We start from the raw sequence: 103,228 nt of genomic DNA on the forward strand, positions 1-103,228 counted from the left end.
GTTTTAGCAGAAATGCTATAAAGGATTAAGAAAAAACAGATTGTTAAATGGTGAAAGGAGGGAAGGTAAAGTTACATTATACTAAGATAAAATATAGGACAAAAACTGGAAAAGATGGAAAGGATTTGCTGAAATAGCTAACTGAACTAGAATACAAAAAAGGGAGGTGTGAGGAGGTCAAGGAAATAAGTAAATGAAAGATAAGTTATGGGAAGATTCATTGTATTTCTTTTTCTTTTTCTTTTTCTTTTCCGTATTGTGATGTGATGTTCTGTTTTTGCCTAATATGCTGTTTTTTTATTTTTCCTTTTTACTTTTTGTAACCTTTCAAATCTTAATAAATATTATTTTAAAAAAAATGGAAGTCAGGATGCATAGATCTAGTTGTCTGCCTATGCTTGAAGCACCAGGCTGGGGGAGGGGAGGGAAAAAATAAAATAAAATAAAATAAAATAAAATAAAATAAAGGAAGCCTCAGGCAAGCATGAGCAGTTGGCCCTGCAGGATACTGAGGCCCTGGCAAGGATGACAGATGTTGACCCCAGCCTTGAGATCAACCCTCTGTTGAAAATCTACAGATTCAGACTGACTCTTCCTCTTTTTCTGGCAATTTGGCAATCATGAGGGAGAATGACTGTGCCTTTGTGGGGCCCCCTTCCTTATTTAAAGTTGGCTTCTTAGAAATTCCCTAAAGCACACAGGGAAAGAGTTGTGCAGAAAAGGACAATGAACATGACCACGGACCTGGAACAACTCCTGCAATGAGGAAAGGTCACAGAGTTTGGGGCTTTTAAGATAGCAGTCTGCATCTTTATTGGACTTGCAATCGTTTTCACATATGAAATTGTTTTAATAGTTTGCGTATATGGAGTTGTTTCTAACTGCTGATGTTTTTACTGTGAATCCCTTCAGGTTATTCTGTGGAAAGTGATTCATAACCAGGATCAAATCAATCAATCAATCAATCAATCAATCAATCAATCAATCGTGTGTGGGGTGGAGAAAGGGCATAGAGGGAAGTTTTTATCTTTTCCTCATAATATTAGAACCAAGGGTCTCTCAATGTAGCTGAAGGGTAGGAGATGCAGGAGAGGCCAAAGGAAGTACTGCACAATAGTGCACTGCGGAATATGGAATTCTCTCCAAAGGGATGCAATGATGGAGCTTTAAAAAGAGATTAGGCAGAATTATAGAGGATTAGGCTACTGGAAGTGGTATGTCTCTGAAAGGCAGCTGTAGGCAGAACCTCAAAGCAGGAAGCCAATGTGGCCCTCTGGGAATCTCTGTCTGGTCCTTCAAACTCTCAATACATCCCTCATTGGCCTTACTTCCCACCCTCTTTGGATATTTGTGGCTGGCTGGAAGGTTCTCTTGAACTCCGACGATGACTCTGGCTTGCCTGGCTGGGTGACAGAGAGGGGTGCCTGAGTGCCTGTAGAGCACCTGAGCCTCAGGATCTCAAGTAAAACTCATATCTGTTCCTCTACCCACTTTTGCTTCTGGCTCTGTGCACCACGGGCACGTGGCCCCTGGCAGGTTTCCCAGAAAGCAATGTGGCCCTTGGGTTTAAAAAGTACAGTACTCCCTCTCCTGGACAATTCAAAGGACTCATTTTGACCCTTCAAGTTCTAAGAGTTTGGATGTGGTTATTGAAAGCACCGCCTCTCTGCCCTCAATATGAACCTGCTGCTATCATGCATTGGTTGTCGGAGGAGGCCCAGATCCACGCTCCACTGCCATGCAGTTTGCCAATCCAGATCTAAACATGTGGCCGTAAAATACCAAAATGTGTTATGTAATGTGCAGAGAAATGTCATTGCATGTGAACATGTTCAGAGTGCTGAAAATGTTGCTGACATATTTACAAAACCGTTGTCGTTTGTAAAGAACAAGCAAATGTGTGAAAGCTTGGGTTTGCAGAACAAAGTTGGGTAAAATACTCTGTATGTGCTCAGAAGTTAATTGCACTGTGTGAGAGCTGTGAGGGGGTCTTGGGAAACTGTGTACGTGCAGCTACTCACACAGAGTCAATTAAGGTTTGGCAGGCAGCCAGAAGGTCGTGTGAAGGAGTACCGTAAGTCTGCCTGGTGATAACAGAGACATGGAGACAGCTCTCTGACTGGTCAAGCTCTCTCAAGGGAGTGATAATTAATGGCCCACTAACTGGAATGTGTTAGTTCAGGGTTCGTGAGTTCAGAGTTCTGTGTCAGTGTAGGAGTTGTGAGTTGTGTGTGAGAGAGCTAGCTAAAGATCCGTGTTCTGTTCCTGTAAATAGTCCACTGGATATAATGAACACCTAACTACAAGTTCCTGGTTCTTGCTTCGTCTATCCTGTCTGCAGCCAAGGTACCAATTGCTTCCGTGGATTCTGCGTTTACTCTCCTAGGTCTGGGTAAGGTCCTGCAACTAGTCAGAAAGTCGCGAAACGTCAAATTGGCTTTCCCAATAAGTCACACTTCTCTGAAGTCTCTCAGCCTCACTCACCTCACAGAGTGTTTGTTGTGGGGAAGGAAGGGAAAGGAGATTGTTAGCCACTTTGAGACTCCTTCGGGTAGGGATAAAGCGGGATATCAAATCCAAACTCTTCTTCAATTTAACGGGCAATGCTGTCAGTGGTTAATTCCTGGCTTCTGTTTTTATAGTTCGTGTTTTATTGTCTTGATGTCAGATGTTATCGCCTGTGGCTTTCTTCCTTTAGGATGGAAAGGCAGGATATACCTATTTTTAAGAAATAGATAAGACGCAAGGACAAATATACACTTATTACACAATCAACTGATCATCTAGAAATATGTGATGATGTAGAACAGGCAATGACTTCTCAGGAGGGAGGACTCTGGGGAAATTTTCAAAGAGGAATTTAAGGGATAGTGTGCCCCCCATGTTCTTTTAATTGTCAGACAGTTGCTGTACTTACGTTCTGACCCCCCTTAATGGGGAGGTGTTCTTAAAGCTGTAACAACTGAATTCTGATGTCATTCTAACCCATGTTTCGCAAAGTTTCGCTGGGGTTGGTTGTGAACTCCCAACTGGCAAACTGCGATATAAATCTGTGACCTTGCACATGCATATCTGGAAATTAAGGTGAGATTCCACCCTCTATGGTCTGCTTTGGGACCTGAGGTGTTACAGTGGAAGCCTTTGCATGTCTCATTGTCTTCAGTGGGGCTTACTCCCAGGAGGAACTAACAAGGACTGCAGCCTCAGAGTAGGGAGACCTGCTTAGATACAGTCAGGATTTTTTTTTGGGGGGGGGGCAGGACACCCACCTGCCATCATCTGCCTAGCAGATTCAGAATAAAATGTCTCAACCACAGTTGCTTTAAATTACTTTCTTTTGACCCCGAGTGCTCAGAAAAACCTGTCAAAATCTTCCTACAATTTCTACTTTTAGTTAAGTATTTGTATTTATTTACTTGGTTTTTTTTTGAGGGGGGAGCAGCTTGCTCCCCTGGCTATGCCCATGACCTCCAGTACCTATATCACAGGACAGGAACCCTGCTTCCTTGAGAGTAAGGTAAAGGTAAAGGGACCCCTGACCATTAGGTCCAGTCGCGGATGACTCTGGGGTAGTGGCGCTCATCTCACTTTATTGGCCGAGGGAGCCGGCGTACAGCTTCCGGGTCATGTGGCCAGCATGACTAAGCCACTTCTGGCGAACCAGAGCAGCGCACGGAAACGCTGTTTACCTTCCCGCCAGAGCGGTACCTATTCATCTACTTGCACTTTGTGCTTTTGAACTGTTAGGTTGGCAGGAGCAGGGACTGAGCAACGGGAGCTCATCCCATCGCGGGGATTCGAACCGCCGACCTTCTGATTGGCAAGTCCTAGGCTCTGTGGTTTAACCCACAGACCCCACTGAATTCAGTAGCACTACTTCCAGCTGGTTAGGATCACAGTCTTGGCTCCTGCTTTCCAAAACCTAAAGGGTGGGGAGACAGCTGGGACTTTTTTCTCCCATTCCAAGAACTGGCTACCTGGCAGGGTTGTAGTGAGAATAAGGGAGGGGGGGCCTGTGTATGTTCCTTCGAGTTGAGCTGTGATTCTTGCATTCTGGGGGTTGGGCTAGAATATGATGCCCCTTCTAGCTCCATGATTCTATGAGCTCCTTGTTGAAAGGAATTGAATGAGCAACAACAACAAGTAATTCAAAAAGGGTAAAAGGTAATAAGAATAAGATGATGATGAAGATGCACAGGACTTGGCTCCACGCGCATGCTCTTTATCTTACTGGCTTCTTTTCTGTCTTTGCGAACTTTCTAGCCTCTTTCTTTTCCGCCTGTTGATGCAACCTCTCCGCGTGGGATCCGATTGGCTCGGCTCGTCCCGAATCCGGATTACGCGGAAGGTTGCCATCACATTTCTGCCTCTCCGGCTCCTCCCTTCTCCCTCGCGCGCCCTCATCCTCCGGACTCCCCTTCGCTCCTTTCCTCCTCCCGCGAGGCGGGGAGGGACCGGAGACACACACGCACACAGAGATCCTTTCAGATGACTGAAGCAGCAGCGGCTCCGGATCAAGCTCTCGTCGCTTCCTTTCTGCAACGTGGTTTTGTGTTTTTTTTTTGTGTTGGCGCGTGGAGAACCAACGGGGGACGGCGGGGAAAAAGAAGTCCAGACAGAGTTTTTAGGCCTGGGCAAGTCGGATATGAGTTTTCCCTTTTTAAAAAAGGAGAAGAAGCGAAATCAGTCCGGATCAGCGCTCGCTACGGATCTGGATCCTCTATTTGCTGCCTGCCTCTTTTAGGCGCCCGGAGTTCGTTCGGCCGGCTCGGGTCCGAGTGCGCCCTGCGTTTGCAACTTTTACCTCCTGCGAGGCTGCCTTTTTCTATTTCTTTTTTCTTTTTTTAAATAGAGAAACCATCTCGTCCGCTACCACTTGCTCCCCCGCCCCGAGCCTCCCGGAGCGATTCCCCACCCTACCGGGGGACTAAGATGCGCTTCTGGGGGGCAGCCTTACCTGCGGGGAGCGACGGAGTCCGACCCCGGCAGCTCCAGGTAAGATCGGCTCCTCTCCGCGCAAGATTTAAGCCCGCTTTCCAGCGATGGAGAAACGGCGGCTGCCTCAAACCAGCCCTTTGAAGGCGCGCTGGAAGCGTAAAATTGTAGAGTTGGGAAGAGGTGCCGGGTTCATCTAGTCCAACGCCGTGCAATGAAGGAATCTTAACTCGCTCATACATGGGGGATCGTGGCATTATTATTATTATTATTATTATTAATAGTAATAATAATAATTTGAATTTATATACCGCCCTAGACCCGGAGGTCTCAGGGCGGTACACAGAAAATAAATAATTTTATTATTTATACCCTGCCCATCTGGCTGGGTTTCACTCTGGGCGGCTTAGAGCACATTAAAAATGGTAAAACATTAGACATCATTTTCCTCCCTGAACCAGGGTTGCCTTCAGATGTTGCCTTCTAAAAGTCAGAGGGTTGTTTGTTTCCATATACTGAGAGAGAGAGAGATATTACACACACACACACACACACACACATACACGACTTCCCCTCCCTCCCTGCAACTTACCAGAGGCATGTTTACTCGGGAGTAAGCCCCGCTGCGCCCACTAAATTAAGACAGTCTGTGTCAGGATGGTAGCCCCGGGCTGCATCCCTGTCAAAGGATGGGAGTAGAAGCCCCGTGGAGTTTGAGTGGGTCCTACTCGCGAGTAAACACGGAGGTTTGGGAAGGAGGTATACGCGCGTGCGTGTGTTGGGGAGGGCTGCCTGCCCCCCGTCTGAAACGGCCTTTTGTTAACCTGGCCTCCCCAATGTAGACAGAAGTAAGCCAGAACAAAACCCGGAATGATAAGCATCGCGATTGCATCACTTTGCTGGCCTGGGGAGGCGGCCAGGGCGCATTTCCAAAAGCACCCAGGTGTTCAGCTGTGCGGAGGGGAGGGGGGTGTTTGGGTTGGTGTCTGGCGGAGAAGCGTCTCCTCCAAGATAAACAGAGAGCCTTAAAAAAAAGAAAGAAGGAAGGAAGGAAGGAAGGAAGGAAGGAAGGAAGGAAGGAAGGGGGAGAGCAAGCAAGCGTTGTTTAGTCTCTTGGCGCGTTTGGAAGGGTGCCCAAACGCGCTTTGCGGACTCGATCCCAAGAAGGGATCATACGTTGGATGCCAGGGACCAGTTCTCGCTCTACCAAGCAGAGTTCTCTTGGAACCATACAGGCGATTGTGCTGGCTTATTTTTTTAAATCACAGGGCAATCTAGTTTGTTTAAAAGAAAGAAAACACAAATTTTTAAATTGTTATTTAAAACGAGAGTTGCCTACCACTTAGGTTTCCTTGGAGACTTCTATTACAGAGGCTGGTTGCAAAGCACTCTGCACATTTGTGGAGGAACTCTGTTCCTCTGTTTTTTTTTCTGCTTGTGTGTGCCCTGTCCTGTTTTCCCTAAGACAGGAGCATTTAGGAAAATTAAGGCTTCAATCTTTAGCTGTGTGGAGGCTTCATTGAAGACAGGGGTGGGGGCTTAAGTTCTGGGGGTTGGGGGGTGGGTGGGGGTAGCATGCCTAGAATTCTGGGTCCCAAACCCCCAAGGAGGTTTTTCTCAGATTTGCTGCCTGCTTACAAGAGCTAAGGAAGTAAGTAAAGCGTGGGCTTTCTCTTTCAGCAGCAGGAGGAGGTAACATAATCCCACCCCTCTAGAGGAGGGCTGACAAAAGTGTGCTGTGTTTTTCAATCCTGACACTCCTCCTCCTCCTCTTCTTCTCTCTCTCTCTCTCTCTCTCTCTCTCTCTCTCTCTCTCTCTCTCATTTGCTAAAGGGTGGGATTTTTCCTTTGACAAAAACCCCAACAACTTGTTCCCACAAGATCATCTGTTTCTTGTTGGATGCTTATGAAAATATAAGGGCCTTGAGGCTCTGGTTAGGGCCTTCGTGACCATTTATGGATTGCCTAAGTTGTGTGTGTGGTTTATAGGAGTGCTTGCATGCGCACACATGTCCGGGGCTGGAGACTGCTGCTCTGAAGCACGTGGTCAGCGCCGGTTGAAAAGCCATGCGTTGCGGCAATGGATCTGTGGGCACCGCCTCTGTTCCGAAAGCTCGTGTTTGCGGTAACTATAGTGCTCGTGTACACAAATGCGCTCAGTGGGCAGAGTTTAGGAAATGCCATTGGTATGAGTGAGTGTGTGATGCTTGGAGCAGAGGCATGGAGGAACGGTTTGGCTCCGTTTTCTCTGCAGATGCCCAGAATGAAGTAAGAAAGTCCGGCGACAAAGAAAGGGGTGTGTGTGTGTGTGTGTGTGTGTGAAAGGATGTCTCTTAGTTGCACCAAACCGGGGTGAAGAATGTGCTTCCCTCCAGAAGTTGCTGGACCCCAACTCCCACAGTGATGTGTGGCGATTTTTTGTTGTTATAGGGAGACAGTTAGAGCCAGAGACGCCAGCTTGCGAAGGCGATTTGGGGGGCAGGGAGTTGTTTGCGTGAGCATCGCAATTCCCTCCCTGAGCCAGGCAGAAGCTTCCCAGGCTTGGGAAGGAGGTGCCAGGGGAACATTTAGGGGGACTAGCCTAGTCCCCCTTGTAACAAGTTTTGTTACATCAATAAAGATCAGGCCTTCTGGCTGCTGGTTTGCTTCAATTTCATGGCTGTAGTCTTGTTTGACCTTCTAACCTAAGCCTGCGGAACTCACTGCTGCACCCTAGTTCACTGACCACATGCCGCTGAACTCCCATCAGCATGACTGATGGTTGGGGAGCTATAGCACAACCGCCAGCTGAAAGGCCGCAGGTTCTTCGATTCCACCACTGGTTTCGGTTGGGTATTTAATGCCTTTGAAGTAGTATATTGTGTGGGGGGGGGGCCCTATGCATGTGTACTTGGAAGTAGCCCCCCCTTGCCAAGTTCAGTTGGGTTTATTATTCTCAGTTCAGTGTCAATGGATTTCCCTCTTTTGCATGCCAAGACATGTGCTGTGCTGCTAAGCTACGGCCTTTGTCCAGCGCACTTTGCCCGTTTACCCCAACCTATGCATCCTTATCCTTGCGCTGCCTTTCCCTGTGTCACATTTTGGATTGTAAGCTCTCTGAGACAGGGACCCCCTCCCCCTTGTACTCTAGGAAGCACCATTCACACTAATGGCGCCATCTCTTCTTCTTTGCCGATCCCTCGTCGCCAAGTAAGATTGTCTTCCATGAACATGGTTTTAACAGTGAGTCCGTAAGTGACTGTGGAGGACAATTCTGGATCCACATGTCCTTCCACAGTGGGGACATAGGTTTCCGGGTGGGAGTTGATCACGGTGAGCATGCCTTCCTCTTAGCACGATTCTCCCTTTCGTCCTGGGTTCGAGTGTCTTCAAAGCCCATGACACCTTTGGTAAAGCTGTTCTCCAACTGGAGCGCTCGTAGGCCAGTGTTTCCCAGTTGTCGGTGTATATACTACATTTTTTTAGATTTCCCTTGAGAGAGTCTTTAAACCTCTTTTGTTGACCACCAGCACTACGCTTTCCATTTTTTAAAGTTCGGAATACAGTACCAGTAGTTTCTAATGGCACTAGATAGATAACAATAACAATATTTAATCAGAACTTTCTCTCTGCATTCCATGGGGGCTGTGCCAGGTAAGTCATAGCTGTCATCCTAGGCACACTTAGGAAGTTAGCCCTGTTGAACACAGGCAAGCTTACTCATTAGCAGTCCTTTTTTCTGGCAGTACTCAAGGGTACCCCCCCCCCCATGTTAAAAGTGTGGCACTTACTGTGACAACTTCATAGTGAGTGCTGGTACCTTTTCCCCTTTAAAAAAGCACTGCTCATTAGAAAATATGCACAGGATTGTGCTGTTAGAGTGATACACACACAGCTGTATTCAACTAATTGAAATTAACAAATCTTAATTAGTTTTGTTGGCTGATTTCAAAGGGCCTAATGGATAGGACTGACATTGGATGCAGCTACCACCTCCTAGATCGAAGGTTGATTTCATTGCCCCCACCTGTCGCCTCCTGCAACCTGTGTTTTCAGCTGAGACGTCCATGACTTAGCGATTGTATTGTGACCTGCACAGTGATCTGAGGATGTAGGGAAGGATAAAAATAGCTCAAATAAATTGTCACTAATAATAACCAGAAGCACTGCCTGGTTACAGATAAAGAAGGCAGGTAACTATGTTGGCCCATCAGGAAAAATCCGACCAGTGTTATTGGTAATGTTTCTGTTTGGCTATGAGTGAATATCAAACGTGGCAGAATGTTATGCCAGTGGTATTTGGTGTATTTGAGTTATTCCCCTATCATCAGTGGTAGTTACATCCTTCTGGACTCCCTAGTAATTATGACTATGGTTATGCCTAGCTATGTGTATTCTGTCAATGCCGGTGGAGTATTGTGAGCTACAGTCAGCAAAAGAGTTGCACGTTTCTAGCAGCCTGGAAATGCTTGTGAGCATTGGTACCATATAGACTTTGTCACTTTGATGTAAAATGGATGATATGCTGTGTGCACCTTAATCTAGTTTGGGATTGAACAACACAGTTGTTCAGAGACAAAAGGAAACTCTCAAGCAAGGCAACATTAATGGAGTTGCCAGCCGGTAGAGTTCACCTGACAAAGGAGGTCTTTTTAAATTAAAAAAAAAGTGCTTTATAAGTTGGACGCCTGTATTTATATAATATGCAACAGAATGGCCATGAAACTGGAGGAAGGCATTTTCGATTTATGTTGTACTCAGCTCTTGTAAGACTGAAAATCAGTATCACGAGGCGACGGGTGGCTTTCTAGAAAGCCTTACCAAATGTGTGTTTCTCTGAGACTGAAACTTTTTGGCTTGCTTAGTCAGGGTTTATAAAATGTGGGTAGGTCTCACTATTCAGGCCTGTGATGGGAAGCTGGACTTTGTGGATAGGCAATGTATTACAGTGGTACCTCGGGTTACAGACGCTTCAGGTTACAGACTCCGTTAGCCCAGAAATACCGTAGTACCTCAAGTTAAGAACTTTGCTTCAGGATGAGAACAGAAATCATGCTCCGGCAGCAGCGGGAGGCCCCATTAGCTAAAGTGGTGCTTCAGGTTAAGAATAGTTTCAGGTTAAGAACGGACCTCCAGAACGAATTAAGTTCTTAACCTGAGGTACCATTGTACTGAAATCTTGTGAAGGATAAGCTGTCGACACTGTACCTGCTATATTTTTAACATGTGCATGGGACAAAACTTAAAATTTTGGCACAGCAAATCCCTCTGATTGATACAGGTGCACATGCCACGGAAAAGGGTTTGGCCATAGGTTTTCACACAGCATGGACACATGGACCCCATTTAAAGCAGTATTCTATCACTTTGCACTGCCATTGCTTCCCCCAGGGAATCTGGGATTTGTGGTTCAAAGGTGCTGAGAGTTGTTAAGAGACCCCTGGTCCCTTTACAGAGCTACAATTCCTGGAGTGGTTTTACCAATCAGCCTTTCTTCCCCGGGGAACTTTGGACCCCCCCTCCCCTCTACATGCAGGAAACTCTGCTCTCCTTTCAACACCTCTGATACAACCTGTTAGACCAGCCTCCTCCAAACTGGCTCTTGCTGGATTACATCACCCATCATTCCTGACCCTTGGCTGGTGCTGATGGGATTTGTAGTCCAAGAAAAATATCTTGGCTGCACTAGGCTGGCAAAGGCCGTGTTTGACAGAAGATTCTGGCCCAAGCAAACAGCAGCTAGGAGGCAAACTTCTGAACCTTTCTCGTGCTCAGGATGGAGTCACTTGTCCAATAAAAGGCTTACCACACAGGTTATAGGAAGCTATCTTCTGCCAGATCAGATCATTGGTCCATCTAGATCTGCGTCAGCAAACTTTTTCAACAGGGGGCCAGTCCACTGTCCCTCAGAGCTTGTGGGGGACCAGACTATTTTTTTTTGGGGGGGGGAATGAACAAATTCCTATGCCCCACAAATAGCCCAGAGGTGCATTTTAAATAAAAGCACACATTCTACTTATGTAAAAACACGCTGATTCCCGGACTGTCTGTGGGCCAGATTTAGAAGGCGCTTGGGCCGGATCCGGCTGCCGGGCCTTAGTTTGTTCACCCATAATCTAGATCAAAACTGGCAGCGGCTACTGACTCCAGGGTTTCAGACAGGAGCCTTTTCTGATTCTGCTTGGAGATGCTAGGAATAAATTGTGAGACCTTTTGCATATGCAAAGTCATATGCTCTACCACAATGTAAATCTAGGCATGTTTGCGGAATTTGATCTTTGCAAATTCCTATAGGAGGTGACCTCTTGGAATAATGTGCAGATAGACTTCTAAAGTTGGAAGAGATCCCATGGATCATCTACTCCAACCCCCTACAATCCAGGCATCTTGACTAAAGCATCCACGACAGATGGCCATCTAACTGCTGCTTGAAAACCTCCCATGAAATCCTTTCTCACTGCTTTTTCTATGATTGAATGCATGGTTTACATCAATCATCAATCTCATTGAGATGACTTTTTGTACACACGGACTGTGTCTGTTAAACTGTTCATTTAAATTAGGATTGATAGATTATTCATGCTAACCTCATTGTAGAACAGCCATTCCTAAACATCATTTACAAACTTCCAGTTTTGGCTCTTGGAAATGCAAACAGAGTTGTTCTGATTTCCCAAACACAGCAATGCTAAATTGCACCCCTTTAAAAAAACTATCAGTTGTGTCATATTGCTGTTGTGACAATCAAATTTTAAAACTGAACACCACCAGAACCAATGATTTTTTGGGGGGAGATGATTTTGGTAGTGCAAAGTTTCAGCCATGTGGTATTAAAATCCCAGTGATGACAGTAATGGATCCAGACTTTTGCCTTGCATGTGGGTAGAGCAACTAAGCCATGTTTGAGATCCACGTACAATATTTTCAGTATGTTTGTTGCACAACTGCCAATACTAGGAGGAACAGAAGCAGAATAGAACTGTGCCTTAAATAATCCATTCTAGAGGAAAACCCCATGAAAAGAGTGACTTTTTTTTCACTGATTGATTAGAAAAACGGGCTCAGCTGCCATTACACGTGCACAACCACTTTGTATACTAGGAATGAAAAAGGCTTGAAATTTTTCCAAAGTACTACAGAGTGGCTTTGGAGTACATTTCTTAAAGGCTGGTTTTCGCCCATACTTAAATACTCCTCTCTATCCAGGCAAGCAGAAAGCATGATCAGAGTGCAAGGACACATTCCAGCCAGACAAAGAAACTTGAGGAGGGTGCAAAGTGGGGCTGGCAAAGGATTTGGCTTGCAGAAGAGGAGTGTGCGGTTTGGGAGACCTCCAAGGGCCAGATGGAGAGGTATGGAAGGCCGCATTTGTCCCTGGGTCCTGAGGTTCCTATCTCTGGTTCACTCATGTGGTGGTGTTTAAGAGGGGGCTGATGTGCACCCCAGATGCTGGCTTTCTGCCTCCCTGCCTTGTCGGCTGTCTGTCTTAGAAGTACAGTGGTACCTCGGGTTAAGTACTTAATTCGTTCCAGAGGTCCGTTCTTAACCTGAAACTGTTCTTAACCTGAAGCACCACTTTAGCTAATGGGACCCCCCGCTGCAGCTGCGCCGCCGGAGTATGATTTCTGTTCTCATCCTGAAGCAAAGTTCTTAACCCGAGGTAATATTTCTGGGTTAGCGGAGTCTGTAACCTGAAGCGTATGTAACCTGAAGCATATGTAACCTGAGGTACCACTGTACTGCTGTGGAATCTGGACATAGGGTTGCCATATTTCGAAAAATAAAAACCAGGACATCCCAAAATTGTTGCGCTTTCCCAAAGTTGTTGAGGTTTTCTTTTTGATTGACCTGCCTGAGATTCAGGACAAAGCTTTTCAGAAATTTTCCCCCAGATGTCAGTTACGCCACTGAAGTACTGGTGATGTCTGAATGTATGGCAGCTGTAATTTCGAGCAGCCGCAGGCTTTGCGTTTGGCATTGACAGAATGGCATCATAGTTACATTATGTACCCACTTTGCGGCTTCCTGAAATTCTGGTTTAGTGCCGAGAAAAAATATCTCTCTCTCTCTCTCTCTCTCTCTCTCTCTCTCTCTCTCTCTCTCACACACACACACACACACACACTCACTCTTTCGTGGACACAATATATGCCTGCAATGCTAAGCATCATTTTCCAGGAAAATTCTACAGAATGAAGGACATGAACTTCCCAGTAAACATGCTTAAGAGTGCCAGATAGTTCATCAAGTGTCGCTGGGCTGGCTGGCCTTCTGAAAAAAGATTGAAACTTCGTTTGTAATGTTTAACACCAGCCTATTTTGGATACTTACGTCTGAGAAGGCTGGCTGGGGGCGAGGCGTTTTATTTTACAAAATGGCTTTCTACCTCAATGGCTTCCTCATCCTTCCTGTGTAATCCCGACTCTTTCTGTGGCCTGCCTTGTAATATTTTGAAAGTGCCACCAAGCCGCAGTGTCTTTCAAACATCAGAGAAACATTGCCTGCACCTGAGCACGCTTGTTTTGAGTAGGTGCAAGTCTTGAATGCCATCAGTGGAAAACTCAACAGAGATTCAGCAGGGCGCCTTCTGTTTTAACTTTTCCTTGTTTGCTGAAAACTTCTCTATGCTGCCAAACCTGCGTAGACAATTGGGAAAGCCTCTTCTGTAATAGCCAGCTGCTGATCTCTGATGCTCTTACGTGGTTTTTATGGCATGTATGTACAGTCGTTGCAAACGTGTATAGTTTTTAATGAGATTGTCATATAGAAGTATTTTCATAAATAAAATAAACAGACTTGGGACACAATCTGCCCAGAAACTTGTGGTGTCTCGCTGCTCTTGTTAAGTGTTCTCACACCCTCCATAACTTCCTTTGTGAACCTACTTGGGTCCTAGGTTGGCTGCAGCAGCCCAGGGCAACTAAGGCTGATAAGCTAGCAGGTATAAGAAACAGGGGCTTTTCATAGAAATCATAGAATTGTAGAGTTGGAAGGGACCACAAAGGTCATCTAGTCCAACCCCCAGCAGTGCAGCGGTCTAAAAGACTTGGCCCCACATGTTGAATTCTCTTTCCCTTAGAACTTTTTCACCCCTCTTTTTTTAAAAGAAAAAACCCCACTCAGCTGTTTATTGATTTTTAAATCGCTTACCCCCATATACCTAAAAGGGTACCTTCTGCAATTTCAACCATGTTAGATTCTACGATTGGAGGGGGTAGGCCTTGTTGGTGGCGCTGCCACTGGGGGCTTCCTGGTTGGCACTGACCCCCAGACAGGGCCTTCTCAGTGGTGGTTCCTTGTTGGTTGAATGCCCCCTCCGGTGAGGTATGCCTGTCTTATTATTTGCTTTAAGAAGACATTTCAAAGCATTCTTATTTACCCAGGCATTTGATGGCTGAACTAGGCATAAAATAAGTCTTTATAAGTTTTTAGTTTTTAAAAAATGTTGTTGTTGTTGATGATGATGATGATAATAATAATAATAATAATAATAATGATTATTGCATGCATTCACCACCCTGGGCTCATTTGGGAGGAAAGGTTGGCTATAAATTGCATGCATGCATGGATAAATTGTTATATGCTGCTGCTCCTGAGAGATGTATTGATGGCCCCAACCTGAATGGATTGGCTGTAAAGGACAGATAGATAAATTAATAGGGGAGAAGGGAATCAATGGCCACTAGCTGTAATAGGTCCACACCAGTAGGGAGAGTGCTCTTGCACTCAGGACATGACCTGGCAATATATCACAAATCACGATGCGTGTTTGTGTGCTAAGCAGAAATTACAATGTGGGAAGAACTGTGATACCAGCCGATGGCTCTACATAGTTCCATCCTTATTGCAGACATTGTGATTCATCAGTATATCACAGTGTTTTAACTGGTTATATATCAAGTTGAAAACCACAAATCACCCACCCTATTCTTCTTACCATATTATTTATTTTGCGTGTTCAGACCCAGAGACCTACCCGCTAAATAAATTCACACTTGACTCAAAATTTTGGTTTGGTTTTTGGCAGAATTTAGGCCACAACTTTATTGATTAAAGAAAGTGAGTGGTTGCATAGGCTCTGGTTCGACTAGTTCCCTGCCATGCAGGTAGCGCTGACCCAGGCTTCCATCATAGGTCAGCCAAGGGTGAACACCTGGATAAGTGGAAAGCCGGGAACGGGCTAACTCCCCCACCCAAATGTCCCCCTGGACTCAGGCACGGGCACAACCCCCTCTCAGGGGTTGACCAAACCATCGAGTCCCTGGATCCCTTTAACGGAATACCCTTCACATAGGGATGGCGAGAGCATTCGCCCATCCCTATCACCTGAACCAGTGCCTATCCGCAACCTTACAAGTTGTGACGATTTGTTACGCGGCAGGCGAAACCCAAATGGCACCAGCCAATCAGCCAAGTGGAGAAAATTCCTGCCGTGCCCCTGTCCCTGTCCCAACGACAGACAACATATGACGGCATAGCAAGCTCAAGTTCAACAAGCCCTAAAGTAGGGAGAGGTGGGCAGGTGTTCTGAATGCACGCGCCGAAAGAGGAAGCTCTGGGTTGTGTGCATGGGCATAAATAGGTCCCTTGAATCGTTTAGACTGCATCCCATTGGCCAGATTGTACCCAGCTTTGAGGGACCTACCAATCGGGTGTTGTGGCTAACCAATTGTACCCCCCCCCCCCACAACACAGGGTGTCGGTTGTCCAGGTCTCACCGCAATACGTGCCCTCTTTAAGGGAGGACACGATTTATCATAGCATTTTAATCAGTGCTATTTTTCTAGAAAAAGAAGTGCCGGAACTCACCATGAACGCCTCCCTTGTTCTCTTATAATGGCAATGGCACCCACCTGAGAGGTGCCGGAACTGAGTTCTGGAGAGTTCTGACTGAAAAAACCACCACCCTGATTTTCATTTTCCTCTGGTAAGCTGCCTTGTGAGGTCTTGCTGTAAAATACACAATGCAAATACCATTTCTTCTGTTTTCTAAATTCAGAGGTGAGCGTGTGTTGTCATTTTGCAGCGTCATCCATGCACACAAAGGATGTGTGTCAGAAAGCTTTGGACCTGGCAAGGTTTCTATGGCTGCAGAAACTCCTTTTTGACAAAAACCCTAAAAGCAGGGCTAGGTGGGGAGGGACAACCCAGAAAGGACTGAGCATGCTCAGTGGCTGTGGACTACCGTAAGAGATTGTTGGGAAAAAAGCCTATTTTGAGGGAGGGGGAATGGAACGGCAGAAGGAGGGCATGGCTGGCTGGCTGAAACCTGAAGCAGGAGCATTCTACTTTGCAGCTTTGTGTTGGGGATCCTACTGTAGCACCCTGCTTGTGGTTAACGCTTAGCTGGAATGAAATATTCAACACAGCAATAGAGAAATTAAAATAATAATTTATTTGTCAGACAAATAAATGATAGGCACAGTGGTATATGGTTACCAAAAACTCTGCCCCCCTCCAGCCCTGATGGCCAGCACTTATATTTCCTCAGCCCAGCCCCTTGCTCCTCCTTTGGCTGCCTCTGTCCAATCAGCCTGGTTGAAATTCCTATTGGCTGTTTGCTAGAACCAATCATAAAAGATACACTCACTTCCTATTACCTTTTATGGGAGACAAAGAGCTAGATTTCCTTCTATCCATAAATGGCAGACAAGTAGCCATATATCTTACATTTGCCTCGACAAGGCACCTTAATTACCAGATCACCTTTTGCCCTTTTGCCCCTGCACTCCAAAACAAATGGCTAAAACAGATGGCTCATGGTTTTAAATTCTATCTAAACAGAGATCTTGGGTTCACATTCTCACACACCATCAATGAAATAAGAATCTAACATAAGAATCTAACATTTCTTACTTTCTAAATCCTTTGCATAATTACATTAAGCCAATAAATTTCATACATAACATAGATAGCTTTTTAGAAGAAAAGGAACTCAGTAAAAACAGCTTCAAAAGCAGCCTCTTCAATTTACACCCTCCTTTCCCAGCCAGCTGCTTTTCCCATTAGCTCTTGCCCTTTAACCTTAGGAAAATATGGCTTGAGTCTGATGGGAGGCACATGGTATTATTTTCTGTTAAACAATAAATCTTACTATTTACCAACTCTTAATTAGTGTTTTTGCAGCTTGATTGTATTCTGTAATATGTATGGTCAGTGTAACCTTTGCTCCCAGCCTGTAATTCCCTTTTACAACAACTTTGAGAAATTTGTCTCCTGCTACTGCTATAAATCAGGGGGGGCCCTTTCCAGGAGAGCAGGAAGAGAAACAACTGCCAAAGTACTTAGCCAGCTGCTTTATGCCTGGCATGAAACATACAAACATTTGCAAATATATCTTTAAGCTCATTTTAAAATACAGGCCTTGATCAGATGCCTCACTACCTGTACCTATTTTGTTAGGAAATTCATTTTATGAAAAGAATGAGCCAGTCTTTTGCTACTCTACAGGTTATATCGTAGAGGCAGTGGGGATCCTGCAGGTGAATTTTCCCATGGGGCAGATGAATTTTTTTTTAAAAAAATATTTATATACTGCCTCAAGAGACCGCAGCGAGGTTTACAATATTTGCCTTGTCTCTTGCTGCTGTCCATTAAGCTCACCCCAAATCCTGGCTGCCACCTGAAATGGCTTCTGCCTTTGCACCATGGATTTGTGATGAACCTACACTGAGATGGAATTGTTGGAAGCTCGTTCTGTGCCCTGAAATTGTGGGTTCCTGAGAAGAGGCTGAAATATTTGCCTGACGACAAATGACTTGTTGGTTCTTCCAGATTGACTCTTGAGGCGGCATTTTCGCAATGTAAAGCCATGGGGAGGGGGGAACCCCTGGTCAGATGAGGTCCTCCAAGCCTCCCTAGGTGGCCTGCAAGGTTGTTCTGGCCAAGCCATGCCAACCTGCCCTATGCTTGATGTCATATATAGGATGTAAGTTGTGGGGCAGGAAAAAGACAGTCTGCAGAATACGTTTAAAGTGCCCTTATACCACTTTAGCAGTCATGCTAAAGAATTCTGTGAACTAGTTTGTTAAGGGTGCTGAGAGTTGTTAGAAGACCCTTGTCCTCTTCCCAGAGCGGTTTAACAGCCAATCCCTCTTCCCAGAGAATTCAGAGAAACAGTGTGGGGTAGTGGGTAGAGTGCTGGACTGGGACCCTGGGAGACCAGGGTTGAAATCCCTGCTCAGCCACAAAACTCACTAGGTGGCCCTCGGTCAGTCATTCTCTATCTCTCTATTATCATTATTTCTTAAATGATTTTCAATTTTATACATTTCAATAATTTTATAATCATTTTAACATTTCAAAACTCGACTTCCTTTCCCCCTCTTTCTGCAGTTCCTTAAACTAATTTTTAATATTTTCTGCATATTCCAAATTAACTTAATTTGCTCATTTATTCATCTACTTTAAGCATACACTCTTATAAAACTGCAGGTTATTTCAATAATCCTGCCAAGTTTCTTACCTGTTTACAATTTCTCTGTAAATATTCAACAAACCATTTCCATGCCTTTATAAAAAGTTTGTTATCTTGATTTCTTATTTTTTCCGGTAAGTTTTGCCATTTCTGCGTTTCCCATAAGTTTTTGTATCCATTCTTCTTTTCCTGGAACTTCTTCTTTCCAGTTTTGTGTCAGTCACTCTCAGCTGAAACTACCTCACAGCGTTGTTGTGAAGGATAAATTGGGGAAGGAATTCCATACTAGCCTGAGCTCCATGCAGGAAAGTTGGGTTATACATGAAATAAATATAAATGAATGAATAAAAAGGTAACAGACCCCTGACAGTTAAGTCCAGTCGCGAACGACTCTGGGGTTGCGGCGCTCATCTCGCTTTACTGGCCGAGGGAGCTGACGTTTGTCCGCAGACAGTTTTTCTGGATCATGTTGCCAGCATGACTAAGCCGCTTCTGGCGAAACCGGAGCAGTGCACGGAAAAGCTGTTCGCCTTCCCACTAGAGTGGTACCTATTTATCTACTTGCACTTTGATGTGCTTTCGAACTGCTAGGTTGGCAGGAGCTGGGACCGAGCAATGGGAGCTCACCCCGTTGCGGGGATTCGAACTGCCGACTTTCTGATCGGCAAGCCGTAGGCTCAGTGGTTTAGACCATAACCCCCTGTGAATTGTAGTTCTTTGAGCCCTATGCATCGCCCTTTGCAAGCTCAAATAATCAGCTGATGGTGAGGGCCTTGCCTACTTTAGCTTGTAATGAGGAATGACACGCCCCCCGTCTAAATTTGTTGCTGATGTGGAGGAAGTCTGGCCTCATCTGTGCCAAAGCCTCGTGACTGCAGGCTCCTGAGGGCTGAAGGGATGCTAGACAGTCATTTTGTTGACTGTCCTCAACAAGTGACAGTTCCATTGCGAAAGGACTTCCTAGTTCACAGTTGCTGGCTCGGGTGATTTTGTATGTGTGGGTTGTTTTTTTTAATGGTTTTCTTGCTTCAGGAGCTGAGGGGTAGCTGGGGTGGGAAGCAGGAAGGCGGTGAAAACATCTCCTCCCCATCCCTGGCCTTTGTGACTCTCGATGCCCCCAGATAACCCCAGGCTGCAATTGGCAAATATTGAGCCTTTTGCGATTTGGCCTGTGGCTCATGCAGCCTCTTGTTTGGTTCTGAAGAGCAGCTGCTTTCTCCCTCCCCTTTGGTGCTTCTGGGAAAATCCCATCTAAAAACAGGAACAAGTCTTTATTTACCTAAGCAGCGAGGTTTCGAGATCGCTCACAGAGAACTTTGCACGTGTTGAAATACGGGCAAGAGTTTTGCCTTCTTTTTCAGCATCCCTCCACACCCTCCCTTCACCTTTCCTCCTTGCTCAGCAAAGTGATGACGGCGTCTATCCTAGCCTTGGTTTTTAGTAAGAAACAAGAGGGGGGAACGGAGGTGGGTGGGGGACCCTTTCTGAGTTAGAGAGCCACATTCTCTTCTGAGCAGCCTTCTGAAGCCACATTCTGGTGGCTGGGTGGTGGTGCAGAGACAACGTGCAGAGCGACAATTGAAAATTTCACTTTTGTACAGTAGGCAGTTCCTACGCACACTCTTGCTGCCCCGTCCTCCAGCCAAGCAACAGGCATTCTAGGAGCACTTGAGCCGGGCAAAAATGCTCAAGATGCAAAGCATGGAGGGTTTTGCCTGGGGAGAATTCCAAGGGCCAGGAATTTCATCCCTGGGAAACCTCCACTCCTTGCAGCTCCCCCACACCCCTCCAGCTTCTTTGCGGATAGATCGATATACAGTGGTACCTTGGTACTCAAAAGGCTTGGCTCCCGAACAAATCAGATCCCAAACGCCGCAAACCCGGAAGTGAGTGTTCCGGTTTGCGAACATTTTTTGGAAGCCAAACGTTCGATATGGCTTCCGCGGCTTCAGCCCAATCTGAAACTGTTCTTAACCCGAAGCACCACTTCAGCTAATGGGGCCTCCCGCTGCTGCCGCGCCGCCGGAGCACGATTTCTGTTCTCATCCTGAAGCAAAGTTCTTAACCTGAAGCACTATTTCTGGGTTAGCGGAGTCTATAACCTGAAGCGAATGTAACCTGAGGTACCACTGTACCAGTGTATATCTGATAAGAGACAGAGAAGGAGTATAAGGAGGCTCCACAGCAAAGGCTAGAACTATAACATACCATAACATACTTGGTAGATTGTTTCAAAGAAGATGATGAGATCAATTTTGCCAGTGTGAGCAATGTCAGAATGACGCAGATAATAATAATAATAATAATAAATAATAATAATAATAAATTTATTATTTATACCCCGCCCATCTGGCTGAGTTTCCCCAGCCACTCTGGGCGGCTTCCAATCAAGTGTTAAAAACAATACAGCGTTACATATTAAAAACTTCCCTGAACAGGGCTGCCTTAAGATGTCTTCTGAATGTCAGGTAGTTGTTTATCTCTTTGACATCTGATGGGAGGGCATTCCACAGGGTGGGCGCCACTACCGAGAAGGCCCTCTGTCTAGTTCCCTGTAGCCTCACTTCTCGCAATGAGGGAACCACCAGAAGGCCCTCGGCACTGGATCTCGGTGTCCGGGCTGAACGATGGGGGTGGAGACGCTCCTTCAGGTATACAGGGATACCTGAATAGATGGGATGCCAGCTAAACCTTCCCCTAGAGCAGGGATAGGGAAGCTGTTTTTGGACTTGTATCTCCCATCATCCCTGACCATTGGCCATGCTGGCTGGGGCTGATGGGAGCTGGGAGTCCAATTTATATCTAGAAAGCCACCACTTCCCCATTCCTGCCCAAGAAAGATTCTAGGCATGTATGAAAGTTGGGAAAGTTCTTCTGTGCCCTCCATCCTTCAAGCACCAAATGATGCTTGCAGTGAAATGATTTAGTCCCATCACTAATAAATATAGAAGATGTTGAGATGTTCAGTGATGCTCCTCCTCCATCAATTACATTTTAACATCATTTCACTTTCCTCTTCTCTTCCCCCACTTCCTGGTGCTTTTGTTTTTCTCTTCGCTTTTCCCCTTCCTCCCCTGCTTCCTTTCCTTCTGTAGTCGTAGCTGTGTTGGGGACAAAAGGATCCTTTTTAAAAAATTGATTTTTGTTATTTTTCATTAATAACAACCCAATGGAGGCCACATAAATACAATATCAAATCATGCCAAATCATGATACAATAAAGTTCTGAATTCAATGTTTTTGGATGACTTCCCGTGTTCTGGTTATCTGGAGTTGATGTTAATCCTTGGTCCTGCTCCAATTCTATTAATTAGTCCAAATTCCACAATTCCAGTCTTAATCCTTTGTTTTAGCAGCCACTGGTGTGATGACTTTTGTTCATTTTTAATAAATCCATATCCGTTAACTTGCAGAGGGAATTTATATCCTGTAGTTTCTGTGTGAAATATTCGTTTACCTTCTTCTTTTCCTTCATATTGTAATTAATCAATTTTCTTCAACATTGCCCCTCCTTCAAAAACTCATTTCTAAGTACAGTACGCTGCAACTCCCTTTTGCCTCTCCAAAACCGAAAGCACTCCAGCATCCGGCCGCAACTCCTGGCTTACTTTCCAGCACTTATCTCCTTTCCTCCTTTCCAACCTTCTAACGAGCTGGTGTCCTGCCAAAACCATAATAAATCAAAATTAGAGTTCCCTGGGACAAAAAGATCCTTGAGCCTGCTCCACTGGGTGGGCAGCTATGAACTTAAGATAAAATAACTGGACCATTCAGAATGGGGAAGAAATGCTTGGTGCTTTAAACTGGATGGGCTGTGGGGAATTGTAGCAGGGAGGTGCAGGTTGAGGATTCTCGGTGCAAGAGATGAGTGGGCAAGCTGTAGAGGAAGAGCCAGTCGAGGGAGCTACTGCTCGGACATGGGCTCTCAGCAGGTTCCTGACCAGACTGGCCTGGTGATGCTGGCCCTGGCAATTAATGACGTTGGCAGAAGTTTAATTAAGAGATGGGGGCTTCTTGCACCTGCAGAATGGGGACTGGTGCTGGCTCCAGGATTTGGCAATGACCTCACTGGGCCTCCTACGTCTTCATGGTTCTTGCTGCTGCCCATTTGCTTGCCTGATTAGGTTAAAGGGAATGTGGCTTTAAAACAGGGTGGATTTGATTTACAAATCAAATTGATTTCAATCACGATTTCAATCACTAGTAAGACTTGATTTAAATCAAAAAAATTTTTTTTTTTACAGAAAGACTCATTCTTGCTGGTATAATCTTAATATTGACAACCAGATGAAGGTTTCATTTTTGGAATAGTAAATTTTCAGAGTAGTTTTTACTGCACAGTTATATCAAAAATTAACTGATTTGGTTATACTATTAGAAATACATAGACAGATAATTATGAAATTATTGTGAGGTTGAATAAGTTAACTGTTTATATTTGGACAACGTTTCTGCTGTACTTTATTGGAAGGAGAAAAATAATCATTTCCTTAAGAACAATTTATTTAACTAAAACAATAACATTATAGCATATGTACGCATGTTTGTTAACTGATGTGGTTAAACAATTTTGGGAAACAAAATGTCACTTAAGAGAAGGATCTGAAATATTTTCCTTGAAGCTTGCATTTGTTGTACTGTGGATTGTCTGATTTGATGTTTTAAGGTGTTGTAAACCGCTTTGAGATTTGTTCTTTAAAATATAAAGCGGTATAGAAATGGAATGAATCACCGTCTTCATTGTCATCATCTCTGTTGCACAAAAAAGCCACAGCACTTAGACATCTCATGGTAGTGACTGCAACCTAGGTTCAAGGTGCCATTTGGCAATTAGATTATATATCTGAGTTTCGAACACTGCCAATGAGGTCAACAGCCGAAGCCAGCCCTGGCTGCGATTTGAGAAGAACTATGAAAAGCTTTTTTGTTCTCTGAAGATTGCCTACTTGTTTGTATGGGTGTGTTCTCTACAATAGAGACACCTGGTTCTCCTTAAAGGGCTTTATCATAGCAGAGCTTAAAAAGTTGGCAGTCTTCAGGGAAAAAGATCTTTATTCTTTGCGTATGAACCAAATCAAGATCTGCCCTGAAAACAAGGAAGGCGAGTGAGAGGCACTTAGTTGCTTGTTTTGCCATGCTCACAAACCCAGATTCTTTGTGAGCAAATGGATCATAGGTAACAGTGGGCCACTTTTCCTGGGTCACGCCCAGGAATTTATGAAACAAGCACTTCTCATTTGCCCACAAAGACCATACGGATGCATTTCTATTATTATCTCATGATAACAGAGCCTAGGACTTGCCGATCAGAAGGTCGGCAGGTTTAAATCCCCGTGACGGGGTGAGCTCCCAATGCTCAGTCCCAGCTCCTGTCAACCTAGCAGTTCGAAAGCACGTCAAAGTGCAAATAGATAAATAGGTACCGCTCCGGTGGGAAGGTAAACGGCATTTCCACGCGCTGCTTTGGTTCGCCAGAAGCAGCTTAGTCATGCTGGCCACATGACCCGGAAGCTGTACGCCGGCTCCCTCGGCCAATAAAGCGAGATGAGCGCCTCAACCCCAGAGTTGGCCACGACTGGACCTAATGGTCAGGGGTCCCTGTACTTTTACCTTAACGTAGACCAAAGACCCACTTAGTCAAACATATTTCCCTCTGGGACCAGTTGGATGCCTCCAGGAAGCCTGCAATCAGTGCTTGAAACCAATTGCCCCAGCAGCTGTTGCTCCCCAGAAATTGAAATTCAGAGGTAGACTGCCCGTGAAAACAGAGGTTTTGTTCTCAGCTATTGTAATGCTGGGGAGTCTAGTCCATGGTTTATGTGCGTTTCAGTTCACCAGGGTCTGGAGCAGTTACAGACTAGGTCTTAGACACCAGCTCTAGAAACACCAAGCCCTGAAGCAGCTGAATTTGTAGATTTATGGTGGGCTTTTTCTCATGCCTCATGTTATAAACAAAGTATTTTGATCACTGTCATTTGTGCCAAGAATATGGCAACAAGAGACTTAACTCACATGGATTTTGGGATGCTGGCTGAGGTCTACTTCACAGACAAAAGCCTCTATATGCCTGCTCATAAGTTAATAATAATAATAATAATAATAATAATAATAATAATAATAAATTTATACCCCGCCCATCTGGCTGAGTTTCCCCAGCTACTCTGGGCAGCTCCCAATTGAGTGTTAAAAACAATACATTAAATATTAAAAACTTCCCTAAACAGGGCTTGCTTCAGATGTTTTTTAAAAATAGGATAGCTGCTTATTTCCTTGACATCTGATGGGAGGGTGTTCCACAGGGCGGGTGCCGCTACTGAGAAGGCCCCCTGCCTGGTTCCCTGTAACCTCACTTCTTGCAATGAGGGAACCGCCAGAAGGCCCTCAGAGCTGGACCTCAGTTTCTGGGCTGAATGATGGGGGTAGAGACGCTCCTTCAGGTACATAGGTGTATATAAATGTGTATAAATAGGTGTGTAAATGTCCTTTCGTCTTCCTGCTTTGTATAAGATAGGAAATAGAAAACCAAACCTCCATCTGACTTTCCCTCAACTGATGCTCATGTTTCCCACACAACCGTAGGGCTCTGTTGGGATGAATGGAGCCAGAGACTGGAAGTTTTGTTCCGTGCTATGGTAATGGAATGCAACACAATGGAATATGCTCTCCTTCTGCTCTATGCTACGTGTGACATCTTTACCATCCTCCTGGTTGCAGGAGATGGTGATGGTTACATGAAAGGGAAGAATGCACTGACAAAGTACTATCGTCCAAAGAAGAACAAAGATTTTGAGATGTATAAGTTATGCCAGGACGCGTCAGAAGGTTGGCAGTTTGAATCCCCGCGACGGGGCTAGCTCCTGTTGTTCAGTCCCAGCTCCTGCCCACCTAGCAGTTCGAAAGCATGTCAAAGTGCAGGTAGATAAATAGGTACCACTCCGGTGGGAAGGTAAATGTCGTTTCCATGCGCTGTTCTGGTTCGCCAGAAGCAGCTTAGTCAAGCTGACCACATGACCCAGAAAAACTGTCTGCAGACAAACACCGGCTCCCTCAGCCAGTAAAGCAAGATGAGTGCGCAACCCCAGAGTCATCCGCAACTGGACCTAATGGTCAGGGGGTACCTTTACCTTTAAGTTATGCCAGACCAGACAGAAGCAAGGAAAATGCAGGGATGAGCTTTGTGCATGTCTGAGAAACCAAGCTGTTTTCTCTGAATTCAACAATATTGTCAGTGAGGGGAAAGCTGAGATATTCTAAGGATTTCCCCAGCAATCGTACTTTTTGGATGTCTGATGCCAGAACTTACAGTTCCAGCTCAGCATGGCAGGATTGGGATGCAAGACATGCCAGCCAAAGGAAAAATAAATGAAGAATACCGAGAAGTACAGAAACCTATGACAGCTAACCATGCAAGCAGGAGATTAATCCTTGGTGAAAAATTTGGTGACCACAAGGCAAGCTTTCTCTGTCTTACATACCAAAGCCATACAAGGTCATAAGCATTTGAGGAACTATGATTCCAGCACAGCAAAAACATAATAAAGTCACCCCAAATGTATCCCACTTTGGACTCGTAACGAGACTCTATCCTGGGCCTCTGGATGAGGTGGAACTACCGGATCTGAATGCAGCAGGGATGGTACCCAACCTCCCATGTCACCAGCTCCAGAGCCAGGTTTTCAAAGTAGCGGAGGAGCCTCAAGCTACCCACAGGGGACACACGGAGGTTGTAGAGAGTGTTTCAGAGATGATGGGTGATGTTCAACTAAGTTTTGTTTAGAGTACACCCTTGAAATTAAGTTAGGTCCGTCTATTTTGAATAATGCGTCATTGAATACCACCCAATGTTATGATGCTACATTATGGAAACTGTTATGCAAAGGCAATTCTCTTTCCCTCCATTTTGTGTGCATATATATATATATATGTGTGTGTTTATTAAAATTTATAATTTAGAGTACAGTGGTGCCCCGCAAGACGAATGCCTCGCAAGACGGAAAACCCGCTAGACGAAAGGGTTTTCCATTTTTGAGTTGCTTCGCAGGACGAATTTCCCTATGGGCTTGCTTCGCAAGACGAAAATGTCTTGCGAGTCTTGAGATTTTTTTTCCGCTCCCCCCCCCCTTTATCTAAGCCGCTAAGCCTTTAATAGCCTTTAGCAGCTAATCCGCTAAGACGATAAGCCTTTAATAGCCGCTAAACCGCTAATAGCGCTAATCCGTTAAGCCGCTAATAGGGTTGCTTCGCAAGACGAAAAAACGGCTAGACGAAGACACTCGCGGAACGGATTAATTTCGTCTTGCGAGGCACCACTGTATTCATTTAAACAACCTTAAAATATCAATGACTTCCCTTCTCTTTCCATGGTTCATTTTGCATAACATAAATCCCTGCATATTTTACATTATCTAAACAATTCAGTATTCCATTATTACATCCATCAAAACTTATTTACACTGTTGAATTTATCTTAATGCAGCCAACGTTTTCAAGTGTACATAATTTCCCCCATATATTCAATAAACGTTTTCCAATCTTCTCTAAACGTATGTTCTTCTTGTTCTCTTATTCTATATGTTAGATCTGCAAGCTGCGCATATTCCATCAGTTTAAGTTGCCATTCTTCTTTAGTTGCTCGTTTTCCATTTTTAGGCCAACAAAACACCGGCCACGATTGTGACATACATAAATAACCTTTTTTTAACACCTGGGAATTTCCCTCTGAATTATCCCCAACAAAAAGGACTCTGGGTTTTTTTGTGGTTTTTTTTTTTTTGGAAAAGTGCTTTTAGACATTTTTTTCAATTCATTACTGCCCAATACTCTTTTACCCCTTTACAGGTCCACTAAATATGAATGAACGTACATTCTTGCAAAGACAATTCTCAGGCTTCAGGTGCAGGTTGATGTAAGATGCAGTTTTTCAGTCCTGTTTGAGTTGAATAAAATATTGCGGAGGGGGGGGGGGCAGGTAAGCCATGCTTTGCCTTGCATAACCGATCTTATGACTCAGTACATGCACATCATTTGAATGGCAATGCCCATCTAACAACCGCTACTGTAGGCATGCGTATCTAAATTACGATAAATCTAAAGTGCATAAAGGTTTCACTGGCCACATAGTAAGAAATGCCTTATTTAAGGTATGGGAAAAATACAAAAGACTGATGGAACCTAAGACCTCTCGATGGATATCTCCATTAGAGGCTAAGGCCGTAAAGAAGAAAACTATGAGAGAAAACTGGTTAACATATAAGTCATTACTGATAGAAGATGGTAGCCAAATTAAGATTAGAAAATACGAGGAAATTAAAGATCAGCTCTCATGATGGCTAGAATATCATCAACTCCACGAGAACTTTAGACAGGATAAAAAGAATGGATTTGCTATTGAGCCCTCGAGATTTGAAAAGGAATAAGTAAATATTGTAATAACGTTAAGATAATATCAAGGATGTACCGACTCTTCCTTGACTGAGAAGTTAAGAAGGAAGATGTTAAGGTAGTTATGATCAGATGGGCCCAGGATATAGGGTGCCCTATACTGCTGAGTGGGTGGGAAAGTCTTTGGAATACAACTATGAAGTTTACTGCGTGTTACAACATCAAAGAAAATATGCTAAAGATGCAATATAGATGGTATCTTACACCATCAAAGCTCTCAAAGATGTACAAAAACATAGCGAACAACTGTTGGAGGTGTGGAGAAAGCAATGAAGACATGTACCACATGTGGTGGTCATGCAAAAAGATCAGAGTTTTGGTGTCTCTTCTATGAAGAGCTGAAAAAAAATTATGGGGCTAACATTCTTAAAAAAGCCAGAAGCCTTTCTGTTAAGTATTCCAGGCAATGATATACCAATTTTTTTTAGAGAGCTCTTCCTTTATGCCGTGGCCGCAGCTTGAATGCTGGTAGCAATGAACTGGAAAGGGCAAAATGTCCCAACTATATCAGATTGGCAAAGTAAGTTACAGGAATATGTAGAAATGGCAAAAATGACTAACAGTTTGAGAGGCAACTCTAGGCAAGTATTTGTTAAAAAATGGGATAAATATAAGAAATATTTACGAAAAAATAACAGAAGCATAATATCTATGGCAGCGTTTGAATGACCCTTGTTTAAAGACAAATATGAGGGGAGGGAAGACAAAAGGTACAAATTGCTGTAGAGATGTATTAGAAAAAACAAAAAGAATATGATAATAATATGTACATGCACTATTAGAATGAGAATATACATCGGGAAATGATAGGAAGTCTAATTTTTAGTTTATTTAATTTAATCTATGTTACTAATCAGGTAAGACATTTAATCTATGTTAGTAATTAGATAAGAATACAAGAGATACTACAAAACAACCCAAGTTTAAGTTCTGTAAATATGTGGAATATTATTTGTTTATGGATTTTGTTTATACAGTTGTTTTCTTTTTGTATATTCAAGATGATGTACATCATATATGCTATATATGTTATATGAGATCTTCAGTAAAGCATGAAAAAAAGAAAGAATGGCAATACCCATCAACTTGGGGTGTTTGTGTGTGCTCCTCTCAAATATTTTATCGGGGTGGGTGAAGACCCCTCATCCCTCAGGAGTTGGCTCCTACGGCAGAAGGTTTTGTTTAGCAGTAAGAAAATAAGGATGTGATGTTGGGGAGTCCAGTCCATGGTTATGCAGTTTCCAGTTTGCCAGGTTCTGGAGCAGTTCCTGCCTGGGTCTTCCACACAAGCTCTAAAGAGGCGAGGCCCTGAGGCAGCTTGAGGATGTAGCTTTCTGATGAGTGTATTTCTCATGCCAAATGTTTATTTGGGTTTGTTATAAAGCAGCCTTTCTCAACCTTGGGTCCCCAGATGTTTCTGGCCTACAACTCCCATGATCCCTAGCTCACAGGACCAGTGGTCAGGGATGATGGGAATTGTAGGCCAAAAGCATCTGGGGACCCAAGGTTGAGAAAGGCTGTTTATAAAGTATTTTGGTCACCATCCTTGGTGCCAAGAGTACATCTTGCAGCTATCATGATTTCAGACATCTGGGTGGACCAAAACGTTTTGTCTTCTCCTTTGCAAGAAAATAAGAAAAGCTTTGCTGGGTGAGGGCAAAGACCCACCTAGTTCCTCATATTGTTTCACACTGTGGCTGATCAGGTGCTTAGGAGAAGCCCACAGCCAGGATGTGAAGGTATTTCTAGAGGAAGGTGCAAGGAACCGTCTCATAAACCTGAGCATAATTGTGCTAGCCAAGTGAGATCATTGCTAGCTGCAATCTTTCAGGGCTTGATGTTGGGCCACTATGTACTGGCAGCTTGGGCAAAAATACCTTTTGTATGAGTTCAGTAGGTACTGTGCTTACTTATCTCCCTGTGCATATTAAGTGTGTACAGCCTGCTGCCTTGCCACGGGCTTGCCTCATTGCATAACAGGCTGGTGGCGCAACTGTGTTCTCATAATGAGTTGCCTCCTGAGAAATGTGTGGTCCAAAGTTACGCCACGAGCAAAACCATTTAAATAAAGTTGCGGTTATCAACGCATTTTTCAATGCATGCAGGACTGCAGCAGGAAAGGGGACTGCCAAAATAAGTGGCCCCATGAGTTCTGACACCGAGAGTGGATGATCTATGGGGTGGGTGGAGTAAACAGGAAAAGTGGGTTCCTATGAAAGCATCCCAGGACTTCTGGCTATAGCATGATAGGTTTCTGTCTGCAGGCAATGGATAATAGCAGGGGTAGGCAACCTAAGGCTCAGGGGCTGGATGAGGCCCAATCTCCTTCTAAATCTGGCCTGTGGGTGGTCCGGGAATCAGTGTGTTTTTACATGAGTAGAATGTGTGCTTTTATTTAAAATGCATCTCTGGGTTATTTGTGGGGCATTGGAATTCGTTCTCCCCCCCCCAAAAAAAATATAGTCCACCCCCCCACAAGGTCTGAGGGATGGTGGACCGGCCCACGGTTGAAAAAGGTTGCTGACCCCTGGACTATAGATATTGTATGTCACACTTAACCCAGGCTGAAAGCCAGTGTGGTATTGTGGTTTGAGTGTTGGGACTAGGACCTGGGAGGCCAAAGTTCAAAGCTCCATGAAGCCATGAAGTTTGCTGGGTGACCCCGGGCCAGTTCCTGGCTGCATTCGGACCACACTTTATTCCATTTCGATAATAATTTTTATTAGTTTTCAATTGCAATCCAATAATGGCCACATTATAACAATACCAATTTATAATACAATTATTAATGGCAATAGTTCAAATACCAAATTAAATAATTTAGATAAGGTGGCTCCCCCACGTGTTAGAATTGATGGCTTGATTATTTGCTGTACAGTGGTACCTCGGGTTACATACACTTCAGGTTACGTACGCTTCAGGTTAAAGACTCTGCTAACCCAGAAATAGTATCTCAGGTTAAGAACTTTGCTTCAAGATGAGAACAGAAATTGTGCGGCGGTGGGGCAGTGGCAGCAGGAGTCCCCATTGGTGGGGTGGTGCTTCGGGTTAAGAACAGCTTCAGGTTAAGAACGGACTTCCAGAATGAATTAAGTTCTTAACCTGAGGTACCACTTTATTTCTGCATTCCAAAATCTTATTAACTTCCATTACATTCCAGTCATAATAATAATCCCTTGGACAACAACTGCAATATTAATAACTTCTATTCGTGTTGACACATTAAATGATTTATAAAACCATGAGTGAGGAACTCAAACTATATCCTTCTTCTTCCTGTGTGTGGCAATTATTCTGTCCGTGGTGCTTCTTCCTGTACTTTATTCCATTTTGGTGACATTTCCTCATCTGAGAAGTTCCATGTTTCACGTGATCTTTCTCACGATGCAAAAGTCGCTTCTGGAAACCTAGCAAAACCGAGTGGAAGTATTGCATTTATTTCTATGTTATTTGCTTACGGAAAACGTACGTTTGCAACCCAGCTGACCTGGAAAATTGCAAGAGTTTTGAAAATGGCAATTTATTGTAATTCCATACTATGAAATGTGGTGTGTTGGCATTCCAACGTACATTTTTTCGTGCCATTTAACATTTAGCAGTATGTTGATTTTTTTTTTTTTAAGCCAGAGTTCCAGAATGGAATGGCTAATGCTTTGTAAAAGGAGCCTTAGAATCTGGGATACAAATGCTAGCATTATAATAGGAAAAACAAACACAGTAATTCCTGTGTGTGAATGCGTTTCCTGTCTCTGTCAGCCTAGTCTACGTCACAGTGCTGCTTGAGGAGAAACACAACACATACCGTATTGGTCCGAATATAAGCCGCACCCACAAATAAATCACATCTTTAAAATTCATGGGGGGGGGGGGAGACAATACCCGAATATAAGCCGTTCCCTTTGAATTGGGTTACAGGCTGAAAATTGCTGCGGTTGGTAGACTTGTAACTCCGAGCCAATTTTAGCCCAATCTTGCAAGCCTACTAAAGTTACCGTACAATCGCTAAAATTGCAAATTGCTCTTCAATTGCTACAATTCCGCAGGCACTCACACCCCTAAATGACAAATGAACAGTATCAAGCTCGCAAATCGGCAATAAAACATTTTTTTGTTCCGTTTTACCGTATGTCTGTTTCAGCCATGCTTTAACTTTTCACGCTCGGAATTTGGGGGGAAAGTGAGGCTTATATTCAGTCCAGTATGATACAATCCTCCATGCTTTGTTCACCCTCTGCTAAAAAGCACACTCTGGTTCCTACCAGAGAAGAATGGCAGATTAAGTTGATGGACTATGCCAAAATGGCAAAAATGACTGAAAGAATTAGAAATCAGGAAGACTAAAATTGTAATAAGGAATGGAGAAAGTATATACTTTCTTGCCTTAAAAATATGTAACTTACCTTAAAAACCATTGTAAACAATTAAAATTATTGGTAGGATTGGAATAACACTTACAGTTTAATGTTGAATTTTGGTTATAAAGAAGATTTAATAGATTTGGATTAATAGACAAGATTCAAGAGAGAAAGGTGAATATAAGGACCCACAAAGGGGTGGAGGGAAGTCCAGGAGATTCTTCAGAGCTCTCTTTTTATGTTTGTTCGTTAAATTTTTTTTGTAAATTTCAAAATCTGGAAAACGAAATAAAATTTATAAAAAACACTGAAAGGGTTTCTCGGAGTACAAATAGAAAATATGTGTGGGAAGATGTGGGACGGATTCTGTGTGAAAAGCATAGAGCCAGGAGGGTTAGTTTGTTGTGAAATGAATTAACTCCACACTCTTGTATCGCTATCCCCCCCCCAAAAACAGATATCTTTCCCCCTTCGTCTTCTGTTTCCTCTCTTGAGCTCAATATATGGCCATTGTCTGGACAGGGGGGCAGGATGGAAGGGAAGAAAGAGCTGCACCTTTATTGATTGTGCAGAAGAATTTCACCTGCTGAAAGGCCTTTTGCACCTGGCTATCCCTTTCTATGGACACCTGTGTGTTTTTCCCATGGGATGAACAGCAGTGTGTGTGGTGAGTGATGATTATAATTATCATCTTGCACAGATTCAGCATGCAGGTTTCCACTTCAACTCCCCAGATATATTTTTTCAAACACACTGTTTTGCCGCAGTTAATAGTTCCAATCCGCGGTGCATACAGCTAATCTCGGTTTGTTCTTTGGAGAGAAGTATATAATTAGCATCTCCTTAGGGAGGTGGAAAGGAAAGATAGTTCGCCTCCAGCTCTGAACTTTGGAATCTGAGTCTGTTGTACCTTGGCTTAGATGCTGACACAAATCTGGCTATGAATGTGGCTGCTGATTCTGACCTAACTGCATTCTCTTTTTTAAACTGGGGTGCTGATGAGGCAGGTCACATGGGACCTTACTGTATTTTTCCTTTCTTGCGGGGGGGGGGGAGGAGAATGGGGGTGAGTTAGGGGTCAGAGAGAGTTGATGATCTCAAAGCGCCCATGGCGCTGTGGTCTAAACCGCTGAGCCCAGGGCTTGATGATCAGAAGGTCGGCAGTTTGAATCCCCGCGCCGGGGTGAGCTCCCGTTGCTCGGTCCCTGCTGCTGCCCACCTAGCAGTTTGAAAGCATGTCAATGTGCAAGTAGATAAATAGGTACTGTTCTGGCGGGAAGGTAAACTGCATTTCCATGCGCTGCTCTGGTTACCAGAAGTGGCTTAGTCATGCTGGCCACATGACCCGGAAGCTGTCTGCGGACAAACGCTGGCTCCCTCGGCCTATAGAGTGAGATGAGTGCGCAACCCCAGAGTCGTCTGCGACTGGACCTAATGGTCCAGAATTCAGTTGTGGCCAAAGTAGATAATCCGTGAAAATTGTGTTACTAATTTATTTGGGAGAATGTAAAGCACACCTGCTAAGCAAAGTGCTTCAGGTGGTTGACAATTTAGGGAAGGGGAGAAATTTGATTCATTGCCTAGCTAGCAGGACCAGTGGTCAGGGATAATGGTGGTCCAATAACAGCTGGTAATCCAAGTTTGAGAAAAATTACTGTAGCCCCAACAGAACAATAAACAATTTGTGGAGAGACAATAAACAAATCTTTCCACAATAAACAAATTGCAAGAGCAGAATGTTCTCAATCTTATATTTCTGCTTCCAAACATCTTTTGTCATGGGTGACCAAGTCGTGGGATAAGTTTATAACTTGACTAAGATCCTAAGCAGACTTGCTTACTAGCGAATGAGCCTGTTTGAGCTTATTCCCTTGTAAGCAAGTAAGTAGTAAATGGGACTTCACTTCTGTGTAGACATGCACAGGATTGCTCTGTCAAAGCAGTTTCTATCTAAGTTGTTTACCTTCTGCAGACTCAGAGGCCTGGATGAGAGCAGGTGTTGACTGTAGCCTGGAGGAGAGCAGGTGTTTGAGGTCAGATTTGAAATTTCCAAGAAAAATAGAGGAACCTTTAAGAAGTGCCTCCTTCCTAATGTGAGAATCCCAAATCCCAAACGGTTTAGTGGTGACTCTGCATTTGCTGAGAAGCCTGAAATGTTTAGTTCCTAGACATTTTTGGCTCCTGCCAAGGAATCACGCAGGGACCTAGTGCTGTCTGACGGTTCCTTCTTAGTTGGTTGTTTTACTGACTTTCTGACTTAAGCGAATGTGTAACTGCAAAGATGTGAATGCAGGGGGACCACTTAAGTGATGCAAGATTTGAAACAGGAGCCAGCAAGGCTTAGAGCCTGTTTCTCTCTTAAGTCAGGCTCCCTTCTCCCTCCTCTTAACCCCCTCTGCAGAAGTTGTTGTCTGCTTTGAAAAATCAGAGTATGGAGCAGTGGGATCACCAACAAAATGCATTAGTGTAGAATGCTCCTGTTTTACATTCCAGCCAGCTCTATCCTTTTCTAGGATATTTCATTCTCCCTGGTTTTCCATCTCCCCACCCCAAAAGTCAGCCAGCGTACCATGCCCACTGGGCATGTTCAGCCTTTTCTATTTTCCAAGAAGCAAGAGACACCATGAAGGTATCAAGGACACCTTCCAGCCAGGCAAAACCCCTCAAGGTATGAATTTGTTCCTATGCAAATGATGGCAGTTTGCATCGGGAACTTTTTCACCAGAGGGTGAATTTAGCGTGTTTATTTTATTTGTATTTAGTGAACAAAGCTAGAAAAGTCAAAACTGCCATGCTTCCCAAATATTGCATTGGCCAAATATTGTATTTGTTCACTAAATACAAATAAAATAAACATGCTAAATTGAGCAGTTAGCATAGCACTCTGAGAATTTCCACTTTCATGTTTTGTTTCATTTTTTTTTTAAAAAAAACCCAAGTTTCTAGTCCTTAAGACAGTGGATGTATCTTGAAAATGTGTGGATGATGCCAGGTGAATCTGAGCAGGTTTACTGTAGGGAACTTTTGCCCCTCGGGGGGCTATGGGAAATAAAGCAGAATGAAATTATGAAAGATGAAATGAATGTGCACATTTATGATTATTCCTCCCCCCCTTTAAAAACTAACCTTCCTCGATAAATGTTTTCTATACAAAATACTGCCAGGTTAAAGAAACGACAGGAGCTTGGTAGATAGGCAAAGCAATTCCTCTGTTATATTGTGCTGAAAAGGGGATTTCCTCTCTCAGTGCCTGAGCAGTTGGCTCTGTGTGCCCTCTGCAGGAAAGATGTCAGATCTATCTGCAACCTTTTCAGTTCAAAAGAAAAAGAAGATGACTGTGGTGTATGAAATCTGGAATGGAGTGGGAAAAGTGCAAGAGAGAATTTTCTCCTTCTCTCATAATTTTCCCAGTTTGGTGACATAACCAGAGAACTCGATTTGCAATAGGTTATATACCCCCCAATGTTTTACATACTCAAACAGGGAGACAACGTAATTCCCTCTGTTTCTGAGGTTGAGGCTGGGAGTGCTGTTGCTTGTGTCTCTAAAATGGCATCACCCACTCGCAAGAGAGAAGCATCAGCTATGGAGGGATAGGTAACGCTGATGGCTTCCAAGTATTTTGGGGCTACAGCTCTCCTGGGCCCCAGCCAGCATGGCCAGGGATGAAGATGGGAATTGTGGTCCATCAACATCTGGAGAGCCTTGGCGTGCAGATGACTGCTGTTATGTACTGAAGTTCTCACCCTGGGCCAGCAGGGGGATACTGTAGATAGTTATGCAAATGAAGGATCGAAAGTGACGTTAGTGATTGGATAGTTTTAGAAAGTTGCTACAGTAACGTTGTACTGGAGCTCTATATGAGCAGGCTTACTGAGCCCTTCAGCTCGGTTCTGTTCTGGCCTCTGAATAAACAAGAGCTGTTTGAAGAATCGCTGTGTCGCCTGATATGTTCGCCCACAACTTAACAACTGCCATGCGAGCAAATCTTTGCCTAGCAAGAAAACAGTGTGGTAGGCTTGGATCCCTGATTGTTTGCCTTTTCTTTCGTCCCCTTGCAGAGTATCCAGAGTGACTCTCCAAGACCGGAGGTGGTGAGGGCAGTGTAATGGCTGAGAAGCGACGTTTGGAGCCACTCGGGGCCCTGAGTTACAGCAAGCACCCTCGACTGGAGGTGGAGGCAGGCCATGTTCTCTCGTCGGGTTTGTGCAGGTCGAGCACCCTGCCTGGCTACACCTCAGACAACCATTACAGCTACAAGGGATCGTGCTTTGCCTACCCGCTTCAATGTCACGAAGGGCCCAAGTCTTTGTCTCCCTGGACTCCCACCGAGACCTACGCCCATTGCACGGGTGCCGCGGCCAGCCACCCCCCGAGGACAGACAAAGCCCTGTGCATGCTGTACAGACCAGAAGCAGAAAGTTTTGGGGCACGGGGTCAAATTTCTGGGCACGAGAAGGCTGGCAGCAAGTGCATGGCTGCTCAGGAGAAGTTGGCCAACTACATGGGCCATACAGGACTCGCTCAGCAGGCCTGGGTGCACAGCTACCCGGCACAGCATTCTCCTCGAACAGCGGCAGGTTTCTCGACTCTGGCGGTGCCGAAACCGGTGTTCCGGAACCACAGTTACTGTGCTGAGTCCAGCTACAGTCCGAAAGGCTCCCTAGCCTTGGGGATGCAGGTGGAGAGCATGCCCAAGCAGCCGGCGGGAGCAGAATGGGCTCTGCCACCGTCTGGACACCTGGTTCACGTGGAGAGGCCTGGTTGTGGCACAGCCGTGCCCTCCAAATCGGTAGTTTCTGAATCGGGTTACCTGCCATCCCACCAAGGGTCCAAAGACACTTCTGTGAGCCCGGTTGGCTTTTCGCCGTTCCGCAAAGTGTTTGAGAAATGCCAGGCCACATACCACAGCCCGCCGAATATCCCTGAGGCTCGTGGCGGAAGTCCTCGCAAACATGCCTGGTCAAAGCTACCTCCTCCTACCAGCCCACTGGCCAATCCCCAGAACCTGATGTACCAAGAGAGGTCACCTGCATGTTACCCGCTCACTTCCTACGCGCTGACTTCACACGAACAGATGCTGTTGTACCACCAGAGCTGTGTTCAGGCAGAGAAACCCAATTCCCTCTTTGCTCTGCCAGCCTGCAAAGGCTTTGCTTCTCCGGGCCGCGATGATCCTCAGCTTCTCCCAGGCTCTTACTTAACACCACAGAGTTATTATCCTAGTCACTTGGACAGCTATATCTACAGATCACTTGGTCCTCCTCCTCCTCCTGCGGCAACCCCGCCCAGCCACCAGCCTTTTCGGGAACATGAGCCCCAACCAAACGCGAGGACCAAAGCGGACTTGGTGCACGAGGCTCCCATCTCCAGCTGCACTCTGTCGGAAAAGGCTTCGTATTGTGGCTCTTTCTCCAGCAGAGATGGCCTTCCGGATTGTCGCGAGGGCGATCCCGTTGCCAAGCTAAGCAACGAGAACATTCCGAGTCAATGGGCACCTCCTCAACGCCAGCCTTCGCAGATGCACCACCCTGCGGACAGATTGCCTGGCTTCCTTAGTAGGTTTCGGTCCATGCAAGAGGCTGCCTGCAGGGTGGGTCAGAGCCATTCAGAAGAGGCCAACGCTAAGGGAGAGGAACTCTGTGACACACCCAGAAGGTCCGCTTTAATACCCGAAGCCAAGAAAAGCAACTTCTGGGCTTGCAAAACTGAATCAGGGAAGTGCATCGTGATTTCGGACAGTCCAGTTGCGTCCCATGAGTCCTGCATTAAAGGAGATCTCCTCCAAAACATCCTTGAGGATTCCGGTTCCTCATTCCAAAGTATGCGGCAGCCATCGGAGGACAAAGGAAGGGGTGCTAAAAGACCCGAGGAACCCCTCCCCTCTTCTTCCCCTCCTATGCCTGTTATCAACAACGTCTTTAGCTTGGCGCCTTACCAACGTTACCTGGCTGATTCTGAGTCAGCGGAGATTTCGCTCTCTAAAAGCTGTCAAACCCAGGAGACCTCTTTTGGTAACTCAGCCAAATGCATGGAAGTCCAGAGCCCACCGCGGCCAGACCCTGTACGGTCAGGGGAAGTGTCTCAGGCACCGCTGCCCGGAAGGAAAGAAACCACTTGTGATGTGATGGCAAAAGTTGTTAAAAGGGAGCCAAGCAGAAACTGTGCAGGGGTTGTGAGAGGGCATGAAGATTATGCTGGGACTTGGGAGAGCTGCCAGATCAAAGGCTTGCCTCCCAGTGGGCCTGCGCCCAGTCACCAGGCCCCACCAGTTTGTATAAATGGCAGTGCTGGGGCCAGAGAAGACCACGCCCTGGATCTCAGCTTTAAAACAGAAGGCATGGCAGAAGTGCCCAGTCTTCAGAGGTCACCTGGGAAGATGGAGGCTGTTGAAAGGGAAAGTTCAGAGAGCAAAGGGAAGGAGGCGAGCGAGACTTTGCCTAAGAGACAGGAGATTGTGCAGGAGGCTAATGTGCAAATGGCAGAGTTGGCCGGGAAAAGTGGCTCTGCGGGAAAGAGCAGTTTTCACAGCTCTTCAGCATTCTTGTACAAAAAATTCAAAATCCAAAAGTCGCATGCAGCTGGGCGAGGTTGTGCAGTGCAACAAGACTCTTCCTCCTTGCAACCGAGCTCCCATGTGTTTGTTAAGGCCAGTGATGTCTCTACATTGCGAGAAGGCTCTGGACAAGCAACAGATCTGCAAAGCAACCCACCAGTTCAACAAAGCCTCCCGCAAGTGGCGACTCAGCAAAACATGGCTCCGGTTCAGCAAAGCCTCCCCTATGCAGCGACTCAGCAAAACATGCCTCCGGTTCAGCAAAGCCTCCCCTATGCAGCGACTCGGCAAAACACGCCTCCGGTTCAGCAAAGCCTCCCCTATGCAGCGACTCGGCAAAACACGTCTCCGGTTCAGCAAAGCCTCCCCTATGCAGCGACTCGGCAAAACACGCCTCCGGTTCAGCAAAGCCTCCCCTATGCAGCGACTCGGCAAAACACACCTCCAATTCAGCAAAGCCTCCCACACGCGGCGACTCAGCAAAACACGTCTCCGGTTCAGCAAAGCCTTCAGCAGGCGGTGACTCAGCCCGAAACTCAACTCTTGCCACAGAATTGCTTTAACGTTAAGCTGCCAGATGCTTCAAAAGCCCCACCTCCTAGTGCACCTGCTGTGTCTCCTGCCCTGGAAGAGACCGGTGCCTCGCTTTCCACCAGCAGCGAATTGCCCGATAAGCAACATTCCCCCAGGCAGCATTTCACTGCCTTGCATACATCGATCTGCACCATCATTTCCTGCTCCGTGTCTACCTCCGCTCCAGAGCTCCTCAAGGAGTGGCTGGAGAAGACCAAGTCCAAAGGGGATCGCCAAGGGAAGGCAGTAGGGTCGGCAAAGCACAAGAACGGCTCGAAGTTTTCTGAAGCTCCGATGCCTTCCAAGGGCAAGGAGATCTGGCTGGCTTTCAAGGACATGGCGCTGTTCCTTAACAAACTGCTGTCTCAGCTGGAGGCCATCCTGTTTACTCGCAGGTGCCCCTTTCCCCACGTGATCCGAGCGGGCACCATCTTCATCCCCATTCATGTGGTGAAGGAGACCCTCTTCCCCAACCTGTCCAGCTCCTCTGTTGACCACGTGCTGCAGGACCACAGGGTGGAGCTACGTCCCACAACCTTATCTGAGGAGAGGCTGCTGAGGGACCTGGAGCTAAAGAGCTGCACCTCCCGGATGCTGAAACTGCTGGCCTTGAAACAGCTGCCCGATATCTACCCAGACCTTCTGAACCTCCACTGGCACGACTGCGTCAAGCAACAGCTTGGTAAGTGCAGCTAACGGTGGCATGCAACCTGCTTTTCAGCAAGGAGCTCTCTCCCCGCTCTACCCTGAAGCAAAATGATATCTCTGCTGTACTCTTGGGTTTTGGTGCCTGCGCTCAGCTGCTTCTCGTTTGGCATGGATGCTATTCTTGTGAAGTCTAGGCATTTGCATGACTGTGAGTGTGACATGTAGGATGGGAGCTCTTGTCTAGTTCAGAATCTGGTGAGGTGTGGGTGCAAATATCTCGGACCATTCCAGCCTCTTGATTTGGATAGGGCAGAATGGAGCTTGTTTAGGCTGCAGGGAGGTCAGCAGAAGGAATGGTGAAATTGTTAGGGGAAAATCTCTCTCTGTGTGTGCATATGCATACGCACATCCTTGAGCTGGAAAAAATAGAAACAGGCCGAGGGAGCCGGCATTTGTCCACCGACAGCCTTCTGGGCCATGTGGCCAGCATGACTAAACCGCTTCTGTTGCAGTGGAACACCATGACAGAAGCCAGAGTGCATGGAAACGCTGTTTGCCTTCCCGCCGCAGTGGTATCTATTTATCTACTTGCACTGGCGTGCTTTTGAACTGCTAGGTTGGCAGGAGCTGGGACAGAGCAACAGGAGCTCACCTCGTCACAGGGATTTGAACTTCCATCCATAGTCACCTTTGACTGACTTAACCATCCAGGGGTCCTTTACCTTACCTTTACCTAAACAGAAACATTTCTACCTGTCAGAATTATAGAACCATAGAATTGTAGATGGGGTTGGAAGGGGCCCTGAAGCTCATCTAGTCCAATCCGGGGGATGCAGGTGGCGCTGTGGTCTAAACCACTGAGCCTCTTGGGCTTGCCGATTGGAAGGTCAGCAGTTTGAATCCCCGCGACGGAGGGAGCTCCTGTTACTCTGTCCCAGCTCCTGCCAACCTAGCATTTCGAAAGCATACCAGTGCAAGTAGATAAACCTGTACTGCTGTGGCGGGAAGGTCCAGGGGTCCTTTACCTTTACCTTCTTTTTTTTTTAGTCCAATCCATGCAATGCAAGAATCTCCACTAAAGCATCCATGACAGATGGCTATCCAACCTCTGCTTAAAAACCACCTAGGAAAGCCCACCACCTTCCGAGGAAGCCAATGTGGTGTAGTGGTTAAGAGCTGTGGACTTGTAATCTGGTGAACTGGGTTTGCTTCCCTGCTCCTCCACATGCTGCTGCTGGGTGACCTTGGGCCAGTCACACTTCTCTGAAGTCTCTTACCCCCACTCAACTCACAGAGTATTTGTTGTGGGGGAGGAAGGGAAAGGAGAATGTTAGCCGCTTTGAGACTCCTTCGGGTAGTGATAAAGTGGGATATCAAATCCAAACTCTTCTTCTTCTTCCTACAGTCAGAAAGTTATTGAATGCAACACTCACTGCACACCAGGATATTCCATCTGCTCCCTAGCCTTGGGGATGCAGGTGAAAATCATGCCCAAGCAGCCTGCAGGGGCAGAATGGGCTCTGCCACCGTCGGGATACCTGGTTCTCGTGGAGAGCCCTGGTTGCAGCATGGCCGTGCTCCCCCACCCCTGCCGGTGGTTTCTGAATCTGTTTTTCTGCCATTACACCAAGGGTCCAAAGAGGCCGCCGTGAGCCCGTTGGGCTTTTTTGCCTTTCTGCAAAGTGTTGAATAATATACCCGAGGCTCATGGTGGAGGTGCCAGGTTCAGTCCCCAGCCAAGGGATCAAAGAAGCAGCTGATACGAAAGACGTCTGCCTGAGCCCCTGGAGAGCTGCTGCCAGCCAGAGCAAGCAATACTGGGCTAAGTGGACAATCTGACCTTGTAAAAGGCAGCTGTCTATATCCACGTGTGTGGGGGGAGGGTATTAGGGGCTGGTGGCCCTATTTGTGCTGCTCATCGATCCTAGCACCCCACATTACACTTCATGCGAACGCTGCATCCCTTAACAGCTCCTTTGGTCCCCCATAGCCTCACGGCTCTTCCAAGCCTGTTCCCCCTCCTCATGACAAATCCAGGCACTACAACTCCTCACACAGGGGATGTGAAATGGCAGCCTAATGTGTGTACAGTGGAACCTCTGTTTACAAGGTTCCGGAAGACCGCTCAACTTCGGAAACATTTGAAAACCAAGGATCAATGGGTTGGCTGCAAAGTCAATGGGGGGGGGGGAGAAATATGAAAAATGCGCCTCGGAAGGTGTTCGACTTCCGAGGCACGTTCGAAAATGGAAGCAATTACTTCCGGGTTTTCGACGTTCGGCTTCCAAGATGCTCAGAAACCAAGGTTCCACTGTATATATATATTTGGAGAGAGAGAGGGCACAGTCTTCTTTTTGCAGAGGGGGTAGTCACCCTTAGGTTAGCTCCATCCAAACACCCACTGCCAGCCGACTTTATGACCGACCCTTTCACTAACACACCAGATGATTATGCGTAACTTTATTTTTTTCCAGGTCCCACTTCACAGGCTGTCCTGCATACCTCCAAGTAGGTATCTGTTCTTTGTGTGGGTTTATGTGGTGTGCAGCTGCTTATAGTGGTGGAGACCGGCTGGTGCCCCCGGCCTCTGGACCTCCAGGGGTGCTTGGACTCCCAACTCCCATAATCCCCGACCAGCAGGTATGCTGGCTGGAGCTGATGGGAGTTGCAACCCCCACCAGGAATGGTGGGGTTTGTAGTTCAGCAACAACTGGAGGGCCAAATGTTCCCCCCTGCATTTTCCCTAAGTAGTAGAGCCCATGCTTTGCTTGCAGAAGGACCCTGGCTTTGACCCCTAGCACTGGGATGGGGAAATTGGGTGCACTCTTAATGTTGCTGGACTCCAGCTCCCATTAGTCCCAGGCAGCATGACCCAATAGGCAGGGGTAGTGGGAAGTTTTAGCTTCAAAGGTAGTGAGTGCTGAAAAATACACACACACACCCCAGTCCTAACACTGTAGTGATTCATCACTGATCAGAGTTAAATGGACTAGTGGCTGGGTTCAAGGCATCTTGGTTCAAGGTATCAGAGAGAGAGAGAGAGAGAGAGAGAGAGAGAGAGAGAGAAGGGGTTGGTGGAAGAAGTCAGAAAAGCAGATTCCTGCCTGCCTTTGGCCCCACCCTCTGCCAACCAGCTGCCCCTGGCAGATTACTCTCAAGGCAATGCAGCCCTTAAGAGAAAGACGTGCCCCACCGTCTGCCCTGGAATGATGCCACTCTGGCGCTTTGTGAAATTTTGAACGGTAGTGCATAGCCAACCTTGTTGTGGGGGTGTCCCTGAGCAGGCTGCGGTGGGCCCTGTCCCAAGGGGCTGGGACTGCGGCAGCTGTCCCAAGGTGCCAGATGACGATGCCAGCCTTGCTTGAAAACATACTTTGAACCTCGCTGTTCCTGTGTGAATTGCCTGGAGCAGAGATGGTCGGCTTGCAGCCACCTCGGCATGTGTGCGCCAGTCGCCTCGTCGCTCAGCAGGCGAAGGGTGCTGAAGAAATCAATTGGAAAATACAAGTGGTGATAAGCTGTCCTAAAGCATTATATATCAGGGACTGGGCAGAGGAGGAATGGTGGAGATCACCTCCCAAGCCTGTCCCTTCCAGAGAAGAAGAAGACAGTTCAGAATTACAACAGGGGTTTGAGCAAGAACACAGCTCAGAGGCAGATGAGGGGGAAAGCTGGGAAATAGTGGGAGAGGAGGAGGAAGAAGAAGCACCAAGCGGGGGGATGACAGCTGGCGCACACAGTCCTTTTGGAAAGCATTCCTACCCTCCCGAACATGGCAAGCATTGAAAGTAGGAGAGCAAAGAGCTCAAAGGCAGAGGGCCCTTTTCAGCACCTGTAGCGATGATGCATGAGTATGTGGGAGAGACGGAAGGGTGGAGACTCACTCGGGACAACGCCATTATTCCTGGAGGCAGCATTCCTAAGCCTCTCTCTGTGAATTTTGAATAAAAAGCAGATGGTAAGAACTTTTGCTTGTCTTATTCTTTCCTGGCAATCTGCTGTGGGGGTTGGTTCCTCTGCCACCTGACATGAGCACTGCAAGTGTGGGCATCAATGGGTGCCACCTCTGTGATGGAGATTTCAAAAGGTTGCAGTGATGCTGTTATCCTGGAGTCTGCACTCTTGCTTACGAACGTGGATGGGGAATTAGTGGCCATCCCAGGTATTTGCTGGGCCACAACTCTTATCAAACCCTGACCAAGCTGGCTAGAGCTGTTGAGAGTGTGGAGTTCAGCAACATCTGGAGAGCTCCAGGTTCCCCAGCTGTGTGCTCAAGAACAAGATTCACCTGACCCCCAGTTTCTTTGCAAGGAAACCAGTATTCCATTGCAAATTGTCCAGTGAACTCCAGTTGACCTTCTTCCCTCTCCATGGCTTAAGAGGATCTTTGCAGGAGCTAGATCAGGTGTACAGTCCCACCTAGGGTCATGGGGGGCACTGTGGTCTAAACCACTGAGCCTCTTGGGCTTTCCGATTAGAAGGTCAGTGGTTCGAATCTCTGTGACGGGGTGAGCTCCCGTTGTTCTGTCCCAGCTCCTGCCAACCTAGCAGTTCGAAAGCATGCCAGTGCAAGTAGATAAATAGGTACCGCTGCGGCAGGAAGGTAAACGGCGTTTCCATGCGCTCTGGCTTCTGTCACGGTGTTCCATTGGGCCAGAAGCGGTTTAGTCATGCTGGCCACATGACCCGGAAAGCTGTCTGTGGACAAACTCTGTCTCCCTCGGCCTGAAAGCGAGATGAGCACCGCAATCCCATAGTCACCTTTGACTGGACTTAACCATCCAGGGGTCTTTTACCTTTTTATCTACAGTCCCACCTACTGGGGGAGTCCAGGTGAGAGTCTGTTACATCTTCTGAGTGAAGGCTGTGTATTTTCTGATCAGGTTATAGGACTGCGATGGATGGTTGTCTGTTGAGGGCGCAGGCACTAATTTGGCTGAACGTTTATTATTAATTTTCTGTTTCCACAGGTGATCTTGCAGAGGAGAGCCCAAAGATGGACACTGAAGCTTTATCACCAGACGTCTTGAAGTCAACAGATGCAACCAGATGTTTACAGGGTATGACAGCCCAGTCTCTCACCCAACACTTCGCAAGGAAGCATAAGCAAGGCAAAAAATATAGATTGGCTTCTTGTTTGCCCTCCAAGACCTGCCATCAAATAGATGATGATATGTCTCAGGGACCCTCCTCACCTTCTATCCAAAGGGATGCTGCATTAAAGGGAGCAAAGTTGCAGCCTGAGAAAGACTCTGCCTCTGTGGCCTTGAAGACCAAAGGACTGCCGCTTCACCCTAAAACTGCGGAGCAGCTTTTGCCAGCCCTTAAACTCCCCGGGGCTCTTAAGGTGAAGCTGGCCAAATCAGATGACAGGAAAACAGCCAGTACCTCAGAGGGTCTCCATCACTGTAAGAAATCTATGGTCCACATCAAATTCCAGAACGCCCTTCGAGATATCCAGGGGCCACCAGCCCCAAAAGCTGCCCGCAAGAAGAGGAGAAAGCAGCCTTCAGTGCTCCTGAAGAGGTTCAGGCACCGGGCGCCGGGTGGTACGAAGGCCTACGCTTTGCCCCCTCAGTATCCGGACCTTGTTGGCAAGCGGATCAGGCACTTGTACGAGGAGAAGGACAAGACAGAAGCGTGGTACCCAGGATTGGTGCTGCGGATTCACAAATACCACAAGAACCCTCTGAAGACAGTTTTCGCGGTGCAATATGACAGTGAGCCTGATTGGCAATATTACCTCGAGATTTTGCAGGACTATAAGAAAGGCTGGTTGGAGGTGGATGAGTGAGTGAGTGAGTGAGTGAGTGAGTGTGTGTGTGTGTTTGGTGTGGGTGGGGAGAGTGAGATAATGTCCAATTGGGTCATCCTGCTGGCAGATTGGAACCCCATTAGCAAGGTGCCTGAAAGCATAGCTATGTTCCATGGTCCTGGGCATCTCCCAGGCCTAATCTCCATGCATTTTGAAGAGGCTGATGAGGACTCTCTCCAGATGTTCCTCTGGTGGCGTGGAGCCCGCCAAATGCCACAGGGCTCCACATGTCTTCAGGAAACCTTGGCATATTGTGGTAGTTTGTGGTGGCAGCCATGTCAAAGGAGGAACATGGGAACAGGACCTAGAGTTCACAAGATGGCTTCTGTGCTCTTCCTCCCAGCACCAAAGCACACTGCGCTTGCTGCTGAATGAGGCAGCTGGCTACTGGTCTTTTAAAACTCCTCCGTTCAGGGTTGAGGTCCAGGTTTGAGGATGCCCTTGGTCTGTTTCCCACTGGTGGGCCTCCTCTTGTGTTGGTGGGCACCGGCAAGTATAGCTGGCCGCTGTGACAGACAGCTGTCACCCTTTAAATTTCCCACAGTGCTCCAAAGTGACAGCAGGTCAGGGGCATTGTGGGAAAGGAAAAGCTGCCTGGCACTGCTCAGAGGGCCAGTGAGAAAAAAGGAGGGGTGGATCCCTGGATCCCTTGCAAACCACGAGACTTCCATATATTCTGAGATGATCCAGACACAATTCTTAAGCAATTGCCAGTTTGGGTGCTGGAGAGAAAAGATTTTGCTTGGCAGTTTGTAGTTCATTCTCCTTCCTGCTGCCTCCACACCCATGACAAAAAGAGAGAATCCAGCATTACTGGTCCAGGGACATCAGAGGGCAATGAACTTCATCTGTGACCACTGGCCCTATTTGCTCACCCTGGTGAACGATAGCTAATAGTTCATTGTGAACACATTGATTTTAGCTGCTCTGCTACCCCTTGCTGTTGCAAGGAGAGAAACAAACCATGATCCCTGGCTCAGCATTCTTGCCAACTAAGTCAGAGTAGATCCATTGAAATAAATGGACTTAAGTCCATTAATTTCAGCGGGTTGGCTTTGAATTGGACTAGCACTGGATCCAAGCCTATGTCCACGTCAAGAACCATGGTTTGTTTTGTTCAAAAACCAACCAACCATGGTTAGCACCTGAGGTTTGTTCATGGCTTACCTCTTGGGGGTTTGCTTGAGTGGAAAAAAGGCCGCTATTCCATAGTTCAATAATGCTATGCCCAGAATCATCAGTTTGTTTCTCCCAATGGGGTGGAAGAAAGCAGCCCAAATCATCACGTTCACAGTAAAAACCATTCACCTTGGTTTGCCACAAAGTGTGGATTGGGCCTGCAGTTCGGTTGATTTGCTTGTTGAAGCAGCAGGCAAGACTGGTGGGTGGGTGGGTGGAAGAGAGGAACGGATCCTTTCAGCATGGAGGCAGGAGCTGTTGCTGTACTAGCAGCTGCTGCTTCTTCCTGCTTTCTTGAGGCCTCCAAAAAGAGATGAGCAGCACCTTTCGGGAGTCCTGCCTCTCCCACTGGCATTGCAGAAAGGGCTGCATTTCATGGGTTTCCTTTTCCTGTAGATGAATTTCACTCATGGGAGATGCCATGCTACCTACCCGACTGGGGTTCTTTTTCTTTTTTTGACGCCTTTCTTGCCAAATTCACTTGCTCAAACCATGCAGGTGAGGTGGAAGCACAGTTTTCTGAGTTACTGAATACGCCTTCCATACAACAATACGTAAGGATGCAAAGTATCACTGCACATAGAAAGCTAGCAATCCATGGTTCTATTTCCCCCTGATGAGCTACTTTTCTAAGTGCAGCAGGTTTTCCTTTTTGTTTTTGAGGCTGGAGATTTGTGAAGCATTCAGTCTTGGTGGCCTCCACCCGTCACCATCAGAAGAGAATCAGCCTGGAAATAACTTTACCATTTCACCTGCTTTCTGTTGATAACAGTGACCCATGCTTAATTCTAATGGGGACCATTTGATACATTTCTTTTTTTTAAAAAAACAACCAGTTTCCTTCCTGTGTGTGTATTTAAAAAAAGAGAAGACAGGTTTGAAAAGTCCTGATTTCTCCATAACGTCAGTGGGCACATGGCTCCTGTACTTAAATGTTTGGGTTTTTTGTGGCTTAAACTACCACATTTTAGAAATGTGACAGCTTGGCCTTTATAAGGAGTTGCTGCTGCCTTCAGATCTATTTTTTTTTTTTATTAAAGGCTTCAAATTTGGTACTTTATTTTTGTGCAAGTTTTCAAAGCAGTTCTTGGTACTGTTTGTGGACTTAAGATGATTTTTTTTTAAGAAGCTCTTGTGTATATTAAAGGGAATCGGAAAGGAAAGTATGAATGACAGATTAGCTCTGTCATGTGCGAATTGTCCAAGACACCTGAAGATGTGTTTGTGCTGGTGGCAAAATTATTGTTCTGAAAAAGAGACGTGAGACAGTAATGGAAGATAGTTTTAAGGCAGGACTGTGGTGCTGCCCAGATGTTCTTGGGCTGCAATTCCTATCCGTTCCTGACCATTGGCCATTCTATGAGAGTTGGGTGTCTAACAGCAGTTGGCCCTCCCTGCCACACATTGAAACTTGCAGCGGACTGGAAGGCTTTGGATATGACAAAGTCCCTTTCCAGCCAGATCTGGACAGAATTCAGAGACTAGATGTGTGTACAGAACACAGTACCGCAAGCTGGGTCACAGAGGAAGTGATTTATCCTAAGCAAATCTTAGGCAAGGGATGCATTGCGACGCCCCTTGTGCTCATGTGATAGTATCTAGAGGCAGCACCGCTTGCCATTTTCTCCTTGTTATTTTTGCTGTTATTATTGTTGTTAATATTATTATTTCCGTGGTGCACTGAGTATGCGGATCGGTTTGGAAAGGGGAGGGGGAAAGCCTGCTATTTCCCCATCTTGCAGTCCTGCCAGACAATTTAAAAAGGGGTCTTTTCTCCACTTCATTTAAGTACTGTGCAACCATTTGGAAACAAGTGTTTGATACTGTATATTTTGTACAGAGTTCCAATGAGAGCACCCTGGCCTTTTTATTTAAATAAAAAAAGTTTTGTAAGGATACAATTTCTAAGAGGTGCTTCACCAAGATTAAAATGTCTGTTTTGGAACTGGTGTGTTGCTGTCTTCTCTTTGTGTGTTCATTCATCATTCTGTTTAATAGCAGACCTGGGAGACCTGTCATTTTTGGAAGTGCAATGGAACCACCCGAAAATACAGCAGTGCTTTCAATGCACACCAGTGACTCTCTAGTCTAGTGCAAGTCTACACATTTTTTTTTTAATCCCCCAAAAGGCCTGTCAAGAACTTGAATGCTTCCAGGACAAATAGAACATTGGAGAGTTCATTGGCTGGTGCCAAACTGGGTCTTTGACCTGGGTGAAATAAAGCCCTATAGTTTCTTAATTTCTAGGATTTAGGGGGTGGGTCCCCCAAAACATATAACATTATGAATATAAAGAACACAACTGGTCCGTCTAGAACAGGCTTCCCCAAACTTGGGTCTCCAGCTAGACTACAATTCCCATCATCCCTGACCACTGGTCCTGCTAGCTAGGGATGATGGGAATTGTAGTCCAGCTGTTTTGTTGGAGACCCAAGTTTGGGAAACCCTGCTCTAGAAATCCATGGAAAACTGGCAGGTAAGGCAGGGGAAGGAGAGCTTTTTCAGCCCAAAGACTGAACCCCCTTGCAGAAACACTTATAAATGTGTGTGTTGGGGAGGGGGCAAGAAACAATAGTGGGTGGAGGAAGTTGGCCTGGGAGACCTGGTTCATATCCCCACTGAGCCATGAAGCTCACTACTTGACCTAAAATGCGAACTATGTACAGCACCTTGAGCTCCTTTGGAGGAAAGGAGGGAGAGAAATGCAACAAACAAACAAAACACTGCTTTTTACTCTGTTTTACTGTTACTTATGTGGGACGCAGGTGGCGCTGTGGGTTAAACCACAGAGCCTAGGACTTGCCGATCAGAAGGTTGGCGGTTTGAATCCCCGCGATGGGGTGAGCTCCCGTTGCTCGGTCCCAGCTCCTGCCAACCTAGCAGTTCGAAAGCACGTCAAAGTACAAGTAGATAAATAGGTACTGCTCTGGCGGGAAGGTAAGCTGTGTTTCCGTGCGCTGCTCTGGTTCGCCAGAAGCGGCTTAGTCATGCTGGCCACATGATCCGGAAGCTGTACGCTGGCTCCCTCGGCCAGTAAAGCGAGATGAGCGCCACAACCCCAGAGTCGGTCACGACTGGACCTAATGGTCAGGGGTCCCTTTACCTTTACTGTTACTTATATACATAACCAACCTGTTAAAAACAAAACCAGTAGGCTAAAAGAAAGGTTTTTCAACACTATACCCTTCCTGCAGGACAGAAACAAAACGTTTGCAGAAAACAAGTCTCGCATGAGGAATGGGCAATGCAATAAAATGATAGCACCATTCACATTTGATGTATATAACAGCCAGGGGAAGGATCCCAATCGCAGGTCTTGGCACCTCTGGAAACACATTCCTAAAGGGAAGGTGGACCCATGTTTAAAATGGACTTTGGTCTTTTTTTTTAGCTTTGTTTAGTTGGGGATTTCCCCCTCTTTGTTGTCTTGGCAGATTGGGGATAAGGTAGCTTCCAGTGTCACTAAGAGAATACATTTGCAAAGAGTTTGGAGAGTCACACCAGTTATAAAATCCACCTTCATTAGGGCAACCAAAACAGTGACAACGTAAGTGTGTACACATTCAGATTTTCTTCTCTTTTTAAATTTTTTATTTAGTTTTTCAGATTTTAGAAATTTACAAACCATTATCCAATAACCAACATAAAAAGAGAATTTCAAAGAATCTCCTGAACTTCCCTCCTCCCCTTTGTGGGTCCCTATATTAACCTTTTCCTCCTGCATCTTGTCTATTAATCCAAATCTACACACTGTATAATGACCAAAACTCAACATTAAACTACAAGTGTTATTCCAATTCCAGTCCTCCAGTCCTACTACTACTAATTTTAATTGTTTACAATGGTTTTTAAGGTGTTATATACTTTCCCCATTCCATATTAACATTTTGGTCTTCCCGATTTCTGATTCTTCTGGTCATTTTTGCCATTTCCGCAAAGTCCATCAACTTAATTTGCCATTCTTCTCTGGTAGGGACTCTCTCTTCTTTCCATCTCTGGGCTATTAACATCCGGGCACCTTCATGGTAAAAGTTTGGGGATATGGGTGGCAAACAATACAAAGGGTTGGGCGAGGGGTGGTGGTGGTGGGATGGCTGATATTGGAGCCATAGAGCAAGGGTCAGCAACCTTTTTCAGCAGGGGACCGGTCCACTGTCCCTCAGACCTTGTGGGGGGCTGGACTATATTTTCTTTGGGGGGAAAGAACGAATTTCTATGCCCCACAAATAACCCAGAGATGCATTCTAAATAAAAGAACACCTTCTACTCATGTAAAAACACTCTGATTCCTGAACCGTCCAAGGGCCAGAATGAGAAGGTGATCTGGCCCCCAGGCCTTAGTTTGCCTACCCATGCCATAGAGGGAATTTGCATTCAGACACAGTCTTAAGGTGGAATGCAGTGTGTGCGTGCGTGCAAGCAAGCAAAACACCTCACAGAGCTTCATTAAACTTGACATTGTCCGCCACTCCATTTTTGTTGTCTGTTTTGTCCAAAGAAGCATTCAGTAAAACTAAAAAGCTTGCACATTTTATTTTGTAACAGCTTGGTTTGGAATTCGGAATTTTTCTACATGGGCTGACACAGCTACAGTTGCTTTTGGGTGACAAAAACCAGAAGCAACCATACTGGTCTGGGGGCAAAACACACTCTATAATAAAATTTACAAACAGGGTCTCTTCCATACCTAGTGTGAGAGCCAGTGTGGTGTAGCACTTAGTGTGTTGGATCGGGAACCCGGGAGACCAGGGTTCAAATCCCCCACTCAGCCGTGAAACTCACTAGGTGACCTTGGCCCAGTCACGTCTCTCAGTCTAACCCACCTCACATGGTTGCTGTGAAGATAAAATGAAGAGGAAGAGAACCATGTTTGCCACCTTCGGTCCCTTGAAGGAAAGGTGGGATATAAACGCAACAAAAATAGATACAAATTATTAAGCAACGTATTATAAATACAAAACAATGCAAGATACAATGACAATGTGATCGACATTCAACTTTACAACTTTGTAACAGGCTCCTTAACTTGCTATAACAAGTATGTCATTTACTGCTCTGGAATAGCTTAAAGGTAAAGGGACCCCTGACCATTAAGTCCAGTCATGACTGACTCTGGGCTTGTGACACTCATTTCACTTTATTGGCCGAGGGAGCCGGCATACAGCTTCTGGGTCATGTGGCCAGCATGACTAAGCCGCTTCTGGCGAACCAGAGCAGCGCATGGAAACGCCGTTTACCTTCCCGCCAGAGCGGTACCTATTTATCTACTTGCACTTTGACATGCTTTCGAACTGCTAGGTTGGCAGGAGCAGGGACCGAGCAACGGGAGCTCACCCCTTCGCAGGGATTCAAACCGCCGATCTTCTGATCGGCAAGCCCTAGGCTCTGTGGTTTAACCCACAGCGCCACCCGCTTAGTTGGTGGGAAAAAGATTCCTGCATTGCGGGGGGGGGGGGGTGGACTAGAATCCTAGTGGTCCCTTTCAACACTATGATTCTGTTTACCCAGCTTTTGGTAAACGTGTAAAATGATTATAACATTCCAACACAGATTTTTTTTGTGGGGGGCATTCTGACTTTTTCTCCGAAACTTTAGTTTTTGATTAAAAAACATACTCAATACCAGAATTATATTATTTTTTGGAATGTGTTCAAGACTAGGATTTTTTAAAATGTGCAAACTGCTTAGATATTGTTGCTAAAAGTGGCCCGCAAACTGTTGTTATCAAGTAAAATATTCATTTGTGAAAGAAGTTATTTTACTTATTAAAAAATCCGTGTATACTACTCACTGACAGAAAATATCAAGATGGTGTACATCAGCATATACATATAAAATGAGATAAACATATTTTTCTCCAGTGCAACCTTCCCTTTCTTTTGGATTTAACACCCCGGAATGTCTGGCAAGGAAGAAAGCTAGCTTGACTTGGTAAAATATGCTGAAAGACACGATGTTATTGTTGCATCCAAACAGCTGACAGCCTTTTTCTCTTTGTCTTGCAGTTTCCCCCATAAAAGACCTGTAGCAATGACTTTCCTTAAGGCTATGGACTCTGGAATCCCTCCTTGAGGCTGCTCTTTTAACAGGAGCGCCATTTGCAGCAATTGGCAGGTGATCTGCATTTTTTATTCGGCTCCATATTTCACCTCTAAACATCACATTTTACTTAAAGGCACAGGAGCCATATCCCACAGGAACCCTACCTGGTTAATACATGGTCTCCCAACCAGGTTTGCTCGATAGAAGTCCTAGGAGGAAATGTGTGGCAAAGTCTACTCCAAACATCTGAAGGGCACTGGGTCAGAAAAGGCTGTGGTTAGCAAGTTAGATCTGGTAGATCCTCACTCGACTATGAAGCTCATTGGCTGACATTGGGCTAGTTATTCTCTCTCAGCGTAACCGACCACATAGGGTTGTTGTGGGGGGAATGAAATTAAAGCCCTTGGTGCAAGAGCAAGATAAAATTGCAATTGATACCAATAATCCATCTCCTTGGCTGATTTAATTATTTGTGAAAGTACTCTGCAATAGGCATCGAGGAAGCCCACAGAGAAGTCAGTGCTTGCTCCTGCTGCTTAAAAACACAGCAGCAGGAGCAAGCAGGTTTTTTAAAAAACCAGAAGCATTTTTACTTGGTATTATAGGTCAGGACATTAATAGGCGAGATGTTAAATTATTTTTATATGCAACAACTGCGGCAAGAGTATTGTTAGCCCAGAAATGGAAACAAGAAGAAATTCCGACAAAAGAAGAATGGCAGGCGAAATTAATGGACTATGCAGAATTGGACAAAATGACAGGTAGGATTCGAAACCTGCGGGACCAGAGATTTACAGAAGATTGGAAGAAGTATATGAATTATTTGAAGAGCAACTGTAATCAGCAAATTACACTAGAAGGACTACAAGAAGTTTTGTGAGGAGAAATATACGAAGTGTTACAAAGTAGAAAAAGATAGAGATATTGGTTATGAGTTTGAAATGTAATAGGGAAGATAAGAAATGCATACTGAGAGATTAGATTGGAAAATTTTCAGACAGGATTGATGGAAGTCAAAAATTTGAATAAGATGTAAAAGTATGTTTAATTATTGTTGAAAATGACATGTTAAAAAAACTAATAAAAATTATATTAAAAAAACCAGCAAAAAACACAGCAGCACAAAAGTTGGCAACACTGTACTGTTTTTACTTTTACGCATATGTTCTGTTACAGTGTCGCTGTTGTGATGGTTTTGCAACCCGCATGTTGCTTTTCAGTACCAAAGTTTCAAGGCGGTTCACAGCAGCTTTTTCGGAAGACTGGAGCACACCAAAACGTACCTGGCTCCGCTTCCTCCTCATGAGTAAAACCTGCTCAGACAGCCGGGGAGGCGTCAACACCAGAAAAAAAAAAAAAAAGACGACCCGCCGGGTGGCCGCGATTGTTTTGCAAAACCTCTGTTGAGATGGGGCCACCTTTGGCTTGGAGGCGATTATCTCCTGCAAAAAGGTGTTAATTGGGCTTGCAACCTGAAGCAGGCATTGGGTTTCTGGGAAATCTCAGTCTCCGCCCCTCAAGGGGCAAATGCAATAACAGGAGGCGCGGAGGAGCAGGCTGGGGTGCAAGTCTTCGTTTCTGTGCTTAGATTAGTTCCTTGCAGGTAAGAAAACGGCGGCGGTGTTTTCTGTAAAATGGGTCCAGCGTAGCGAGCAGGCGACCTGATTTGCCCTAGCCCTGTTTCAATAACTCTCTCTTCCCAATCTGCTCCCCCTTCTAATAATTATAATAAATGAAGGACGATGATGGTCTGCAGTTTAATGCTGTGCTGTCGTTGGAGCAGTATTGAACTGGGCTGAATTGCCCGTATCTTTTTAACGGGGGGTGGGGGTGGTAGAGGAATATTCTAAGTCAGTGAACAAGCTGGCAAATGCAAACTCCTTGCCACGCCTGTAGGGCTGCCCAGAGAGATGGGCCAGAGAGATGCAGCTTCTACAAATCGCGAGGTAAGGAGTGCAAGGTTCAAATCCCCCACTCAGCTGGGAAAAGGCGTGTTGGAAATTTGCTTCTCGGCCTAACCTACCTCACAGGGTTGTTGAGAACTGAGGAAGGAGGATGAGCACCATCGGGACATGTTGTCTTGAGCTTTTTTGGAAGACTTGTTGTTGTTGTTTAGTCGTTTAGTCGTGTCCGACTCTTTGTGACCCCATGGACCAGAGCAGGCCAGGCACTCCTGTCTTCCACTGCCTCCCGCAGTTTGGTCAAACTCATGTTCGTAGCTTTGAGAACACTGCTCAACCATCTCGTCCTCTGTCGTCCCCTTCTCCTTGTGCCCTCCACCTTTCCCAATATCTTTTCCAGGGAGTCTTCTCTTCCCATGAGGTGGCCAAAGTATTGGAGCCTCAGCTTCAGGATCTGTCCTTCCAGTGAGCACTCAGGGCTGATTTCCTTCAGAATGGATAGGTTTGATCTTTTTGCAGTCCATGGGACTCTCAAGAGTCTCCTCCAGCACCATACTTTGCCCATGGAGTTTTCTTGGCAGGGATACTGGAGTGGCTTGCTGGTTCCTGCTCCAGGTGGATAATGTTTGGTCAAAACTCTCCACTATGACCTGTCCATCTTGGGTGGCCCTGCAGGGCATAGATCATAGCTTCTCTGAGTTATTCAAGCCCCTTTGCCACGGCAAGGCAGTGATCCATGAAGAGAAGACTGGAGCACACCAAAACATACCTGGCTCCTCCTCCATTAAAGTTTAGGGTTCTGCACTTGCCTTGCAATTGTTGTAGAAAAATTTGGGGTTGGCTTTTGCAGGGCAGGCCTTTGTTCTTTTCTCTCCTGTCGGAAAAAAAAAAGGGGGGGGGGGGCGGAACTCTGTTGCAACAGGAAAATAAAGATCTTCCTGGCTTTCCTTCTGCTGGTTCCTGCCTCCATCTATTCTTTAACTCATCACAGACTTAGGGGACTCCGAGTCCCTTGGGGAGTTGGGCCAGCAAAAGCCAACCTCAGTTGTTTCTGCCACAATTCCTAGGGACAATGAATGCCAAGCTTCGAAAGCCTTAATGGGTCTCCCGCTCCCCATCTCTTCCCCTTCTTCCTTCTATCCAACATTTGTTTGCTATCGGTTGGTTTGTGAGCCACAATGTTCTAACTTGGAGGCGATATCTAAATGCATTTGGACTACAACTGCCATCAGCTTCTGTTGCCAGGATTAGTGGTCGGGGATGATGGGGTTTGCAGGAGGGCACCATGTTGGCCACCCCTGGGCCTGAGATATGTTGGGCTCCCGGCATCCTTGACCATTGTTCTTGCTGATGGCAGGATCTGGTAACATCTAGAGGGCAAGGGTTGTGGCTGGCCTGCCGCAAGGAGCTTTAAGGCTGCATGCAGAGAAGGAAGCCAGCTAGCCAGAATTGATGGGGAATTCGAATGAGGGCAACACACACACACACACACACACACACACACACACACACATGCGAGTGTGAAGGCAATTCCTCACATAAGCAAAATGGGGGACCAGGTCCTCTTTGGTTCTTGAGCCTGATATTTGCACAAACTTTGTACTATCCCGTAATTGGTGCATGGACTGTACCAGCTTAAGTCTGCATTTGCATGATTTGGTGTGCTTGTATGCAGGGCTGGATTAACCAGTAAGTGAAATAAACACATGGTTAGGGCATCAAGGGAAGGGGGGCACTCCAGAAATTTTCCATTGCCAGATTTACCTCTAGTCCTGTTAGCTAGGGATGATGGGAGTTGTAGTCTCAAAACATCTGTAGGGCTGAGTTTGCCTATTCCTGATTAAGGGCCTCTAAAGGTCTTCATCCAGCCCTGCCTGTATGCCCTAAATAAATTCTGCCAGGGGTGAGCCCTAATCTAGCCTTTTGCCTTCCTATGTGTAGGGAGTCTTCTCTCCCCCCCCCACCCCAATTTTGTCAGTCTGCAGGGTGCTTCCAAGGCAGCAAAGGCAGAGCCACATCGAATAGTGCTTTAGTATTTGTATTGCACTTATTCAAGTTTCTGAAAGTGCCACACAAGCTTTGTTCTGGCTGCCATCCTGCCAACAACTTTAATGATTATCCTTCTCCTGACTCCATATTGTAGATGGAGGGATCTCAGGCTGAGAGCAGCTTTCTTCAAAGAGCTCCTGGTGGACAGCAGATTTGAGCCAGGGAATTCTGATTCTTAGGTCAGGCGTTTTATTCATTAAAAAAACAAAATTTAATTTTCCAAAATTTGACATTTACAATAGTCAAACAACCAAAACAAAAAGAGAATTCAATAAATTCCTATGGACTTCCCGCCTCCCTTTTGTGGATTCTTATGTTAACCCCCCCCCCCCATTTTCTCTATTAATCCAATTCTATTAAATCTCTATTATAACCATAGCACAACGTTCAACTCAAAGTATCATTCCAATACTACTGATAATTTCAATTGTTTACCATGATTTTTAAGATAAATTATGTATTTTCCCCATTCCTTATTAAAATTTTGGTCTTTCTGATTCCTAATTCTTCCAGTCATTTTTGTTATTTGGCATAGTCCATCAATTTAATCTCCCATTCTTCTCTGGGAGGGGCTCTGTTTAGCCTGGGCAGCTGTGGGCACATACGTCTCTTCTGGTTCCTTGGTATTTTGGTACCTAGAATTCTTAGAAGAAAAGCTTCAGGTTGTTTTTTTTTTTTAAAGAAAAAGTTATTTTAAACATTTTTTTCCAGTTCATCATTATCATCTCCCAAAATTCTTTTACTACCTTACAAGTCCACCACTTGTGGTAAAAGGTGCCTTTTTTTCTTCTTACATTCCCAGCATGTATTTGACCTTGCTTTATACATTTTAGCTAATTTGCTAGGGGTTAAATATGAGCGATACATCATTCTTATATAATTTTCTTTCAGAGTATAACATACAGTGATACCTCGGGTTAAGTACTTAATTCGTTCCGGAGGTCTGTTCTTAACCTGAAACTGTTCTTAACCTGAAGCATCACTTTAGCTAATGGGGACTCCTGCTGCCGCCGCACCGCCGGAGCATGATTTCTGTTCTCATCCTGAAGCAAAGTTATTAACCTGAAGCACTATTTCTGGGTTAGCGGAGTCTGTAACCTGAAGCGTATGTAACCTGAGGTACCACTGTATCTCTCTATCTCTCTATCTATCTATCCGAATTCCTATTCACACTGTGAGAGGGGCAAGTAGTCCTCCTCCCCACCCCTGCCCCGGCCCCCTTCTCGGTTTCCTGCCAGCCTCATTCGCCGAAGGGCTGGTGGCAGTGGCACGAAACGGGCTTCCTCCCCACCTAGAGGAAGAAAGTGCGGTGCTTACCTTCCCAGGGGCTGCTGCCACCACCACCACCGCTGCTGCTGCTTCTTCTCATGAAGCGGGTAGACAAAGTGAGCTTGTCTGCTCCGTTTTCTGGCCCACAGAAGCACCAGGGTGGCGACGGCGATGGGAGGAAGAGGCTGAGTGGCGGTGGCTCTGCCAGTCAAACGCCATGCCTGGTTTACCTCAGCTCAGCACAGGGATGTCTCTGCCAATCAAATGCCGCTGAGGTAAACCAGGCGCGGCGTTTGATTGGCAGAGCCGCCGCCGCTTGGCCTCTTCTTCCTGTTGCCATCGCTGGGAGTCTCGGCTTCGCGATGGGTTCTAGCTTTGCTGTGCGGGCCGGATTTAGGACCCAGGTGGGCCTGATCCTGCCCGGCGACCACAGTTTGTCGACCCCTGGTTTAGTATAAATAGTAGCTGAGGGCCCACCCTACGACTTGAATGGCTTGCTCATGGTTGCATGTGGGCAAGCCCTCAGAATGCAAGTCTAGAACGGTGTTTTCCAAACTTGGGTCTTCAGCTGTTTTTGGACTACAACTCCCATCATCCCTAGCTAGCAGGACCAGTGGTCAGGGATGATGGGAATTGTAGTCCCCAAACAGCTGGAGACCCAAGTTTGGGAAACGGGGGTCTAGAAGAACTTGAGGAGGTAGTTGTAATATCTTGTGATGAGGAAGAACTGTTCCTTGAAGCCTAGTTGTATCTTAAGCAGTGGGGGAGCTCAGGACCCAATACGTTGGCCTGCATTGTTGTTTCAAGTCCCCTCGGGCAGCCCCTTCCCCTAAGTACACCTCAGTTGCTTTGAAGAGGTCCTTTGCCTCTGGGTCTTGGTGTGAGCAGCAGGGCATAAGCTGAGGGGCAGCCTTCCCCTGCCAACCCTAGTGCCCTCGAGATTGTTTGGATGACAACCAATGGCAGCTGTCATCCAAAACATCTGGGGGGCACTAGGGTTGGGGGGAAAGCTGCTTAAAGGGGAGCTGGGTGTCCTGCACAGAGTCAGATCATCCATCCATCTCACTTAGCATGATCTATACCATCTGACAGCAGCTCTCTGGGATTTCAGATGGGGGTCTCTCCTAGCCCTACCTGCAATGCTGGGGAATGAACCTTCTTCATGCAAAAGTAGATGCTCTACCACCCGTTCCCCAAGTGTGCTATGGCCTTGGCTGTCACTTCATGTTTGTGGGTGTGCAATTTAGATTGGGGAAAACTAGGCGGGTCCCATTTGGTCAGGGGTGGGGAACTTGTGGCTCTCCAGATGTTGTTGGGTTGCAGCTCCCATCTTCCCTGATCGCTGGCCATGCTGGCTGGGATTGGTGGGAGTCCAGCAAAATCTGGAGGGCCAGAGGGAGCTGGCTTATTCCAACCTTGCACTTAAGTACGTGCTTGAGGAATTGCATGTAGGCGAGTGAGCAGGCTGGCACAGCATGGATGGAGCATTGCATCCATCCTCTATGCTTGGCATAGAAATCAAATGGGCTTCTAGAAGAGGGAAATCCTCTCTTCTGTTCAGACTAGTATTTTTTTACCTATCCTGCCTTTCTTCCAAGGAGCCCAAGGTGGCATATATGTGGATCTCCCTCCACTCCCCATTTTAGCATCACAACCCCTGAGAGGTAAGTTGGACTGGGAGACAGTGACTGGTTTGAGGTCACCTAGTGAGCTTCATGATTGAGTGGGGGTTTGAACCGTTGTCTCCTAGGTTCTAATCCAGTGCTCTAACCCAGGATTTCCAAAACTTGGATCTCTTAGCTCTTTTTGGACTACAATTTCCATCATCCCTGACCACTGGTCTTGGTGGCTCGGGATGATTGGAGTTGAGTTTCCAGCTGTTTTTGAACTACAAGTTTGGGAAACCCTACTCTAACCACTGCTCCAAACTGGCTTTTATGAGTGGGCAGGGCTGGTGTCCTGATCCCTTGGCCCATTCACACAATTTACCCCATATTCTAAAATGATGGGGAATATGCTTTTAAAATCCATTTTAATGAGCCTTTTTTCCATGGAGCACAGGTGTTGCTCCCATCCAAAGTAAGGTGCATGGTCAACAGAGAGACTTCTCAGTGATGGCACCCATCTGCAGAATCCCTTGCATGGGTGGTGCTGTTCTGGCTACATAATGTGGATCCTTATTAGCTTATAGGATTTATAATTTAGGAGAACTACTGTTCTCATACTTTTATTTCTGTTTAAATAAATCATTTCTTCCTTCCAGTTCACAGCCAAGCAACCATGATGGGGTTTTTTATGATAAGTCAAACAACAGGACCACCTGGTGGCAAACTGGCCCCTTCCGGAAGCTCAAGTAAAGCCAGGAGAACATCCTCATGCTTTAATTTGGGTTTGGCAACAACTGCCCAAAGACAGACATGGCAAACTGTCTTGTCCATCATTCCTCTTCTTTTTGCCAGCACTGCTGCTTATAACGAAAGCTATTTAGCTGCGACTTACCAGACTCCACCTGGCACAAAACCAGGGTCTTCAGATTCCTTGCCTTTCCAGAACGTTACTGATGGGCAGCAGTTGACTAGGCAAGACTTGCAAAATTGGTCTGACAGTGGCCGACCACGTTTTCCTGCTACAGGGAGAGATCTGTATACTGCAAACTTATCAGCCAGCACGGCTGGCACTGTTGACTGGTCCTTTGTTGCAAATACCCAGTGGGATTCAAGTAATGTCTCTGGAAATATGGAGTTAAACTTTAGTGAGCAAGGACCCCTGAGTGTTGACTCCACTGTCTTGAAGATGGACGAGAACAGTTCTAATGTTCTGGACCTTACAACTTCACTTGTGCCTGATTCTACAAGCATTTCTCTTAAGCTTGCTTCTAAAGGGATTGAGCAGCTAGAAATTACCACGGCACCTCTGTCTCTCATATCACAAGCAGTAGGAACTGAAAAAATGGATACTGCTTACACCATAAGGGTAACTCCTACATTGTCCCCAATATTGCCTCTTCCAGACACGAGCAGCTCCTTGCCGTTGGATCCAAATATAACACACCAGTCTGCACCTGCTTTCCAAAATACTGCTGCTGCTACTGATCAGCCAACTGCTGCTGACACTGTGGTTTTTACTTCAAGAAACCCAATTGCTCTGGAGCATATCACCAGGGATGTGCAGGGCCTACATGAAACGTTGTTGTCTTCAACTGAAATGGTCTACAAAACCAGTATAAGTAGGATAATGTCTGAGTATGCTGGCACAGCTACTTCTACACATAGTGACTTCCTCAGTGAGCAGTACAGGAAGAAAGAAGGGTCCTACCTAACATCTGTAGGTTATGAGACACTGCATACCACTCATCAAGATTTGATGACCTCTTCTGTTGGAACAACTTCTCCTGGAACCACTAATATAAGGATGAAATTTCTCCACCCAAGTAGTGGGCATGCATCCCATAGTTCTCTGGCTTCCACGCTGCACACTCCTGCCAATACCTTGCCTGATTCTTCTTCACAGTCTTCTGGTGCAAGTTCACATAAGGCTGACTCTGAGCCGAATGTTGTGTCCAATGGCCAGAAACTTGATACCACTGAATCAGTGAGTAGAGGGCCCCCCGCAGCTGTCCCTGTAACTTTGTCCCAGTCTTCCCTCTGGCCCTCACTTAGTCATTCAAATGAAGCTTTGCCAGCTGTTACTTTTCCCGCTTTTACAACTTTGGCAGGCTTCACAGGCTCTAGAAAGTCCAGAGGGTTTCCCACTCCGCAGCAGCTTGAACTCCTAAGCACCGGATTTTCTCCACATAGACCTATCCCCATGACTACAGAGTCTCCTTTTGTGTCTTCACTGTCGGCTGCCACTGATGGAGCCCATGTCAATCCAGAGAACTACACTGAGGTACCTCTGAATTCTGTCTTCCCTTATTGGGAGGATAAGGGCACAATCCCGCCCAGCCATAGCTTACCATCTACAGCTGCTCTGACTAGCTCTTCAAGCCAGCCAACCATGACACAGTCCACCATGAACAGGTCCCTGTGGTCCAAAGCTAGAAATCCTACTTTACCCGTTTCTCATAGTTTGACAGCAGAGTCTTCTGCTGATGTGGCTCATGGCAGTGTTAACAAGGTGGCTTTGGAGACTACTACACATATTCCTCATTCATCAGCAGATGGGGAGGCAGCGTTCAGCCTTTCTCTTGCCGCTATGTCACCCGGCCTTGGCACTCATGCAGAAAGTGGCCTGTCTGTTGGATCCCAGAGTTCTCGGATGAAAGAGCAGGTCACATCTCTGCCGCCATCTCCTAGTACTACTGAAGAGGACTCTTTAGCCACTGTTGGAGTGATAAGCACTTCTGCAGGCGAAGAAGCTAGGCTGGAATTTAAGGAAGACCCGTCTCCTGTACCACAGGAGCTTATTGGTTTCAATGAGGCCTCTACACATGGCACCATCTCAAACAGCAAAAGTGGCATGACCAACTTTGGCATTAGTTCCCCACCCTGGCAAGCTTCAAGTTCTTCACTTGGCACATTGCATGCTGGGGATGCTGAAACAGGATATAATGTTGGTCCACTGGAAGGTGTAACCAACACTGCTAGTTACAGGGAGCCCCATAAAATAACTGCTGCTGCTCAACTGATGCCTATGTTCTCCTCGGAGGTCCGACTGATGGCTTCAGGAGGTACTCCAGCTGAAGACTTGGTCTTTAGCTTAACTTCTGCAGAGTCCCCAGTTCAGCTGACAGATGAGCACTATGCTTTGCCCAGGAGGAGGAGTGGATCGATGCCAACCCCTTCTCCAAATTCTACCTCTCTTGCCACGTCGAGGGTTGTGCTGAAGTCCAAGGAGCCTTCTGAGCGAGAGACTCTAACAGTGTCCTCGACCACAAAGATGGCTAATGATTCCACTGTGCACACATTTACAGTAAGAAGTGACACTATGCACCTCTCTAGCCCATACCTAGAAACAGCAGAGGCTACCCTGCCAAATAGAGATGTTTCTGATGGTACGGTACATGTTGATCTCTCTACAGGAGATGCTACAACCAGGTCTGCAGCAGAATTTCTCAGTGTGACTTCCCAGGGATGGAAGCTTGCCATTCCAATGTCATCTCATGCCACAGCTTCACATGGAAACATAACAGAATCAGGAAGATTTTTGGTCATTCCAACCCGTGGGGCTGTATCTACAAGCTTTATCTCAATGGGCTCCTCTAGGAGCAGCATTCCTGAGTCAATTTTGAAGATAAATGATGAGGCTACTGAGGGCCCAATGAGCAGGTGGAAAGAGCAGGGGACACCTACCGACACAATGCTGCCCATTGCGTCCAGTGCAGAAGCATGGACACATGATTTGAAAGCCATCACTTCTTCTCAAACAGCAGCTAACACTACAGATACAACCACACTTTTGCCTACAAGGGCCTCTGAGGTTGACTTCAATGTCTCTGCTGTAGCAACTACACTGGGGGCCATACTAGGATACAAGATCACAGATGCCTTTACTGCAGCTGTCCCACAAGTAGTTAGCACAATGGCTTTGCGCATTGGCAGCTCAGGGTATGAAAGTTCCACTGCCTCTCAAGGCCCTGCATATCTGTCTCTCCCAGAGACCACATCTACCCAGGCTGTCCCTGTGTCTTCTGTTACAACAGATCTGCCGACTAGCCCAAGAATTCTTCCTGGTGAGTCGTCAAGAGCAGCTTGCAGGAATGCCCCTTGTACAGTGAGCACCATCCCAGCATCTTTCACTCCGTCTCAAGGTGCATCAACTCAGATTCCCACTACTACCCAAGCACTCACGACTAGAAAGCTTTTAGTTACTCTACTGGGGTCAACAGATGCCATGAAGAATGGGGCCAGTGCAGTTCTTGGCACCAAGAAGACCAGCCCTGAGCATCTGATAAGCACAACTACACAAATGGTGTCTGGAAACCAAGACGGCAACACTCCAAAGCAGCCAGTGTCAAAGTTCGAGGCTCCAGCACTGAGCCAGTTCACCAGGAAGGAGAGTTTGACCTGGAGAACATCTACGCCACCTGTTCTGGCTGTGCATAATCTGCCTCTGCAGTTCCGTCTCATTGGAATTGATTATGAAGAATCCTTGCAGAACAAGTCCTCTCAAAGCTACAAGAAGCTGGAGAAAGAAGTAAAGTTGACTGTAAGTATTCTAGACAATGGTTTAAAACAAAACAAAACACCACCACACCTATTTAACTGACTTTGGATCAGATTTTGGTGCATTTTTGACATTATCACTGTGGTAATCTACCCTTCCACCACTTTGTCCTACAGGATTGTTGGTGGTGGGCCCTCTACCCATGGGTGAGGCCAACTCTAGGAATCCGTACTATTCTTTTTATCCCTCTTGAGTCAATTACTTGCACAATTGTACAGCAGATCTGCAACTTACGTGCATTTAACTTGCGCCCACTCAGCTTTATGCTCTTGGCAATTAATTTTTTTAAAGAGGGCCAGAAAGCCTACTGTACAACTATAAGATCTACACTTGTTGCTCTTTTCTCTTTATGCTCTGGCTCTTCTGAAACTGGCAAGTGGCCCCTGGAAAATTGCCTAGGAGGGAATGTCCCCCTTGGACTGAAAAAGGTTCTCCACCCCTGTTGTTAAGGCGAAAACAGCATCGTTATGTGTCTGGTCCAATTTGTCTCTTGCTGTCCAGGAAGAGCAAACATTGAGCTACATCCCATGGCATCGCCATCTGCATGTTTGTTCTGTGGGAACTCTGCATTCTAAATGTTCTTCTGGGCAAACAGTCCCTGCACAAATAAGCATCTTTGTGTTCTGCTTTCAGTTAAACAAGATGCTATCTACCTATGAGACCTTTCTCCAAGCAAACATTCTCCGTTTCTTGTAAGTTACTCTTTATCGACCGCACTGTTGTGTTTCCAGAGAGGAAAAGGTTGGCCTGTTCAGAAAGTACCTGGCTTTCATTTCTTGAGCATTATCACATATTGCTTAGCTGTGAACTTAGGATTCACCTTCAGTGTAGAAAAAGGCCTTTTTTTGAGGTGCACTTCAAGCTGAGAGAGAACTCATTCATTCCTCATCTATGTTTGTTGGTGCAACTTGACCTACACTCTTCAGCAGGTCTCTGCTATACATTTCAAGCCGTAGCCTACCACTTTAAACACTCGCAGCTTCCCACAAAGAATCCTGGGAATCCATTTGTTAAGGGTGCTGTGAGATGTTCAGAGACCCTCTTCCCCTCATTGAGCTACAATTCCAAGAGGTTCCTGGGAAGAGGGCTTGATTGATACGCCACTCTAGGAACTGCAGCATGGCGAGGGGAAGAGGGATCTGCTAACCACTCTCAACGCCCATAACAAACGACAGTTCCCAGAATTCTTTGGGGGAGGGGGAAATCACAACTGTATTAAGTAATACATTATTGCTTTGAGTGTATAGAGCAGGTGGGTCTTCACCACCAGTCCGCCTGTGAATTACTGCCAAATACCATTGGGTGGTTTGGAAATGCAAGTGGCACCAAGACATGGAGTATCTGAACCAGACTTTCTCACCCAGATACTGCTGGATTGCACCTCCAGTCAGCCTTGACCATTGCCCACACTGGCTTGGCTGATGGGAGCTGCAGTTCAAAACATCTGGAGGGGCGCCAGATCTAAACAGAGGAGGACGAATAGAGGAGGCCCATGCCTACAAGCTCCATCCTAACCGTCACACATTCAATGGGGAAGTCTCAATTTTCTCATTCAGTTGATCAGGCGTAGAGTTCTCTCAAAGTTCGGGAGAATGCATAATGGGAAGAGTCTATATATAAATAACAGAATCAGATAAGTGCTGGAAGTGCAAAGAGATGGAGGGAACGTTCTTTCATATGTGGGGGACATGTAAAAAGGTAAAAGAGTATAGGGAAATGATTTATAATGAATTGAAAAAAATGTTTAAAATTACTTTCCCCCCCTCCCCAAAACAGAGTCCTTTCTGTTGGGAATAACCCAGACTGAAATTCCCAGGTGTCAGAAAAGGTTATTTATGTATGCAACTACTGCGACCTGTGTTTTGTTAGTCCAAAAATGGAGGCGAGGTCCCACTTAAAGAAGAATGACAACTTAAGCTGACAGAATATGCGCAACTTGCAGACTTAACATATAGAATAAGAGAACAAGAACATACCTTTAGAGAAATATATGGAAAAAATTGTGTACACTTTAAAACGTTGGCAGCATTAAGATAAATTCAACAGTGTAAACAAGTTTTGATGGATGCAATAATGGAATACTGAATGGTTTAGTTTTTGTAAAATATGCAGGGATTTATGATATTTAAAATGAACCATGGAAAGAGAAGAAAGGAAGTCACTGATATTTTAAGGATGTTTAAATGAGTATTTTAATGGGAACACTCCAGGGCCCATTTCCTCCTGGCATTTTGAGAATGCATGGAAGCCAAACCTTTGCTCTCCAAGTAGAGTTTAAAATGGTTAGTCATAGCACGTCATCCCAAACTTGCTTTTCTAGGAACAGGGGATCATACTGATCAATTTGATGGCACTCCAGAGGGTGGTGAATTCTTTCCTCCTTGCAATGGTGTTATGATAGGAGGTCTACTAGAGGTGGCCAAATACATCGTGGTTGTTCTGGCTTCTCCACAGGAATGGCTCTGTGATCGCTGAGGCTGTGGCTGTGTTCCAGGCTGGAGGCCCTGTTCCCACACCCTCAGACATCATCCGTACAATTGTCACAGAGGTGGAGAGGCGGGAAATGGACACCTTCTTTGGCTGGAGGGTGGATCTGAAATCTCTTCAGTCAAAAGGTGAGCTCTGTTGGAATATCTGAAAGCCATCATAAAGACAAGGAGGATCTGGAAGTTGCAACAGCTATGATCACTGCAGCCAGACTAGTCATAGCAAGAAACTGGAAATCTGATAAAGCATTTGACGTCTTACAATGGAATAAAACTATATCGGATGTAGCATAGTTGACAGAACCTGTGTATTATATAGATGAGTAATTGAAGGACGTGTAGCAAATGAATTTACTGGTGGGGGGGAATAGTAATTGTTGAATATTGGAACAACTACAGTATGTTCAGCCTTATATTAACAGTATGAGGCCAGTTTACTTGTAAGATAGCTGTATACCATATTTGCCCACTCAAGCGCTTTGATATGTTACCTGTGCACTGTAATACTTGCTTTGCAAGTATTTTAGTTGTGTGCATGGTCTCTCTTTTACACTCACAATGCTGCAAAATTTAGGCAGTGGTACCCACTTATGAGGAGACAAATGATTGACAGACACAGCAATTTGGAGAAAAAGGTGAAGTTTATTGCTGAGCAATAATGGACCCAGTTGGAATCCTTTCCAAAAGACTGGGACCCCAAAGAATTCAAGTTCAGGAGTTATATACCTGAGTGCAGCATCACAGATCATGAGACAATCATGAGACAATCACGAACGCCAGCGAAAAATAACCAATGAGCGCGCATTCTGCCATGCTCTTGACCGTGCGCAGAGTACAACTCCCAACTTCTGCTTTCCTTTGTTTGTACAGTCTGACCTTTTCCCTAGTTGATGGAACAGGGAATTGACGATAACTCCCCCGTGCATCTGTTCATGTAGGGGTATTGTGGTCAGCCCTTCCTGTTTCGTGTACAATTTTAGTCTGGACTAGAGGGAGAGAGTTGTACCAGCGTCTTCTGATTTATAGCTTCCCCTTTCTCTAGGGTGCAAGAAAGCACTGGGGGAAAGGTCCATCTCTGAACTTGTGGTTTCAAGCAGTTTTTCTGTTAGACTAGGCAAAAGCTTTTTATGATTCAAATGGATTATAAAAATCACTGTAAAACTCTGGTTATATGTGAGCATATGTGAATATATTGATAACTGATAATATGAATAGCTGATTATATGAAAAGCCTAAGGATAATAATCCTCTAGGGTCCTGCTTCAACAACAGCCCTGCAGGGTAGATTTTGTTGGGAGAGTGCCTGCCCAAGGTCAGCTCTGTGACTGAGTAGGGGGTTTGAACCCCGGTCTCTACTCCAGTTTTCTCTCTAAACACACACACACACACACACACACACACACACACACACGCACACACACACACACACACTTGCTGTCTCAAGATCAACTGTCTATACTATATATTTAAATTAGGTTAATTTGGATATGCAGAAGATATTACAAATAAATTTAAGGAGCCGCAGAAAGAGGCGGAAGGAAGTCAAATTTTAAAATGTCAACATGATTGTAAAATTGGTGAAATGTATAAACCTGAAAAGTATAAATAATTTTTTTTAAAAAAACCACAGTCTATACAGCAGTAATAGCAGTCATTTGATAAGCTAGAGGAGGGAGGAAGAAAGCAAGCATGTTCCTTTTTCTATTAATAATTATAAAACAAATAAAAAACATGAGAAATAAAAGCGATTATTATTAATTGCTCTGTCCCTTGAATGTTATCTGTATCTCTACTAGGGTTCAGCTTGAAAAACCTAGAACCAGAGAAGCTGGCTGTATCATTCACAGTTCTGGGGCTGGGATCTTCAGCATGGCATGATGAACTTGATGGCATGATGAATCTGGAACATATGGAAAAGCTAAGACGCAAGGTAATTTGGGGGTGAAAGGCCCTTTGGCTTCAGGTGTGGGAGACTTAACGTCTGGAAGATGCTGTCCTCCTTGTGAGTTGGTTGCAATAATTCTCTTTTTACCTTTCTCATTCTTACAGCTAAATCAGATGTAGTTGGGTGGCTGTAGCAGTGTAGCCTAATCTTTTAAGAGTGGCTGACACATCCTGCCTAAGCTTACTGGTGCTGGTGACAACTCCTCACTTAGAAAACTGATCCTCCCTTACCCACAATAGCTCTCAACCCTGCTTTTAGTGAATTGCGAGCCACCTAACAGTATCAGATGGGAGCAAAAGGCAGGAAAAGAGAGTGCAGAATAAAAGGAAGGAACAGATTGCAGCTAATGAAGTTTTGTAAGCAGTGCTTCGGGTTGCTTGGCATCTGTGGTGTTGAAGAAGCCCGGAAGTCATGTCTAAAGTAGTGATGGAAAACTTGCAGTCCCAAAAGTTAGGAGGATCGCAGCTTCCATCATCCCTGACCATCAGCCAGGCTGTCTGGGGCCAATGGGAGCTGGGAGTCGAAACATAATCTCTTGGGCACCTGCTCCTGATCTAGAGGGAAGTACATAGCTGACCTTTAAAGCCCTTAATGGCCTCGGTCCTGTATACCTGAAGGAGCATCTCCACCCCCATCATTCAGCTCGGACAATGAGGTCCAGCACCGAGGGCCTTCCAGCAGTTCCCTTGCTGCGAGAAGTGAGGTTACAGGGAACCAGGCAGAGGGCCTTCTCAGTAGTGGCACCTGCCCTGTGGAACACCCTCCCAGCAGATGTCAAGGCAATAAGCAACTATTTTACTTTTAAAAGACAACTGAAGGCGGCCCTGTTTAGAGAAGTTTTTAATGTTTGATGCTGTATTGTTTTTAATATTTGGTTGGAAGCCGCCCAGAGTGGCTGGGGAAGCTCGGCCACATGGGCAGGGTAGAAATAAATTATTATTATTATTATTTATTATTATGGCATGCCACCATAGAAGAGGCCCCCTCTGACTGGCACCTGCCTGACCTCCACAAGTGGCAGCATCTGAGAAGGCCTTCAAATGGATGAATGGGCAAGTTCACCTGGAGTCAGGTGCTGCTTTTACATACCGTGGTCAGGTCTTGCCCTCATTGGGAAGCAAAGGAGGACGTGGCTTGAATGGCTTTGGGAAGATTCCTGTCTGTCTTCTTTGTGGGTCCCAAGTGCCTTCAGAACCCCGTGCCTGCTCTTTCCCCTTATTCCTGCTTCAGTCAGCACCTTGCTCTCATCTCTTGTTACTTGCCCTGTTCCCGCCCCTGTTTACTCCCTGCTTCTCTGCTTGTTCCTCCTCCATTTCATGCTTCCTTACACATTCCCACTTTCTCCCCATTCTCCCTTCACTTAGTGGCTGGGATCCACACTCAATGTATCTCTCATCCCACCATTATCCTCTGTTGGGCTGAGCGATGCTCCATCCTCAGCAAGGCTCCCCCCGCTTTATCCTTTCCAGTCCAACTGGCTCACCTTCCAGCTGAATCACCAACGTTGTGGCGCATTGAAGAGGAATCTCCCCCAAGCTCTGCTCACAGGGTTCTTGTGGCCTCATCTTCCCTTGTTTTCCATGGAAACCCTAAGCTCTGCTAAGCATGAGACTCTTAATCTCAGGGTCATGGATTCAAACCTTCCAACTCTACAATTCTATGATTCTGTCCGGCGGTGATGGCTCCAGCTTTGAGGTTTAACATCTGCATGCTGATGAATTCTGAGTAAGAACAACATTGACTTTTGTCTGTAGGTGTTCCTGTTGCTTGGAACTCGGTACACAGTCCAGAATATCTCTCTTAATCAAGTCGGGTATGTACATGAGTTAATCTCCTTTAGGGGCTGGGCAGTGGTGCTGTTGGGCAGCTTACAAGCGTCGGCTTCTGTTTTGTGTCCTAGTGGGAAGGATCCACTCTTGAAGAAGGTAAATCTGTGGTCATGGCATCTCCTATACTAGATTTGTACTGGCTCAAGCAAACAGTTTGTATCTCAGCAAAGCTTTATAATGGGGAAAGGGGAACCTGCGGTCTTCAGTGTTGGACTACAACTCCCAACTCCCAACTTTCAGGCCAGCATAGCCAATGGTTGGGACTTGTAGTCTGGCAATATTTTGGATGCTTTCACAGGTTCCTCTTCCATACTTTATAATCGGAACCCTAGAAAGTGCTGGTGTATACTTTTTAAGCTGGAGGTATGAGCTATCTAGTACCTAAATGCCTAGGCTGGTCAAAGCTGGATAACCTTCTCTTGGTTGTAGTCTTGGTACGTATTGATGGAACCTTTGGACTTGACTAGGAATAAAATGCTTTTCACCAGTAACTTGTTGTTTGAGCGGGACCTCAAAGACCTCTATGATTGGGTGCCTGATCAAAACCAATCCCAAGTGTTAAAACAGTCAATGTTTTTCAACATGTTTGGCCAGGTGCCTGCTTAATAATAATTTTATTATTTATACCCCACCCATCTGGCTGGGTTCCTTAGGGTGTATTGTAGCACCACTTGGGGGTAGGAATATTCTCTTATGTGCACAGGGTAACACAACTTCTGTTGCTTGCAGATATAGCCAAGGTGGTGTCAATATAAATGGAGATGTCTATATTGATACCAGTGCTCATGTGGACATTGACTGGGTTCTAAAAGCACTGATGGGGCTTAGAAACTACTCTGTGGACCTCACGTCTCTCTCCATCAATGGTCAGTAGCCACTCTCCTTCTGGCTTGCTTTTAGGGATGATGATGGGCAGTTGGTGGGAAGCTTAATTCTCTGCTCCTAACCCCATGCTTTCTGCTTACAGGGTCACGCCTAAGTCTCCAGGTCTTTCCAGTGTCTTTCTTGATAACCAACAGGATATTCAATGAGAGAATGATGGATCGTTCTTCTGTAGAGCATCAGAACATTGCTAAGGATATATCTGATGTGGTAGGCATGAGATGTTAATACTAAACGTTAATGGTTGGTAGGGTCTCTAATATAAGGACAGGGGATCTCCAGCCCATAAGCTGGATGTAGCCCTTCAGACCTCTCTTTCTGGCCTTTCAACTCTCACTAGCCCCATTCCATCCTGCCCTCTAAAGACACATTCCAGATAGGTAAAAGCACTTGAACTGCTGCTTTAACAACAGCAAGGGATGTAAGATGGAATTGCTTGAAGGAGTAGGAAACCACTGGATGATGAAAAGGGATGCAACTGGCCATCTATGGGGCGGGGACGTATTGAGGATATTCAAGCAGAGATGAGGCTGGCAAGGCCACAAAAGGCTCAAAAGGCAAAGCAAGGTGTTTGTGCAGGATCTTGCTGCTTGCAGGAAGCCAATGAAGGAATTTAAGCTTTATGATTTCCTAGGATTTTGAGTAATGATTCGCAGAGCAAGTGACCAACTGTAAACATCTATTATTATTATTATTATTATTATTATTATTATTATTATTATTCCAGCTAACACATATTCTGGGGAAGTACAAAAACCTCCTGCAAGTGGCAATCCGAGACATCACGTAAGTAATTCTGTCTTGATTTTCACTTGCTCTAATACAGACTAGGCACTGAAAGCTGAAACTCGCAGGTGAGCCTTTTTTTCATTTGCAAAACCTGCACAACCTTTTTAACCTAGGTAAACTGAACTTGTTTTTTTAAAGGCTAAGCTTATCTCTTTTAAAACCAAGGTGACTCTCCCACTAGCTGCGCCTCTTATTGTGTGAAGCCAAATATATTAGTGGGCTTTTCTTCTTACCCCTTCTCTACAATTGTAAGTTTGCCTGGTCTGCCCTTTCTTCACAACTGGGAATTTAGCCAAGTTTCTACACTAGGGTAGTGTTGAAAACTCGGTTCCTACAGGTTCCTATCCTTAAGCCTATCTCTTTGTCCTGACTGCAGCGGTGGATCCCTGATATGTCATGGAGATGTGATATTCCAGCACCCAGCTCCAACAAGCAAGGATGTCCTACAGACTCTCGCTCTTTCAGTTGGCCCGAAGGATTATCTGGACTCCTCAGATCTCCAAGTGGACCCATTCTCCTTTACTGTAGCAGGTATGCCAGTATAAGTTTCAGAAAGGGGCCTTAAAGGGAAAGCATTGCAGTAATCTAATCTTGAGGTTACCAGAGCATAGACAATAGTAGTTAGGCTATCCTCGTCCAGATAGGGGCATAGCTGGGCCACCAGCCGAAGCTGATGGAAGGCACTCCTGAGGCCACCTGAGCCTCAAGTGAGAGCAAAGGATCCAGGAGTTACCCGCAAGCTACAAACCTGCTCCTTCAGAGGAACTATAATCACATCTGAAGCTGGACCAATAAAGCACTTCTGAATTATAATCTGCTTTCTCCCCCTGCAATTAGCAGTGGGTGGTGGATGATGAACTTCCTAGATGAACTTCTAGGAACCATCCAACTCGAGGATTCCGTGACTTCTCTTCATTTTAAATATTTATTTAGGTGATGGGCTGGAGCCTCCCGTTACACATCGAGGTGTCCCTGGCTATGTGGTAGCCATCATTGTGCTCTGTGTCCTTGCAATAGTTGCTCTTCCTATCCTGGCTCTGCTGGTAAGTATCTCATATGAACCATACAATCATTCTTTTTTGCATTGCTCTTGCCCCCTGTAAGGGTTCTGGCTTTGTCTTGCCCTAGATCAGCATTTCCCAAACTTGGGTCTCCATCCAGCTGGTTTTGGACCACAACTCCCATCATTCCCAAGTAGCAGGACCCCAGTGGTCAGGGATGATGGGAACTGTAGTTCAAAACAGCTGGAGACTTGAGTTTATGAAACACTACCCTAGTTAGGGACGCGGGTGGCGCTGTGGGTAAAAGCCTCAGCGCCTAGGGCTTGCCGATCGAAAGGTCGGCGGTTCGAATCCTCGCGGCGGGGTGCGCTCCCGTTGCTCGGTCCCAGCGCCTGCCAACCTAGCAGTTCGAAAGCACCCCTGGGTGCAAGTAGATAAATAGGGACCGCTTACCAGCGGGAAGGTAAACAGCGTTCCGTGTGCTGCGCTGGCTCGCCAGATGCAGCTTGTCATGCTGGCCACGTGACCCGGAAGTGTCTCCGGACAGCGCTGGCCCCTGCCCTCTTGAGTGAGATGGGCGCACAACCATAGAGTCTGTCAAGACTGGCCCGTACGGGCAGGGGTACCTTTACCTTTTACCTACCCTAGTTAAAGAGCACCTCCCTCCCTGCGCCCCAGTCAGAACCAGGGTCAGAATAGGTGACAATGTCCAATGGTTCAAAGGCAGATCCTGCTATTCAGTTTTTCCCTTAGGCAGCTGACCTGATGGCCGTTGGAATGCCCCCCAAGTCAGGTGGGAGCTTGATGGAGTTCCCCTCCTCCCTCACCCACGTCAGGAATCACTTTTTATATCACAAAATGTTTTTGATTGTTTCCTTCTGAGTCTGGCATGTAGAAGGCAAAGTGTGCTGAAAATAAGGTTCTTGAGCAAACTGCAAGACAGAGGTGCAGAACCTGATCTGGACAGAGGGCCAGATCTTTTTCTCCTCTGTGCCTCGCTGGCCAGTGCCACCAACCTGATACACGGGTGGTGCTGTGGTCTAAACCACTGAGCCTCTTAAGCTTGCCGATCGGAAGGTCGGTGGTTCGAATCTACGCAACGGGGTGAGCTCCTGTTGCTCTGTCCCAGCTCCTGCCAACCTAGCAGTTCAAAAGCACGTCTAAGTGCAAGTAGATAAATAGGTACTTCTGCAGCGGGAAGGTAAATGGCGTTTCTGTACACTCTGGTTTCTGTCACGGTGTCCCGTTGTGCCAGAAGTGGTTTAGTCATGCTGGCCACATGACCTGGAAACCTGTCTGTGGACAAACACCAGCTCCTTTGGCCTGAAAGCAAGATGGGCACTGCACTCCATAGTCACCTTGGACTGGACTTAACCATCCAAGGGTCCTTTACCTTTTAGCTTTACCCACATGTCAGTCACCTGATGGCACAGGGACATCCGGTGATGATCACCAAGACTTCAGAGCACAGCACAGGCCTATCTGCTGGTGGGCCATCACTTGAATCCTGCTTTCTGCAGGGATAGGCCATGCAAAGCTGGGAGACCTGTGGCTGTCCTCTCTCTATCAGTCCCAGCCAGTGTGGTCAATGGTCCGGGGACTAGAGATGTAGTTCAGCAACATCTTGGGGAGCACCCAACAGGCACCCCTGGTCTACAGGCAGAATCTGGTTTGGTAAAGCACTAAAGGCTTAATCTTGTATTAGGCGAGATCGTCAGATGATCCTATGATGTAGGAATGATGAACATCTTTGGTAGGGGCATGCCTGCTCCAGACTTCTGGAAGCAGCTTTCTTTTGTACTATGAGCAGCCTATTCCACTGAGCGCCACTTAGTTTGGAAGTCTGGGTGGCCCAGTTGGTTGGAGCATGGTGCTGATAATGCAAGGTTGCAGGTTTGATCCCCATGTGGGACAGCTGCATATTCCTGCACTGCAGGGGGTTGGACCAGGGTCCCTTCCAACTCTACAGTTCTATTCAGCTGCACTGGCTCCCGGTGGAGTACAGGGTCAGATTTAAGGTGCTGCTTTTGACCTTAAAGCCCTTCATGGCCTAGGACCCTCGTACCTACGGGACCGCCTCTCCCGGTATGCCCCACGGAGAGCCTCAAGGTCCATAAATAGCAACACCCTAGAGGTCCCGGGCCCTAAGGAAGTTAGATTAGCCTCAACCAGAGCCAGGGCCTTCTCAGTGGTGGCTCTGGCCTGGTGGAACGCTCTGCCTCATGAGACCAGGGCCCTGCAGGATCTGATTTCTTTCCACAGGGCCTGTAAGACAGAGTTGTTCTGCCTGGCCTTTGGCTTGGAGCCAATTTGATTCCCTCCCTCCCTCTCTTTCTTTCTTTTCCTTCTCCTCCTGCGATGAGGCTACATTTTAATATTTTAATGTTCCATTATTTTAATTGCTTGTAAGCCGCTCTGAGCCCGGCCTTGGCTGAGGAGGGCGGGGTATAAATAAAAAATTATTATTATTATTATTATTATTATTATTATTTATTCTAATTGGCAACTTGCTAGGCTACAGTCCCTTAACTAGCTCTACTAACTTCTCCTAAGCGAAAGGTGCGTGGCCGGAGAGACAAGATTATTATCAACAGGTGGCGTGACCATGAAACGTGTGTGGAGACATTTGAACTAGATAACCCAGGATTCCACCCAACTCCGGATGAGGTATACTCCAGACTGTCAGAACATATGGAAAAATGTGAGTGTGCAGCCAGCTCCAAAGGAGTTGAAAGTTCCCCAAACTGGCCTTTGAAGAATCTAGAATTCTTTGGTATTTTGGTTATACATGCCTTGGATTTTTTTTAATTTTTATTTTGGCAGGGGGAGAAGGGACAAGGGCTTCTGCCATGAAAAAACTTCTTTGTGCATTGCCGAAGCACAAAATCTGAATTGGCAGTGTGCTGATAACTGAATATACTAACCAAGGCACCGTCTTTCCTTTTTATGAGCAGAGTACATCAGGCTTTCATGCTTCTGAATAAAAACAAAATAATTTGTGAAGACACGCTCTCTTGATGTAGCTTAGATTTTTAAATTCTAGCAGATTAGAAATGTTGAAATAGTGATGGGGGATTTCAGTGAAAAAGAGAGGTTTCAGAATGAGACAGGTTTGACTGTGGTTAAGAAAGTGAAATACCTGGGGATTAACATGACAGCCAAAAATGGGAACTTATTTAAAGATAATTATGAAAAATGTTGGACGGAAGTGAAAAAAGATTTAGAAATTTGGTCAAATCTGAAGCTTTCACTGTTGGGTCGTATTGCTGTGATAAAAATGAATGTATTGCCTAGAATGCTGTTTTTGTTTCAAACATTGCAAATTGTGGACAAGATGGATTGTTTCAAGAAGTGGCAGAAAGATATTTCTAGATTTGTCTGGCAGGGCAAGAAGCCCAGAATAAAATTTAAGATATTAACTGATGCAAAGGAAAGGGGTGGATTTGCCCTGCCAGACTTTAAACTTTACTATGAATCAGCAGCTTTTTGCTGGTTGAAAGAATGGCTACTTCTTGAAAACACAGACATTTTGGACCTAGAAGGTTTTAACAATGTATTTGGATGGCATGCATATCTGTGGTATGACAAGGTCAAAGTGCATAAAGCATTTAAAAACCATATTGTCAGGAAAGCATTGTTTAATGTTTGGATAAGATACAAGGATTTATTGGAAAACAAAACCCGATGGAAGCGAAAGCTCTGAAAAGGCTCAATATGGAGGCCAATTGGCCGAAATATTGGGAAATTTTGGAACAAGATGGAGATAGACTGAAACTGCAGAGTTTTGAGAAACTAAAAAATAAAGTGCAAGATTGGCTTCATTATTATCAGATAATGGAGGCATATAATTTGGACAAGAAAATTGGCTTCCAGGTGGAAAAATCAAAATTAGAAACAGAACTGTTAGAACCCAAAACTAAGATTTTGTCAAAGATGTATAACTTGCTGTTGAAATGGAATACTCAGGATGAAACGGTGAAATCTGCTATGATTAAATGGGCACAAGATTTTGGACATAACATTATGTTTGCTGACTGGGAACAGTTGTGGACCACAGGTATGAAGTTTACGGCATGTAATGCTTTAAGAGAGAATATTATGAAAATGATATACAGGTGGTACATGACCCCAGTCAAGCTTGCAAAAATTTATCACTTGCCCGATAACAAATGTTGGAAATGTAAAGAAACTGAAGGTACATTCTTTCACCTTTGGTGGACGTGCCCAAGGATTAGGGCTTTCTGGGAAATGATATATAATGAATTGAAAAAGGTATTTAAATATACCTTCTTGAAGAAACCAGAGGCCTTTCTCCTGGGCATAGTCGGCCAATTGGTGCCAAAGAAGGATAGAACCTTTTTTATGTATGCCACAACAGCAGCAAGAATACTCATTGCAAAGTATTGGAAGACACAAGATCTACCCACTCTGGAAGAATGGCAGATGAAGCTGATGGACTATATGGAACTGGCAGAAATGACTGGCAGAATCCGAGACCAGGGAGAAGAATCGGTGGAAGAAGATTGGAAGAAATTCAAAGACTATCTACAGAATTATTGTAAAATTAATGAATGTTAGAATGATGTTGGATAGAAATTAAGTGGTTTCCAGCTGTAATGCTTTAAGGGATTATGAAAAATGGGTTGTTAATAGGTAAAAATTTAACGTTACTATTTCAAGACTAAAGATTAGGATAAATAAAGAGGGTAAGGATTTGCTGAACCAACAAATTGAATTGGAATACAAAAAAGGGAGGTATGAGGAGGTCCGGGAAACAAGCTAAAGGAAAATAAGTAATGGAAAATCTGTGTGTTTTTAATTATTTTTATTTTGTATTTTTGTTATTTTTTTCATTTTTATTGTAATACTTTAAAAAAGCTTAGTAAATATCTTATAAAAAAAAGAAAGAAAGTCTCCCAGTTCACGGGCTTCTGGAGTTGACAGCGATCTGTTTTGCCTTTTGCCCACAGGATGGTGCCAGATGCTCTTAGTCTTCTACAAAATCACTTGACTCGAAGAATCAAAGGCTTGGGATGAAGATGGGATGTTTTCATACCATCTGAGTTGGGCCTTTTTGTCTGCTGATGTGATACCAAACGGTGTCTGAGCCAGAGCGGTGGAGGATGCAGGAAGGTGTCGACCGGTGACTGGTCATAAGAAGAAATGCAAATACTGATCTCAATGCAAAATTTCTGCATAGTGTCTTGAATAGAATTGGGAAGGGGGATGTGGAAGCAACGAAACTTTTTTAAAAAAGAGGGGAGTGTGTAATGGCTTCCCTTTGTAAATTCCACATTTGATTTACTGGGCATCTCTTTAAAACTAGAAGTGAGGTTTTAACGCCAGGAAAGGCAAATGGTCCAGAACGAGAGTGCAAGGCAGTAGCTGGTTGTGTTCTGTAGCTTTGAGGAAGGGTGGCCCCAGAACTTAAGCACACAGGTCAAAAGGTTTATTATACCTCTCCCTTGTGCCCGTGCTTGAGGCCTTCATTGTAAAGATCTTTCCTCCCGAACCAGCAAAGAAGTCTCGTATTTTTTTTATGACTAAGCTGATCTTTTATGTATGTCTTTGAAACATTTCTTATTACTTTGTATGTTTAGGGCATAGAAGCTAGTTTTTTGTTAGTTTTTCCTGATTGGATGTTTACTGTTCCTGACCAGATCTTGGTGAGATAAGAACTCAAGGTGTGTTGGGGTGGGGGTAGGCAGATTTGGGGTGGGGGGCAGATAGAGCCCTGGGTATATCTGATGGTAACAGTCTCTCTTGAACAACCTGCAGACTTGGAAGCTCTGAACACACCTCTCTTTTGAGAGTATGTGCCTCTTTGCTGCTATTCCTCCAAATTTGTGCAGAACCCAGGTGGTTTCTATAGCATGAGGAATTTGAGAGGCGCTTTTAGTTCAATTTTCTAGCTAGGATGTCACAAGGGTGAAACTCATACAGACTGCCAGTGATCCCAAAGAGTCAACTTGTTATAACATGCATTTCAAGCAGCCCAGCTTGGGATCCAAAAGATTTTATTTGTAGGTGCACTAATTTCCAGGTGAGATCTTTAGCTTCAGTTTTGCTACTGCAGGAATCTGGTTCTTTCAGTAGCTTTGAGGAAGATGTCTATCCCTGGCTTCACACGTTTGCTAACGGAGGTGTCTTATGTCTGTATTTTTTGAATGTCTCGTTTAAACTGCGAGTGGGGTTGGACTCCAACTCCCATCAGCCTGAGCCAGCATTGCCAATGGTTGGGGATGATGGGAGATGTAGTCTATCCATATCTGGAGGGCCACAGGTTCCCTGCCTCTGGTTTAAAAGGTCCCTCCTGAGGAAACACAGTATCTTTTGCTCACATTGCCTTTCCAAGGGAGCATCAGTTTTTACCTCATTTTGGCTTTTATCCCTGGCAAATGGTTTCCCCCTCCAAATCACTTGGCAGAAGTGCCTTTCTTTTAAAGTAATTAAGTTGAACCTGGTTAGTAAACACAATATACTTCCTCCCCTCTCCCCTCGGGCTCATTGCCATTATTTCCAAAGAATGATGTTATGTATTAAAATATAGTTCTGAATAAACTGTAACAGCTTTTTTTTGAAGCCTGTCTTGGAAAAGTCTTTGTGGGGTATTTTGGGAGAGAATCCTGCTCAAAATGCTGGAGTGTTGCTGCTAGTGTGGATACGAAACACTGCTGAACTAGATGCAGCAGTGCTGTGGGGTTAAAGCAGCTTCCTATGTTCATAATATTTCCCCCCCTATTGGTAGAAGCTCCATGAGAAGGCACCATGCTGACTACACCATAGCTTTTCTTTAGGAAATAGCAAAAATAAGCAGGTTACTTAAGATTCTTCTGAAAGCCTTTAAAACGAGAATAAAACAAGAGAACACATAATGTGTAACTCCTGGGATCCCTGACCATTGGCTGCCCTTGCTGAGACTGAAATGGGAGACTGTACCAACTGGAGGCCACAGGTTTCGCAACCCTGCTCTAGTTTTCACTTGCATCAGCCAGCAATAAATCACAGCTTGCGAGTTGGAGTTAACCCTTTATTATCTAAAACACGATGGATATAGGAGTGTCAGGCCTAATGCGCACAGCAACTCCTCTCCAGTAGCTCTTGCCCTGATGAAAGGTAAAAAAAGGTAAAGGACCCCTGGACGGTTAAGTCCAGTGAAAGGCAACTACAGTGGTACCTCGGGTTACAGATGCTTCAGGTTGTGCGATTTTGGGTTGCGCACTGCGCCGAACCTAGAAATACCAGAATGGGTTACCGGTACTTCCGGGTTTCGGTGGTAGCTCATGCGCAGAGCACCAAATCGTGACCCGCGTGTGCGCAGACACGGTGCTGTGGGTTGCGAATGCTGAGGGTTGCGAATGTGCCTCCTGCACGAATCATGTTTGCAACCTGAGGTTCCACTGTATAGGGTTGTGGCGCTCATCTCGCTTCAGGCCAAGGGAGCTGGCATTTGTCCACAGGCAGCTTTCTGGGTCATGTGGCCAGCATGGCTTAACCGCCTCTGGCACAACGGGACACCGTGATGGAAACCAGAGTGTGCGGAAATGCCATTTACCTTCCCGCCACAGCAGTACCTCTTTATTTACTTGCACTGGCGTGCTTTTGAACTGCTAGGTTGGCAGGAGCTAGGAAAGAGCAACGGGAGTTCACCCTGTCACAGGGATTCGAACCACCAACTTTCTGATCGGCAAGCCCAAGAGGCTCATTGGTTTAGACCCCAGTGCCCCAATGAAGCAGTTTCTGAGGCTGAAGGTTTCTGCTTCCCACAGATGCCTAAGCCCCCTCCTGTCCAGGTCCCCCCCACCCAAGCAATTGGAGATTGCGCCTGCATGTCACCCATCTCTTCTCTGCCCTTTTCATGCCTCTTCTGGGTTTGAGAGACAAGTGAGGAGGGGAGCTTGTGCTTCTTCACCAGCCTGACTCATCTCAGCCTCTTGCCCTCTCTCCTCTCCTACTTCAACTTCTGCCTCAGATTCTAGACTTCTCTCTGCTACAGATTCCCTCAGCTCACTAAGCCCTGTTACCTTCTCAGCTTCCAACACCTCCTCTTCCCAGTCTTCTCCCTGTGAGCACTCATCGTTGTCCCACCATCACTCTCTGGGCTCTGAGCCTTCCACCCTTTGGAGTTTCCCACCTGGTACCTCTCACCAGGTCTGCATCTAACCAGTCCATGGCATCACCATTCACAAGTTTGCTTCTTTGCCTCTAAGGCAGCCTTTCTCAACCTGTGGGTCTCCAGATGTTGTTGAACCACAACTCCCATCACCCCTAGCTAGCAAGGCTCAGAGATGATGGGAGTTGTAGTCCAACAAAATCTGGGGACCCGCAAGTTGAGAACCGCTGCTAGTCTAAGGCCACCACACCCCTTCTGACATGACAGATCTCCATAAAACTATGCATGGCATGGAGAAAGTGGAGAGGGAAAGGTTATCTTCCCTCATATAACACTAGCATTTTTAGACATCCAGTGAAGCTGCATGTTGGAGGAGTCACAACAGAAGGAAGTTCTTGAGTTCTAGTTTAACTGTGGAACCTGCTCCCACAGAAAGTAAAGGTAAAGGGACCCCTGACCATTAGGTCCAGTCGTGGCCGACTCTGGGGTTGCGGCTCTCATCTCGCTTTATTGGCCGAGGGAGCCAGCGTACAGCTTCCAGGTCATGTGGCCAGCATGAGAAAGCCGCTTCTGGCGAACCAGAGCAGCGCATGGAAATGCCGTTTACCTTCCCGCCGGAGCGGTACCTATTTATCTACTTGCACTTTGACGTGCTTTCGAACTGCTAGGTTGGCAGGAGCAGGGACCGAGCAATGGGAGCTCACTCCGTTGCAGGGATTCGAACTGCCAACCTTCGGATCAGCAAGTCCTAGGCTCTGTGGTTTAACCCACAGCGCCACCCGCGTCCCCCACAGAAGGTAGTGGTGGTCAACCCCCCCCACAATTATTTTATGATTTTCAGTTTTATACATTTAAATTTTTTATAATCGTTTTAACATTTCAAAACTCGACTTCCTTTGCCCTCTTTCTGCGATTCCTTAAATTTGTCTTTTGTATTTTCTGCATATTACAAATTGTGGTGGTGGTCAGCTTTAAAAGAGGATTAAGCAAATTCATGGAATTCCTTTTGGGAATTATAGGGACAGAACTACCCAAACTGTATAGAAATCTATTCATGTATGCAACTACAGCGGCAAGAATGTTACTTGCCCAAAAATGGAAAGAAGTAGAAGTCCCAGCGAAAGAAGAATGGATACAAAAACTTATGGGATACGCAGAAATGGCAAAACTTACTGGGAAAATAAGAAATCAAGATAAACTTCTAATAAAAGAATGAAAATGTTTATGGAATATTTACAATCTGTTAACAGATAAGATTTTTGGCAGGATTATTGTAAATAAATTAGCAAATGAAGTTAATTTGGATATGCAGAAAATATTAAAAATAAATTTAAGGAACTGCAAAAAAGGGGGGGGGAAGTCGAGTTGTGAAATGTTAAAATGATTGTAAAATTATTAAAATGTATAAAACTGAGAATCATAAAAAGGCAAATTCGTGGAAGACGTGGGGCTGCCCCACGTGGGGCTGTCCCAGAAACTCCAGCGGTTGCGGAATGCTGCAGCGAGGTTCCTCACGGGTCTCTGGCATGGGAGCATATTCACCCAGTGGCTCCCGGTGGAGTTTTTCTTTTCCTTTCTCCTCCTGTAATAAGGCTACATTATATATATATATATATATATATATATATATATATATATATATATTAATGTTGTATTTTAATTTTGTTTTTAAGTTGTATTCATTCAACTTGTTTTTATTATTGCTTGTTAGCCACCCTGAGCCCGGCCTTGGCTGGGGAGGGCAGGGTATAAATAAAAATTATTATTATTATAATTATGATGATGATGTCTTACCTCCACTGTCAGAAGTGTTTTGCCCCTGAATATCAGTTTCCACAGGTAGATACAGGTCTCACAGGTCAGCCACTGTGAGAACAGGAAGCTGGAGTTGTTGGGTCACTGGCCAAATCAGGCAGGATCATCTTATGTGGGAGGGGTCACCTGACGCTGTGTGCTGCCACACCATCCATGCTTCCTTTGATGTGATCTTGTCAGATGAGTGGTAACATAAATGAGGTTCTGTACTGTACATGGTTTCCCTTTAAGGGGCATGTAAGTGTGTTGGTGGTGGTGGGGCATTATAATGGGGGCAGAGGGCCTTCTTGGTAGTGGCGCCCACCCTGTGGAATGCCCTCCCATCAGATGTCAAGGAAATAAACAACCATCTGACTTTTAGAAGACATCTGAAGGCACCCCTGTTTTGGGAAACGTTGAATGTTTCACCATTTTTCATCTGCTGTAAGGCACCCAGGGTGGCTGGGGAAACCCAGCCAGATAGGCAGGATATAAATAATAAAATTATTATTAGAAAAATTATAGTAAATGCATGCATTTTGTTGATGAAAGGATTTCTAATATCAAAGGGTTTCTAATATAAACCTTCATAGTAAGATGAAATGTACTTCTCTAAAGCACCACGTTGATTCTGCTTCTAGCAATGATTTGCTTGGTGTGAAAACAGTTGAATGAACAGCAATTTATGGCAGTCGCAGTCCAATAAAAGTCAATACAAGCACAGTGGACTGCATAATGAAAGTTCAAACTGTGGGAGTGGAAAATAGATCCGAGCCGTGTGTGGGCAATTAACAAAAGAATCAGCTAAGCATCTAGATTCAAAACACAGGGCACTGCACACTCTTTGGTGGGAGAGAGCTCCCAGCAAAGTTAAAAACACTATTAGAGTTAACCAGCAGCATAGTGTGGAATACAAGTTGTTAAACACTTTTGCAGATCCTGTTTAGTCTGCTTTATAGGTCTTCCCCCCACTCTCTACCCCTCTAGCAAAGCACAGGCCACACACTGTTGAGTAAGTTTTAAGAGTTTTACTTACTAAATCAAAAGCTCTTGTTCATGCGTTATTCCATGCAGCAACATGGAGAACACAGGTAGATTATTATTGGGTGTGAAATACACAATACAGTGGTACCTCGGGTTAAGTACTTAATTAGTTTCGGAGGGCCATTCTTAACCTGAAACTGTTCTTAACCTGAAGCACCACTTTAGCTAATGGGGCCTCCCGCTGCCACCGTGCCACCGGAGCACGATTTCTGTTCTCATCCTGAAGCAAAGTTCTTAACCTGAGGTACTATTTCTGGGTTAGCGGAGTCTGTAACCTGAAGCGTATGTAACCTGAGGTACCACTGTATAGTTCAACTATGCATTATGAATCATTATATCATAAATTGTAGAGTCGAAGGGGCTCCAAGGGTCAGCTAGTCCAACCCCCTGAACTCCACCTGCTCTGTGCCTGTGTGATCAGGGTCCACACCTTTTGGAGAGTCTATTCAGAGCTACCGGTATGTACAAATGTGTGGCAGTTAAGAGTAAAAGCACCTGGAAGCGCCCTTAGGCTAAGTCAGGGGTCAGCAAACTTTTTCAGCAGGGGGCCGGTCCACTGTCCCTCAGACCTTGTGGAGGGCCAGACGATATTTTGAAAAAAAATAAATGAACGAATTCCTATGCCCCACCAATAACCCAGAGACGCATTTTAAATAAAAGCACACATTCTACTGATGTAAAAACATGCTGATTCCCAGACTGTCCGTGGGCTGGACTGAGAAGGTGATTGGGCCGGATCCGGCCCCCGGGCCTTAGTTTGCCTACCCATGGGCTAAGTGTTTTCAGGATAAAGTACCTTCTACAATTGGATTGAAGACTTATATACAAACTTGCAGCATATGAACAACTTGCATATAAACGCAGACTTGCCATGGACAAATTCACTGATATTTGGAATCCATTCTTACAAATACTGTAATAGGTTAAGATCTGGTGAAGTACAATACAGTGGTTCCTTGGGTTACATATGCTTCAGGTTACAGACTCCGCTAACCCAGAAATATTACCTCGGGTTAAGAACTTTGCTTCAGGATGAGAACAGAAATCATGCTCTGGTGGCGCGGCAGCAGCGGGAGGCCCCATTAGCTAAAGTGGTGCTTCAGGTTAAGAACAGTTTCAGGTTAAGAACAGACCTCCAGAATGAATTAAGTTCTTAACCCGAGGTACCACAGTAACAACCTTGTAAAATACAGAGTTTTGGGTTCCCCCTCCCCCCTTTATTTCCCCTTTTACACGGGTTCTGTTTCTCTCTCTCTTTTTCTCTCTTTTATTTACATCTCACTATGTTTAGTGCCCATATAATTATGTGCTTTTTGTCCGAGACCAGGGGGAAGAGTCGGTGGAAGAAGATTGGAAGAAATTTAAAGACTATTTACAGAAATATTGTAAAATTAATGAATGATAGAATGAGGTTGGATAGTAATTAAGCGGTTTCTAGCTGTAATGCTTTAAGAGAATATGAAAAAAAGGGTTATAAATGGGTTAAAATCTAATGGTAAGGATTTGCTGAACCAATAAATTGAAGTGGAATACAAAAAAGGGAGGTACGAGGAGGTCCGGGAAACAAGCTAAAGGAAAATAAGTAACTGAAAATATGTGTGTTTTTAACTGTTTTTATTTTGTATTTTTCTCTTTTCTTTTTCATTTTTACTGTAATATTTCAAAAAAACCTTAATAAATATCTTATAAAAAATAATTATAATTATGTGCTTTTTGCACTTTCAATAAGGATTTTTTTTTTTAAAAAAAAAGACAGGATAAAGTCCCAGCGAGTCAAGCTGCATTGTCTCCAGCTGAGCCTCATTGCTCTTATTCCTGCTCTACAGCTGGCAGGGGAGGCCAGGCTGCTTGGAACGTAAGGCAGCTGTGAAGGGGCCGGCTCTGCAGCATTTAAAGCCTTCCTCTCCTGCCCTGCTCCTCTTTGGGGCACAGTGGGTGGTGGGTTAATTTTGCAGTCAGAATGGGGCTATTAGCTTCTGTTAGCCGTGTGCTCTTGTGTATAGTAATTGGTGTGGTGGACATCGCAGGCCCTTGGGAGTTGTCTGGGGATGATCTCATTTGGAGATCTCCTTCCAGGACTGTCCCTCCAGTGGGACAGCCTCCCGGCTCAGTCTTGTCTCGGTCTTCACCCTGGTCTTGGGTGGACGTTCCCCAGCTGAGGGCTTTATCCCTCCTGACTCCCGTGACTGTGCATTGCATGGAGGCTCAGGTGGTCGTAACTGTGAACAGGGACCTGTTTGGGACGGGGAGGCTCATCCAAGCTTCGGACCTGATCCTGGGCTCTCTTGGTTGCCCATACACCTCCTTTGACAATGCAGAAAATTTGGTGGTCTTTGAAGCTGGGCTCCATGAGTGTGGCAGCATCTTACAGGTAAGGTGAACTGATGAAATGCACTTGCTTCTTGAGTTCCTTGAGCTTCTTTTAGTTGTTGTAAAGTAACAAGAAAAGCCTAATGTGTGAGGAAGTACAATGGGGGTGGAAAGACTCCTCATATTTCTGATGTTCCGGCTGTGGCTAATGTTTGTTTATGTGGTTAAAAAGATACTGCCCGTGCATGAGAGGGAGTTATTGATGGCTTTGGGAGAACCCTAATATTGGACACGGGTGGCACTGTAGTCTAAACCACTGAGCCTTGGGCTTGCTGATCGAAAGGTCAGTGGTTCGAATCACCATGACGGGGTGAGCTCCCGTTGCTCGGTCCCAACTCCTTCCCACCTAGCAGTTCGAAAGCATGTCAAAGTGCAAATAGATAAATAGGTACCACTCCGGCAGGAAGGTAAACGGCGTTTCTGTGCGCTGCTCTGGTTTGCCAGAAGCGGCTTAGTCATGCTGGCCACATGATCCGGAAGCTGTCTGAGGACAAACGCCGGCTCCCTCAGCCAGTAAAGCGAGATGAGCGCCGCAACCCCAGAGTCATTTGCGACTGGACTTAACTGTCAGGGGTCCTTTACCTTTAAAGGTGAGAAAAGGAGCAACTATCTGAGAGTAATGTGATGGACAGGTTGGGATCCTGAACCAGCAATACTCTGTGCACCAGAACTTGTGTACTGTACTAATCTTAGAGCCTTATCATAGAATCCTCCATTCAAAAGAAACTTCTCAAAACGAAAGGGATAGGAGTAGTTATCATTATGTGAGGTCTGCAAATAAAACATTAGGTTTCTTCTCCAAAATAGTCAAAAGTTTCACTTCCTATGGCTTGCTGCTGGTTTAATGATGGTTGAGCCTAGGTAGTGACTGCTGGTATGTTCAGCTAGGACTGGCAAGACCTCAGTTCAAATCCCCACTCACTCAAGAAGCTGACTGATTACCTTAGGCAAGCCATCTGCCATTTTCTGTGGTGCTGGATTTTTACTTGTGTGTGCTGCTATCACTAAACCTGGTGGGTTTTTAAAAACTGTACCTGGAGATGTTTTGCATTGGGTGACAAACTAAACAAATAACTACATCAGAATTGTTGTGAGGATGAAATTTGGTTGTCTATAAAATTCTATAAAATTCATGTACCACTTTTTGCAGCCTACATAAGACAACTTGTGCTTTTCAGATGTGCATGCAATTTGTCTGGTGGTCCTGGGTTCTTTGTCAATGTGCCACCTCTGCATGGTCCCTCACTATCCTCCTACATTATAACAGATGGTGGAGGGGGCATCCCTCTGGGCTGATTGTGCCTCCCTACACTTAATAGGGAATATATATTGAGACTAGCAATGGAATGATAATAGAATTGGGAGTTGGGAGAGATCCAAGGGTCAAGTCCATATTTTTAAGATGGCATTTTTTTTTTTAGGAATATGATTTGTTTATATGAACCAACAATAATTTGAGCAGCCTTCTCTACCCTGGTGCCCTCCAGATGTGGTGGGCTCCCAACTCCCATCAGCCTCAGCTAGAGCAGATGATGGGATTTGGAGTCCATAACATCTGGAGAGCACCAGGTTGATGAAGCCTGTAGTGACTCTATATTTGCCACTGCTCTTCTCCTTCCAGATGACTCCAGACTCTCTTGTCTATAGCATAAGCCTCTACTATAGACCTAATCCTGGAAGTAACTCTCAAATCATCAGGACCAGCCCAGCTGAAGTTCCTATTGAATGTCACTATCCAAGGTGAGTGGCTCTTTGTTCTCTGATCGCACCTTCCCAATGACTGTTCCTTGGAGAACTGGTTGATCAGTGAAGACTGTCCCTTTCAGGAAAGACAATGTGAGCAGCAAGTCCATCAGGCCAACGTGGATTCCTTTCAGCTCTACCATTTCTGCAGAAGCAAGGTTGGCCTTCTCATTGCGTCTGATGAACGGTAGGTGGCAGCCTTGGGGAAAATACTGTCTGCTTCGTAAGTCGGGATGGGGAACCTTATTTTTAGTCCAAGGGATGCATTGCCTTCAAGGGCTGTATGTCAGTGATGGGTGAGGCTAGAGGCAAAAGTGTGGAGCAATGAATATAAATCTTAACTTTTGTACAGTAGGCTACCCCAATCTCTGAGTGATGTGAGGTTTCAAGTGCTTGCATAGGGCACTCCCATCCCTGTATTAAGATAAGGCTCACCTTCTAGATGACTGGAGTGCGGAGAGAACCATTAACAGGTATCAGCTGGGAGATGCCATGTACATCCAGGCTGACGTCAATACTGAGAACCACGTGGTTCTGAAGCTCTTCATTGACAACTGTGTGGCCACGCTGAGCCCAGACAGAGACTCTTCTCCCAGTTATGCTATAATTGACTTCAATGGGTAAGTATGCCTTTCTTGCCAGGATCTCTAGGTTGCATTTATTTGGCTGTCAACTACTGGGGAAATGTTGCTAACCACGTGTTTTGTCTTAGATGCCTGGTTGATGGGAGATCAGATGACTCCAGTTCAGCCTTTGTGTCCCCAAGACGCAGGCAAGATTCTCTCCAGTTCACAGTTGATGCCTTCCAGTTTGCAGGAGATAATGGAGGCTTGGTGAGACATTACTGAACACAGCAAGCTTCCTGATCTGGCACATTTTGCAGCAATTGGCATTTTTAAAAAAAATCCCCATGAAAGTTCACCAGCATTTTTGTGTGAATTGATTGTAATAAATACATTTTATATGCAGTTTTGACTAATGTATACATTCTTGCAAGGACACCCCCTTTTTTGTATGTTGTTTTCATTAATATCTTGGTTTTTTTAGAATCCACTTTCCTTAATGTGTGCAATTTTGTAATTATTATCAGCTGGGATAGCTCAGTTGGTAGAGTAGGAGACTCTTAAACTCAGGGTTGTGGGTTTGAGCCCCACATTGGGCAAAAGATCCCTGCATTGCAGGGGGTTGGACTAGATGACCCTTGTGGTTCCTTCCAGCTCTACAGTTCTATGTTTCTAAGAGAACTGCATTGCAAACATTCAAATCAGTGCAGATTTTGAAGGCTAGCTGCATTTCAGTTCTCATATTATTTAGGGACATGCAAATTTGGAAAATTTGGCTTTGAATGTGTATAGAATTGAATTTCTCCTCCATCCCTACCTACAGGAAAAGCAGGGCATGGATGAAAGGGGCTTTGCAGGTAATGCCAGTCAGCTGACTGTCAATGCCTGCAAAAGCCCCTTGCACAGTGCTTCCCAAGGGCAAACTACTGGCTAACTTCTTTGTGCCTCTTGTTCTTTGATGGCTAGAGAGGCTGCGTTGTACACTGTGGATTCCAGATATAGCTACATGCTGTGTTTTTAGCCTTTTATTGGGCTGTTGTTTTTATTCTGATTATATATTTTGAGGTTTTATATTTTGATTTTGTTCTGTGAACTACCCTGAGACCTCTGGGAATAGGGTGGTCTATAAATTCAATACTGTATATAAATAAACTTGGTGACTTGGTGAAGCCACTGTGACAGAGCTGTTTGAGCATGAGTGTGGAGGAATCTGTGGTTCTCCAGATGTGGACGGACTAGAACTCTCATTATCCCTGGCCATTGGTCATGCTGGCTGGAGCTGATGGGACTTGGAGCCCAATGGCATTTGGAGAGCACTGAGTTGCTCAATAGGCTGCAATGCTGGAAAGTCCAATGGTCTTTCTTTGGGGTTCCCCCCTCACTTTCTCCCCCCTTACTTTCTCCAGGTGTACATTACTTGCCACTTGAAAGTCACAGCAGCTGATCATCCTCTTGGTCCTCTGAACAAGGCTTGCTCTTTCAACAAAGCAAGGAACAGGTGAGGGAAGCAGTTGAGAACTGTGGATGGTGGGGCTGTCTGAGAAGCTGAGAGCAGCATGGGAGGAGTGATTCCTGTATCCCCCTTCTGCTGCAGCTGGACTCCCATTGAAGGTGCTGCAGACATCTGCAGCTGCTGTGAGATGAGGAACTGTATGCCACCTGGGGGCCGGTCTGGAAGGATGGATCCCTGGTGGAGAGAGACGAGAGGACGCTTCCAGAGAGATGCTCCTGTTATTGTGCATGGTAAATTCTGTGTCCAGAGTGACTTATGGAACAGGGGTGGTGACTCCAGGACATGAGGCCTTGCTTCCTGCATAGCAATTAGGCATGGGTCAAAAAAGCTTCCTATTGGCTCCAATTTTTCAGAGGACGAAAAGGCAACTGGTTCCAGTCAACTGCTCTTGCCATCCAAGATGTTCCTCCTAATGTTCACCCAACAAGTACCCTCCTCCTGGGACTTAATCCCATTAGAGCTCATCCAGTCGTACCCCCCACCACCTGCTGCCACCAACCCCTCTGCATCGTCAGTGTCTAGATTGGCTATAATTGTCCCATAGGAGGAAATGTGTTAAAAGGAGCTTAACTCGAACCTGATCAAAATAAGTTTCTAGGCTTTCATGCTTTTGCAGGTGACTCTTCGGTGGGAAGAGCAGAGGCTGACGTGGTGATAGGACCTGTTGTCCTGGGTGTCCCAAAGAGTTTGGGGCATTTCCCTGAAGACCAAAGAACCATAGGGGCAATGGAAGAAGGTAAGGCTGCACTCTTGGGTGGCATTTTTTGCATGTAGAAAGTCTGCTGTTCAAACTCTTGCGTCTCTAGGTAGGGCTAAAAAAGACCTCTGCTTGACACTTAGAGAGCTAGAATCATAGAGTTAGGGTCATCTAATTCAACCCCCCTGCAATCTTTTTGCCCATGGTAGGTGATTGTAAAGGGACGTGGGTGGCGCTGTGGGTTAAACCACAGAGCCTAGGGCTTGCTGATCAGAAGGTCGGTGGTTCGAATCCCTGCGACAGGGGTTTGTTGCTTGGTCTCTGCTCCTGCCAACCTAGCAATTCAAAAGCACATCAAAGTGCAAGTAGATAAATAGGTACCACTCTGGTGGGAAGGTAAACAGCGTTTCCATGTGCTGCTCTGGTTCGCTAGAAGCGGCTTAGTCATGCTGGCCACATTACAGCTGTACGCCAGCTCCCTCGGCCAATAAAGTGAGATGAGCGCTGCAACCCCAGAGCCGGCCACGACTGGACCTAATGGTCAGGGGTCCCTTTACCTTTACCTTTATGGTAGTGCACATGCTCTAAACGCAGAAGGGCCCATATTCAATCTCCACTTCTCTTTCTCAGGTACCCATGAGATGTCTCTGTTGACAATGGCAGGACTGTCCATAGCAACTGTCTTCCTAGCTTTGACATTGGGGATTCTGGGATATCTCATTGCCTGCAAGAAAAAAAGCCACTCCAATTCTACTCCAATCTCAGAGCTTTCTGGAAAAGCTGTGTAAAATAAAATAAAAATGGGTGAAATGGACTGTGACTTGCACTCTTCTTCTGTAATGGAAAGGGGGAGTATGTAATTGGAGTAGCCAATGGGATGGTGCCCTCCAAGAAGCCATTGGTCTACAGTGCCCATCAGCCCCAGCCAGCATGATCAATAGTTGGAGATGATGGGAGGTGCATTCTAGGGACACCTGGGAGGCCACTGGTTCCCCACTCTTGAATTAAGTTGCGCAGTGTACTCATGACAGCTGCATTCACATGTTGGCCTATTCAATTTCCCTGAAGCTTCCTCAGCTGTTAATTTCCACATGATACTTGAGCTTTGAAGCGATGTCCAAATGTAATGCTAAGAGTTGCATGGGCATCTGTGCCATGTCTAAAAAGTGTGTGGTAGCCCTGACAACTTCCTCCCCTCCCTAAATAACACTGTGCTAACTCCATTCTCTAGAGTCTACAAATTCAGTAACATGACTCAGCGGCTGGAGTCACTAGATCCAAGTATCTATGGCAGAGCTTTATTTTATTGACCTTGAAAGGATGCAAGAATCTGTCCACCTCAGTGTTGTCCAACCTAGGGGACCTCTTGAATGGGTAGGTTTGTAGTTTAAAGAGTGTCCAAGTGATCTCTGGAGGTAGCTGAAATAAGAAATGATAGTTTAAATCGAGCATGAGCAAAAGGAGAGGGGATTATTCTCTTTCTACAGTCATAAGAGGTTAATATTTTTCCAAGATTTTCCCAGAACAGGTGTTCGGAACCTTTGGCCCTCCATATTTTTCTGAACAGAGGTTATTTCTGGAATCAGAACACAGTGATCACGCAGATTAGGTGAAAGCTGAATATATTGTTAATAGCTGGGGGAAAAAGCTTTATTTTCTTGCTGCCTTTCCTTTGGTTGCTGGGAGCCCTGAGAGCAATGGACTCTTGAAGCTGGAGCTTGGCCAGCACACATCACTTTCCAAATCTAGCCTGCGCTGAGGTTCTACCTGACAGAGGTGTTCTTCAGACTTATATACTGTCAGGCTTACATAAATCACACCTAGTATTCAGATTATTGCTCAGCAGCCTGATGTTTATACATTTTTGTAAGGCAAAGGACTACTTAGTACTTGGCATGTAGCCAACATAAATCTCTCAAGTTCATCCATATGCTTTATGCCAGGTGGGTCTGTAAGACCCTGCTAGGGGCTTATTCGAGAGATTAAAATTTTTTTGCAGGACAGGTAGACAAATGGCCAAATTAAAAGAGAAAAGGGGAAGAAGGGGAGTTAAACGTGATGTACTGCAGAGGCACTCAGTTGCACCCAAGATTGCGGGGCCCCCTCAAAGGATTGCGCCAGATCTTTGGCACTCTGGCATGACCTCTGATGAGATGGGAAAGTGTGCTGGGTTCATACACAGGGTCACGCTAAAGTGCTGGACTTTCGGCACTCTGATGCAACCCTGCTGATGAGCCCAGAGTGCCAGTATCAGACAGGAAGGTGCACTGGACTTGTCAGCAGGGTTATGCCAGAATGCCAAAGGTCCAGCACTCCACCATTTGAAGAGCCCAGCATATCAGTGCTCTCTCTCTCTCTCTCTCTCTCTCTCTGTGTGTGTGTGTGTGTGTGTGTGTGTGAGAGAGAGAGAGAGAGAGAGAGAGAGAGACATCACATATTGAGGAGGTCCAGCCCCTTGCCCAAAGATTTCAAGGGAGCTAAAAACATGACCCCCTGGAGTTGGCGTGCCCGATGTACTGTATTGGAAGACAAAATCTGCTTATGATTATATGTATATATATATAAATATAATGTATCTTATTGAATAAGGGACACGGCTGGCGCTGTGGGTTAAACCACAGAGCCTAAGACTTGCAATCAGAAGGTCGATGGTTCGAATCCCCGTGACGGGGTGAGCTCCCGTTGTTCGGTCCCAGCTCCTGCCAACCTAGCAGTTCAAAAGCACATCAAAGTGCAAGTAGATAAATAGGTACCACTCTGGTGGGAAGGTAAACGGCGTTTCTGTGCGCTGCTCTGGCTCGCCAGAAGCGGCTTAGTCCGGCTGGCCACATGACCCGGAAGCTGTACGCCGGCTCCCTCTGCCAATAAAACGAGATAAGCGCCGCAACCCCAGAGTTGGTCACGACTGGACCCAATGATCAGGGGTCCCTTTACCTTTTACCTTTTATCTTATTGAATATTGTATGATCTAAACAGTACAATAAAGCATAACAGCAAAACAAATACAGTGGTACCTCTGGGTATGAACGGGATCTGTTCCGGATCCCCGTTCGCATCCTGAAGCGAATGCAACCTGCATCTGCGCGTGCATGGGTCATGATTCGCCGCTTCTGCGCATGTGCGTGATGTCATTTTGACTGTCTGCACATGCGTGAGTGGCGAAACCTGGAAGTAATGCGTTCCGTTACTTCCAGGTCGCCGCAGAATGCAACCCGAAAGCGCTCAACCTGAAGCATATTTAACCCGGTCTGTTGTGACTTGTTCCATAAACTAGTGCATACAGAGGGAAGAAAGAATCAAGGAATGGAAATGAAGTAAGAGTGTAGGGCAAAGAGCAAGACACGGTGGAACTCTGTCCTAAATCTGCCTCTGGCCCTGCCAAATCCCTACCCTAGCTCAAGCGTCTGGGCTGGCATCCCTTCCGAGTGGCTCACAGCTGCCGGCTGTGCTCTCTCTTTGGCTGCCAGATCTGCAGGCTAGAGCAGATAAAGCTCTTCATGAGAATTACATCCTGGTGCCAGGGCAAACCGCATGGTGAATTCCTGCTGGGCATGTGGCTCTTGAAGGCACAAGGGGTGCCAGGAAAAGAGCTGGCATGTTTACAATGCCCTGGGACGTCCAGTACTACCCATCCTCTGAAGTATTGATGTACAAAAGCGATAATCTGTCTGGAAAGGAAAATAAAAACTTTTGATATGCAGATCTGTCTCCTGTTTGCTTTAAGTTGGTGGAAGTGACTCCTTTTTGCCAAATGCATAATCTATTTTCTTGCATTGGAGGGCAATACCGTATTTTTCGCTCCATAAGACGCACCTGACAATAAGATGCACCTAGTTTTTAGAGGAGGAAAACAAGAAAAAAAATATTCTGAATGAAACAGTGGATATATGATTTTTGTGGTTCATGCTGTGGCCCCAGACATGATGTGTGATTTGATGGTGTGTTTGGGGTAGCCCAATGCAAAAATCCTGAGGATCCATGTGGATCTGTGCTTTGTAACCACGTTTTTACACCATTGCGGCCCCACGCAACAGTGGGTGTGTGATTTTTTTTTTTTTTGGGTGCAGGCTGTAGCCATGCACATGCTATGTGATCTGATGGTGAATTTGGGGTGACCCAATGCAAAAATCCTGAGGATCCATGGGCTTTTACCTCCCCCCTCCCAGGCAGCCTCTTTTATCGCTAGCCTCCCTTATCTCCCTCCTGATCACAATCAGCTGCTTCCTTTCAACACCCCCTTCCCTCTTGTTTGCCTTAGTGTCTTTTCCTTAGCTGGAGCAGTTTTTTGCTCCTCCTTTTCTTCTAATTTCTCTCCTCATTGCTTGTTTTTAGTATTCCTGTCTCTTCTCCTTGTAAGTTACCTCCCCCCTCCCCTGGTAGCCTCCTTTACCAGCAGCCTTATCTCCCTCCCGATCGCTTGCTGATCAGCGGCTTTGTTTCAACACCCACCTCCCTCTTTCTAAAAAAAAAAAGAAAAAAAGCATGATCTCCTTTTCGCCCCTGGGCAATTTGGCTCCAGGGACCAGACATTCACTCCATAAGATGCACAGACATTTCCCCTTACTTTTTAGGAGGAAAAAAGTGTGTCTTATGGAGCGAAAAATACGGTGTTTTTCAGTGCAGGGACCACATTCCATTCTCCGCAACCTTTGGAAGGCCAAAGTGGGTGGAACAACTAATGTAAACTTTTCCTTGCACACTAGACTAGTTTCTGTGCATGCTGTCTATCCTCCATGCAGGCAAGCAAGAGGCATGATCAGAGTTCAAGGGCACCTTCCAGCAGGGCAAAAACACACAAGGAGGGTGTGAAGCAGGGCTGGTGATGAGAGGGTGTGGCCTGGGGGGAGAGGGTGGGGTGGTAAGAGTTTTCTGGGGGCCAGATAAGAATGGAGGGCCACTTTCAGCTTTTGGGCATTATGTTCCTCACCCCAGTTTTATTGTGTGTTTTAAACATGGATGCTCTTTTTAAAATGTTTGCCCAACTGCTTTTTGTACTTTGTAACCACTTATATACCGGCATTAAGCAGCGAAATGATAATGATAATTGATGATTGGTAATTTAAAAATGTAATATAATGTAAAACAGCTGGAGGACATCAGGTTCCTCATCTTTGACTCACGCTTATCATTTGTAGAACTCAAACACAACTTACACAGCTTTATGAACCCTTAAAAGGGTCAGATAGGACATGAACCATCAGCAATCTCTTGGTTTCAGTTTCCCAAGCAACACTAATCCCGAATATTGCTTCTGGAAACCATTTTGGGGTGCTATTTCCTGAACTGCGCAGGATGAAAACAAAGCTGACTTACCTTTACAGGCTGCTTGTAAGGATTGCAACAGAACTTTGTCTGCAAAGCAATGTGAGCGCCTGAAATCACTGCGGAAGTCTCTTCTGTTGCTGCTGATGCTTCAGAGAGGCTTCTGGAGGTCAGCGTCTAATGAATCACATGCTGGGCCTGTTGCGGGACACTTGGGATGTTTTTTATCCAGTAATGTTTATCCACCTTCCATTAAGCTAAGAGGTTCTCCTGCCTTCCTGCTAGAATAGCTGCTGTTTAACAAATCAACTAAATTGCCTGCGATAGCTTGTCCTTGACTGCCACTTAGCGGTAGTTTGGAGTTTATTAGATTAGCAAAACTCCTGTTTTCCACCGGGAGGCTGTCTCGCGTGCAGGATTCCAATGTGCACACTGTGACTGGAAGGCGTAGGAAGTGACCTTATACTGGTTTGTCCAGCTCAACATTGTCTTTTTTAAAAAAACTTGTTTATTTGGTTTTCAGATCAATGTTTTACAATCACATATCCAATATACAACATAAAAACAAGATTCCAAAGAATCTCTTGGACTTCCCTACTCCCCATTGAGGGTCCTATTACGAATCATTTCCTCCTGCATCTTTTATAATAATCCATATCTTTTATCTCTCTATGTCCGAAATTCACCATTAAACTACAAGTGTTATTCCAGTCCTACTAATGGTTTTAACCAATGCTTTTTTCCTTAAAAAAAAAAAAATGTTTAGGGGTGCTCTCATTCTCTTACTCATATTGAAATACTGCCCCTCAATGAGGCCAAACTTAGATTCACAAAATGTTTAGGGATATGCATCCCCCCAGAAAAAAACCTGGTTTTCATTGTTTGCAATGGTTTTTAAGATAAATTATAAATTTTGGTCTTCCTGATTTCTGATTCTTCCAGCCATTTTTGCCAATTCGGCATAATCCATCAATTTAATCAATTTAATCTACCATTCTTCTCTGGTAGGGACTTTATCTTCTTTCCATCTCTGGGCCAATAATATCCGTGCAGCCGTGGTAGCATACATAAACAGTCTTTTCTGCTCCCTTGGGATTTTGGCACCTAGAATTCCTAAAAGAAAAGCTTCAGGTTTTTTAGAAAAAGTTATTTTAAACATTTTTTCAACTCATTATAAATCATTTCCCAAGATTCTTTTACTACCTTACATGCCCACCACATACGATAAAAGGTGCCTTCTTTCCCCTTACATTTCCAACAAACATTTGATCCTGTTTTATACATTTTTGCTAAAAAAAACTTCCAATGAAGGAGGGTCTACCACCTTCCAAGGGAGTCCATGCCGTGGCTGAACAGCTCTTATTGCCTTAAAGTTCTTCCTAATGTTTAGTCAGAATCTCTTTTCTTGTAATTTGAAGCCATTGGTACAGGTCCTACCCTCTGGAGCAGCAGGAACAAGCTTGCTCCAACTTCCACATGATGGTTGATGAGCAATTTCAAGGCCTCTCCTGCTCTCCTTTCTCGCTTGATCTTTAGACTGGGCTTGAATCTGGCTGCCTTTCCAATGGAGGGCTGTCTTCCACAAAGTAGAACACGTGGTCACCTGACAAGGAACAGATCCCGCATTGAGTTTAGAAGTACAGTGGTACCTCGGGTTAAGAACTTAATTCGTTCTGGAGGTCCGTTCTTAAGCTGAAACTGTTCTTAAACTGAGGTACCACTTTAGCTAATGGGGCCTCCCGCTGCCGCCATGCGATTTCTGTTCTCATCCTGAAGCAAAGTTCTTAACCCGAGGTACTATTTCTGGGTTAGTGGAGTCTGTAACATGAAGCATCTGTAACCTGAAGCATCTGTAACCCGAGATACAACTGTACGTGCAAAATGTGGCCTGGGGTGTAGTTCTGTCTGTAACTTAAACAGACTGGAATAGGTACGTGTGACTTTATTTTGTTGCGGAGAAAGAACCTTGCACCTGCCGCTTTGGGGCTCGGCAGGCTTTGCTTGCCGTTGCCAAAGGTGCTTTGCAAGCTCTTTGATCTGCCTGCACACTCTCGCCACAGCCATTTCCTCACCATATTTACCCGCTTTCCCCTGTGGCTTGAATGCCTTTTCATGTTCAAAGCGCTTTCTGCTTGGAATTCAGAGGCGGTAAGGAGGCTGGCTGAGTTTTGTATGGGGCAGGGTGGATCCTCTCTGGCTAAGTGTCTGTATAGTGCTTTGGTAGTCAAAGGGCATCAACACCCTGATGTGCTCAACTGCCCGTGATGAGCCCCCATTTTAAATACAGTGGTACCTCGGGTTACAGATGCTTCAGGTTACAGACACTTCAGGTTACAGACTCCACTAACCCAGAAATATTACCTTGGGTTAAGAACTTTGCTTCAGGATGAGAACAGAAATCGAGTGGCGGCAGCGGGAGGCCCCCATTAGCTAAAGTGGTACCTCAGGTTAAGAACAGTTTCAGGTTAAGAACGGACCTCCAGAACGAATTGGGAGTTTTAGTCTGAATTATCCCCAATTGGAAAGTACTTTTAACCCCCCCCCCAATTCATTACGGATAATTTCCCAAAACCCATTTACAAGTCCACCACATATGAAAGAACGTTCCCTCTAACACATGACTCACTTCCATAAAGCAGTGTGCTTAACGCGCAAGCGTGGTAGATCACCCACCTGGTCATTAGCATCAAATCTCCCCATACCCTTTTGGAGAGGCAAGACAAATTCGCAGAGAATAAAGCTGTCAGTGCCTACTAGTCATGATGGGTAGAATCCAGCTCCAGTAGGAGGTCTCTAAACAACAGTTGCTGGGAAACACATGTGGGGAGAATTCTGTTATGCTCATATCCTGCTTGTGGACTTCCCAGAAGAGGCATCTGGTTGGCCACTCTGGGAATGGGGCCTGATCCAGCAGTCGGCCTCTTTTGAAATCCTTAGTGACCATGCTGCTGGGGATTCATCTGAGTTGGGAGTTCTGCTGCATCTGTACATATTTTGCATATAGCCCGCAAATTCTCAATGGGATTTACGTCCGGGGAATTCCCTGGCCAATCAAGTACCTGTATTTGCTGCTCTGTCACGAATTTCTTCACCACTTTTGATGTGTGAAAGAGGGCTAGGACCTGCTGCAATATCCCAGTACCACCAGGATACCGTATTTTTCGCTCTATTAGATGCACCGGACGATAAGACGCACCTAGTTTTTAGGGGAGGAAAACAAGAAATAAGAAAGTAACGCAAAACATCCTGAGCTAAGAGGGAGCGCGCCTCCATCTTCGCTTAGGAGGTCTTGCGGGGCTACCCCTGAAGCAAGGAGAGCAAGCGGGATTGGTGCGCACTGATCCCTCTTGCCCTCCTGGCTTCAGCGAAAGCAAGCTTACTGGCTTCCCTCCTGCAAGAGCCGCACGCTCTTTAAAGGGAGCGTGGCTCTTGGGGTCTTTTCTGGGAGGTGGGGGAAGGGACAGAGCCATGCGCTAAGCCAGAAGCTAGAACAGCCAGGATCCTGCTCGCTGTCCTGGCTTCTTCTTTAGCCACGCGCAGCCTCTCCCGGGCAAGGGGAGCCTTCATCCCCTGCCTGGGAGAGGCTGCGTGCGGCCAAGGCTCCCCCAAGAGCCGCGCTCCCTTTAAAGAGCGCGTGGAGTGTTTGTGTGGCTTTTGGGGGCTTTTCCCTGAGGAGGGAGAAGGGCAGCCCTTCCTCCTCCTCGGGGAAAAGCCCCCAAGAGCTGCACACACGCTCCATGCAGCTCTTTAAAGGGAGCGCTGACAGAGCCTCCCACCTGCATTCGCTCCATAAGAAGCACACACATTTCCCCTTACTTTTTAGGAGGGGGAAAGTGCATCTTATACAGCGAAAAATACGGTACCTCTTTTCCAGCTCTGGAATAACTCTCTTTAGTAGAACCTCAATATACTGTGGCGAGAGCATCATTCCTTCTATTGGCTGCAGGCTTCCGACACCATAACCAATGAAATATCCCAAAAACATCATCTTTTGTGGGTGCTTGACAGACTCATCGATGTGGCAATCATGAAGCTTCTCTCCCTGTGACCTTCAAATGTGCTGACTTTGTTTCAATTGATTTCCACAAGGGTGTAGGGCCAAAAATCCCTCATTGCTGCCCTAAAACATTCAGTTACAGAGGTCTGGCTTTGGAGATTATGCATAAAACCAGAGTTGTGTCCTCTCCTGCTTCTTTCAAGGGGTTAACTCCGAGAGGAATGTGCTGAATCGGCCACTGCATTCTACTCATTCCTGACTGTCTCTGCCCTGACCTGCTTTCCCAGGCCCTGCAGCTTGGGAACTTGGCTGCTCTTTCTTGGGGAGGGCAGGCGGTGGAGGGCGGGGGGAGGATTACTGTCTAATCTCAGGAGCGCTAGATGAATGGAAAGCATGTAGAATGGCCTGGCGGGCTTCCGAATGTGACATCTACAGAACGTAATTGAAGGTGCCTCGTAGGGAGGAGCAAACTTCTCCATTTCAGTTCTCTCAGTTTCTCATCTTTCCAGTCTTCAGATCTTCACATTTCCACACCAGTTTGCTGCAATTATTATTATTATTATTATTATTATTATTATTATTATTATTATTATTACTACAGTGGTACCTTGGTTTACAACCATAATCTGTTCCGGAGGTCTGTTTCTAAACCAAAACAGGTTGTAACCCAAGGCGTGCTTTCGCCAATGGGGCCTCCAAAAAAAATTTGTTCGTAATCCAAACAAACAAACAAACAAACAAACAAACGGGTTGTAATCCAAAGAAAGGTTGCAAACTGGGACACGCACTTCCGGGTTTGACATGTTTGTAATCCAAAATGTATGCAAACCAAGACGTATGCAAACCAAGGTAACACTGTATTATTATTATTATTATTATTATTATTATTATTATTATTAATTCAGCAGCATTTCAATGCAAATTCCTCCCAATATGCACATTATTGGATGCGATTTTGCATTTTGGGATGCTGTTTTCACACAGCATCTCCTCTCCTGCCCCTCCCCCCACTGTTAGTTTAATCAGTGTTTTAAAATTATGAACATTAGTAAAGGTAAAGTTAAAGGGACCCCTGACCATTAGGTCCAGTTGTGACCGACTCTGGGGTTGCGGTGCTCATCTCACTTTATTGGCCGAGGGAACCGGTGTACAGCCTCCGGGTCATGTGGCCAGCATGACTAAGCCACTTCTGGCGAACCAGAGCAGCGCACGGAAACGCCGTTTACCTTCCTGCTGGGGCGGTACCTATTTATCTACTTGCACTTTGACGTGCTTTCGAACTGCTAGGTTGGCAGAAGCTGGGACCGAGCAACGGGAGCTCACCATGTCACAGGGATTTGAACCGCCAACCTTCTGGTCGACAAGTCCTAGGCTCTGTGGTTTAACCCACAGCGCCACCCGTGTCCCATGAACATTAGTACCACCCTCTTAATTGATTCAGGCCAGATCCACGGTGGGGATGGGGGGGTCCCTCGGCTGGCCCGGGGAAGAGTTGATCTGATCAGGGATATAGTCAGGGGGTCGTGCATAGCCCTATTAATCAGTGGCAGCACCCTGTTTAAGGACCTCCCTCCCCAAAGAGGCTTGTCTGGTCTTGGCACTCACTTTGCTGTCATCTATTTTTTAGTGCCAGAAGTAGACCTTTCTGTTCTCCTGGGCATTTTGAGCTTTTAAGCTCTGAGCTTGAACTGCAATTTCCAGTGTAATCCTATTAAGGCTTGCTCAAAAGTAAATGTTGCTGTGTTCTGTTGAACTTAACTCCCCTAGTAATCACGCATAGATTTGCAAACTTAATCAGCTGCTCTTGGGCTGCTGTCCTATGCACACTTACCTGGGAGCAAGTCCAGTTGAAACCAATGGGGCTTACTCTTGAGTATTTATTCTGTTTTCATTCATTTGCTGCATTTCTTCCCTGCACTTCATTTATTTATATATTTATATATATTTTTATTAAAGATTTCCCTGTTCAGGGAAGCTTTTAATCTGTGATATTTTACTGTATTTTTTGTTTCTATGGAAGCCGCCCAGAGTGGCTGGGGAAACCCAGCCAGATGGGCGGGGTACAAATAATAAATTATTATTCTTACTATTATTATTATTATTTCTCTGTTCGCAAAAATACGTGCATTGTCTCTTTTTTCAAGTTCTGTTTTTTACAGATCAGTTTCATTCCTGGCGAGACATTAGTCTTGTGTGCAGTACTAGTTTGGGAAGAAAAGAGGGGGGAAGAGTTGGGATAGTGATTGGGGTGGGGTGGGGTGGTTATGCTTCTATTCTTCTGCTTAATGTATGTGTGAGGTCTTCTGTCAGCGTCACTTGTATCGGTTCTCTTACAGTTCCCTTGTTGTGTTTCCATGGCTGTCAATTGGTGGGTCTGTTGGTTGCCATTCTGGCAGAGAATTGAGTCTGAGGTTCTCCAATAGTTGCAGGGCTTCAGGTACGTTGGTGGCCATATACTGTGCTGTGTTGGTGGTTACAATGAGGTGAAAGGAGAAGCTCATTAGTACTTGATTCCTGCTTGTTGAAGACGCCAGATACATGGGCGTAGGTTTTTCCTCTGGTTTAGGCTCTCTTGTGATTACCTGCTCTTCATTGCAGTTGTAATTTGAGAGAGGGTTACAGTTAAAACAAATGCATATTCATAGCACAATTATTAAAGAGCAAGGCAGATCACTTACAACCAGGCATAGAAAATAAGCAGGCATGGATAGAGCTGCCCTGTTCATTTCTGACTTTAATGAATTGGACACAACAAAGTTCTACTCAGACCTGAAATGAGTGCATCTAAGTTAGCCATGTCCTTTAATTATACTGGTTCTACTCTGACTGTAAGAAGTCTGTTCCCCCCCCCCCCAACTGTCCATTTATGTTTATAC

At 45.6% G+C, this 103,228-nt stretch overlaps 3 protein-coding genes and 1 long non-coding RNA gene across 6 annotated transcripts; 3 read left to right on the top strand and 1 right to left on the bottom strand.

Moving 5' to 3' along the window:
* Positions 1 to 780: 780 nt before the first annotated feature.
* Positions 781 to 5,053, bottom strand: LOC308462779. Its single transcript, XR_013979347.1, has 2 exons — positions 4,958 to 5,053; positions 781 to 2,718 (listed from the first exon to the last, which is right to left on the bottom strand). It is a non-coding gene; the product is annotated as an uncharacterized lncRNA (long non-coding RNA).
* LOC308462533 (uncharacterized protein C15orf39 homolog) lies at positions 4,320 to 48,843 on the top strand. Of its 2 annotated transcripts, XM_080980257.1 has the most exons (4): positions 4,320 to 4,995; positions 36,189 to 39,938; positions 42,379 to 42,412; positions 44,875 to 45,015. In XM_080980257.1, the coding sequence occupies exons 2-4, from the start codon at positions 36,236 to 36,238 to the stop codon at positions 44,876 to 44,878; spliced, it is 3,741 nt and encodes a 1,246-aa protein (XP_080836383.1). In that variant the 5' UTR covers positions 4,320 to 4,995; positions 36,189 to 36,235; the 3' UTR covers positions 44,879 to 45,015. The 2 variants fall into 2 exon arrangements, with proteins under 2 accessions (XP_080836383.1, XP_080836382.1); XM_080980256.1 differs by lacking the exon at positions 42,379 to 42,412 and having other exon boundaries at positions 4,324 to 4,995; positions 44,875 to 48,843.
* A 5,667-nt stretch (positions 48,844 to 54,510) lies between these two features.
* LOC308462528 (uncharacterized protein) lies at positions 54,511 to 76,323 on the top strand. 2 transcript variants are annotated; one of them, XM_080980246.1, is made up of 12 exons: positions 54,511 to 54,543; positions 60,423 to 64,306; positions 64,958 to 65,016; positions 66,779 to 66,939; positions 68,607 to 68,740; positions 70,510 to 70,568; positions 71,314 to 71,450; positions 71,552 to 71,676; positions 72,194 to 72,252; positions 72,632 to 72,786; positions 73,189 to 73,298; positions 75,810 to 76,323. In XM_080980246.1, exons 2-12 carry the CDS (start codon positions 60,440 to 60,442, stop codon positions 76,062 to 76,064), a joined length of 5,121 nt encoding a protein of 1,706 aa, XP_080836372.1. In that variant the 5' UTR covers positions 54,511 to 54,543; positions 60,423 to 60,439; the 3' UTR covers positions 76,065 to 76,323. The 2 variants fall into 2 exon arrangements, with proteins under 2 accessions (XP_080836372.1, XP_080836373.1); XM_080980247.1 differs by lacking the exons at positions 54,511 to 54,543; positions 60,423 to 64,306; positions 64,958 to 65,016 and having other exon boundaries at positions 66,678 to 66,939.
* A 9,733-nt stretch (positions 76,324 to 86,056) lies between these two features.
* On the top strand, positions 86,057 to 91,885 carry LOC308462624 (zona pellucida sperm-binding protein 3-like). The gene is made up of 9 exons (XM_080980448.1): positions 86,057 to 86,578; positions 88,199 to 88,317; positions 88,404 to 88,507; positions 88,763 to 88,940; positions 89,033 to 89,153; positions 90,290 to 90,381; positions 90,478 to 90,626; positions 91,013 to 91,132; positions 91,724 to 91,885. Exons 1-9 carry the CDS (start codon positions 86,168 to 86,170, stop codon positions 91,879 to 91,881), a joined length of 1,452 nt encoding a protein of 483 aa, XP_080836574.1. The 5' UTR covers positions 86,057 to 86,167; the 3' UTR covers positions 91,882 to 91,885.
* Positions 91,886 to 103,228: the final 11,343 nt, after the last annotated feature.

Source organism: Podarcis pityusensis, assembly GCF_964106645.2.
Source record: "Podarcis pityusensis genome assembly, chromosome: 14".
Classification (NCBI taxonomy): domain Eukaryota; kingdom Metazoa; phylum Chordata; class Lepidosauria; order Squamata; family Lacertidae; genus Podarcis; species Podarcis pityusensis.

What these genes read in the sequence shown, in the direction of transcription:
- LOC308462533 (XM_080980256.1), top strand. Translation starts at nt 36,236, where the DNA reads ATGGCTGAGAAGCGACGTTTGGAGCCACTCGGGGCCCTGAGTTACAGC. An exon ending in CTGCGTCAAGCAACAGCTTG is followed by an intron (nt 39,939 to 44,874) that starts GTAAGTGCAGCT and finishes CTGTTTCCACAG; the next exon opens with GTGATCTTGCAGAGGAGAGC.
- LOC308462624 (XM_080980448.1), top strand. Translation starts at nt 86,168, where the DNA reads ATGGGGCTATTAGCTTCTGTTAGCCGTGTGCTCTTGTGTATAGTAATT. An exon ending in GCTATAATTGACTTCAATGG is followed by an intron (nt 88,941 to 89,032) that starts GTAAGTATGCCT and finishes GTTTTGTCTTAG; the next exon opens with ATGCCTGGTTGATGGGAGAT. An exon ending in TTCAACAAAGCAAGGAACAG is followed by an intron (nt 90,382 to 90,477) that starts GTGAGGGAAGCA and finishes CTTCTGCTGCAG; the next exon opens with CTGGACTCCCATTGAAGGTG.
- LOC308462528 (XM_080980246.1), top strand. Translation starts at nt 60,440, where the DNA reads ATGATGGGGTTTTTTATGATAAGTCAAACAACAGGACCACCTGGTGGC. An exon ending in GCAAACATTCTCCGTTTCTT is followed by an intron (nt 65,017 to 66,778) that starts GTAAGTTACTCT and finishes GCTTCTCCACAG; the next exon opens with GAATGGCTCTGTGATCGCTG. An exon ending in TTCCTATCCTGGCTCTGCTG is followed by an intron (nt 73,299 to 75,809) that starts GTAAGTATCTCA and finishes ACTTCTCCTAAG; the next exon opens with CGAAAGGTGCGTGGCCGGAG.